The sequence below is a fragment of the Engystomops pustulosus genome, chromosome 11 (genome assembly GCF_040894005.1).
Source record: "Engystomops pustulosus chromosome 11, aEngPut4.maternal, whole genome shotgun sequence".
Classification (NCBI taxonomy): domain Eukaryota; kingdom Metazoa; phylum Chordata; class Amphibia; order Anura; family Leptodactylidae; genus Engystomops; species Engystomops pustulosus.
In genome coordinates, this window is record NC_092421.1 from 26,868,359 (window position 1) to 27,012,537 (window position 144,179).

At 42.1% G+C, this 144,179-nt stretch overlaps 2 protein-coding genes across 2 annotated transcripts in view; both read left to right on the forward strand.

Moving 5' to 3' along the window:
• Positions 1-15,291: 15,291 nt before the first annotated feature.
• On the forward strand, positions 15,292-93,881 carry LOC140106702 (transmembrane protein 150A-like). The gene is made up of 7 exons (XM_072131297.1): positions 15,292-15,644; positions 43,980-44,027; positions 56,947-57,018; positions 67,490-67,557; positions 74,699-74,826; positions 79,294-79,471; positions 89,782-93,881. Exons 1-7 carry the CDS (start codon positions 15,565-15,567, stop codon positions 90,024-90,026), a joined length of 819 nt encoding a protein of 272 aa, XP_071987398.1. The 5' UTR covers positions 15,292-15,564; the 3' UTR covers positions 90,027-93,881.
• A 28,967-nt stretch (positions 93,882-122,848) lies between these two features.
• Positions 122,849-144,179, forward strand: part of NFKB2 (nuclear factor kappa B subunit 2) — a 33,364-nt gene continuing 12,033 nt past the window's right edge. Inside the window, exons 1-15 of the mRNA XM_072130909.1 lie at positions 122,849-123,116; positions 126,527-126,599; positions 127,722-127,762; positions 128,102-128,200; positions 128,743-128,894; positions 130,747-130,859; positions 132,372-132,530; positions 137,007-137,111; positions 140,410-140,495; positions 140,584-140,722; positions 141,145-141,255; positions 141,357-141,530; positions 141,901-142,042; positions 142,296-142,410; positions 142,981-143,188. Of these exons, the coding sequence (XP_071987010.1) occupies positions 123,084-123,116; positions 126,527-126,599; positions 127,722-127,762; positions 128,102-128,200; positions 128,743-128,894; positions 130,747-130,859; positions 132,372-132,530; positions 137,007-137,111; positions 140,410-140,495; positions 140,584-140,722; positions 141,145-141,255; positions 141,357-141,530; positions 141,901-142,042; positions 142,296-142,410; positions 142,981-143,188 (1,750 nt within the window). The 5' untranslated portion in view covers positions 122,849-123,083. The remainder of the gene's footprint in view (positions 123,117-126,526; positions 126,600-127,721; positions 127,763-128,101; positions 128,201-128,742; positions 128,895-130,746; positions 130,860-132,371; positions 132,531-137,006; positions 137,112-140,409; positions 140,496-140,583; positions 140,723-141,144; positions 141,256-141,356; positions 141,531-141,900; positions 142,043-142,295; positions 142,411-142,980; positions 143,189-144,179) is intronic.

Here is a 144,179-nt window from a genome sequence, read left to right on the forward strand (position 1 = left end):
ATATCCAGAAAATCCACCTCACTGTTGGAAAAGTGTGATGTCAACTTAATGTGCCAGGGGTTACAGTTTAATCGATCGATGAAGATATGACAATCCTCGATGGTACCTGTCCAAATAACAAGTATATCATCAATATACCGAAACCAACCTGCCACAAAGTTTGCAAAATCAGGGGAGCAATACACTACCTTCTCTTCCCACCATCCTAGGAATAGGTTCGCATAGGATGGTGCGCATTTGGCTCCCATCGCTGTCCCGGAAATTTGTTTGTAAAAGACCCTATCAAAGACAAAATAATTTTGGTGTAACACCAGATGCAGCAAGTCCAGGAGAAAAGAATCATGCCTCCTGTCTGCTGACCATTCTTTATCAAGGAAATAGGTGACCGCCTCAAGACCTACCTGGTGTTCGATGATGGTATATAAGGATTCCACATCAAGGGTCACCAGTAAAATCGGATTCACTGCATGGAAATCCTTGATCCTTTGGATTAGATGGGTAGTATCACGGACAAAAGATGCTAATCTGGAGACCAGAGGTTGTAGAAAGAAATCCAGGTAAGTACAAAGTTTTTCATTGAGGCTGCCCATTCCCGAAACAATAGGACGGCCCGGAGGTTTTACCAATGATTTATGCACTTTGGGTAGAAGGTAAAAAGTAGGGATGATTGGTTTTTGAGTCGTCAGAAAATCTGCCTCCGTTTTGTTCAAGATGCCAGCCCTTAATGCTGCCGATATCAGTCGATCGATTTTGTCCTTAAAGATTTTCGTAGGGTCTGAGGGGAGAACAGCATAAAAGCAGGTGTTACCCAATTGGCGCTTAGCTTCTTCCAAATATAGATGAAGGGGCCAGATTACAATGTTTCCCCCTTTATCTGCCTCCTTTATTAAAAAGGAGGTTTGTTGTTTGAGGCCTCGAAGGGCTAGACGTTCAGATCTAGAAAGATTTTCCATTTTGTTATTGTCCACATTGAGGGCCCGAATGTCCCTCAAGGTGGATTCATAAAAGATCTGTAATGCCGGGAATAATCTGAAGCTTGGTGTACTCTGAGAAGGGTTACGTAGGGTGAATTTCTTCCTACCTTGTTCCGCGGAATTTTCATTGAGTAGGTCCAGTAGGTCCCTGAGAGTCTGTCTATCTTCATCCGTAAATCTATATTACACTGAGGTCACACTATATATCCTAGAAGACTTTCTGGACAGACATGGACCTTCTCCTTTACACTTGAATTTTGGGACAAGTACATTATGGAGATATACAGGTTGTCCCCTACTTAAGGACACCTGACTTACAGACGACCCCTCTGCCCCTTGTGACCTCTGGTGAAGCTCTCCGGATGCTTTACTATAGTCCCAGATTGCAATGATCAGCTATCAGGTGACTGTATTGAACCTTTATTGATAATCATTGGTCTCATTACAGCAAAAAATTTTGAAACTCCAATTGTCACTGGAGCAAAAAGAAATTTTGTCTGGGGTTACAATTATAAAATATACAGTTCCAACTTACATAATAATTCAGCTTAAGAACAAACCTATGGAACCTATCTTGTAGGTGCCCTAACAAAAAAGATGGTGCCCTAACAAGATGTTCATAGCTCCTGCTACAGGGATTGGTGTGTTACTACTATTATTTTATGAGAGGAACATTATAGGCACATGGAGGGCATTAGAGGACCATCATAGTATGTGGGCAATAGTGGAGTAACAAGACCTCAGTGGGCAACAATGTGAACTTTGGGTCGAGCCCCCCATATACCTAAACTTGCTCTGCCAGCCCCGTCTTGCACATCACACTTGATACTACACATATTAGCTGCACAGACATATGCACATAATACCATACTCATATATCATAAATACTACCAGGAGCAGCCTCCCCTCATTAATACTACAATACTACACATGTAAGCTACAGAGACATATACACATAATACCATACTCATATATCATAAATACTACCAGGAGCAGCCTCCCCTCATTAATACTACAATACTACATGTAAGCTACAGAGACATATACACATAATACCATACTCATATATCATAAATACTACCAGGAGCAGCCTCCCCTCATTAATACTACAATACTACACATGTAAGCTACAGAGACATATACACATAATACAATACTCATATATCATATATACTACCAGGAGCAGCCTACCCTCATGTGTTGCACAACAGTTCCCAAAAAGTAGAATAAATACCTTTAAGCTATTCCATACACCTGCCAAGAGCAGGTATGGATGAGTGACTTTTTTGGCACTTAAATTATTATAATAATAATTTATTATTTATATAGCGCACACAGATTACGAGGCGCTGCAGTGTGCCTGAAATGTGGGAGAAAACCGGAGAACCCGGAGGAAACCCACACAAACATGGAGAGAACATACAAACTTTTTGCAGATGTTGACCTAGGTGGGACTTGAACCAAGGATCCCAGCGCTGCAAGGCAGAAGTGCTTACCACTGAGCCACCGCACTGCCCAGTCGCAAATTCGGCATCTATATTAGAGTGATAACTCAGGGAACACTACTCTCTAATAATCTACAATACTACTACCTAATAATCTAATACAAAACTACTGCTCACTATTCTTAATATTCTACTACAACACTACTATTCATTAATATAGAACTACTACTTACCAATCTACTACAATACTACTAGTCACTCATCTACTACACCAATACTACTCACTAATCTACTAGAATACATTACATTAGTTGTAGAGCTCTGCCTTTCCAGTTTAGCTCCTGCTGATTACTCTTCTAAAGTATCATCAATAATCAGTCTTCCACACCACTACTTCTCACTGATGTACCACACCACTACTACTCACTGATGTACCACACCACTACTACTCACTGATGTACCACACCACTACTACTCACTGATGTACCACACCACTACTACTCACTGATGTACCACACCACTACTACTCACTGATGTACCACACCACTACTACTCACTGATGTACCACACCACTACTACTCACTGATCTAATACAAAACTACAACTCACTAGTCTACAACACTTCAGTTCACTTGTCCATGGCCAGATCACTACTCACCATTCACTAATTTACTACAAAACTACTCACTATTCACTAATCTACTACAATACTACTCACAAATCACAACAGCCACATCTACTTGTCTATCACCACTTACTACACCGCTACTTTACTATACTCATACTACATACTTTATATAGGAATGGAGTGTTGCTGTACATCTGGGAGGATAAGGCTTTTATGTTACTTTTGCTGTACGGTAAAGTATGGGAAATCTCTGGTCTGTATATGCTTACCTCCCAACCGTCCCGATTTCAGCGTGACAGTCCCGGTTTTTAACCCCTGTCCCGCTGGAACGGGCGACTAAGATAAAGTCCCGTTTAGTCCCTCCCTTCCCCACGCTATCTGTGGTTGTCCCGGCTCCGTGTCCCGCCCCCAGCTCCGCCTCCGTCTTCCTGGTGTCTTCAGGTCCGTGCAATCTCCTGCACAGCCCGGCACCTCCCCCATCAACGCCCCCAGCCCAGGGACCAATCAGAGCCCAGCCTCCTCCTCCCCCAGGACTGTTCTATGCTCTCCATGCCGAGAGCTGCACTGAACGTCTCCCAGCAGCAGCCTCGGAGGATCCTCCTATCTAGCAGCAAGTCCCTGCCCCGTCCCCCCTCTCCTCTCACAGCCCAGGAGGACAGATGTAGCAGAGCCAGGACTGCTGTGTCTGCATAGGCAGCTGAAGTGTTAAATACTTTAACTCTCATAGACCCCCTGCCAAATAGGACCCCCCCCCCCCCCCCAGTGGCTGCTATTCTGCTTTTATTTTACTAGATGTGACTTAACCCCTTAACCACCAGGCCCTTATTTATTTTTATTCATTCCCCACTTTCAATATTCCATAACTTGTTATTTTTCCATGTACAGAGCTGTGTGCGGCTTGTTTTCTGTGTAACACATTGGGGCAGATTTATCAAGCAGTCTGAAAGTCAGAATATTTCCAATTGCCCATGGCAACCAATCACAGCTCAGCTTTCATTTCACCAGTGCTCATGAATATTTGGTTGCCATGGGCAATTGGATTGGTTGCCATGGGCAATTGGAAATATTCTGACTTTCAGACTGCTTGATAAATCTGCCCCATTGTCCTCTCTAGTAACGGTATTATATATTCTGCGCCATGTACAGGGAAGTGGGAAAAAAAATTCAAATGCAGTGATATTGGTGAAAAAACGCATTTGCGCCATTTTCACTGTGCACCCCAAATGACACTTCTGCTTTATTCTTTGGTCGGTACAATCACAGAGACACCCACATTTATAGAAGAATTCTTATGTTTTAGTAGATTTAAAAAAAATGTAAATTAATTTTGCCATACTTTGGGGCCAATAACTTTTCTATACTTTGGTGTGTGGAGCTGAGTAAAGAGGACCTGTCACCTTGAAAAACAGCACTAGGAGGGCGCGTTCACACGGTGCGTTATGTCCTGCCTTTTCATTGCGTTTGAAATGCATTGCAACAGCTGAGGAGAGGCGATTTGCCTAATTACATTACTGTTAACGTTTCCGTTTACAGAACGCACTCTAAACGCAATGTCAACGCATGCGTTAACAAGCGTAAACAGTAATGTAATTGTACTGACCTCCAGTATATACCAGTGATAGTGGTTACTGCTGTATACTGGGGGCTGACCTCTAGTATATACCAGTGATAGTGGTTACTGCTGTATACTGGGGGCTGACCTCTAGTATATACCAGTGATAGTGGTTACTGCTGTATACTGGGGGCTGACCTCTAGTATATACCAGTGATAGTGGTTACTGCTGTATACTGGGGGCTGACCTCTAGTATATACCAGTAATAGTGGTTACTGCTGTATACTGGGGGCTGACCTCTAGTATATACCAGTGATAGTGGTTACTGCTGTATACTGGGGGCTGACCTCTAGTATATACCAGTGATAGTGGTTACTGCTGTATACTGGGGGTTGACCTCTAGTATATACCAGTGATAGTGGTTACTGCTGTATACTGGGGGCTGACCTCTAGTATATACCAGTGATAGTGGTTACTGCTGTATACCGGGGGCTGACCTCTAGTATATACCAGTGATAGTGGTTACTGCTGTATACTGGGGGCTGACCTCTAGTATATACCAGTGATAGTGGTTACTGCTGTATACCGGGGGCTGACCTCTAGTATATACCAGTGATAGTGGTTACTGCTGTATATTGGGGGCTGACCTCTAGTATATACCAGTGATAGTGGTTACTGCTGTTGACCTGTTATGTTGTTCTCCGTGGTATCACTGACTACCTACAGTCACCACTAGGGGGAGCTCAGTGCATATGAATTGTTACATTGACCAATGAAAACAATATAGATTGAAAATTGAGTGCACTGGGCTCTCCCTGATGACATATGTAGGTGGCCAGCACCAGCAGAATGTAAGAAGCAAGAAGCGCCCTTAGTACCTTAAATGTAGAAAAGATTGGCTGTTGCCTCAATCTGGCAACTTTTTTTTTTCCACAGTTCCATATAAACCATAGTCTATAAGTGATTCATGTGCAACATCCCCCACCGGGGCCTAGCCTTTCCTCGGGGCCTGGAGACAGCCTGGGCCCGCAGTACCTGAGTGGCTGGCGGTTGCGGCCTAGGCACGCTAGTGTCACGGTGCTTGGTATGGGGAACCGGAGGGCTGTCCTGCAGCCTGGCAGGTCTCCAGCAGGGTGGTGTTGGCAAGAAATGATGAGGGAGAGGCTGCTATAGCGGATCTCCCTGGGGCAACCCTTTGATGTCTAGAGTATGAGTCTCTGTGTAGTGGACAGGGTGCCCGTGACGGTGACAGCCGTAGTAGCAGGGACCAGACGGAGGCAGAGGTTGAACAGAAACACTTACAGTTCTTTATTGGAACCGACAGGAACTTCAGCAACGTGCCTTTAACAGAATGATGGAGTGCTGAGATGCTTTTGGAGGGAGCCTCAGGAGGTAGATCGCCAGCCTGGATGCAGAGGGCACGCTGGGAGGTAGCTGTGTCCTAATAGGAAGCTTCAGCTTATCCTGGATTGCTTCAGGTATCACCCTTGAAGGTAGGATGATACCCCTTTCCTCACTAACTCTAATCTATTAGCTCCACTCTTCAGAGGCAGGGGCTAGGCTCTTCCTGCTCTTATCTGGTATGCTGGCTGAATAGAGTCTGGACTGGGGTAACCCAGTCTGCTTCTCTTCTCATCTGAGCTAGGCTAAACTAGTCTCTAGCTGTTCTGATCTTGTGCCCTGCAGACCCAGAGGGTCTGACTGGAACTGGTCTCTTCTCCCTCCTGGGAGAGACTGCCCTAGTTCTGGAAGTTTCCTAACAGGGTCTTGTAACTCCCCTGGTCAGGTGGTGGCTGCTCCTCCAATTACATCTCAGCTTACAGAGGACAGGATGTAACACAGATCATTGGATAATAGAATCTTACATCATACACAGATTAACTTCTGCCTTGCCAGGCAGGATTAACCACTGCAATGTCCCCTATGTCCTATAAGGACCATGTAGTGTAATGTGGTTACATGCAGGTGGGGCGTATTCGCAAACACTCCCTCGCCTTGCATCGGCGAGGGTGTTGCACATGAATAACTGTTCTGGACATGGATCTTTTTTAAAGTTGCATTCACAACTTGTTCTTTGAAATGCAGGGCACCGCAGCCTCACAGATTGGTCACATGGTCTATTAACATAACAGCTATAGGTACTGATCCTTTTTGTAGTACTATTATGTCATGCTTCTGGTGCTGGCTCCTTAACGGAGCCAGAAGCTGCGGATGTCGGCTGTAAATTATAGCCGACACCCGCCTCTAACACCCGCGATCGGAGATTCCTATGATTGCGGTTGTTAACCCTTCACGTGAAACGGACCCCCACACGGCACTTACCGGGTGGGGGGGGTCCACTGCTCCGATAGCAGCACCGGGGTCTGGCAGTGCTCCGGGCCTGCGTGATCCTCTTCCGGACCCAGCTCCTGCCTTCTAGCAGCACCCAGCTGTAACCCACTGAGCATGTGCAGCAACTCAATGGGGCAGATTTACTTACCCGGCCCATTCGCGATCCAGTGGTGCATTCTCTGCGGTGGATTCGGGTCCGGCCGGGATTCATTAAGGCAGTTCCTCCGACGTCCACCAGGTGGTGCTGCTGCGCTGAAAAGCATCGGAATGCGCTCAAGTTCACCGGCCTATTCCTAGTGAAGGTAAGTGCAAGCTCTGCAACACTTTTTTTGTTTTAAATGCGGCGGGTTTAACGAATCCGCCGGGTTTTCGTTCGGCCACGCCCCCCGATTTGAAGTGAATGAAGTATTTGTAAAGTGCATCTCATGTCGCAAAAAATAAGCCCTTATATGTCCAAATTGCCAAGAAAATAAAGATTGTATAGCCAATAAAAAGTCACAATGCATAATCTGCTCTGAATGGCGCAGCTTCCCTTCGATGTCCTGGCGTGTGCCCATACAGCAGGTTACCACCACATATGGGGGATTGTTATACTCAGGAGAGATTGGGGATCAAACTTTGTGGAGCGTTTTGGTATTTTATCCATTGAGAATTTGTACATTTTATGAAAAACACATTCATTTAGCCAAAAAAATTTTAATTTCAAAATTGCATCCAATTTTGTTTTAACCCCTGTAAAACAATAAACAACAAGGGTTAAAAAAACTTCATAAGTACATTGCGGTGAACGTTAGTTATTAAGTTTTTTTGCTGTTATGACCATGTATGGAAAAAGTAGAACATTTTGAATTTCGAAAATTGAGAATTTTTCCAAATTTTCACCAAATATTTGGTTTTTTTCCTTCATAAATAAATGCAAAACATACCATCAAAATCTTTCACCTAACATGAAGTACAAAGTGTCACGAGAAAACAATTTCAAAATCACTTTGATATGTTGAAGCGTTCCGAAGTTATAACCACTTATAGTGACACAGGGCAGATTTGAAAAAAATGGCTCGTGTCAGGAAGGTGAAAAGTGGCTTCAGCGTTAAGGGGTTAATATTCCATGACCTCTACTGGGAAGCGGGAAAAAAATTACATATGCAGTGGAATTGGTGAAAAAATTCATTTGCGCCATTTTTTTGTGGGCTTGGTTTATACTGCTTTCGCTGTGCGCCACAAATGGCATAGGTGCTTTATTCTTTAGGCCGGTACGATCACAGGGATAACAAACTCATATGGGCTTTATAATGTTGTACAAAAGTTCTTCACCTGAACCTTGTCGATTTTGACATTTTCTAGTTCTTATCATTTTTCCATACGTCAGTGTGAGGAGCTGTGCGTAATGTCATGTTTTGCAAGATGAGGTTTTCAATGCTACCATTTTGAGGACTGTATGGTCTTTTGATCACTTTTCCTATATTTTGCAAAATGGCGAAAAGGTGGTGTTTTTGACTTTTAGCGCTATTTTCCGTTATGGGATAAGACGCTGGGAATAACTGTTGTTATATTTTGATAGATCTGATGCGTTGATACCCAACATGTTTATGCTTTTTGCTGTTTAGTCTTATATCAGTTTTAGGGAAAGGGGTCTGATTTGAATTTTTATGTTTATTTTATTTTTTTACTATTTTTCAGACCCCCTAGGGTACCTTAACCCTAGGTTGTCTGATTGTTCCTACCATATACTGCCATACTACAGTAAGGCAGTATACAGGGATTTTCAATGGCCATGGTAATAGATTGCTGCTCCCTGATGACATCACGGGGAGCGACGATCTAAGCGAATATGATGCATGTTCTGTCTATTCACGAGGAAGTAGCGCTGAACAGACACAGGACATTATTTCAATTCTGACATCAATCTCAACATGTTTGTTTGTTTCAGTAAATACTTGTTTTCTCCATTAAGTAATTCTAAATCATCTTTTCTCAAAATAAAAAAAAAATGACAACTTGGTGTTTCCATTTTGGGGCAGTTTTAAATATACACTCTGACCGTGTCATCATTACTAATAACACATTCTACTGTACACAGGACCAGCAGTGTGAGGATCTGCTCTGTCAGGGCGCTGTACACAGGACCAGCAGTGTGAGGATCTGCTCTGTCAGGACGCTGTACCCAGGACCAGCAGTGTGAGGATCTGCTCTGTCAGGGCGCTGTGCACAGGACCAGCAGTGTGAGGATCTGCTCTGTCAGGGCGCTGTACACAGGAGCAGCAGTGGGAGGATCTGCTCTGTCAGGGCGCTGTGCACAGGACCAGCAGTGTGAGGATCTGCTCTGTCAGGGCGCTGTACACAGGAGCAGCAGTGTGAGGATCTGCTCTGTCAGGGCGCTGTACACAGGACCAGCAGTGTGAGGATCTGCTCTGTCAGGGCGCTGTACCCAGGACCAGCAGTGTGAGGATCTGCTCTGTCAGGGCGCTGTGCACAGGACCAGCAGTGTGAGGATCTGCTCTGTCAGGGCGCTGTACACAGGAGCAGCAGTGGGAGGATCTGCTCTGTCAGGGCGCTGTGCACAGGACCAGCAGTGTGAGGATCTGCTCTGTCAGGGCGCTGTACACAGGAGCAGCAGTGTGAGGATCTGCTCTGTCAGGGCGCTGTACACAGGACCAGCAGTGTGAGGATCTGCTCTGTCAGGGCGCTGTACACAGGACCAGCAGTGTGAGGATCTGCTCTGTCAGGGCGCTGTACCCAGGACCAGCAGTGTGAGGATCTGCTCTGTCAGGGCGCTGTGCACAGGACCAGCAGTGTGAGGATCTGCTCTGTCAGGGCGCTGTACACAGGACCAGCAGTGTGGGGATCTGCTCTGTCAGGGCGCTGTGCACAGGAGCAGCAGTGTGAGGATCTGCTCTGTCAGGGCGCTGTACACAGGACCAGCAGTGTGTGAGCATCCAGACTTCTGCGTGCAGTATCTACCCTCCCTTCTTAGAGGGCGGAGTCCGTTCAGTCTCCTGGGCGGGCGTTGGGCGGAGCTCTCAGCTGGATTGTTACATTGTGATGTGTGGGGAGGTTCCGCACATCTCAGCACGGACTCGTCCATCGCTTGTCTCTCTGACCTTTTTGGATGCGTTGATACCCAACATGTTTATGCTTTTTGCTGTTTAGTCTTATATCAGTTTTAGGGAAAGGGGTCTGATTTGAATTTTTATGTTTATTTTATTTTTTTACTATTTTTCAGACCCCCTAGGGTACCTTAACCCTAGGTTGTCTGATTGTTCCTACCATATACTGCCATACTACAGTAAGGCAGTATACAGGGATTTTCAATGGTCATGGTAATAGATTGCTGCTCCCTGATGTCATCACAGGGAGCGACGATCTAAGCGAATATGATGCATGTTCTGTCTATTCACGAGGAAGTAGCGCTGAACAGACACAGGACATTATTTCAATTCTGACATCAATCTCAACATGTTTGTTTGTTTCAGTAAATACTTGTTTTCTCCATTAAATAATTCTAAATCATCTTTTCTCAAAATAAAAAAAAAATGACAACTTGGTGTTTCCATTTTGGGGCAGTTTTAAATATACACTCTGACCGTGTCATCATTACTAATAACACATTCTACTGATATGGAGAATGGCTGACAAATATTTGTGGGCTACACAGAGACTTTCTATGGTGCTTCTGATGTATCTAGCTCCATGTGCGGCTGTTTACTGCTGCTGTAGCTCCATGTGTAGCTGTGTACTGTTGCTGTAGCTTCATGTATGGCTGTGTACTGCTGCTGTAGCTTCATGTAAAACTGTGTACTGCTGCTGTAGCTTCATGTAAAACTGTGTACTGCTGCTGTAGCTTCATGTAGAGCTGTGTACTGCTGCTGTAGCTTCATGTAAAGCTGTGTACTGCTGCTGTAGCTTCATGTAAAGTTGTGTACTGCTGCTGTAGCTTCATGTAAAGCTGTGTACTGCTGCTGTAGCTTCATGTAAAGCTGTCTACTGCTGCTGTAGCTTTATGTAAAGCTGTGTACTGCTGCTGTAGCTTCATCTATAGCTGTGTACTGCTGCTGTAGCTTTATGTAAAGCTGTGTGCTGCTGTTGTAGCTTCATGTAAAGCTGTGTGCTGCTGCTGTAGCTTCATGTAAAGCTGTGTGCTGCTGCTGTAGCTTCATGTAAAGCTGTGTGCTGCTGCTGTAGCTTTATGTAAAGCTGTGTGTTGCTGCTGTTGCTCCATGTAAGGATGTGTACTGCTACTGTAGCTCCATGTAATGCTGTGTACTACTGTTGTAGCTGGTGACACTGGGAAGGAACCCGTGGTCCTTGCCTTTTTGGGGGGGGGGCTCTTGTCTCTTGGTATGTGGTCAGCGAAACATGGAAGCTGCAGCAGTTGTCTCATGTCTGGGGCCCTGATTTTCACTAATTTTTTCTTACAGTGGTTCTTATTTGTGCCAAGTAGCCATGTAGCCTAATGCCCCTCATACACATCTGATGAAGATCATACAAATCTGCACATTTCTGGTGGTTCAATTCTGTCAGTAGCCATTGGTGGTCACTGGTGCAAGTGTTTGGTAACATCCCCGAGTCTATGAAGTAATTGGCTGTGACTCCCAATGCAACACAAAAGAGGTTTTTGTCACCCTGGGATTTTTTTGGTCATATAAGTAACTAAAGCCATGAAGATGCACCAACCACAATGTATTTTGGGAGCTAACAAGGTTTTGGCCTAAGCGGAGCAATTGCTGATGTTCGGAGATGGCAGGTGATGCTCACCAGCCAATGTGCAGGTATAAACATTTCTGATAGTCAGAAGTGTGAGGACCTACTGTGTGAGGGCCTGCTAATTGAAGGTGCTGTACAGAGGGTCAGGAGTGTGAGGACCTGCTAAGTGAGGGCGCTGTACAGAGGGTCAGCAGTGTGCGGAACGACTGAGTGGAGAGCTGTACATAGAACCCAAAGTTTGCGGATCTGCTGAGTGAGAGCACTGTACACAGGACCAGCAGTGTGAGGATCTGCTGTACAGAGGGTCTGCTGTTCGAGGACCTGCTAAGTGAGGGCGCTGTACAGAGGGTCAGAAGTGTGAGGATCTGCTGAGTGGAGAGCTGTACACAGGACCAGGAGTTTGAGGATCTGCTGACTGAGGGTGGTGTAAACAGGACCAGCAGTGTGCGGAACTACTGATTGAGAGCACTGTACACAGGACCAGCAGTGTGAGGATCTGCTGTACAGATGGTCTGCTGTGTGAGGACCTGCTAAGTGAGGGTGCTGTACATAGGGTCAGAAGTGGAGGATCTGCTGAGTGTAGAGCTGTACATAGGGTCAGCAGTGTGAGGATCTGCTGAGTGTAGAGCTGTACAGAGGGTCAGAAGTGGAGGATCTGCTGAGTGTAGAGCTGTACATAGGGTCAGCAGTGTGAGGATCTTCTGAGTGGAGAGCTGTATAGAGGGTCAGCAGTGTGAGGATCTGCTGAGTGGAGAGCTGTACAGAAGCTCAGCAGTGTGAGGATCTGCTGAGTGGAGAGCTGTACAGAGGGTCAGCAGTGTGAGGATCTGCTGAATGGAGAGCTATACAGAGGGTCAGCAGTGTGAGGATCTGCTGAGTGGGGGCACTGTACACAGGACCAGCAGTGTGAGGATCTGCTGAGTGGGGGCACTGTACACAGGACCAGCAGTGTGAGGATCTGCTGAGTGGGGGCACTGTACACAGGACCAGCAGTGTGAGGATCTGCTGAGTGGGGGCACTGTACACAGGACCAGCAGTGTAGGTACCTGCTGAGTGAGGGCGCTGTAAACTGGGCCAATAGTGTTAGGCTCGGATGTGTGAATGCGCTGTAGGCAGTACCAGAAGTGTGAGGATCTGCTGTGTGAGGGCACTGTACACAGGACCAGCAGTGTGAGGATCTGCTGTGTGACAGTGTTGTACACAGGACCAGCAGTGTTAGGAAATGCTGAGTAAAGGAGCTGCACACAGGATCAGAATTGTGAGGACACGCTGTGTATGGAAACCTCCACCTCCACAGGATCAGCAGTGTGAGGATCTGCTCTGTCAGGGTGCTGTACACAGGACCAGCAGTGTGAGGATCTGCTCTGTCAGGGCGCTGTACACTGGACCAGCAGTGTGAGGATCTGCTCTGTCAGGGCGCTGTACACAGGACCAGCAGTGGGAGGATCTGCTCTGTCAGGGCGCTGTACATAGGACCAGCAGTGTGAGGATCTGTTCTGTCAGGGCGCTGTACACAGGACCAGCAGTGGGAGGATCTGCTCTGTCAGGGCGCTGTACACTGGACCAGCAGTGTGAGGATCTGCTCTGTCAGGGCGCTGTACACAGGACCAGCAGTGTGAGGATCTGCTCTGTCAGGGCGCTGTACACTGGACCAGCAGTGTGAGGATCTGCTCTGTCAGGGCGCTGTACACAGGACCAGCAGTGGGAGGATCTGCTCTGTCAGGGCGCTGTACACAGGACCAGCAGTGTGAGGATCTGCTCTGTCAGGGCGCTGTACATAGGACCAGCAGTGTGAGGATCTGTTCTGTCAGGGCGCTGTACACAGGACCAGCAGTGTGAGGATCTGCTCTGTCAGGGCGCTGTACGAAGGACCAGCAGTATGAGGATCTCTTCTTTCAGGGTGCTGTACACAGAACCAGCAGTGTGAGGATCTGCTCTGTCAGGGCGCTGTACACTGGACCAGCAGTGTGAGGATCTGCTCTGTCACGGCGCTGTACCCAGGACCAGCAGTGTGAGGATCTGCTCTGTCAGGGCGCTGTACACAGGACCAGCAGTGTGAGGATCTCCTGAGGGCGCTGTACACAGGATCAGCAGTGTGAGGATCTGCTCTGTCAGGGCGCTGTACACAGGACCAGCAGTGTGAGGATCTGTTCTGTCAGGGCGCTGTACACAGTGCCAGCAGTGTGAAGATCTGCTCTGTCAGGGCGCTGTACACAGGGCCAGCAGTGTTAGGATCTGCTCTGTCAGGGCGCTGTACATAGGACCAGCAGTGGGAGGATCTGCTCTGTCAGGGCGCTGTACACAGGACCAGCAGTGGGTGGATCTGCTCTGTCAGGGCGCTGTACACAGGACCAGCAGTGTGAGGATCTGTTCTGTCAGGGCGCTGTACACAGGACCAGCAGTGTGAGGATCTCCTCTGTCAGGGCGCTGTACATAGGACCAGCAGTGGGAGGATCTGCTCTGTCAGGGCGCTGTACACAGGACCAGCAGTGGGAGGATCTGCTCTGTCAGGGCGCTGTACACAGGACCAGCAGTGTGAGGATCTGTTCTGTCAGGGCGCTGTACACAGGACCAGCAGTGTGAGGATCTGCTCTGTCAGGGCGCTGTACATAGGACCAGCAGTGGGAGGATCTGCTCTGTCAGGGCGCTGTACACAGGACCAGCAGTGGGAGGATCTGCTCTGTCAGGGCGCTGTACACAGGACCAGCAGTGGGAGGATCTGCTCTGTCAGGGCGCTGTACACAGGACCAGCAGTGGGAGGATTTGCTCTGTCAGGGCGCTGTACACAGGACCAGCAGTGGGAGGATCTGCTCTGTCAGGGCGCTGTACACAGGACCAGCAGTGTGAGGATCTGCTCTGTCAGGGCGCTGTACACAGGACCAGCAGTGTGAGGATCTGCTCTGTCAGGGCGCTGTACACAGGACCAGCAGTGTGAGGATCTGCTCTGTCAGGGCGCTGTACACAGGACCAGCAGTGGGAGGATTTGCTCTGTCAGGGCGCTGTACACAGGACCAGCAGTGGGAGGATCTGCTCTGTCAGGGCGCTGTACATAGGACCAGCAGTGTGAGGATCTGCTCTGTCAGGGCGCTGTGCACAGGACCAGCAGTGTGAGGATCTGCTTTGTCACGGCGCTGTACCCAGGACCAGAAGTGTGAGGATCTGCTCTGTCAGGGCGCTGTACACAGGACCAGCAGTGTGAGGATCTGCTCTGTCAGGGCGCTGTACACAGGAGCAGCAGTGGGAGGATCTGCTCTGTCAGGGCGCTGTGCACAGGACCAGCAGTGTGAGGATCTGCTCTGTCAGGGCGCTGTACACAGGACCAGCAGTGTGAGGATCTGCTCTGTCAGGGCGCTGTACACAGGACCAGCAGTGTGAGGATCTGCTCTGTCAGGGCGCTGTACACAGGACCAGCAGTGTGAGGATCTGCTCTGTCAGGGCGCTGTACACAGGAGCAGCAGTGTGAGGATCTGCTCTGTCAGGGCGCTGTGCACAGGACCAGCAGTGTGAGGATCTGCTCTGTCAGGGCGCTGTGCACAGGACCAGCAGTGTGTGAGCATCCAGACTTCTGCGTGCAGTATCTACCCTCCCTTCTTAGAGGGCGGAGTCCGTTCAGTCTCCTGGGCGGGCGTTGGGCGGAGCTCTCAGCTGGATTGTTACATTGTGATGTGTGGGGAGGTTCCGCACATCTCAGCACGGACTCGTCCATCGCTTGTCTCTCCGGCCGGGCTGCTGAGAGCCTCGGCCCGGGGAAGAGAAGGTGCAGCGCCGCATGAGAGCAGCCGTGGCCGCGGGCAGTGCTGAGCCTCGCCTGGGCTATGGGAGAGGAGCAGCGCAAACTTTTCTGGAGTTTTTGGGAGAAACCTCCACCTGGACCGGGACTACTCACTGCACGAGCCTGCTACTAAGTGCCCGCAAGTAGGGCAGCGACCATGCCCCTCTCCAGGGTGCCCGGCTGGGTGATCCTGCCCATCACACTGCCAGCCTTCACCATCACCGGCATGTGGATCGTGTAAGTGCGAGGCTGAGGGTTATGCTCTGCTAATGATGGGGGAGGTATCAGGGAGAAACTCATCAAAGGAGGCTTTGTGTTGGAGAGAAAGGTAATGACATGTGTGCAACATTTTGGGGGAGGTCAGGGGGCTGCTCCTGAGACCCCAGGGGATGCCAGGCTCCTGGCACCTTCACCATGTCACTAGTGTCTGCAGCTGCCTGTGTGAGCTGTCACTTCTGTCACCCAACATAGAAAATGCACAATATGTCAATATAAAGTTTCTGCTGCGGATTAAAGGCGACTTATTGGTGCAAAATTCCGACTTTGCGCCACATACATTGATCTCTGACGCCGAAAAACACTCCAAAATTGCTGGGTAAATTCTATGGTCATTCAGCTTTGTGTTCAATTAGACTAAGTTCACACTATCGTTCAAACCTCTGTTACTTACCTCCGTTACTTACCTCTGTTACTTACCTCCACTCTTTACTTTTTTTTAACGTATCAGTTTAAAATCCCATTGACACCAATGTCCCTTTTGTCATCCCATACAGTCAGGCAGGTAACCGTTATCCAGGTTTTTTTTTTTTTTTTACATTTAACGTTTTTTTTCTGCTTGAAAAAAATGCATGGATAACGTAAACCTATAGGGAATAAAACGGATGACATACAATTTACATGGATGTCAATGGAATTTTTAATTGATTAAACCTACCTTTACATTTATTTATTTTTAACACAGGCTCGAGCAGTATTGTGAACTTAACCTAAGGCTAATACATACAAACTGAATACAGACAGGTGCTACCTGATGATAAATGCCCAGCTGGCAGGAGTGGTGGCATCTGCAGTGCCAAGGCTTTCAGCTATGGTCGAAGATTGTTAGAGAAACCTAGAGCCTGTCCGAAAAGTTTTACTGTAGTTGTACAGTCAATAATAATATATTTCATCTTATGGAGTTGGATTGTCTGATTTATATCCCGCATGGGCTGACACCTCTGTATGAACATGGCAGAAATCCAACTGTATACTTCTTTCAGACTGAGTGATCCGTGGAAAAACGGTTCTGACTACTTTATAACTGATCAGTCACACGGTCCGCTGAAAGAATGGCTGTTGGCAATGATCCGTTGAAAAGTTTTGCATTTATGCAGCCGAGTGCCATCCATTCTAAGATGATTGGCATGTGGGCAATATGAATGGCTGTGTGAATCTTTCCTAAAGATGGGTTCACACTACCGTTCCTTCCCTCGTATCGGTTAAAAATCCCATTGACATCAATGTAAATTTTATGTCCCCTGTTACGGTCAGTTAGGCAGGGATCCGTTATCCGTGCGGTTTTTACAAACAGAGGAAAAGTACTGCAGCCTCCGTCACTTTTCCTTACTAAAAATGCACGGATAACGGATTCCTGCCTAAACAAAACATAACGGATGACATAAAATTTACATTGATGTCAATGGGATTTTTAAGTGATAAGTTAATCATCCGTTAAACCTCCGTTCTTAACTCTATTTTTAACGGATTTAAGGAGTGTAGGGAAAGAACGGTAGTCCATGTATAACCTGGATAAAATAACCTTTTATGTCTCTACTGCTCATCTGTTTCCACTTGTTACATGTACATTGTAGCAGATCTGCCATGTGCTATTGGTATAAATAGGGTAGACTTTCTATTTTGATTGGCAGCTTTATGCTTATTTTGTATAATGTCCCTTTAAATAGCCATCATTAATAAGAAGTCTTGTAGAGATCAATTAGAATGGGTATAAGTATTGTTGCCCTACAAGATTTTGGATGCAGCGCTTGTCTTCAATGTCAGAACACAGTGGATGTAAAACTATGATGTTCCAGGACTCTGCTATTACATAATTGTGTCATATCATAATATATGTAATGTGTTATGTTACATAACCTTTAGCTGGTTTTATGGACACCACTGGGAATGCTGAAGTGTGTAGTTACTGGTGTGTCCTGACCCTGACAGGTTAGATGGCTGTGCTGAAAAGAAACTCTGTTACTCATCCACGCGATCTGTTTTGCTTTTGTTAAAGGAGTTTTCTAAAACTGATAAATGGTCACAAGTAAATTTGCAAGTTTGACAGAACATTAACATTTTAACTCTCTTTGAGCTAACGTTTTAAGAACGCAACCAAATCGCCATGTGTAAATGCAGCCTTAGGGTGATATATTCCACAGCGCGAATGGTGAGATCTAGCTTTAAAAAATAAAGTTAAAAAAAAAAGTTTCCACTATGTTTAAGGAAAGAATGCTTGAAGACCATATATAGGTGTTATTATTCTTTAGCAATTTTTTTTTTTAAAAACTAGAGTCACAAACTGGACAATATTTGTTGCGGACCTTCTTGTAGTCTTATTTGGCCAAAGTCATTTTGCAAGGAGAAGGTCTTACTGGAGGTGCTGTTTTTATCCCGGATCATAGACCGGATTATTACTTCTATGGATAGTAGTAATAGTGCACGCTAGGATGTATCCTTCACACTTCCACTACGGGCTGTAGATCTTGGGGCTTATGGTCATGGCCATATTCCTGCTTGGTGAGAGTGCTACAGTAGCGCTCCAGAAGAGATGCATGGGTCCTTTCTATTTATTTTTTTTCATTTTGATGAAATTTTTAACGCACGTGGCGATTGGGTCGTCAAAACGTAGCATGGGTCCTTTCTATAAAGCTTAGTTCTGATTCTGTAAATCCCTGTATGCTGGTTGCTGTATGTATATGGCAGAGGCTTGTGATCTCAAATTTTTCCCTGTTTTTGATATATTTATGGAGATAAACCCACCAATACAAATGCTTCTGGTCAAGTTTAGGACATTTTTGTTCCCGCTTATTTTTTGTGACCAAATCCTTCTATTGTCAATAATGATTCCAGAGCAGTATATAGAGGTTTCCTTGCTGTTGGCATGTGCATTGTGTGTACAAGTATATAGAACATTTCCACATGGGGATGTTGGTAAATAAGCCCCATGGGATGATAATAGTTGGTTCTCAAGTGATTGTGTGTATAGCACAAGGAATGCACAAAGACAAACACATTCATTCAGATTGTACAGCTGTCTGCTTGGTCGTACATGACAAATTATCTAAGTCCCTTTATTTATTTCCACAGATTTGAAGGACAATTTAACATTTATTTAACTGGCCACACACATTGTGTTTGTCCTAATGGTCACCTAAAGATCAGAAGGGTTTTCATCCAGTGTAGACAGACAACTGGGCTAATGGATCCATCTACAGTATTGATAATAATAATGAAAAACCAGATCACTCCTGATATGATCTAAATGACCATGTCCGTCCTAATTTCACTTGTTTTTGGTTTAATTGTATTGAGGTCATAGGTTTTCTGAATATGACATGAATTAATGTTAAACATTAAGGATCTGTCTGTAATAATTTTCAATGATGGTTTTGGGCAATAGGCTGATCCATCATGAAAAACCAGGAGCACTTGCCCGTAGATCCAGGTACTGTGACAGTGGTAATCTCATATTTGTCATCCATGGCCTCCTTCTAAAAGCACATCTTAAAATTATGCCAATGAGCCAGAAGGGCTCTGGAGGGCTTGTGCTGTAGATTTACAGGCTGTTACACTGAGCAGGAGCTATTCCTACTGTAAAATAATAAAATCGTACAAGACAACGCGTTTTACGTCACTAGACTGGACCCTTCGTCAGACAGACCTGACGAAGGGTCCAGTCTAGTGACGTGAAACGCGTTGTCTTGTACGATTTTATTATTTTACTTTTTCTGAATAAATCGGCATAGTATATAAATTTCTCTTGTATGCCGTATGTAACTAATTTTCAATCGGGTTGCACCGGATTAGACATTCTATTTTTCTTCTCAATACCCGAAAGGAACAGGAGCACATCTTATCACTACGGGTCATCATTCATCACTTTAATCCGGAGGTTTTCCTGCTGGCTAGGACAAGCAGGAATGCCGAGAACAGTGTTGTGCCTGCTTGCACAACATTAGAAGGTGAGCAGATTACCTTAAAATACTGTGACATCCACCTTTCCCTACTGTATTGCACTAGGAAGCGCTCTTTTGTTTTTCTGTTTTTATTAGTTATACCCACTGTAACTTCACAATAAGAGGAAGTCCCAGTATACATTGAGGGCAGTGTTCCTGCACAGTGTAACATCCTTTATAGCTATAGCACAAAAAGCGCTCTGGTAACACCCCCAAAGCTCTTGTGGCTTGTTAAAATAATTTTAAAAGTTGATTTTAGAAGGAAGGAGGCCATGAATAACTATAAGAGGATTGCCACAGGCACAATGCCTGGATTCCTGGTTTATCCCTGCTTGAATTTAATGGTAGATTTATGGTTGATTTACTGTGAATGCAGTGGTGGCACTGCCCTGGTGTCCGGTCCCAGCATTGCAGCAAGCACCAGGATTGCCAACACTTCTGATTTTTAAAAAAAATTGTTCCTAGTCACTGATTAACAAGTTTTTCATCAGGGCTGTGCAGTTGGAATAAAACGGGAACATCTCAGACTCCACAAATATATATAATGAATTCTTACACTTTGTTCAATGGAGTATGTGCTGAATTTTTTTTTTTTCGTCAGAATTTATGGAAATTATGGAATGTCCTGTAAATGTCTGTTCTTTTTCTGATATAAGGATGTAGGCTTTTAGCTGAGATGAATGTGGATGCACTTTTTGCTCATGCTCAGTAGTGAAGTTTCTCCCCTACAGATCAGAGAGGACGAAATGTCTGTACTTTAGAACTGCTAGAGTGATCGGGAAAACTGGATTAGGTCTGGATTGTCCAGTGTATGTTCTCTCTGTATACTGCTGTATGTTTTAGTTTGCTTTTCCTCTTCTTCATGTTTGTAGAGGTTAACTCCTCTGAAGGATTGTATACACTATACATAGAATATGTAGTGTAACATCTCAAAGTCAGAAATACACACATGAAAAAGTGCTATAGGTATAGAAGCCAATCCTACATGTTATCTAGCACTGCTAGACTGTGCAGCATTATCATGGGAAACACTTAGTGATCGGTTCCCAGAGAAAAGCCTGATATTGAAAGTTCAACCGCTTATAAAAAACTGAGGCAATTCCTCTATATCTGGGAATTGTTAGAGATGTTGCCCGTGTGGTCCCTGCATTGCCACCAACCCAAGTCAGTGTAGAGGCTGTTCTCTAGCCTTAAAATAATTAGGTCAGACTTCAGGCCATCTATGCAGGAGAATCTGATGGAGGTGATACTGATTCTATTTTCAACAATAGAGGATTTGGTCCACAAGGGACCGACCTGTGTATGGAAGGGTCCTAATACATAGAATCAGTATTTTGCCGTCTTTACAGTATTTTGTTGACCAAGAGCAAATTCATAGACTTGGTAAAGAAATATTTTTATTGAAAACTTTTTTTCCCCCACAAAGTGCCATTTATTAACGTTATAGTAGTAAGGGCTCATTCACACTGCCGGGACACACATGCAGCCGTAAATCTGCGCCCACATATACGTCTCCATAGATGGCAAAGGCGGCGGTACGGTGCCGTTCCACACCGCACACCAGGAATAGATGGAGCATGTTCTATCTTTTGCCTGGTGTGTGGCCGTGCGCCGCTGTTTCCTATGGAGGGAGGAGGGGGCCACCTCCTCCTCACCTCCAGCACACGGCGGTATGCCTGTGTGAATGCAGCCTAAGGTTGTCTTCCAATAAATATTTTTTATGTTCTACCTTAATAACTTTGTTATTGTATCAATGGTGCTAAAAAGCCTTGGTATTGCTGTAAATTTATCATCATTTTTGTTTACATGAAATTCTATACAAAACCTAAAGTCAGCATTTTAAAAGACGTGATTTGTATCTTTTAAAACACCATGTTCCTAGGTACAAAAAAGTAGAAAAAACAAATGGGTTGTGGAACGGCACCGTGTGATAAACGGGTGCAGGTCTTCACAGAGGGTCCGACATGACCCACCAGATGTAGCCAAAGAAGGAGAATGAAGCAGCACTCCAGGAGTAGTGAAAAAAGTGAATATTTCCATGCTTGAGAATGCCTTTATAGACAAGGCGAAACGTTGCATCTATGGTGGAATAAATGTTCACTTTTTTCACTACTCCTGGAGTGCTGCTTCATCCTCCTTCTTTGGTATGTTCCTAGGTACCGTACTATAGAAACACAGATGGTTACAGTTTCCCTGCAGCCTCTAAACTTGACTCGTCTCAGACAATATATGACTTTTGTAATTTTCAAATAACTTTGGAGGAGTTTTTTAAAAAAAAATATAGATACATGGGTGAGCATTCTAGAAAGGTCATTTTATACCCTACCTGATTGGGGAGTAGTTTAATGGAGTGAAATCTGGTGACGGGTGCCCTGTTTGGATGGAAAATTTCCTTACATATAACGGCCGTTACTGTTAGGCAGTTATGACATCCAGTCAGCGATTCACAACACCTGTTTTCTACTAAATATTAGCTATAAATTTTAATATTTTTTATTGCTTACCCAAGTGTTATATTGAAGCCCTTCTCTGCATATACTACATATGTGCGGCTAATGATTGACTCACATATTTCCAGGAACTGGGTTGGGTGTTTGTCTGTTTTTTCATTTGCCTGTTCTGATTTTTTTGGCTTTTTCTCTACTGTTTGTATTGGATAAATGACGGTGTAGGAAGATTTTCCAGCAGCTTCTCGTTGGCAGCGCTTGTCCTGCTTTTACTGAACGTTCATTATAGAAGAAATATATCATTGTAGAAATGTTGAAAGATCAGAATGAAAACACTGGAAAGCTGGGGATGATTATCACTTGGTACATGGCTATATGGGGAGTGCTGTGAAAATATATTTTTCCTGGAAATTGGGAAAAAGTTTCGGGATGTACTATCTCCTAAAAATGAAGTGTTTATCCACACAGTAAGATGATGCAGAGTTTCTGCTTTGGAATTGTGGTCCTAAAATCCACCGTGTTGTGTCTATGTTTATGGCGGCAGCAGTTAAGATGGGATATCTCTTCCACATGGTTATAAACCTGCAGCAAGGCAATGTCTGCTGCATTCCAGTTTACACCCCTTTCAATGAGGTGTAGATATATAAACACTCGATACAATGGCTTCATTGCAGACTATGGGGGACATGTCTGAAGCCCCGTGATGTATCCAGTGAGGAGGTGGCGCAGAGCAGGTAAACCTCGTGCTGGCCCACTCCTCTGTTGTCTGTGCAACATCCCCCACGGTGCTTGGTATGGGGAACCGGAGGGCTGTCCTACAGCCTGGCAGGTCTCCAGCAGGGTGGTGTTGGCAAGAAATGATGAGGGAGAGGCTGCTATAGCAGTTCTCCCTGGGGCAACCCTTTGGTGTCTAGAGTATGAGTCCCTGTGTGGTGGACAGGGTGCCTGTGATGGTGACAGCCGTAGTAGCAGGGACCAGACGGAGGCAGAGGTTGAACAAAAATAACTTACAGTTCTTTATTGTAACCGACAGGAACAGTAGCAACGTGCTTTTAACAGGATGGTGGAGTGCTGAGATGTAGTTGGAGGGAGCCACAGGATGCAGATCATCAGCCTGGATGCAAAGGGCAGGCTGAGAGTTAGCTGTGTCCTGGAAGGATGCTTCAGCTTTATCCTGGATTCTTTCAGGTATCACCCTTAAAGGTAGGATGATACCCCTTTCCTCACTAACTAGCTATTAGCTCCACTCTTCAGGCAGGGAGCTGGCTCACCTGCTCTTGGTCTGGCGTGCTAGCTGCACAGACTCCTCTGAGTCTCTAATCTGAGAGAGTGAACTCTCTCCTCACACTGCACTCTCTTCTGGATTCATTCCAGTCGTCTTCTCCTTCTAGAAGTTTTCCTGACCAGGGGTTTTGTTACTCCCACTGGTCAGGTGGTGGCTACTCCTCCAATTACATCTCAGCTCACAGAAACAGAGTGTAATACATGTGGTTGGCTGACACAGATGACATCACACAAAACACTTAACTCCTGCCTTTGCAGTGGTAGAACCTGCCTGGTGTGTTCCCCTGTGTTATCTAGGGACCATGTAGTGACATGCTGTGGGGCTAATCAGACCCTACACAGGCTGCAAGCTACATGGTGGGACGTATTCGCAAACACAGCTCTGCCTTGCATCGGCGAGGGTGTTGCATCTGCGCCCCTTCCCAACCACCTGCTGTGCAGGTGCCATAAAGTGAAAAATAATTGCAATTCCTGGCAATTTGCAATGTACCCCTTTATCTCTGATTTTTTTTTTTTTAATGGCCGCAAGTCCTCTATGGTTTCATGGTATGGTATTAACACATGGTTAATTAAGAAGTGGTGCTTTGTCTTCAAAATAAGCCACCCCATATATATTAAATAATTAGCTGGTAGGGAATGCACAAAAAATCTAAAAATAGGGGGGGAATCAATCATACCCCAAAAGACAAACATAAGGAGGACTACAGCACCTAATAATACCGACATAAAATCCACCTTTTTAAGCCCTTTTCCCAACTACTGTAAATGGCTAATGTGGTCAATACATGGGTCTACTTTGTGTGATACTATATGTGGTATATTGCTGTAATTGCACAAATGCCAAAATCGCCAGAAACTACTACCAAAGTAATCCAGATTCAACTGCCAATGTAAGGGTGATGGCACATGTGGCGTTTTGAACGCGTTTCTGGGCCGTTTTTAAGCAGTCTGTCAGAAAACGCATCAGTTTTTTTTACCCGTTTTAATTAAGATAATTGGTCAAACCTGTCAAAAACGGATGCATTTTCAAAAACGCATGCGGTTTTTGACGGACTGCTTAAAAACAGCTGAAAAATGTGTTCAAAACGCCACGTGTGCCATCACCCTAAGGGCGCGTTCACACGTTGCGTTTTCATTGCGTTTGAAACGCATATACAACAGCTGATGTGAGGTAATTTGCATAATTACATTACCGTTTACATTTGTAAACGCAATGTTAACACATGCGTTAACAAAAAGCACACATTAACGCTTTGTTAACACGTGCGTTTTGTAAACGGAAACGATAACAGTGATGTAATTAGGCAAATCACCTCTCCTCAGCTGTTGTATATGCATTTCAAACGCAATGAAAACGCAGGTCAAAATGCAACGTGTGAATGCGCCCTAAGGCTATGCGTGTAAACACCTGCCATGAATCTGTGACAGTGGGGGATATGGCTGTCACCACAGCTTCTTCAGTACTACTTGTGTATCTAGAGCCCGCACACGTAGACAACTCGGCTGTGCCCTCAACCGCAGCCAGGAGCCCGCATTCAAACAGGAACTTTTTTTTTGGGGGGGGGGGGAGGAGTTAATCAGCCTCTACACACGGCATAGACGCTTGTAAAGGTGTTATTGCGACTTCTGCTTGACTGGTTCCCTTTGATGGGATTCCCTCTATCATTGAAAGGGTGATGACACACGTAGCGCTTTGTCTGCGTTATTCCATCTGGAGGAGTGAAGGAGAGACTTTTGGTTGAAGAGCTGCGTTTTCAAACGCAGACAAAGCGCTACGTGTGGCACCAGCCAAAGGACAGTAATCCCCAGTCCAGTGGACAAGGTTTTCCCCAGGAACCCATCACCAGTTTTACACTACTTAAAGTACCAGCACAGTCTAGAAGAGAATAAGCTATCCTACAAGCAGCTCTTCAACCAAAAGTCTCTCCTTCACTCCTCCAGATGGAATAAACCCCATAATACAGCATAGTGCATGAGCCTTTCCTCTCGATGCATTGGAGTAATAATGGAAGACTGTATGCGTCATGTTCATTTACTAAGCAGTCTGCTCAACTTGATGAATGTGGGCACGATGGAAACGTGTCTTTTTGTGGTGTCTGCTGTCCTGTCTGGACACGAGCCTAGATTCAAGGTCTGGAAATGAGCATCTTTTTAGCTGTGTCCTGTGTAATTTGACCATCCGTGAACGTGCTGTTAGGTGCATTGAGATGTCTACATGCAGCTGTTTAATTAGAAACTTAAAAGTGTCTTGTTTTGAGAGCAATTGCCTACAGGCGGTGCAGTCCGCTGTCTGAGAAGGAAAATTCAAGTTTTACAGGCATCCAGCTGATTGCAATGTAGTAAATGGTGAGGATCCAATTTCTGTAGGAATGAGGAGCCGAATTCCGATAGTTTAAAGTAATTCCTTGTCCTCTTGCATCAGTATGTTCCTATGTTTAAATTGCTGCATCAAATGTGCAGACGCTTAGGACAACCTATATATAGAGAGGTCTTTTTAATTTTATTATATGTGACTGATTCATGCACATGAGCAATCCTCCTCATGTGGGCTGATTCTAGCCTTTAATATACTTTGATTCCAAATCTGTCTGGAGGTTTTTGTCCCCTTGGCCCTTGCACTCCTTTTGTTTTTTTTTTGCCCAGTCTTATCTTGCTTCTGCTAAAATTCAATCTACATTCTTTGCAAATTACTCCACTATCACTTAGATTATTTAATGACATAACCTTGTCCTACGTCTACAAAGCTTTAAAGGTATACTAAACTTTTTTTTTTTTTTTTCCATTAAAGAAAACCCTTCCAAGACTTTTTTTTTTTTATATAATAGGATTTCATTTTTTTTTTTTTTCAGTTTTTTTTGAGCCTGTGCCATTTCATCAGATAAAGGATACGTCCGCTCCCAGTAGGCACCCGCTCCTTAAAGGTCTCCAATCAATGAAGTCTTTGGTAGCCTTTTTGTCCAGCTAAAACTTTCTGAATTCTGAATCCATCCAAAGTAAATGGATCCGATGTCCTTTGCCAAATTTCTAGAAGACAGTTAATTAATATGTTGGTCATTAGACCAGTGAAGGTAGAAGTAGACATTTCTCTGCTGCTCCAGATGAATCCCTGTATCTGGTGCAGTATAAGACTGGGGGTTGTACTTTGCACCTCCTATTAGTTGGTGTAGTTTGCTTTCTCACAATGTTGAATCTTCTGGTGCACGGGCTATTTTCTGTTCGGTTCGCGCCCCATAGTCACTGTGTAGATGCCCATTTTTTGGAGGAGTTAAAAAATAGCCTGGGGGTGCGTTCACCGTTCATTTTCTCAGATGCAGTTTTCGATGCCCAAACCAGCAGCGGAGTGAATAAAAGCGTCAGCACCTCTCCGTAGTCATTTCAGGTGCATATTACTCCAGTTTTAAGGTGTGTAGGGATTGATACTTCTCTCCTAATTTGTTTCAGGCATTTGAAGAAATTTTAGACTTTGAAGTGTGTTTCATTTTCTTCTCTAGTCTTTGCATTCTAACAAACTCTATATTATCGAACTGGGGCCCAAAATAGAAAAGCACTGTACTTGGAGTTAAAGGGATCGTCCTATTAAAGTAATCATAAATAATGCCACCACTATATATCCCCTTTACTCAAGAACAAGGGTCTTCTTACCAGAAGAATGGTAATGTAATATGGGTGTTTTGTGCAGTGCCGCTTTAGGGTGAAGACACACATGGCGTTTTTGGGCCGTTTTTAGTTAGTGCATTTTCAGATCGTTAAAAACTGTAGATAAAGTCTCAGTAAGTCCACGTCATAAGTCCAATTTCCATACAGGGAAGCTCAAGTTGTCCAAGTCCAGGAGTCTCTGATAATGTGCACATTGATTGTTTCAAACATTCTCAACCCATGGAGGGAGTATGGAGAGGGCTTGTGACCGGTCAAGGTTCCCTCTTGGACGCAGTCAAGGCAAAAGGGTCCATAAGCTCCAATATATTGACACTGATCAATGACCTCCCCACCAATCAACACAACGTCCTTGAGCAATTGTTTCCTATGACAGATGGGAGTCAGTGTGTAGTGGAAGTGCATAAAATATATGATATTCTGCAATATTTTAGTGTTGCAGTGTACTTTATGAATAGTTCACACACCCTGGGGTGTCTAAAACGTAAGTTTAAAGGAAAACTAACATCATAATCGAGCATGATAAACTAGGGACGCTTACTCCACAGTCTCGGTGCCTGGATCTGTCTATCTTAGATTTTTTTCTTTTTATCCATGGCCGCCTCCTCTTTTACCCCAAAGATAAAAGGGGTTCAGATTTGGAGACTTTGGTGGCTATTCAACTGGCCCACAACAAGCAATCCACTTTCCAATTGTTAATGAACTGTTCAATGCTCAGATCTTTGAAGTCCTATGAAGGCTATTGTGAATATACAAGATGTCCAGCATCTGAAACAGATACTGGAAGCCTGTGTTGGCATTTCTTCTCCAGTCCTGCTATCAGGGTGTCAAAAGAAGAGTGTTGCATTGACAATCCAACACAATAGACAGCTCTTTGAACATCTTTTATAAATGGTCATAGACTTGTAAATATCTCATGAAAGAATATAGTTGCGTTAAAACCAAGCGCACCATTTTTCTTTCTTTTGAAATCCAATAAGTTTGTGTTACATGACCATCTTCCCATTGGGAGAATATAGTTGGATCCAAAATGGCCGCCATGGTCAACCATCATCTTGAAAAGTTTCCCACCTCCCACATACAGTTTGTGCCACAAACTGGACGTTGATATCACCAACCATTCCCATTTTACTTGGGTGTATCCATATAAATTTACAACCTCTTATATTATAGACCTCTCCCTTCAGATGAGTGTCTATTTTTTCCCCCTGTTTATCTCTTGCTTTTATTGGAATCATTTGTAGGAAGGGGCCTGAATAAAGAAGAAAGTCATGTGCGATCCTACCCCCTGACGCTGCAGGCAGCTGAACCCCTGATGACTCTGATGTATTGGGAATGGCTCTATCTTTTAGATGACAACACAGGCTAATAGTTCTGTAATACAATATCTGACAGTCTCTGAGAGGCCTGCAGCCTACTTCAGTCCAGATTTTGGCACTTCATAAAAGGGTATAAATGTTCCTGCAGGCAGTGGATCTGTCTCTGAAAGCCTTTTCCTCATTCAAGAAATTCCAGTCACAGGACTTGCTAAAAAAGCATATACAACATCAATTTCTTTTACTTCTGTTTAATAACATCTTTCCAAGGCCTCGCTGCCTCTTGTCAGATTGTGCAGGCGTGCGAGTAGCGAAGGCCGGGTAAATCGGCACATGTGAGGTCAGAGGTGACTAGACTTTTTTTTATTATTCATTTTTATTAGTTCCTTATCCTAGGATATCAGTGATTAATTATAAGCCTGTGAAGTGTCCTGATTTAAAGCCGGTAGAAAGGGGAGAATTCTGTAAATTAGAATTGGGAGTGACTGCGACTGTTATTCCTTTATTTTTCCTCTATAGATAGTTATCCGATTGATGCTATTTCTCTGTAGATGATGTCCTCCATTCTTGTCTAGTGCATAGTTAATTCATGCTCTGTGATTCCAGCTACTATTGACTGGGTTTGGTTTGTTGAGAAAGTGTCTTCCGCATCCATTACTTGAGTCATAGGATTCCCTGATTGCTATTTAGCCTCGTCTTGAACTCTGCAAGAAAGCATCTTGTACGTCTAAATGGGGATAACTGGTAATGTGCTGGCGAAGAGCTGGATCACTCCCAGGGTTTCGTAGTGTTTGCTCATATCCCTAAGGAGACCGGGATTGACAAAAGTTGTAACGCTTTCTCTATTGCAGACTTGCTCATTTCAATTTTAGCTTTTTTATTATTATTATTTATTTTATATTTGTCTATCCTCCATCTTTTGACAGTAATTTTTGGGTTTTGTTACTTGACACTTTTTTGCATGCTTTACCTTTTCATTCAGTGGCTTAAAGTATACTGAGGCCTATAACTTAAAGGGAACCTGTCACCAGGGACCTCATTTTCACTTAAGGCGGGTTGCAAAAGCCCCTTACAGTCGCATTGCAAATATGTCTCTCTCTAAGTATTTCATAGTATCATAGTTTATACGGTTGAAAAATACGGTTGTCCACCAAGTTCAACCAAGGAAGAGAAGGGATTGGATAAGGAAGGGATTTATGGGAAACAATTCTATATAACATAACCATCAATTTTATTTAGGTGTAAAAAGGCATCTAGATCCTTGTTGAAGCTCTCTGCTATCCCTGCTGTGACCAGCGCCTGAGCTCGGCTAGTCCACAGATTGACCGTTCTCATAGTAAAAAAGCCCTTTCGCCTCTGGGGATTAAACCTTGATTTCTCCAGACGGAGACAGCGCCCCCTTGTCTTTCGATGTGATTTAATCTGAAACAACAACATGGTATGGAACATTTATATATTTATATAAATTAATCATGTCCCCTCGTGGTCGTCTCTTTTCCAGACTAAATAAATCTAGTTGTTTAGTAATATTTCCTCATAACTCCATACCCCTTACAAATGGCTTGAACAGTGGTAATAATATTGCATCCCTGTCCCAAGAGTCCATACCACTTTTGATACATGACAAGATCCTACTGGCTTTAGAGGCAGCTGATTGACATTGCATGCTGTTATTTAATTTATGATTGAATAACATATGTTATTTAGGACATATGTTGCCTGCGGATTATTAGGCCCCAGATGCATAACCTTACATTTATCCACATTGAACCTCATTTGCCGAGTGGATGACCAAACACTGTTTGTCCAAGTCACCTATGACAATTTAATTGTGTTATAACTTACCTTGCATCCTGACAGAATTGTTATTATTATGTTTAGTCCCAGGGGTTGGCTTTGGTTTGACTTGACTGTGCTGCAGACTGCTCAGCTTTTAGCCCCCACCTTTGTGCTTCTGTACACCTCCTCCCACTTTGTGTCAGATCACCAGGCTGTGACCTCTGAGAAGGAGGGAGTAGCTGTACAGCAGCACAAAGGTGGGGGCTGAGGAGACTGCAGCACAGAAAATTACATGTGTTTTTTTTTTTTTTGTTAAATGCATCCAATCCAAATCCCAACTCCTGGGACTACAAAGAGGATTCTGTCAGGATGCAAGGTAAGTAATAGCACAATTACCGGTATATTGTAATGCAAATGCTTAAAGAAAGCAGAAAGACATATTTGCAATGCAACTGTAATGGGCTTTTGTAACCTGTCTTCAGTGAAAATGAGGTCCCTTGGGACGGGTTCCCTTTTAAGCAATGTACCTCTTCATTGTTATCTGTATACTTTATTAGCCTGCTAGGATCTTTGTTTACCCCTAAAAATACTATCAATTTGTAAATATGGATCACCCACAGGGTCTTCCTACAGGGTAATCTCAATCCCCCCATCAATTAAAGTAAAAATCTCCAGTTCTGATATATTTTTATTTCCTTTGTCACACTCAAAGAAGGATTGAGTTTTCCAAGAATGGTCAATTCTCTGCCATAACTCGCTCCAGGCTGTTGTGGCAACTGATGGGCGCCCCATGCGCCGTCACTGGTCAAGTTTGACCGAGGCACCAAACATGTTATCTTTAGTGTTTACTGCTGGTAGTTTAATGACGGGTTTCTGCTGTAAAATCTACCAGCAGAGGGTTTGGGGGGTGAGGGCTGGTCTGTAAGGTAACACAATTTTATAAAATATTCTAACCATAAATGATATTTTGATTTAAAAATCTTTGCTATGACCAAGCTGTTCTTACAGCCGTGATGTAAACCTTGTCTCCAGGAGGAGGCAGTTCCCCTTGTGTTTTGTTTTGATTTTAAGGAAATTTATAATCAAAAATCTACCTATTATGCCTCTTTCATTACCTTATCCGGTGATGGTTTCTTATCTACTCTACGCTTTTTCTTGCTAATTTGGTAAATTTCTGCAGGGGCTACTGGGGCATGGAGTAGCTTCTTCAGTGATGCTGAGCAAAGCCTACTCCATACACCACTAGCCTCTTCGAACCCTCCCTACCTACACGTCCTACTGATACTACTGTCGTGGCCCTGGCTCCTTGAGTGGTGCTCCCGTGGGCACTAAATGCTGAGCTCACGTGCAGAGCTCCAAAGGAGCCAGGGATGCAGGAGGGTGGAGGGATTGCAGAGGCTGCTGGGGTGAGGAGTAGCCGTTGTTCCCGCTCAGTTGTCAAGCTACTCCATGCCACAGCGGCCTCTGGTGAAAATTTGCATATTAGCTAAATAAATAGTATAATAATATAATAGTTTACCTTATCTTATGATAGTTTCTAAGCTAAAGAGAGATAAGGGTTTAGAAGGAACCTAACATTAGATCTACATTAGTAGGTAGATTTCTGATGGTAGGTTTCCTTCAACCTGGAACAATGAAGATTACAGCAATTCCATGAACAACTTTCCACCATATTCATACATTTAATCTTATTAAATGGAGAAAAGTCTCTGGCGGGCACAGCCCCAACGATACCGCCGACAGCCCAACGCGTGGCCCGACTCTCCAGGGGCAGGGGTGATCACGGCAGGACTTTCCAGCGGTTCGGCTTGAGAAAGCACCACAGTGCGTGAAACGGCCCCGTTGCCGGAACCTGTCTGTTTACCCCCCTGCATGCTTCCCCACCAATAAAGGACGCTTTTCATGCTTTTGGAACCGGTGAGTGCCGTCATCTCTTTCTATGTTTATACATTTAATCTTTCCTCATAACTGAGACCCTCCCTTGTCATTTTTGTGGCTCTGTTGTATCCTCTCCATCTTCAGGGCATCCATTTTGGGAACTGGTGTCCAGAGGTTATCTGCATATTTTGGGTGAGGCCAAACCAATACTTTGTACAGTGGTAATATTTTCTACTGAAATGATACTTGTTGGTGCCAATGGATAGTAGTGGATAGTAAAAGCGTCACTCAGGGCAGCCTGGGAAAAGCAATCAGAGCAGAGGGGAGCAGTGTGGAACGTCTCTCTTGTCTAAATTAAGCAAATATTTAAGTGCTAAAGTCATTAAAAAGAATTAATGGTTTCACTGTTATGAAAAATTAAAAGAAAAAAAACATTTGGTACCAATTACAACTACACCATGTCCCAAAAAAGCAAGCCAAAATACAGGCCAGCATGTGATTGCGTTTCAAGATTGTATTTTAACCCCTTAATGACCGCCCTATCGGGTTTTTACGGCGGTCATTAAGGGTACTTCTTCTGATGCGATGCCTTTCTACGGCGGCGCATCAGAAGAAGTTTTCGCGACACCGGGTCTCGCTGGTGCCGGTGTCGGGCTGTGATATCACAGCCCAGACCCGGCACTAACACCCGGGATCGGAAAAACTCCGATCCCGGGTGTTTAACCCCTTGCACGCCGCGGTCAAGCATGACCGCGGCGTGCAAGTGTGTCCCCCGTGGATCGGACCCCCCCGGTGTGCTTACCGGGGGATCCGATCCCTCCTGCCGCTGCCCCGGGTTCCGACGAGTGACCCGGGGCTGTCGGCTCCTCTTCTCACCGGGTCCTGCCTTCCTGGCAGGACCCGGCTGTAAGTAACTGAGCATGCGCAGCATGCTCAGTTACTTTCACTATACACTGCAATACAAGTGTATTGCAGTGTAAAGGCTTGAATAAGCGATCGGATGATCGCTTATTCAAGCCAAGAAGTAGAAAATGTAAAAAAGTAAAAAAAAAAAAAATTAAATCTTTTTATAATATAATTAAATAAATAAATAAAATAAAAGTCCCATAATCTCCCCAGTAACACATAAAATGCAAATAAAGTATATAAAACACAAAACACGTACATATTTGGTATCACCGCGTCCGTATTAATCTGTACAATAAATCTAAATCAATATTGAACCCGCTCGGTGAACTACGTAAAAAAAAACTCGAAAAACTTCCCATAATATACAATTTTTCATCAAACACCATCACAAAAAATGTTCTAAAAAGTGATCAAAAAAAGTTACGGTACCTAGTATGATACGACTGAAAAGAACAACTGTTTTCGCAAAAAATAAGCCCTCAACCAGATCTGACAACAGAAAAATACAGAAGTTATGGCCCTGAAAAGTTGTCAATAGTAAAAACAATGCGATTTTCTCCAATATTGGTTTTGCTCAGGAAAATTGAGCAAAATAAGAAAAACTATATAAATGAGGTATCACCGCGTCCGTATTAATCTGTACAATAAATCTAAATCAATATTGAACCCGCTCGGTGAACTACGTAAAAAAAAACTCGAAAAACTTCCCATAATATACAATTTTTTATCAAACACCATCACAAAAAATGTTCTAAAAAGTTACGGTACCTAATATGATACGACTGAAAAGAACAACTGTTTTCGCAAAAAATAAGCCCTCAACCAGATCTGACAACAGAAAAATACAGAAGTTATGGCCCTGAAAAGTTGTCAATAGTAAAAACAATGCGATTTTCTCCAATATTGGTTTTGCTCAGGAAAATTGAGCAAAATAAGAAAAACTATATAAATGAGGTATCACCGCAATCGTAGTGAACCAGAGAATAAAGATAAAATATTATTTTTACGTTACGGTGAGCGGGGGGGGGGGGGGGGGAAATGCTCACAATCCAAAATAAAAATTGATGATTTTGTTTGTGTCCCCCTTGAAATAGTTAATAAAATCTCATGAATAAGCTTTAGACTCCCAAAATAAATTATTTATACATTGTATCTCATCCCATAAAAAATAAGCCCTCATATGATCGCATTACCAAAAAAAATAAAAATTTATAGGTCGTACAATGTGACAATACAAATCTGCTGTGGACGGCGCCTCCATTCATTCTATACTCGGCCGTGCGCCCGTACAGCAGTTTACCACCACATATGTGGTATCAGTACACTCGGGAGGAATTGGGCATCAAGCGTTGCAGTGCGTTTCATCATTTTAATTTATTCTGAAAATGTCAGTTTTGGCCTAAATGAATGTATTTCCAAAAAAATTCCATAGTTTCTAAATCGCAGGTCCATATTTTTTAACCCATGTGAAACACTTAAAGGGTTAATGGACTTAATAGAAGTTGTTTTACATATGTTGAGGGGTGAATTTTCTATAGTGGGGTAATTTATGAGGTTTTACTATTATTTAGGCCTCTCAAAGTCACTTGAAAGCTGAGTTGTCCCTCAAAATGTGAGTTATGGCAATTTTCATGAAAATAAGAAAAATCGGACCTAAAGTTATGCGCCTCATAACATAGCAGATATTCTGTAAATGTTAATTATCAAACTTTTTGGGTAGTTTTACTTCCTGTCTGGAAACCAGAACATTTCAAACTTGGAAAATGAAGAATTTTTACAAACTTTTGCCAAATTTTCACTTTTTTTCAGAACGAAACGCAAAACTTATCACTTAAATTTTATAACTAACATGAAGTACAATGTGTCACGAGAAAACATTCTCAAAATCACCAGGATATGTTAAAGCGTTCCGAAGTTATAACCAATTATCGTGAGACATGTCAGATTTGAAAAATCGAGTCTGGTCATTGAGCTGAAAACTAGTGTCGGTGATAAGGGGTTAAAGTGTGTGTTTTCATCACACAAAGCCCCAAAACAGACCTGCCAACTGCGCGGAAAATATAGGCATTTCAACAAGAATAATATCCGGGCTCATCTTTGTAGTTGCGCTTGCTTTAATTGGATAACTGGTGGATGCAATGGTAATCCAGATGGATGGCAAAAGGACATCCAGTATTTAATCTTGTACAGTTTAATTCCATATTTAGTCTTAATGGTTAATATCCTGCAGCTCCCTCTGGATCTGGCCGGTCCACACTTCACTTTGGCTGTGCATGACAATATATTTTCTTGAACTTTTCACATGCCTCCAGGCATCTTCCCCTTTGCTGAACGTGAACTGGAAACGTACAAGAAATCCTTAACTGTTCATGTTAGACATTTTGGAGTGTCCGCTCCTGACACTTGGAAACCCTCAGATACCATCTTTAGCAGGAGACAGTGAATTTCCGTGTTTATACACCGGTGTAGCAGCCAGGTCACCAGACGCCTTGTTGTTAGCAGCATTTACATTGTCTGGCCTCTTATTTATGGAAGGATGTATAATCGTATACAAAGACGTATATTAGCCAGGCGTGAGTTGCTGTTGTAGTGTCATGAATAGGAAGTTGCATGTAAATTTCCAAACTTATTGTCTTGTTTCATACGTTGTTGTTTACACTTTAAGACTGAGGTTTGGAGCCTTGTTCTCATAGTCTCTCATATTTGCTGGAGATAAAAATAGTTAATTGTTCATCACTTATTTATATTTTTTGTCTCTATTACTGAACCTAATGGACGCCATTAGAAGTTGCTGGCTTTGTTGGAGCCCATTGATGTCGTCATGTGATTTATCAACAATGGTGATTGGAACAGAGCATCATTTAGATCCATTTTAATTAATGATGGTGCAGTATGATTATGATTATGATTTTTGGATATGGGATGGACCCAGAGGTCGCACTAACATTTTTCCATAAGGGTAATAATACTCCTCTCACCATTTTTGAGGAGTAATCTCAGCCGAGGAGGAGTGAAATTTTCAGTAATACAAATGTATAACTCCTAGTCGTATATAGTGTTAATAGACTTTTGTTCCATATGACTATGTTTTTACCCTGTACTGTCTTATTTTATTTGTATATGTCCCCTATGATTTGTAAAGCGCTACAGAATATGATGGCGCTATATAAATAAAGATTATTATTATAGATGTCTATTTATAGAAGAAAATTTGTTACAGCCCCTGTTTTTGTAGCTTCTTGGGACAATTATAGTACTATTTGGGGCCGACGCCGACCTCAGACCCCCAACCACCCACAGAGTTGCCAAAGGCTGACGCTGCGCCCAAGACCCCTCCACCCACAGAGAGGGCCAGAGCTGACGCTGGCCCCAGACCCCCACCACCACCCACAGAGAGGGCCAGAGCTGACGCCCGCCCAAGACCCCTCCACCCATAAAGTGGGCCAGAGCTGACGTTGAGCCCCAGACCCCTGCCATCACCCACAGAGTGGGCCAGAGCTGACGTTGAGCCCCAGACCCCTACCATCACCCACAGAGCGGGCCGGAGCTGACGCCGACCCAAGAACCCTCCACCCACAGAGCGGGCCAGGGCTGACGCTGGCCCCAGACCCCCCCCTTCCCCACCACCACCACCCAAAGAGCAGCCCTGCGCGGACACTGAGCCCCAGACCCCACCCACAGGGCCAGAGCCGACGCCGGCCCAAGACCCCACCACCCATAGAGCGGGCCAGGGCTGATGCTGAGCCCCAGACCCCACCCACAGAGCGGGCCAGAGCTGACACTAGCCGCAGACACTCCACCTCCAGGACCCTCTTCCCCCATAGACCTGGCTGATGCCTGACACCGCTAAACTTATTTAATTTTTTTTTTTTGGGGGGGGGGCATAACGCTTTTTTTAAACTGTTTAATTTTTACTTTTAATGTCATTTTTTTGGTTTTTTAATTACATTTTTTTTTTTTTTTTTTTACAAGGTCGCATGTGTTCCCTGCTAAACTTATATATAGATCACAGATCACAGATAACAGTGACCTAATGGTAACAGTCTATTGGATCACTGTTATCAGTGATCTGTATACAGAGTCATGCATATAGCACCTTCCCTGCAGCCTCTCACTGTATACAGGGGCTGCTCTGGCTACAAGATTGGTCTGTCACACAGACAGCCCAATCTTGTTCATAGCTCTGTGTGCACGGTCACACACGGCCATGGGGGGGGGGGATGGGCGGAGCTACTCACTGCTTCAGCTCGCGGCCGATGTAGAACGTCATGTGACCTGTGCTCCGGTCACATGACTTTCCATCGAAGCCGCAAGATAGCTCGGCAGGAGAGGAGGGACGGCACTAGATTGTGGGTGTTGCGGGCGTGAGCTGCGATCCTGGGCATCAAGCGCCGGCAGCCAAGCACCCAGCCGGCAGATAACCACCAAGCGTATTTATACGCTTGGCGGTTTTTTGGAGGGGTAAAATAGCCTCTACAAGCGTCATAGACGCTTGTAGAGGTGTTATCGCGATCTCTGGATGGACCCCCACCTCATCTAATAACAACACATGATATATTTTGTTTAATTAAAGCCATGAACGTATACCTCATAAAATAGTATTCAATCAACCTATTCTGTACAGCCTTCGATTCGCAAAGAGTCATCCCACAGCACGAAGAAGAGGAATCCCCACTCCACCCTGTGGAGGAAACCTCTAGGGAACCCATTCCTCTGGGCTTAGAAGGATAAAGTCTACTTACTCTCATCATAATCCATTAAAAACAATATTACATGGTACAAGATGGTCACGATCCAACATATTATGTACAATAAAGTTTCCATAATTTATATGTAAAATAATTAAACAATTGTAGTAGTAATGGCACAGGGCAGGAAGGGGAGACTTGTTTCTTTATGGTCTTCTGGTGAGAGAAGGAGAAAGAGAGATACAGGACAGGAAGTGACATCTCCTCCTGAGCCCTGCCCCCCTCATATTACCACACCTGACATTACATACTCTGTCCCCTAATAGGCAGCATACATCACATATTTGTCCCCTTAAATTAAAACCATCCCTATTAATTCAATACAATTACATACAAATGTAGGCGTTCTAGGTCCCCCCCCCCCCCATGCCAAAATCATCATCCGGGTTTTCTTGACTTCAGGTTTTATTGGAGTTACTATCGAAGACTGCGGTCACAAAAGCGCAAGTAATCGTTGTTGTAATGCAGCACAATAGGTTCTGGTTACCAATCGCATGCGGTTCCATAGAAACACATATCTGATCGGCTGCGGGCCCGCCTCCGTATACTAGCACTGTTTGTAAATGCAGCACTAGCAGTATGTGTGAACGCACCCTTTGGGTAACCTCCTATAATGCACTGGTGTGTATTAGGGTTATTCTTTGATCTATTTTTCTTAAGGTTTGGGGGTTACTGGTCAGTTCTTCTAGGGTGCTTTTGGAGACTAATGTCCATGGTGGTCCCCCTGGATGGATAGGTGAATGTGTGCCTGGTAGCTAGAGGTCTCACTGTTGGTGTCTACTGCTCTTTTAAGAATTGGAGTCTCTTGTCACCCATATAAATGGAACTGTGGTCAGTCATGTGTACTGAATAGACAGACAACAAAACCTTGAAGCTCAGGTGTGAAGGAAACTGTGATTTTGGATATCCTTTTACAGACGCTCCCAGAACGCACGGGTTCTGAGAGGCGGTGGAAGTTATTTAAAGTTGTCCATAAATCACAGCCCTGAATGGCTTTAAGACCCCGTTCACTAGCCTCGGGGAAACTGAATCTTATCAAACCAGTTAAGCTGCCACCAGTTCTCCTTTAATATAAGCCCGGTCCGTAACGGGATTCTATTAGGTGAAGAACCAACCTGGTAGCTTGTATATGACCATATATCTGGACCCAAGGGTGCCAGAGCCTTGGGAACTGGACCACTATGATCCCTTGAAGATATTAAATCCAAAAATGTAGTTGCCCTAAGGTGAAGATGGACCATAACTCCATAAGTGTCCCTATTCAACGTATTGGTCTTATGTGTTTTATGAATCTTTGGAGACGATGTGGCTGGGGAAATGCTTTGTAGCTCGCCCCCTGCCGAGCCAGAGTTCCTCTGCAGCCTTAGTAGTGTTAGATAGTTACATTGGGCTAATTAAGATGAGGCTGGGGAAAAGTGGGGGATTTGAGTAGTATAAGGCCTCCCTACCCCAGGCCCTATTTATCACATCAGGAAAAATCCTTCAATCGTTACTTGCCATCATCCATGGCGCCATGATGATGAAGGTGCATGATACCTAGCGGTAACTCATTCCCACTACTTCTTCCTTTACACCAATATTTTATTATGGGAATGTTTTGGCTTTTATATAACTGATACATCCATTATGGTGTATTCTACCCAATCTCTAAGCATATAGAAGGATTTGGCGCAGCTGCGTTCCCTATTATGCCATAGCCTGATGAGAACATGTTCCAATGCACCGCTATTAGTGGCCCTGACAGAAGTATTTGGTAATAATGTGTCTCAGAAATTTGACTTGTAAAAACTGACCTGAATAAGACGTTGTGCAAAGTATAATGTACTTGTACCATGCACGTGTCCTGATCACAGCACCAGATAGAGGATGCCCATTTACAGGTCTTGCCACATTCCTAATGCCATATATCCTGCATATGTCCTTCCTACCTCTAACTTAAATGTGCTGTGTTATGTCTTCTCCCAATATCTGTGTTTTGCTTCAGTATTTACAAGCCTAAACTAGTGGTGGATACTACACGGGTATCGTATCGGTACCGGCTGTGGTCAGTCTGTGAAGAGCGGACCATGTTGTCCTGTTTCACAGACCGAATGCACTGCGAAAGACAGGACTGAGGATTTTATTAAACATAAATAAAAATATATCAATTGGAGAACAGTAAAAACATTTGGAAAAAAAAAAGTCCAAATTGATAATTTTTTAAGGAGGTACAGCCGCCCCAAAACATTCCTGCATAAAATAAGCCCTCGTATGACTAAATTAATGGGAAAAATAAAATCTCCCCCCATAAATCCCAGTGGCGCTCTGCTCTGGTGTCCGCTAAGCGCCCCCTTACAGCAGCTTCTGATCACGTGTAGGGTCTTTCCATATTCTGGAGGAATTGTGTTACAAACTGTTGGGTGTATTTTCTCCCTCCATTTCCTTTAGAGAGAATAAGAAGCTTGTGACAAATGCAGAATGACCGGCGGTCTTTAACCCCTAAATGACGTGACCCTTTCTCACCCTCCTGACACGGCCCATTTGTTAAATCTGATGCTGTAAGAAGTGGTTACAACTTTAGAACGCTTTAATGTATCCAGGTGATTTTTAGATTGTTTTCTCGTGTCGGACCGGATTGTCATGTGACCGTCTCTATAGCCAGCCGCAGAACCAACTACTTTATTCACAGCACAGCACAACTGCCTTCTCCCCAGGGTCTCTGGCTGCCTCCGACAGAAATTGCAGTGACATGTAAAGTCAGTGAGAGGTCGGGATCGAATTAAAGGAAATCTATAATCAGATTCAAGCATAATTAAACCAGGGACACTGGCACGGCCGTCTTATGTTTTGTTATCTATAACCTCCTTCCTACCAAAATCGGCTTTTAAAATTATGCTAATGAGCTCTGGGGAGCTTTACCAGAGGCCCCACCATGCTGTAGTTTCACAGGCTGTTCTACTGTCTCCCCTTCTCCCTGCTCACTCAGAAAAGGCCTGTGAATCTACAAGGGCTCTGGTAACAATCTGTAGAGCCCTTATAAACGTTGATTTTTAGAAGGAAGGCGGCCATTGATACAGTAATGTAGCCTGGATCTATGAGTAAGTATTGCTGGTTTATCCTTCTCTATTTTGATTGAAAGACTCGTGAAAGAGATGGACAATAACGTATGCAGACTCTTTTTGTGTGTGTATGTTTTTTCTTTTTATTGCAGACCTAAAGAATAAGTGATGAATGAATGTGATGCTGATATGGGGGAAAAAAAACATGCAGTCACAAACACTGACCCTAAAAGGACTGAGTAAAACAATCAGTGCGCTGTCCTTGGTAATCACGGTTAGGATACATAGGGAAACACATGTGTGAATAAGAGGTTTTCCAATTAACCTGCATGGCATGGCAGCTGTAGCACATGCAAGTGAAAAAAAATAAAATTGGTACATCTTGCATTACTGCTGTCTGCAGACATGTTACCAAAAGATTTGGGGGGGGGGGGGGGGGGAAGCAAAACAATCCCTATTAAACTCCCTGGTGTAATTAGGTAGTAATCTATCTATAATGCAATAGTATTGAAGTATTTTGTATTTGAGTCCTTAGAATAAAAAATTAAAATATCTATAAAGAAGTTATAAAATATTTCTCAATTTACTTTTCCCAGAGTTAATAGTTTGTCATACAGTGAACGTTGCAATATGAAGATTTAATTCCATAGGTGTTGCGGCTGGGGTTTATTTATTTATTTATTTATTTTTTTGCTGAAAAATAACCCTCATATAGCTATGTGTATGAAAAATTAAAAAAAGGTTAAGCTTTTTGGTAATTTCGAGAGTAAAAGAAATGCAAAACGTGGAAAGCTGGACAGGGGTTAAAGAGGTTAAGAGACATCTGGAAATAAGGAGAATAATAGTATGTAAAACTATGGTTACAGTGGAACCTCATAACAAATTTTAGTTTAATCAACAGAATACCCCCACGAAAGAAAACTTTTCAAAAATATTATGGGCGGTCATTTCAAAGAGCTGCTATTGGTTGAGATCTCTGGTGTCCACTGGACTGGCCCGCAGAAATACACGGGAACTTGTTCTAACCACAGCAAGAAGATGTCCAAAAATAACGTTCTTAAACTAAACATAGCTGTAACTATTACCTGCTCATCTCCTCCTGCTCTATAACATGCTGCAAAAAAAGACAGTTTTTTTCACTGTAACAGATTGTGTGTTTTTTTTTTTTTTTTTTTTCAAAGAATAGAAGGGTCTTTAAAATCATCATGTTGTAAACATTACTATTTACAGCTCGTGTGCCCTTTTCTATATGTAATAAACTACAGTTCATAAGTTGGTTGGATCCGTTTGTCCTCTTTCCTTCCTATGCTAAAGTAGCACAGCTTTCCTGTTTCTGTAGAATGGCCGTCTGACCTCGGTTATTGTGTTTCCAATGTTAGCATACGATATGCTGAGTGAAAGTTTGTTGGCTTGGCCAATAGAATCATATTAAAAAAAAAACAAAACAAAACAAAAAAAACAGAACGCAGTCCAGGAACCTAAGAACCAACACTACCCCTTTTGTGTATTCACAAGAAAAAAAATAACTATGCTGTTAATGTGTACTGGATAAAACCTATGTAGGAATTTAATTACATCATTGTGGTGGTGTCTGTTCCCAAGAGAGATCTGCTTCACACGTGACCTATTCTTAGACAGCTGAGTATTTGGTTATATTGTTATAGTTTTCATGAGACTTGCCAGTTATCCAATGGAATTTTAAAGGGGTTTTTAGGAACTGAAACGCAAAAGTTAATAACATGTGTTCATTATTATTGCTTTGCGTTTCCTAAATGCCTTTTATGTTGTAGCCTCTTTGCTCCCTCTGTAGCTCTCGATGGTGCCCAGCGGATTTACTTAAATGGGTTTGCCCATAAAAGAAAGTTCTCATATTTAACCCCCTAGTGATGTTTACACAATAAAGATCATTTTGACCCCTTAGTTTACAGTTTTACTCAGCTTTATTGCTATTTAAACTCCTATCACTCAGTGATGGTCAGTGTAATATTCCAGAGTGTGGGCGGGGACTAAATAAACAGACATTTCATGATTCCTTTGTGCTGTGAGACTGTGCTGACAATGTGCTTAGATTATCAGAGTACAGGGTTTATCTACACTTTTATTTGGCTTCTGAACAGTTTACTAGTATCAGACACACAGAAAAAAAGAGATGAGACCGATGAGAGATAATGAGATCCATGAGATGGATATAAAACACAATGACACTCTCAGCAACTCGCCTGTAACAGCTCTGCTATATGCCCCCCTCCCCTATATAAAGGCCTTATCTGTCTGTAGGTTGTAAAGTGGCTGTGTCTGACCTGGTTTTCTTGTTCCGGGGGGGGGGGGGGCTGTAGGCAGAGAGCACTACATTGTTCAGACAAGAGATGCTATTCATGAGAAGAATATGACTGTAGTCAAAAGATTTCTGGACGTATTCAGGCACAACCAAAATTGTAAACGCCAGGACTGATGGAGACAAGTTGGAATTATATCTGTGAAATGCTGTATTTTTTGTGAAATAGAGATTGTGGTGTTTTGTTATCCTGTGTATATTAAGAATGTTATGGTTATGCTGATTTTAAACATACCTTTGTCAGCATTTTGAATCATTTCAATGGTTTTTATATAACTTTTAATTCCCATTACCCGACTCCCTGCCAGCAGCATGTGGTGAGTCCCAAGAGAGGGGCAGCTGCAGCTTGTGTGCCTGTGCCGGTCTCCTCTACATCATCCAGCTCCCTCTCCCCACTCCATCCCATCATGTACATTGAGCAGGCAGGGGACAGGGGGTGATGGTATAGAGGATGAATGTATGAGGAGACACAGGCACACACTGTCTGCAGCTGCCCCTTCCTGGGACTCGCCACACACTGCTGGCAGGGAGCCAGGTAATTTTAATCAAACTATTATAAACTACTAAAATGATTCAGAATGCTGATAAAGACATTTTTAAAATTGGCATGGCATAGTTGTTTACGTTTATAGGAACCTGTCACCAGCTAATAATTGCACTCCTGGTGACAGGTTTGCTTTAATGCGCCTATGGTGTGTGTGACACTGAATTTCCCAGCACCAACAGTAGAAATGCCCATTCCTGAATACTGCCTAGCTTTTTTTCTCTGTGACCCCCACTACACCCTGCTACCCCCCTCCGGCACCATCTGTTGCGTAAACATGGCTAGATGCTTCCTACATGCTACTCTGATGTAGTTAATAAGTATAGTAAATGGAGTAATAATGTTTTGTGAAACCATAACTTTGCTTTCACATTCTAAGCATTTGCCAACATTATAACCTTATGTTATATTTATTTTGTGTTACAGGTATGCCATGGCATTGTCGAACAACCACATTTGCCCGGTTTCCAATTGGTAAGATTATCAATTGCTTTGATTTGTGTTACACCTTTTATGGCATTAAAAAAATATCTGCTATAAAGGTCCTAAGTAAAATGCTGCTAGTGTCTGCATTGCCACTTTTTTAAACACCTGAACGATGGTGGTACTAAGAAGCGGGCACCCACTGATCTTATATCATTGGTCCATCCTAAGGAAAGTACATCAATATGACAGTCATACGTTTTAATGCTTACAGCTATCGGAATTCAGCGCAGCATGGTAAACCAGGGACACTTACTCATAGATCCAGGCACTGTAACTGTGGTAATCTTCTTCTTATATTTGTTATCCATGGCCTCGTACTTCTAAAATCAACATTTTTAAAATTAAGGTAATCTGAGGGTGTTGGCAGAACCCCTCTGTGCTGCAGCTTCACAGGCTGCTGTTCTCCACCCGTCCCACCTGATGTAATCTCACTGCAGAAGAGAAGGTTTCAGCACACAGATGGAAGGAGAAAGTACTCCTAGCACCCTGTAACAGCTCCCTAAAGCTCTTCAGACTCATTAGCATAATTTTAAAAGTTGACTTTAGAAGGAAGGAGGTTATGGATAACAAATATATAAATATTATTGCAGTCACAGTGCTCGGATCTACGAGTAAGAGTCCCTGGTTTATCATGATGTTTATGGATCCTTTAATGGTCATATAATGCATCACTGTTTGGATAAGATATGGCTCATCTGCTCCCCACTGGTCAGCAATAGGAGGACTATACTCTTTGGGTTTTATTGAAACTTTTTTAGGCTACATTCACACGACCGTATGATTTCTCCAGTCCTGTATTTACGGGCCGTATGAACACGTATATACGTGACGTTTTTCATCCGTATGCAGCACGTATTTAACCCATATTTTATACATGCCCATAGACTTTTAGGGCATACAGAACTGAAATACAGGAGAAAATAGGACATGCTCTATATTTTTATACAGCCAGTATACGGTATGTACACTCCAGTGTCAAAAACGGCTATATAAATGGTTGGACGTATCGTCCATTGAAATGAATGTGGCCGTATGTCACCCGTAAAAAAACGGTACGTATACGGCCGTTTTCATACGTCCGTGTGAATTAGATTGTATTTTATTCTGCTCAGAATTCTTTCTCAAGAAGACAATGCTGGACTTCTCTCTCTCTCTGCAGGAATCCCTTCCCTTATATGACCTCGCCCACAGCAACATTGTTATCTTGTACTATTTTTATTAAGCGATAATCCTGAACATAAAACAACTTTGCCGCGCTGATGTTGGCTGTCATCCTCTCGTTTTAAGGGAAAGCTTTCTAGACAGAATGTTGGCTACGTGTTTCAGATGGATATAAACATTGGGCCTGTCGATTAATCTAGATAGAAGTGTACAGTGTAAGGTTTAGGCTTCTATCCCTAGACATAAGGTTACGGACTATAACCCGAGTGACCATTTTTGGATCTGTTAATCCTGGTGGTGTACACCCTGTAACTCTATAAACTTCTGCACTACTACTTCTGCTGGTTAGCGACATTTGGAACTGTTGATAGTAACAGGACCACTTTGTTCTTGTCAACGCTCCCTATTTTACCCGCCTCACTCCTAGCCAGAAATTTTTTATTTTTCTATTTACTATGGTTTATGAGGGATGTTTTTTTGTGGGTCAATTGTACATCCTTTGTGGTGCATATGACAAATCCCCTTTTTATTATTGGTTCAGTATGATCATTTAGATAACAAATTACATATAATTTTATTAATTAATGTAGCCTCTTGCCACCAATGCATTTTTTCCATTTTGCGTTTGTTTTTTTGCACCCTCTCCTTTCAAGAGCAATAACTTTATTTTTCTTTAAGGGCTTATTTTCTGCTTGGGGGGGGGGGGGGGAAAGCAAAATGCTGTGAAATAGACTAAGCCCGAAAATGCGCATCTTCTTCTTCTTCTTTTTTTTTTTTTTTTATGGCTTTCACTGTATGGTCCAATTGACACCACTCCTTTTATTGTTTGGGTTGGTACAATCACAAAAATCCCAAATTTATATGGGTTTTATTTTGTTTTAATACATTTTAAAATAAAGTGTAAATATAAAAAAATAGTTTTGCCTTCTTCTGACACCAATTACGCTTTTATAATTCGCTGTATAGACCTGTGTAAGGCCCCTTTCACACAAACGTATGCTTGCCCAGAGGAGCGTACAGCCGCCCGCTGGAGAGAGGAGGGGTGAGTGCTGCTTACCCCTCCTTTCTCCCTAGGCAGAAGGTTGTCACTGCCATACGTGTGGGGAAAGATAGAGCAAGTACGGTGGGAAATACGTCCATTCAAATGTATTGTCCCTTGAAATGCATGTGGCTGTATGCCCACTTCTCATTGATTTTAATGGTGTTGCAAAATATGCGGAAAAGTGTGAAGAATATGCATTTTAATATTTTGATGAATATAAAAAAGATGGACTATTAAAGTTTATGGGAAAGTAGGATTAGCTTTATTTGTATTTTTTTTTTTTTTTAACCGTACTTATATTGCTCCTACTGTATACTGCAATACTGTCTGTGTGTACTGTGATACAATTGTATGTCCAGCTTCAACTGATGTTTCAAGATCAAATGGGGAAGCGCTCATGAGCTACTCCGGACTCTTTTTCATTTTTGCATTTTTATTTTTCACTCCCCACTTCATAGTGATGGTATTTATCATTCCATGGCGTGTACTGGGAAGCGGGAAAATAAATTCAGAATGCAGTGAAAATGTTGAAAAAAAACGCATTTGCGCCGTTTTTCTTGTGGGCTTGGATTTTAAATCTTTCACTGAGCACCCCAAATCACATGCCTATTTTATTCTTTGGTTCGGTCCGATCACGAGGATACCAAATTTGTATAGGTTTTATAATGCTTTCATACATTTAAAAACTTTTTCATACTTCAGTGTACGGAGCTGTGGGTGTGGTCATTTTTTTTGCAACTTTTGATGACGTTTTTAATGCTATCATTTTGAGGACTGTATGGGCTTTTGATCACTTTTTATAGAATTTTTTTTATATTTTTCAAAATGGCAGAAAAGTGGCATTTTCGACTTTTGGCGCCAATTTCCGTTATGGGGGTTAAACGCCGGGAAAATTTGCTAATATATTTTGATCAGACATTTTGGGATGCGATGGTACCTAAAGTGTTTATGATTTTGACTGTTTATTTATATTTATATCAGTTCTAGGGAAAGGGGGGTGATTTAAACTTTTGCTTTTTTTTTTACTATTTTTTCAAAAAAAAAAATGATAATTTTTTTACCATTATTTTAGATCCTCCAGGGTAATTTAATCCTGCAAGGTCTGATTGCTAATACTTTATACTGCAATACTACTGTATTGCAGTATATAGCTATTTTACTATGATTTCTAATAGCCTGCCCTCTGCTGGCTATTAGAAATCATTACACATGGCAAGCCTACGAGTCTCAATGAGACTTTAGGCTGCCATAGCAACTGATCACCGCCCTTCGATGACGTTCCAGGGGGCGGTATATAACGGTTAACTGCCGCGATCGGTGCCAGCACCGACCACAGCAGTGACAGGCGGGTGCTGGCTGTTTTATACAGCCATTACCCGGTGTGTATGGAGAGAGCTCAGCTCGTGAGCCCTCTCCATACACCCTTTGCCACACAAGGACGATATAGTTCGTCCTCGGTCGGCAAGGTGTTTCAAAATTGCTGCAACATGTTCAATGGACATTTCTGGACTCTTGCAGTAATGGGGATGGTCGGGTGATTATAATTAAAGGGGTTGTCTAAGAGATCTGGAAAAAAAACTAAAGGTGGCCGGGAGAGGGCTGCTTAAAAAAATAAAGTCCTACTTACCTTCCGGTGCCCTCCGGTGCTTCCAGCCGGACCCGACAACCTTCCGGCCCCCATACACAATGCTGTGTATAGGGACAAGTAGGTGTGCACGGCCGGCCGGAAGCTGAGTCCTGCTCTGCTCCGGCGGCCATGTTTGTTTACATGGCGCCCGGACCAGATCGACAGCAGCGCTGGATACCGTAGGGCACCGGAAAGTAAGTACCGTATATTCCGGCGTATAAGATGACCTGGTGTATAAGACGACCCCCCTACTTTCCTGTTTAAAATATAGAGTTTAAGATATATTCGCCGTATAAGACTACCCCTTTTCCAACGCATACAAAACACCGGTAAAAATTAAAAAAAAAACAGATTTGAATTTAACATGGCCCTTTTCTTAATGTAAATTCTTATGACATGCAGGTATATAGCAGGAAAACTGTCGCTCAAAAACATAAGGCATACAACAACAACATTACCATTACAGCACAGCCCCCAGTAGTATACAGCACAGCCCCCAGTAGTATACAGCACAGCCCCCAGTAGTATACAGCACAGCCCCCAGTAGTATACAGCACAGCCCCCAGTAGTATACAGCACAGCCCCCAGTAGTATACAGCACTGCCCCCAATAGTATACAGCACTGCCCCCAGTAGTATACAGCACTGCCCAGCATTAAAAAAAAAAAAATAAACTTATATACTCACCCTCCGGTGGCCCCGATGTGCGGCGCTGCTCCCCCGATGTCCGCGCTGTCGTCTTCTGCTGGGCGCCGCCATTGATCTTCCCCGGCAGGCGCCTAGTATGACGCGCCGCTGCTGACGTCATACTAGGCGCCGACCCGGGGAAAGACATGGCGGCGCCCAGCAGAAGAAAGAAGACGGCGCGGAAGACTGAAGACAGCACAGCGCGGACATCGGGGCCAACGGAGGGTGAGTATTTTCCCCCCGATGTATTTTTGAGGCTGCCGGCAGCCATCGCTGTGCAAACACCCGCGATCGGTGCTAGCACCGATCGCGGGTGTTACCGGTAAGCCTTTGCTGCAATATGCAGCAAAGACTTACCGGCTATGGAGAGGGCTCAGCCTGTGAGCCCTCTCCATGCCGCCGTATAAGACGATTACCGGCGTATAAGACGACCCCAGAGAAGACAGAAGATTTTTCTGTCTTCAAAAGTCGTCTTATACGCCGGTATATACGGTAGGTCTTTATTTTTTTAAGCAGCCCTCTCCCGGCCACCTTTAGTTTTTTTTCCAGAACTCGGACAACCCTTTTAATGGTGCTGTTTTCATTCGATGTAACCCATATTGCTATGAATCGATTTGCTGTTTTTGTCGTCAACAAATGAAATTTAAAAAAAAAAAAGGCGATTGCCACGTCATGGCTGATGGTGGTGTAAATAAGACTCGATGCATTCAGCAAGATTCTGATAGTTTACTATACAAAGTCTCAGGTTGTTCAGAACAGAATACAGTTATATGGTGTGAAAGCTTGTGGGGAATTATAAGCTTTCCCTCTGTAAAGTATTCCATTCGGTCTGCTTAGCCTCACATATGAGTAGTTTACACATTTTAGCCACAAAATTTCCAACCACAGTGATTCATTTTTACTTATTTTTTTTTATTTTTTTTTTTGCTACTTTCACATCTATGAAGTGTTTCAGTATTTGAAGTGTGTCTTTGGAAACATTATGACCTAAAAAGACAAATGCATATAATTTACATAGCAAGGATGAGTAGGACACATGCCCACTTCTGATTTTGTTACTATGTGTAAGAGAACAACTTTTGACAACTGCACAGACAACAACACTCTGACGCTTCTCCTTAAATGAGGGTATTTAGACCTGTTAATTATTACCTCCATAATGGATATCTTCTGTTGTATATGTGGAATACATTTGTATGTTAAATAATGTCTATTTACCTACCGTATATACTTGAGTATAAGCCAAGACCCCTAATTTTACCTCCAAAAACTGGGAAAACCTATTGACTCGAGTATAAGCCAAGGGTGGGAAATGCATTGGTCACAGACCCCCCCCCCCCCCACAGTATATAGCCAGCCTGCCCCCTGTAGTATACAGCCTGCCTAGCCTGCCCCCAGTAGTATACAGCCAGCCCAGCACTAAAATAAAAACGTATATACTCACCCTCCGGCTGCCCCAATACGCAGCACGGCTTCCCCGATGTCATTGTGGCTCCTCTTCTGGCTTCCGCGCCTGTCTTCTTTCTTCTGTATCGGGCTGCAGGCCGCGGCCATGTTTCTTCCCGGACTGCAGGCACATACTATGACGCGGCCGCTGCTGACGTCATACTATGCGCCGCCCTAGAAGAAACATGGCCACACCCTGCAGCATGATACAGAAGAAAGAAGACAGGCACGGAAGACAGAAGAGGAGCCGTGCTGACATCAGGGAGCTGCGCTGCGCATCAGGGCCACCGGAAGGGTGAGTGTATAAGTTTTTATTTTTTTAAGTGCTGGGCTCGTGTGTTGACTTGTGTATAAGCCGAGTTGAGGATTTTCAGCACATTTTTTTTTTTTTTCTGAAAACCTCGGCTTATTCATGAGTATATATGGTATTTATCTAATGTGCCCTCCTTCAACGAGGTAGAGTGGCTTGTTGGCCTTTCTCTGGTTGATTAAAGGGGTATTCCTGGAATATGAACGTCTGATACCAAAACCCATAATGCTATAAATAAATGAATATAAAAAAACTCAGTCATTAGTCACAAATTGGAGCTTAAATAGTTTGATTTTTATTAGGGGAGTTATCTGCCAGATGGTTGCCACTAGAAACTACAAGTCCCATGACCCTTCAGCTCTCAGTAACTCCTCCTCCCTCTTATGCTCTGTTACAGCATCACTGGGAGCAGACTGTCCTGCTGTGTTACCATAGTAATGATGTGTAACTGCCATCACTGCACATCACCACACTGAAATGACGTCTCTAACACTGGCTATACTGAATGCACTGCAACCAACCAACTACAGACAAACTTAGTGGTGATCACATGTGACCAGTGGACATTTTCTTCATTAGTGTATATCCACAACTTTTTTCTACTAAGGGGAGCAAAATTTTAAATAACTAATTACATATTCTCTTATATTTTAACAACCCATTTGCATATGAATTATGCTTATCTCTGGAATACCCCTTTAACTAAGTATAAATGCATCTGTCGAAAGCAATAAAAAACAATAGTGATGTGTGTTTAATGAGGCTGCATGATCAGCTTTAAGGTGTCTTTAATGAGGTTTTATTGATAATCCTTGTTCCTATGACAGCAAAAATATTTTGAGAATCCAATTGTCACAGGGACACAAAAATTTTGTCTGTAGCAACAATTATAAAATATACAGTTCTTGCATACAAATTCAACTTAATAACAAACCTAAAGAACTGAACTTGTACATAACCCAGGGATTGTCTGTATACTCCTTGACCAAATGTGAAATACCTTGAAGTTTACGGGTCTAATATGGTATCCAGCAGCACGTTTGTCCATACATGTTAGAGCTAGACCTGTTGATTCGGCACATTTGTAGGTCACCAACGCTGGAGTGTCAAACTATCCCATAAGTGTTCGATTAAAGGGGTTATCCGGGTGTAAACATTTACTGGGCTGGGTATTTAAAATTATTAAACATATACTTGCCTCGTCCGGCGCTGCTGGTGTCCCGGTCCGCGGTCCATCTCATCTGTGCGCCGGTTTCTTTACAAGGGTGCACAGGGAGCTGCCTACCGGCCGGAAGCTCCCGACACTGAGAGATGGGGACGGATGAGAGGAGCCGGCCACATCGTGGACCGGAAGTTCCCTGTGCGCGGCTTCTGTGCCCCTGTAAACAAACAGGGGCACGGATCAAACTGACCGTGGCATGGGACATTGGTGGCGCCGGATGAGGCAAGTACAAGTTTATCATTTTTGAAAAGCACACCCCAGCCCGGCCCTAAGTAATTTTTTTATAACTGGATAACCCCTTTAATCTAGTGACCAGTAAGGGCAAGAAGGTGTTTCAATAGGTCATAGATGGTACTAGGAAACCCATGCCCTGTGTGGGGATGCCGTGTCACTACACATTAAAAGCGGGATTGAAATGCTCACTCCGAGACCTCCAAACTTGAAACCCATTGATCATCTGATCCAAGACACAACCTGGATTAATCACTAATATGGTTCCAGTCAATAGCAATCCATGTTTAGAAGACAATGGTGGCTGTTGGTAGATCGGTAATGGTTACAATACACCAAATTTCTTTCTTTGGAGTTGAGTGTAGAACTGTCTTGTATACTATCTTGCCTTGTATACTAGGAATTCACTAATGATCATCTGGTTTCAAACTTGGAACTGATTTTATTGACTCTACACTGCGCCCTCAGGGACCGCATTTAGGGGGTGGCAATTTGGGCATTTTTCCCAGGGTCCCCTGTATGTGGTCTTTTGTGTGCAGAGGATGTATTGCTCTATTTATACCCCTTGGTTTAATAGCCGGGTGAAGATGCTTATCTTCTATCTCCTGTATTTATCATCTGTCTAGTTATTTATCTATAGATCTGTCTATATCTAACCATTTATCTATCTATCTTTTTGTCTATCTATATATCTACCTACCTATTATCTATCCATCTCTAGTTATCTATCTATAGATCTGTCTATATCTAACCATTTATCTATCTAGCTTTTTGTCTATCTATATATCTACCTATCTATTATCTATCCATCTATCAATTGATCTACTGTATCTCTCATATCTATCTTCTTTCTCTTCTGCTGTATGTACCATCTATCTGTAAATGATCTACTTTTTATTTATGCATCTGTAAATCTAATATCTATCTATAAATCTATATTGTCCTTCATATTTATCTGCCTATGTCCCATATTACAGATTCTTGCCATACAACTGCTTGTAACTACAAAGTGTTGTTATTGTGCAGGGCTAAGGGAGCCTCTTACTGACTGTGACTGTTCATGAAATTTTGCCCAGGGCCCCACATTGTTTCAACTGTATAAACTATGATCTAAAACCGATCCTGTGCACCATATTACCAAATTGATCTCCACTAGAACCAATGGTGTAAGGGGGGAATACTCCAACTATGAGGGTGAGAATGCATTTGACAAGACTTTGAATGATCTACTGGTCCAAGTTTAAGATTAAGCCATTTATGCTTTAATGTTTCCAAGAACATATAAAACATTGCCTCATTGTGGCCTGAGGTCTCTCTGAATATTGAGCTTGGTTAGTAAATGTTTCTGCATACAGTGATGTTACGAGAAGTAATGCCAGCCAGGTGGCATGTGTGAATAAACATTACTTTCCCTCTTTAGTTATGACTGTGTTGACGTGACCTGATACATTTTTTTTTCTCTATGGGTCATGTACTCATTTACCTATTTTAAAGCTTTGTTATGTTTTTTCAATACTTCTTGGGACAGCTATGTTTCGAGATTTTTATTTTTCTACTCTTCTACTTTTTGCAAAGTGAACTGTAGCTGTATTTTTTTGTGCTTTTTTTGGGTCCAATTCCTGATCCCTATTTTTTTTATATTTTCTAATTTTCATATTTATTAAATCTTTCATAAAATAGGTTTAAAAATTATTGTGCCATTGCATTTTTCTAGTCCATTTGGAGACCTATAATCTACCTATTTACTTATATGCATATAGTTCAATATCGTAATGTGCATACATTTTAAAATGATAACGATAAGGTAGTTTGAAGGGCACCTTTTAGTTATATGACCGCTTTAAAAATACAGTCATTAGGTTTATATGTAATTTTTCTTTGAGTTGACTAGTCTTTGAGCACGTGGTCTTGTAAATTAATGTATAACTTATTTTTTTTCTGTAAAACCGATTTTTCATGCAAAAACTTTTGGCAGTGTATGTACAATGCTCTATGGGGACTCTAGGGGTGCTAAAAATGGGTCGTCTGTTGACAGGTTCCCTTTAAGAAGTTTGGTTTCAAATGAAAGTCTAACGTAGGGCTTATTCACATGGCCGTCTGCAGGGACGTACATGCGGCCGCAAATTTGCGGCCTCATGTACGTCCCCATAGACGGCAATAGCGGCACGGCGCAGATACGGTGCCAAACATGTGTGGCACCGATCCGGGCCGCACACTGCAAAAAGATAGAGCATGCCCTATCTTTCGGCGGCCGTGCGCCGCTATTCTCTATGGAGGGAGGAGGGGTCACCACCTCCTTCTCTCCAGCACACGGCGGTATGCCCGCACGGTGGGCATACCGCGTGTGCATGTACCCTTAACTGAATGCTAAATGGCAATGGGTCACCATTCCTTTTGGAGGGGATGGAACTTCTTTCCCCAAAAATTAAATTTCAATACAACATTATAGCAGCATAGCTGGAAACCATTTTGTATAACAAATGGAATGTCTTAAATTCCTAATTTATTAACATTCCAGTCTTTGTGCTTGTTAGGACAGACTTTATGGCACAAGGCTCAGTGTAGGAACGAAGTAAGACTTAAAAATGTGGGATATCTAAAAGACTTTTGCGTTCCATCACCACATTCTATTGTAAGACGTTCGCATGAAACCTTAATATTTGAGTTTAACAACTTTGTTTTTGATGACTTATCCTTATTATCTGATTAGTGGGTAGTAGTGTTGTTTTTTTTTTTTTTTTTTTGTCATCTTATGTGTAAATTTTGAAATGTGATAATTTGTAACACCTGCTCAGGTGTTTTCTGGTTCTGTGTGTGTGGTTTTTTTTTTTTTTTTGTAATCCTGGTTTGCTATAACAGAAAAAAAAATGCTCATCCTGCTTGCATGTTGTAATTCTGCATGGAAGGGAAGTGTGAATGGTCCTATTTAGAACTGTAGAAATAGACCTGTGTTTTTATAAAGCTTTCAATTTCTTTTGACTATAATCATATACTATATCATGGTTTCTGTACAGCACAGTCTAGGCTTCATAGGGTAAGCATCACAACAATGCGGACACTTATTTCTGGTGCTTAGAAAGTGCTGGATATACAGTATTAAGGACTGTACTGAAGATTTTGTACAATTATTTCCCTGTCAATTGCTTGGGAATGATGGTGCTTAAATGTAATGTTTAGTTCTCTGTATATTGGTTAAATATTTGCCTGTCAAAAATTCACTGAAGTTAATCTTAACTTTTCTGTTACTTATTTATGTTACACTTCTGAATTGTAATCTTTTAAAGTACAGTACAATCATACGCAATATGGCTCCTCTTTTCTTCTTGATGAAACAGATTCTTCATGGATGAAAAGAGGGTTTGGAAACGGTTTTTCTTTTTGAAGTTTTGGAAAGCATAGACAAATCTGGAGCACATATTTATTTTTCTGACAAATTTTTAGTTTTTTGCTCTAGATAATGTGGAAAATGTTCTTAAGGGTTTTGCTGCAGATGCTGCTGATTTTTAATGTAATCTACTAACCATGTTAAATTTAGAGACTTCCCATTGCTCATGTTATCATCTTTTGTTATTGGAATAATAATTTTCTTTATTCCGTAGCGCTTTTACAGATTCTGGGGAACATATTTAAAATAAATATAGACAAAATAAATAAAATTGGACATTGAAGAGTAACAACAGTCCTATGAAACAATTGAGTGAGGGCCCTGCTCATAAGAGCTAGTCTGAGGAGGAGGGGGTGTGACACGAGCTTACAGTCTATGAGGATGAGGGGGTGACACAAGCTTACGGTCTATGAGGAGGAGTGGGTGACACAAGAGCTTACAGTCTATGAGGAGGAGGGGTGAAATGAGGAATAAGCACTTGTATAACATGGTTTGTGGGCTGGGTCTCTATTGTGATGGTGTGCACATTTGAGATTACCTTGAGTAATGCCAAGTTGCAGTTGAATTGATGTATAGCACACTTTTCGTAGAACTCTAGAAAAGAGGCAATGATAAATAGGGTTTCATTAGCTGGAAGTCTGACTGATGGATCTGGGTGTGTGGATTACAGGAGAATGCTTTCCAGCAGTATAACCTATGTTGTTGTTTTTTTTTTTTTTTTTTTTTTTTTTTTTCATGGTTTAGCTGATTATTTCTAGACTTGGGGTATAATCAAAGCATTCAGATTATCTGAATCAAAATCTTTGCTAAAATCAACATGGTTGGTGTGGAAACTCAGGTTCCATTTAAAATCAACTTAAGGTTAAACTATCGCCACATCTTCACAAATAGTTAGTGACAGCTTCCTATAGAGCCCTATTATCTGACCCCCTTCTTTTAGATAATTGTTTTTCTCACATCTCCATAGACCACCTTTATCTAATATTACCTGGCATCAAAGGGGATCTGTCCTGCTCAGATGGCCCCTCCCATCTGCACCTCCCCATGCCTCTTCTCAGCATGTCATGTGACTAGGATGATGTCACCTAAGGTTGCAACATCTTCGACTCCTTCTACTCCTCCCCATCCTCCATGGAGGCTGCTGTGATTTCATGTGATCAGATACCTACATAGGGTAGACCGTGCAAATGTAACAGGACCTTATATGATGTTACCCTGGTCACATGTATAGATGGATGTCTGGATAGATAACAAATATTAGTTACAATATAGATAGACAGAAAGATGGATGAATAAAAAGATACACATAGGAGAGAGATAGATGGGAGAAAGATAAGAAAATAGATACAAATTAGATGGACTGAGAGAGATCACTGGAGATAGGTGATGGATAGATTTACATTTATATAGTTACTTTCTGTAGGTTTGTAGGTGCTTCCTCAATGTGTTCCGACTGCAAAAACACAGGGAGGAAGATGGGTGCTGGCAGAATCCACACTATGACACTGCCCCCTGCATCATTGGAGGAGTAAATGCAGGAGGAGAGAGATGGCATGGGAGCTCATCCCAGTAGAGGATGTAAACATTGCTCCTGGGGCTCTGTTGATTCCCCCCGGTGCACTTGCATTTAATAAGCATATATAAGCATATTTCTTTTAATTTTTTTAAATTTTTTTTTTTTTTCCTTTCTGGAATACATATCCATATATGCGTCTACTTAGATTGAAAAAATGACAACCCTGTTGCCTTTAATCTTGCTGTGGTTCTTATGTAATTGTACATGGTTTTTTTTGGCAGGGTATATAATCACACCTGTGAGTCACTGAATGATGGTACTTGTTGCACGTTGGATCACATCCCTCTTGTAAGGTAAGAACATTGATGATAGATGATTGATTTACAAACCTAGTTGACAGAACAATGGGCATCTGCATAATATAAGCCATTTGGTAGTTGCTTCTGAAAAATCTGAAGATAATGGGGACATATATCATACGTTCTTCATGAATCTGCCGCCCACTGCACTGCGCCAGCAGAGAGCGTGTTAAATATGGCACATGGGCACGGTGATGAAATTTGTGTCTCCTGAAGAATAGTGCAGCCATGACACACAAGGGTTGCAGACACTTCTTAAATACCTGTGCAAGCGGTCTGCACTGAAAAGAACATGCAAAGTCTGACAAAAAACTGGCGCAAGCCCCTTAGTAAATGTGCCCCAATTTTTTTCAAATGTATTATTGGGGCAGATTTTAGCAAAACTTTATTACAGTTAGTTATTAACTGTGGAAAAAGTGTTGAAGTTGTTTCATTATGCAAATAGTTGCTGTGATTTATACTTGGCGTAAAATCATGATCCTTGATAATAAATTGATATATATAGATATAGATATAGATATATATATTTTTTTTTTTTAAGGTTGCTGTACATGTTTCGATTTTTAAAAACTCATGTAATTTATACAACCATTTTTTTTATTGGTTGGGTTTAAAAACAAAAGGCAATTGAAACCTTTTTAAACCAACTTTGTATTAAAGAGGTAGTTCCCCCGTGATCCTGAGAATGGCGATCTGCACCTCGCATATTGGTTGAGCATGCACCCTGCAGCTACATTCTATTCTGTGGGAGTGCCAGAGGTAGTCGAGCGCTGTACTCCGCTATATCCCCAACTCCTAGGCAGAGAATGGACTGGCAGAGTGCATGCTCGTTCTATCGCACCATCAATTAGCAAGAACTAGATTCTCGTTCTCCGGATCTTGGGGGTCCCCTTCTTGTGATGAGCCAGAGAAAAATATGCCCATAGAGAGCAACGGCAGTATAAATATAAGGGATTGCAATATAGAGAATATATATTACACGTTGGGGGAAAGAGATAACTATTTGAAAGGGCGCGGGGTGTGGAGTTTGCTTGAATCTAAGGTAATGGTTAGGGAGGAATTTAAAATGAACTGTGCTTTATTTAAATTGATGCAATGGGTGTGGGATAAGGTAAAAGAATTGGAGTGGAAAAATGTTCTACACGTAACACCTTTATCTGGAGATGGGGATTGGACCTTGGCACCTATCGAGGGTTATACATTTTGGCATGAGAAAGGTATTTTTTATGTGCACCAGATAATGGGGGTGAATGGGTTGAAACCTTTGGAGGAGTTGTCAGTGAATTTCGAATTGAGTAGCAAGGATTGGCTACCATATGCCCAAATGAGATATGCTTTCAGATCTATCGTAGCTTGTGGCGAGCATAGGGAAGAGCAACATCCCCTCCTAAAAATTCTTAATTCCAAGTTGGGACCAAAGGGACTAATGGCAAAAATATATAAGGCTTTATCTGATGAAAAGCCTCCCCCAGTACTATACTCCTATGAAAAATGGAAGAGGGAAATAGTAGATCTATCTTTGGATGAATGGATGGACGCATAAAAATGATTAAACAAACAAGTAATTTTTCTTATGTAGTATCCCAAATATTTCTGCTCCATAGAACCCCTAGAGCAGTGATGGCGAACCTATGGCACTAGTGCCAGAAGTGGCACTCGGAGCTATTTCTGTGGGCACACATGCCATCACCCCAGGACAGAGTTCACCAAACAGGACCAAATCTTCCTGCAGTCCCAGACAACTTAAGAGATGCTGCTATTTTAAAGTGACACTTCATTGGCTGTTTGGAACGGCGGGGAAAGTGAAAAGGAGTTGACAGAACTGCAATATCTTCCGAGGTCCTCATTCTGGACCCACCATTCTTCCTCCGCAGAGATACCCTGGAGAGAAGCTATAACGAGAGTCTGAATTTGCCCTCCTTCTTTCAACTGTATTGATGGCCTCAGGAGGCCCATACGATTGAAAGTTGTGGAAGAACAGGTAGCAATAAGTTACTGCTTAAAATGCCATGATGGCACTTCAGGGTAAATAAGTGGATTTTAGTTGTAGTTTTGGCACTCTGTCTCCAAAAGGTTCGCCATCACTGCCCTAGAGTATTAAATAAGTTCTGTAAAATAAAGAAAGAGAAGTGTCCCAGATGTAATCTGGTGGACGCTGGTCTAATCCATATGATCTAGAGATGTCCAAAATTGACCCGATACTGGGAGGGAGTAATTGAATGTTTACAACAATCGTTTGATTGCACCATTCCATATGATTTTAAGATCTGTATTTTGGGCACTAGGATTGGGGTGAAGGGGTCAGCCGAAATGATTCTCTATTCCATGAAGGGTCTTTTGATGTCAAGAAAGGTCATACTGTATAATTGGAAAAATGTGACAGAGCCCAAGGTATGGAAGAGTAAGATGGACAGTATGATTATGGGAGAATGCTATGAGATGAAACAAAGTGCTAGAGACAGATTGCGTAAAATGTGGTTTGATAACTCCAGAGCCCATGATGGCAATTGCTGAATCCATATTTATGGCATGCATAATCACCAGCCACCGGGGGGAGGGGAGGGTTTTGGGGAAAAGAGGGGAAATATTTTATACTGCATACTGTATCACAATAGCTTTTGAATTGTTAAGGAAAGCCAAATATGTAGCGATTCTGTAATTAAATTGTATACTCGCTGTGTTTATTGCTGTTGTGGTAATTATTAATTTTATGTCTATGTATTTTGTATAAGAAGATTTGTTTAAATAAAATAAAAAAATTTATGGAAAAAAAAGAGAGCAACTGCAGTTCCAAGTTTGTGGATCGAATCCCATCACCAACATTGAATAATGCAACAGTAGAACGTGGAATCCCTCTGACTTGTGATGGAGATTGGACATTGTATGGTCATGTTCCTTACAGGGAGTCCCCTGGCAGCCCAACATCCGGGCTATACTGGGGTTCTCTAGTGTAGAGAGCTAAGCTTAGTCACTCTGTACAAGCATGCCCATAATCATAGTACATTAAAAAAGATACCATTCCATCAAGTCCAACTTATTCTCCTTCAATGTTTATACGTGGCCCATACTAGAGAAATAATTCCATCATGAGCCCAATATGGTCCTTTCCTTGGATCTATGTATCCTCCACAAAATTTTATTTCCCATAAAATGAGATTCAATGGGGCACATTTACTTACCCGGTCCTATTGCGATCCCCGATCCGACGAAGATGAAGTCTGGCGCGAGTCACCAACATCGTGCGCCTGAGATCCTGCATGTGTTGCTTCTCCGCTGAGGTCCGATGGAGTTTACCTTCTTCTTCCCGGTGTAAGTGAGTGCATGTCTTGCGACACAATTTGCGATGTTAAATCCCGCGGTTTGTCCGAATCCATTGGATTAGTTGGAAATTGGTTTGTTCCTTACTTTTTTTTTTTTTTTTATAACTAACTATACCTATGTAGATGAGTATAATCTGTGCTGACCTGGAAAAAACACAACTAACCAGATGTACAGGTTGGTATATACAGATAATGAAAACATGCTGAGTATGCAGAATGGTATAAAGCCTTTCTTTTTATATATACAATGTCAGCTTCCTTAGTAAAGGTATGTTTCTTAGATTCTCTGTCCCCATCACAGCCTAAGCAGAAAAATGTAGATTTAACCAGCAAAGCGTAGTTCACAGTTCTATGCCAAGTCCTGATAAATCTTCTCCAGAATGTTTTATACAATACAAATTTTTCTCTTTATTGCGTTAATTGCGTTAAAATTGGTAAACTAGCCTGACCCCCTCCGTTCCAGTGTAGGGACTTGCAGCCCCCAGAAGCTAGTGTATCAAAACCTATAGAAGGTCACTCACTGACCTTGTTTTCACTGAAGATGTTTTCTTGATTCCTTGAGGCGGGTTGAGCCTCTTGCCTCAGGCAGCAGAACCTGCAGCAAGATGGGGGCCGCCTCAGGGGCACAATTATCTGCTACAAAGCAGGACCTGACACTTAAATATTTTGTCTCTTCACCCATGATATCAGCATGAGACGCGTCATAGAGAACCCACTTACTAAAAAAAAAATATTACTATTCAATGGGACGCAGAGTGTGCAGTTCTATAGCTCGCCTCAGGCAGCAGGTTCATCCCTGGATTCGTGTAGTGGTAATGTAAATTTCTGGAGTATGATACCCACACAAGTAATTTGTAAGAGGAGGGACGCTTAGGGGAATAACTTTTTTCCTTACAAATTTAATCGGAAGTTTGCTTACATTTAAAGATATTTGGGCACGTTTACAAAGGGCCGCACGCTGCACTTTTGTCTGAACGTGCACTTTCTTCATGGCTAAAATGGCGTGCACAGGTATTTAAGAAGTGTCTGTGCTGCGATTGTGATGCACGTGACCCTTTTGTGGCGCAGCTGTGCCGCTTCCATGCGACACAAATTAGGGGGCGTGCTGTCGGGCGTTCCGACCGTTTCGGACAGAGTGACAAATTTAACTTTCAAATTGTGTCGCACGCCGTATATTAAAGTTGCACCACAAAAAAGATGGTGTACTCTGTCGGACCAGTGCGGGGAAGCAACACATTCATAATTTCTGGCGCACAATGTTAGTTGATCGCCACACGCAGCATTATAGACGGACAAGGCCCCTTTTGGTGAACTCCAGTGACCTTGTAAGTAAATGTGCCCCAATGTGATGATTCTCCATTGATAAATAAAGAGTATCCCTGCAATAAGATCAGTCTTGTTTAATGGCTGTAAAACTTCTAGGTGATATCTGGAACAAGTCACAGTAGACGTGTGAATATACAGTTCATGTCGCCATGATGTTTAATATAGCACATATCATAGTAAAATATTAATCACTGGAGATTTCAGGCATTGTCATAACATAAGGGCGTAGAAGTCTGTGTTACTAATTACCTGGTATTGCTGTAATTATCTCCCATTCGCTGCCAGCATGAGCTAGTGGAGCCTATTATGAAAATGTTGTCCCTTGTTGCGATGTTTAGCTGTTTTTTGACTGGCGGCCAATATATCCACTATTACATCATCTGTGTAGGTTGTTAACTAGATTTTCAATATTAAGATTTGCCACTTATATGACTGGCGAAGCTGGATGATCTCCTCTGAGGGTAACTGTTAGGGTATCTTGACAATCGGGCACATTTACTTACCCTCTCCCCAAGGTGCGTTGTCCGACGAGGATGAAGTCTGCTGTGATTAAGCAAGATTTGTGCGCCCGAGATCCTGCATGTGTCGCTTCCCCGCTGAGGTCCGCCGGAGTTTACCTTCTTTTTCCTTCTCTTTCCTGGTGTATGTAAGGGCAAGTCTTGCGACACATTTTGAACTTTGAATAGGGTTGTCCGACGGCACGCCCCCGGATTTGTGTTGCATGAAAAAAAAATCTGATTTCGTGCGCCAAAAACCCATGTTAAATGCTCCACAAAACGGAAATAGTCGGGAAACCCAACGGAAATGCGGTCCGCGGACCCTTAGTAAATGTGCCCCATTATCTCTTAAACATTTTTTTTTTTTTTTTTTTTTTGCTTTTTGTGCAGAATTGCCAGTGTGTTTTGCTCCGTAAATACACATTTGTTTGCTATGAAGCTCTCCGTTGAATATATTCATATCCTTTTGATTTGCTGTATGTGTAAACCATGGCTATGTTTGCTGTTCCCACCACAGTCCGGATGGTACAGTCTTTTTTTAGATACTGTTTAAGCAAAGGGCTCTTTTATGGGAATACCCACTAAAGCACACTTTAAATCAATAGTGATGAAGAGAGAGGCTCAACAGTGAGAGGATTTATGTCACTGCTTTGGGAACTTCGGGCTGGTGTGAGTTGGCAACAGAACTGAGCTTCAAGAAAATGAAATGCCGTAAAGTCCTATAGTACAACTGTGTGTAACTGAAGGGAACTTGTTGCCTTGAAAATGCAGTGTAATGTGTGGGGAGAATGTTATAGAGCAGGAGCAGTTGATCACATGGACATATGAACATGTATTTTCTACACTTTAATCTCTGCTCTTTCTATGCTTTTAAAGTCTGGAAGGTGTTCATGGCAACTATATCTATATACAATAACAGGCGCTGATCGGACCACCTACATGACTTCTTTGCATAGAAAGTGCAAGTATTAAAAAAAAATCTACTATCAAAATCCATTGTGATAAACCAGGGACACTTAGACGTAGATCTATGCACTGTGACTGTGGTAAACTTATTTATATTTGTTATCCATTACCCTCTTCCTTCTAAAATAAACTTTTATAATTATGTTAATGAGTCGGAGGGGCTCTGTTGGGTGTTTTCAGAGCCCATTAGAGTTTATTGCTGTAGTGCCACCCTCTGCCTGCCCCAGTATATTTATGTGCCTTCTACCCCATTGTAGCAGCCTATGAATTTGCAGCACTGAGCGACGTTGTTAACACCCCCAGAGCCCTTTAGGCTCATTATCATATTTTTTAAAGTTGATGTTAGAAGGAAGAAGGCCGTGGACAACAAATTATAAGAAGATTACCACAGTCACAGTGCCTGGATCTATGAGTGAGCATCCCTGGTTCATCATGATGAATTTTGATAGGGATAGGGCCTAACTTGCTGATCAGTGGGGGGTTTCAGTGATGAGATCCCCACAGATCGCAAAAAATGAGGTGTCCTCGTTGCCACTCCGTCAGACTAATGGAGAAGACGGCGGCGCATGTCCTTTCTGCTCCATTAATCTCTATGCAGCTAATGTAGATCGGTGAGCACGGCGCTCGGCAATGTCCGTCAGCTACATACAGATTAATGGTCAGAATGGTCCTATATACTTTATGTAACTTTTATAATACAAACAATAACTTTAATTTGCTGTAATGGGAAACTACTATTAAAGATTCTGAAAGTAAGTGTAATGGCACAATCTCTCACCAGACAGAAACGTGCCTGTGATGCCAAAGCTGCTCACCCGTCCGAAAATCTCTTGTGTGGTGATAGGATCATATTGGGGATAATGCAGCTTTCAGGCTGTAGAATGTTTTGAGGCCACAGTAGCCTATTAAGGATTCCGTGTTTTCCCTCTGATATTCCCGGTCCTGTTGGCTCTTGTGAATTATGAAGGGTTTCTTTACTGTAAATGAAGCCCATCTTTTCTGAACAAGCTTTGCATTTAGACTGTGAACCTTTTTAGGTTGCTGTGAGAAATCCAAATACAGTGAAGGGATGTGTGGGAGGAAATTTCTGGAAAGTAGTGAGCTGGTTTTGGAGTAGTTCAGCCAAAATTCCATGAGTGCGTGTCGTACCTAATCCCGGCCAGTATAGACTTGTTTATGTACTTGTTTCCAGAGATGTCTATTCAGTCGGTACAGTCCTAATGTTCCGATTTTTGTGCTCTCGTTGAGACTTGTCTCGCTGCTTTCACGAAGAGGAAATGTTTCTTGGTACTTGCTGTAGGAACATCTGAAACGGACCTCTAGAATACTGCTATAAATACAGCCTGATGGGGACATTTCTGTAGTACAATCTGTCAGCATCTACCAGTGACTAATCCAGATAAGCCAATAATATACGTTCCCCTGTCTATTAACCATAAATTATATTGTGCAAGGCTTTTGCAGAATCTAGTACTGCAATTCCTGATGCTAAATTTTTGGAGTAAATCCTGCCTTGCTGATGATGCACCTATGTCCTAGAGAGCAGGGTGGAGAAAGACTCCCATGGGTTCTGGGCTGTATGGATATTATAGATCGTACAAGTCTGGAATTCATTCCTATATATGTTACTAGAATTCATCTTCTTGGGGAATGGGGGATGCGTCAATCTGCGGTTTCAGGACCTTTTGGACTTTCAAAGGTCCTGCGCTGGCTTTTACTTACATGTGTATCGAGAGCAGGAACAGATGTACGGGGATTTCAGTATAAAACTTGGTGGGTGGTTTGGGGCCCGGTCTACCGACTGTATTATAATCCACTACTGGTTGGGATGACACACACAGAGGTTTAAAGATTTGGATAACCTTTCTATTGTGGCACCAGTGATCAGATTTGGTGGGTCCACTGTCACTGGTTTCTTTCTACAATGTCTCTCTGCAGTGTGACTGCCTATTGGTTTCATTCTCGCAGCATTAGAGCAGTGCTACCATCTGCCGGTAGTCCTCATAATACCAATTTTGCTAATAGGCAATTGCAGTGAACTACACGTCACTATAATAGACCGTAATTGACGACCACAGTTACTGTGAATAAATCCACTGACTGGTATTGATCCGTTTGCTGTCGACAGTGAAACCCATCAGTATTCGGATCCGGCAGGTTTGGTCGGCTTTGAATGCAGCGTGTAAAGGAGAACACCAGAGATGAGTGTCCGCACCAATCATGGGTCTTACCATGTGGCGGTGAACCCAACCCAGACTACCAAAAAAAATCCGGGATCGGTCCACTCATCACTGCTGCAGTATGCAATGGACACCCACTCTGTATGGAGAGGGTTCAGCCTCCCATCACCTTTTATATGGCAGTCATTGAATCCAAGGGTTGAAAGAGGGGCTCATTGAAAATTTTGGCTTTGGGACTAGCAGCCTTGGGTTCAAACTTCTCGCTCAGGGGTTTAGTAAAGTTGAGTGACCACTTCCTGCTGGGTAAATATTCCTGATGTTTGATATAGTTAATTCTTTCTTGACTTGGCACCACTCTTGCGTATATTCCTGGCCAAGGAACTGTTTCTACAAAAAGATTGATCACATTTTAATTTTACATCTTTATGAATAATACAGAATCAGTGCAAAGTGCTGTAATGACGTTTTTCTTATTATTATCAATAATAACATTATTGGATTCATTGACAAGTAAAGTGAGTTAAAAATAACATTTTTCATCTCCATTAAAAAGGTTCAATATTCTATTTTTTTTTTTTTTTTTGTGTGTGTAAACCTTTTATAATGCATATTGTAGTAGTGAAAGCGTTAACATAGCATTTTTTTTACCGAGGGTCCTCCGCTTCCTGTCTCCACTGCTTGGAAACTCGGTGAAAGGTTAATCTTGTGCAATAAAAATCCTGCTTGCTAAAAGCTTTGAAGAAGATAAATATTTTATTTAATTTAGTACTGATGGCAATAGTGGTGCTGCCTGGCTCCATGAAATATCTAACCTGCTTAGACCGGCCTCTCACATTTTTGGAATAGGAATGGATTAGCAAACCTCATTGTGAAACATTTTGTTGGAAAATTTTAAATTGCAGAACCCATAGAGGGTCAATAGCCGTACTCAACCAGGTTTTTTTATTTTTTTAAGCAATCTGCTTAGTGTGATAAATAGTAGTAGTGTTTTTTTCTTTCTATTTTTATTTTTTTCCCAAATAGCAGATTCTTACAATCCAATCTGCCTATCATTGTGTACTGGTCTATGCCTGTATTCCTTTAATTATAGTCCCGCTATAAAAGTATATGGTTAGTAACACTATTAAAAAGTCATTGTTCTGTGCTCATTAAAAAAAGAAGAATGTGTTCAACATTTTTATTTTTTTCCTATTATGAAATTTAGAACTTTTTTTTTTAAATTACGCTTGTGTTCTAATTTTAGTTTTTTTTTTTCTGTCCATTGGTGGGGGCCGCCATCTTGCCAAAGCTCTGGTATTACTATTACTGATTGAAGCCTCATAGCCATAGGAATAATATTTTGGAGCGAACTATTTGAGGTCAAGGGAGAGTTTTCTACTGCAGAAGACCCACTATGTTATCCAACTAGGAGGAAATCTACCAGGAAAATACTACATGACTTCTTTGCATAGAAAGTGCAAGTATTTAAAAGAAATCTACCATAAAAATCCATCATGATAAACAAGGGAAACTTATTAATAGTTTTAGGCACTGTGACTGTGGTAATCCTATTGTATTTGTTATCCATGGCCTCCTTCCTTCTAAAATCAACTTGAATAATCATGCTAATAAGCCAGAAGAGCTTTGTTGGGTGTTTCCAAGAGAGAGCAGAGGGAGCGCGAGACATTTCCGCTTCTTGTGGATGCAGCACTGAGGGGCTCTGAAAACGCCCACCAGAGTCCTTTGGGGTAATTGGCATAATTAAACAAGTTGATCTGCAAGAGAAGGAGGCTATAGATAACAAGTATAAGAGGAATGTCACAGTGCCAGGATCTATGAGTAAGTGTCCCTGGTTTATCATGATGGATTTTGATGGTAAATTTCCTTTAATCAGAGTTGATGAGATTCCATCCCAACCACTAATTTTATTTTTAAAATGATGCATAAAATCCTTCAGATTGAGCAGGTTCACAATTTTTAGATGCCTCTTACTTGTATAAAAACCAGGTTATAGTGATATGCTTTTACCTTTTGCAAGCAACCACTGCAAATCGGTAAAATATATGTTAACCTCTACGAAAGCCACTTGTGCACAGCTTGTAACCAGAGACCAGGTTTATTATAAGAGAAATTCCATGGGGCTGCTGTCAGAAACCTATTTACATTCATTAAACCTTGGTTTCTTCCTTTCTTCCAGCAAATGTGGAAACCTTCCTCCAGAGAGCTGTTTCTTCAGCCTTATATGCAGTTTAGGCGCGTTCATGGGTAAGTGGATAAAATCCAAAAATCAAAATAATGTGCGGTGTGTTAATGTACATATGACCTCATGGAAAAGCATGATGATTGTAAGGCTAAGAGAAAATGGGAAATGCCATAAAAGCATTGCCATTGGTGAGGGTAACGGGGTGGTACGGCCATCCTCAAAGCTTCTTGTTGTCTATTAGATCATATATAAGAAATTCCATGTCGTAAATTATTACAATTATATATATTATTATTGTTATAAATAGGGCTATATAATGTATGGTTGTTCTCTAGATTACTGATTTACCTCTGTTTATTAATATAGCAGATATGTCACCAGATGCAATGCCCCCCCCCCCCCCCCCCAAAAAAAAAAATAATAATCCAATGAGTGACCTACTTCTTCTAAGCCTGGCACTTACTAAATGCTGCAACTTTTTAAACTGCAGCACTCCAAAAATTGTGGTGTCTGTTACGACTTCATGGTATACAAATTTTTTTGTTGTATATCAAATATTTTATGACGCCCCCTCCCCCCCATTGACAAATAAGATGTGGAAATTAACAAGACATAGTCCAGAAAAGATAAGAAAGGACCACGAAATGGAAAAACACAGCCTTGTCTAAGTTCCGTTTTCCTGTTAATCTTGTGGTGGTTTTGAGCTGCCTCTGTGTTTCTTGTGGGGTCTTGAGACATTCGGTAATTTCAGAGCATCAATACTGAAGTTATGGGAAATGGTAATTAAAATTTATGGCAGATAGGAGGTTCTTCAGTGTATCAAGATGAAATTTGTAAGGGCTCTACGGGCTTTTACGTTTTTACGCAAGTTAAATTTGTATGTATTTGTAAGCTCCAGTGACAATTGTATTTTTACTAATTTGTACTGTAATGGGAACAAGGATTATGAATAAAACTTCATTGTAGACATCTTATAGCTAATCGTTGCAGCCTGGGGAAAAAAAGTAAAGTATCCAAAAAGCTTCACCAGAGGTCCCAGTGGGCACAGAAGTCTGTTTGTAAGTTGGGTGTCCTTAAAGGAAAACTAGCATTTGCTTTTATGCATTATGAACCACACTTACCTTGAGAATGCTGTAGCTACACTGATGCAGAAACATATCTTGTTTAATCCCTGAACCAAGTGGCTTAGCTTAAAAAAAAAAACCTTATTAAATTCAGGATTTTGGGAAAGCTGGGTGCAGACTGTCCTCTGTGCACAAAAGCGCTTCCTGAACTGTCCAGACAGGACTGATCAATCTGAGCTGGATGCCTCCTACAGGGCAGCTAGGGGATGGTGCAGCGATTTGATTACTTTTGCCTGTCGGGGATACACAGTGATGACATATTCTCGACTTATGCCGGACAGGACGAGGCTGGACTACGGCATAACCTCATCATAATTTTATAATTGTTTTTTCAGCAAAACCACTCAGTTCAGGAATTTAAAAAGACATGTTTCTGTACCAGTGTAGCTACAGCATTCTCAAGGTATGTTTGGTTCACAATGCATAAAAGCAAATGGTAGATTTCCTTTGAGTTGGGGGGCTCCTGTAGTAGGGACCAGAAACTCAGCAACACTTGCCACTACTCTGGTACTGCCTTTGTTGATATATTTTGTAATATATTTTTCTATCTGCATCTCAACTTGATGAATCTCCCTCTTCTAAATGTAATGGCAAAATTTCCTTGTAGTGCAGGTAATGACAGAATATTGATTGTTCTTTATTTTTTTCTTTTTTGTGGCAGGTAAAAAAACATTAAGTTCTTGGCATGTTGTATAAACACAAATAAAAAGCTTAATAGAACAATCACCTGAGTTTAAAACAAACATGTGTCGTAATATGCGTTTGTTAAAGAGTAAAGTTCATCTTGCTAATAAGAGGAAAGTTAAAGGCGCATTAAAAAAGTTGTCTTGCAATGGCTTTGGTCCCTTTCTCCACTTACTTTCTCCATGCACACTCTGCCAATCTAATTTTGGCCATACAAGGCTGCAGACAGTGTTTGGTAATGGCGCTCAAGATCCATGCACTTGTATTCCAGGATTGTAGCTTAACTTAGAGCCCTGGGGGAAGTCTCCTCAAACTTCTGTGTACTTTTATCTTTGCCCTCTTCACTTCTCTATTATCTAATCTGAAGCCTGCTACAGCTCTTAGTTGGAGCAGAAGAGAGAATTTGCAGCAGTTCAGCGAAGAGGGTCACACAGGATTTCCGCAAGTCCAGCTGCAATCTTGGAATATAAATGCATATGTCACACTCCAGCTGCTACTAGCACCACACACGGTGTGATTACCCAGATCTCTAGGATTGCCATCCATTGTGACTGCTGTTTTGTATGGTATTTTTTAATGGTATTTTTTACATCAAAATTCATTACTCCATTAATCCATTGTTTATCCATTTCCCCAATTTTTTTTTTTTATGGCACAGTATTGCTATTCACTTAGCTTTTGGAGAGAGAGGATTTTGTGCCACTTTAGATGCCTCTTAAAACTTGGCGTATTGCACCATAATATCATTAACCACATTGGTCACGGCCCCAGACTTCTTCACCTTCCTTTTCTCCTATGTATTGCTAATTTTTCTTGATCCCATACAGAATCCAATTACAGACGGTCCCCTACTTAAGGACACCCGACTTACAGACGACCCCTAGTTAAAGACGGACCCCTCTGCTCACTGTGACCTCTGGTGAAGCTCTCTGGATGTTACTATAGTCCCAGACTACAATGATCAGCTGTAAGGTGTCTGTAATGAAGCTTTATTGATAATCCTTGGTCCCATTACAGAAAAAAATTATGATACTCCAATTGTCACTGGATCTACAATGATAAAATATACAGTTTCGACTTACATTCAAGACTTGAGAACAAACCTATGGACCCTATCTTGTATGCCTGTACTCCTATGTGGCTGTTTTTCCTGTATTATTCTAGACCATTGAGACGGTGTGTCTTCATTTTAATATAAACTTTATACACGTTAGGTCAAATTTACCTCTCCTGTCTAAGTTTTAGACTGTTCAACCTTTAACTAGACAAAAAAAACTTAAGAAACATAAGGAAGGAAATTGGAAGCTAAAGTAACACAGTGTTTGGTAATACTGACCTAACAATTGTGGTTTACTTCACGGGAAATCTAGCATGTGGGTTTCTTGTTGATGACCATTCACTACATGTTTTAGTCTTATGTCTAAAATCAAGGCAGGTGGAATGTGGAAAGTATAAATCTGTTCTATTTTCTGCCAACAATATCAAAGGCTTCTTTCTGGGAAGCCTTTCTGTACGCGGAGAGATAGTGTGGTGACTTGTTACTCATCCAAGTTTTAAGCGCACGAAAAACTTCAGTTTGGCTGCATAACCCACATCCTGTTTCCGTTGAATACACAAGTTTGATACTCACACTTATCTTCTATTTGGGGGGGTAGGTAGCTACCTCATTCTGACATGGAACTTGGGTACCCCTCATTGCAATTATAGCAGTCAGACCCGATCCATGTAGACACCGTTTAAATCTGGATTTAAGTTTCACAATATTGTGACCACAAACTTATGAAAGGACAAATAGAGGTTAGGCTAATATCTTATATTTAGTTATATTTAGCTATAGTGCCATCTCGCATCAAATTTTAAACACCCAGATATTTGGCTAAAAAACACAATGGGGCACATTTACGAAGGGTCCGTCAGACGCATTTCTGTTGGGTTTCCCGAATATTTCCGATTTGCCCTGAATTGCACAGGGGTTTTTGGTGCACGCGATCATATTGTGGCGCATTGATGCCGGCTTGCGTGCGGCACAAATCGAGGGGCGTGGCCGTCGGACAACCCGACTGATTCGGACAAACCGTGGAATTTAAAATTCAAATTCTGTTGCAAGATCAGCACTCACATACCGGGAAGAAGATGGTGAACTCCGGCGGACCTGAGCGGGGTAGCAACACATTCAAGAAATCGGGCGCATGATCTTGGTGAATCGCGGCAACTCCGAATCCTCGTCAGACATTCCGGATCGGCAGACAAAACGGGACGGGTAAGTAAATGTGCCCCAATGTATATCCTATTGTACCCCCAAACGATGCAAAAAAAGCCAAACCACTCAATAACCACTCAACAAACCACTCAATAAATGAAATTACATTCTATTGTATTGTATTGAATTGTATTACATTAATAATTTCATTTATTGAGTTTATTGAGAAATACAAATCACACGTGGTGGTACACAGACTGGGGAGACATCCCAAAATGGCACATGGAGGTAAAGATAAAAGGAGGGGAAGGAGGGTGTTGTTGTCGTTATGGATTAGATGGGTCTACCAAATTGTAATGTCCATATCATAGGAGTGTGAATGGTTACACAAACCACTAGTACTAATGAGGTATCTCCCATTTTTCGTCAAAGGCTTTTTAAGCCGAAACGCACGTCGGATCATCCCGAACACTGGAATCATTACAAATTTAACATGGATACGGTTTCTCTTTTATAGGATGGTAGATATCTTATTAGTACGGGTGGTTTGTGTAACCATTCACAAACACATATGTACATTACAGTTTAGTAGTACCATCTAACCCATAACTATAACACCCTCATTCCCCTTCTTATATCTTTGCCTTCATGTATTTTGAGAAGACTGACCAGTCTGTGTACCACCACCCGTGATTTTGTATTTTTAAATAAACTTTTTACTTTTATGTAATTTTTTAAATTGTATTTATTGCATTAATAAAAATGTATGATACTTTTATACATTTCTATGTGGTTTGGCTCTGCATCCTTTTTGAGGTACAATAGGATTACTATAAATATCATGACCACCCCTGATCATGAGAACACATCACCAGGTCCTGTGCATGAAAGCTACACCATGCCTCTTTACAAAAAAAAAAGTCGTCCCAGCTGAAATATGGTAATGCTTAAAATAAAGACCTTTTTTCCTTACCTATGTTTTCTTCCTGTTTGCGTAAATCCGCTTTCTGTCCTGTATATACTGACGTCTAAAAGAAACCTGAAAAAAGTGTTTAATGACTTTACTATTTACAGACAGTCCCTGCATAGTCTAATTTCCCTACAGAGTTAAGCCATTAACGGAAATATTTTCTAGGTATAGAAAGGGTTAACTATTTGCCGCCTCATCTGCCTAAAGTGAATGGACTTTATAATGTTTTCAGATACATTGCTCACTACAGGAGAAAGAGCAGACACAAGACACAGAGAAGCTGCTTTACTTCCAAGTGTTCTCACCAGCACTATGCAATATGCTAATTTATGAAATAAAATATTGGCATCAAGGATTTAATTACACTTTAAACTTGGGCCCTACAATTAAACTTCCTGATCAATGGGGGGACAATTATTGGAACTCATAGGGAGCTCACATGTCTTTTGTATAATGCTAGTAGCATGATGCTACTTGCATGATGCTATTCCGATCAATCGGTTTTAGCTAGCTTTGAATACAGTTCTTTGCCATCTATGGTTGTACCAAAAAGTCAAAGCTGCAGTGGATCTGTTGGACCGCTTATCTATTCACGCAGGGAACTTGGGGAATCCCATTCTTGTGATTGTCCAAAATCTCAGTGATTTCAGCAATTCTCATTGAATCATTCATTTCCGATCATTCTCTTTAACACCCAATTGTTGCCTTTGTTTTCTTAAATCTAAGAAAAAATTATTCTTCCGTAAATGTAGGAAAAGTTAATAAAAAGCAATTTGTTTTTAATTATTTTTACACAAATAGAATTGGACAAACTATTGTATCCTTTAAATTGTACATAACAAAACTTAGATCCTGAAAAGTGCACATAAGAAAAGGCATATGATTTCCAGTGTTTACTATAAATTTCTGGTAGATTCTGTGTATTTACAAAGGAAGGCTTGTGCCACGTTGTGGCCTGGAACATAAGGACTTATTGTTTTGTCCTTTTGCATGTTAAATTGTTATTCAGGTCTTTGTGCTCTCATAGTAAACATTTGATTTCTGGGGATTTTGTAAATGAGCTGATTTATGTGACTGTTCAAACATTTTTGTACTTCCTAAAAAAATTGTGTTGAACATGCATAAACAAAAGGATTGGCATGAGAGTTTACTCTTAATATTTAGGGGAAGGCATGCATCAGCACTTCTACATATGTTTCCTTTATTATGGACACCATAAAAGGTCCACCCATTCTTTATCAAAATCCGTAAAACCGTATTTTTCGGACTATAAGGCGCACAAAAAATCCTTTGATTTTCTCAAAGGTGCACCTTATAGTCCAGTGCGCCTTCTATATAAAACATAGTTACAGACAACAGCTACCCTGAACTGTGCACAGGTCTGCCAGCTGCTGGTCATTCATCCTTATAATCAGGTGCGCCTTATAATCAGGTGCGCCTTATAATCAGGTGCGCCTTATAATCAGGTGCTTCAATAAGTGGTGATAGCGGCACCTCCCACTGACCTAAAAATTCACAATCGATGGATTCGGAGATGTTCTTACTCGTACCCAGAGCTCCCAAGTTGGTGGTGCCAACGTCCCAAAAGAATATAAGTCCGCACAACTATAAGAATCAAATATAAAAGAGGAAGGACGGCACTCACCCAAAGTTCTGTATGCAAAACAGGAAAGCTTCTTTATTGGTAATACAGTCCAAGCTTCAACACCAGGGTACAACGGGGAGGGAGTGATGCATGGTGCTACAGGAAGGCTACGGCCGTTTCGCGCTACTTGCGCTTCTTCCGGCCTCCATGCCTCAGGTGCGCCTTATATTTGAACGTAGACGTTTTAGCAGGCATTTATTGATGGTGCACCTTATAATCCGGTGCGCCTTATATTCAGAAAAATACGGTCTGCTACCTATACATAACTTGGTTGCAACATAACTTGGTTTAACATTCTTTTAGTATTTTCCTTATTGGTATGGAACCGTAACGTGACCTTACTCTAACCACTGAACTTCATAATGGGCTGACACTTAAAGGACACTCATACTCCAATATTTTCAAATACTTGTGTATTTTGGGCTGAACCCACCAATGATCTCCAGTTAATGACCTTTTCTTTTGAATCGGGTTTAATTTGGTGATAAATTGTACCTAAAACAACTGTATAGTCTTGAAAAGTATGCACAGCTCAACTTTTTTTTCATGTTTGGCTGATCTTTCCATTCTTGCCTTGCAGTGATGCTCATCGGCCTATTAAGATATGCCTATGTGATTGAACGCTATGGTCCCTCCTTGCTCAATACTGTAGCCTTTGTTTTGGGATGGATTTGTGCTGCTGGACTCATCATGGTTGGGAGTTTTCAGGTGAGGAAAAAAAAGGAACCAGTCTTCCTAGAATGGTGCCAACATTTATACATAAGACATTTTCGGTAAACGTAGCTTGTGATAATCCACCCTTAATCCAGGCATCTCGTGTAACTTGTGATTGAGAGGGTAACGTTTGTGTATAGTATACATGCATAATTATTCTTTTAGTACAAACACATTAAAGATTTACCTAATAAGTGAATGTTTTCGGTCTGAGATGCAGTAGAAATCGTTATATATTGAACTGTCGGAGTAAAGTGGTTTCTGATATCATTGCACTTACTGAATATATATTGGATACCGCAGAAGGAGTTGTTTCTGTCAGAGATGAAAGCTTCTGACCGGTGCACGTGTTGTGTGTTTGGTCCTCATTATACACAGCGTGAGCTGACTACAGAGCCATGTGGATATTTAACCACAGGAGGGGACGGGAAGTATGTCTGTCAGGCCACATGTTGAGACTGCTTGTAAAAGGATGAGCCAGGAACGCACACACCCTTCTATGTAACACACAGGAGAGCTGACTTGGCTTCAGTAGATAGAAATAGAACCAGAAATAATGTGAGGGTGCAGTTATTTTGTTTTAAGACCTTATTTAAGAACAATAGTCTTTCAATGCCCCCTGGCAAGCGGGCTCCATGTAGTTTCCCCTAGGTCCACTACTGTATAATAAGCTGCGTTATTTCCATGGAGCAAAGGCATCCTTCTCTTGCGTGTATTAATCCAAGTAGATGCAAGACACACATGACTATCAATAGTGTAGGGAAACTGGGCCCACAAATGGGCTATACTCACTATTTTCAGTCTGGTAGCGGCATTACCTGCAGCTTTCTTAACCCCCAAGGAAAGACCAATCATTTACACCTATTGCCGAGCAGACACTTTTATTGGTAGACCATGCGGCTCCCATTCACTTGTTATCTGATGTGTTGGGTCATCGTTGCAGTACTTTGGAAACCTCTAGGCCCAACACTTCTGAGGTCAGTTGGTTGCCTATAGAACTACAGCTTGTAAATGGGAGCTGCACGAGTCAGCACTAGCCCACCAGAAGTGAAGCAGTGTTTGCAAGTCTGTAAACCCCTTTAAAGCACCCTCAGTGCTTTGTGGAGGTTAAAAAGCCGAACACTGGCATACTTTTATAAAGGATAGAATTCAGGACCTTGGGAAAGCTGGGTGTAGGCTGGCTGCCATACACGAACACATTACTTCCACATACACAGGAGCTTTCTGAACTGTCCAGAGAGGACTTGCTATCAGAGTTCGATGATTCATACATAGCAGCTTGGGGATGGTGCAGCAATTGATTACTTCTTCCTGTCGAGGACAACACAGTGATCTGTGGTGTGTTCTCTGCTTATGCAGAGCAGGACAAGGCTGGAGCAGTGCATGATTAGGGTGAGACAAGCACCGGGGCAGCCACAAGGGCGACAGAGTCTCATTATCATAATTGTATAATTGTTTTTTCAGCAAAACCACTCAGTTCAGGGATTAAAGATGTGTTTCTTCATCAGTGTAGCTACGGTATCAAGGTATGTTTGGTTCATAATGCACAAAAGCAAATGGTAGATTTCCTTTAAAAAAAATAGTCTACATAAATTAGACTGGAGAGCTTGGGGGCATTACCGGAGCCCCTCTATGCTCCGGCTGCACACCGTCCACACTAATTCTTTCTAAACGAATACCTGGTGCTTCTCCTCTTACCCTGATTATGCACTGCTCCAGAGAACGCTGTAATCACGGTGTTGTCCCTCACAGGCAGAAGTAATCAGCAGAAGGCGGATGTAGGGTTCAGAAATCTATGTGTGTATAATGCTTTGGGTAGAGAAATGTATTTGTGCGAAATTGACTTGCGTCAGTCTGACTGATCTTCTGTCACTTTGGGATAATGTTATGTACATGCTAATAAATGCATCAATGAGATTTCCCAGAAAGCATAAGCATGAATTTTTAACACGCACTTCTGCTTTCTTCTGGTTTTATGACTGTGTCTTTCTTCTCCTTTTGTGCATGATTTTGTTGCCATATTGATACTAAGATTAAAAATTCCACCTCCCATAGGTAGTTAAACATGGTTTAGGAATTGCACATGTTATCAATATTGCTCCACACAAAAACTTAATTATATATATAATATATATAAATAATATTATACCACATGTAATGATCTGATTAGTGGTTTATTAGGTATATATTTTTTTTTTTCTTTAATTTTTTTTATCTCCATGTACAGGTTTAATTTAAGTTGAATATAAGAGCTAAAGCTTAGAAATTGGTTATAAAGTCCCAGAATTTTCACTTGCAAATAGAATCTGGATCATAACAGACTCATTGGCTTCACAAAGAAAGTATTTGAGGATATAAAATGTCTCCTTCGGAAGAATGGTCAGCAAAAACTGTTTATCCAAATAGATCAGTACTTGCCTATGCTAATAAATGTGAATTTGTCAAATGGTCCAGCCAAGTAAACAAAGGAACGGAGAGAACCAGCTGTCTCCGATTTCAGCGGTGAGCTGGGTACTGCTGACTTAGCAGTCTAACCACCGCAGATGGAAAATCAAGACATGGAAAGTCACAGCCTTTTACAACACTGAAAAGTGACTGGTTGATTGTCATGTCTTTAGGTTTGATTTTTCTTTTTTTCTTTCTTCTTTTTTTTTTTTAATTTTAAGCGATGAATGAAGGTAGCAGATTCTATTAAGGGGGCATTAATGATTGTAGTTTAAATTGGTGACTATAGAAGCCACATGTAAGGAGAGGATGTCAAGGTTTCAGATTTGTTAAATTCCCTGCCATTCCATTTGCACTGGCTTTTCTCCTTTCCAGCAACAATGTTGTAATGTACACAATTCTCTATCCAATCTCCCTATCACTGGCCCCTGTGTTGATTTTGACGTGTACCATACCCCTGGCGTCTATGATGGGTCTTGGCAGGCAATTAAATAATGTATATGATATGACGAATGCATGGTCAGCAGGGAACTGCAAAATGATGCTAAAGTGGCATGATAATGGTAATGTGTTGTTTTTTTTCCCTCTCCTTATTTTATACGGTTTCCCAATGGACAAAACCCCTTATAGGCCAGGGAACAGTGTAACCCAAGCAGCCACTTTGTACCCTGAAGCCACTTACTAGCTTGTATGTATGTTTGCAGCATTGTATAATTCTTATCCACATGCTGAAACTAAGAATGGAGAATTATTTCCTGGGATTACGGCTTTATTGCTGCAGTTTTCTCGCCATGCAAAGGTCAACAGGGAAACCTGTAGACACAGCTAAGATGTAGACTTTGTTACATACTCCTGTAAACTGGAACGAAAACAAAGGATGCAACCAATCCCAAAATTCTGATTTCCCCTCCAGGTAGTCCACCCTAGTATTTATCACACGGTCTTCAGAAAATTTTTGTCGATTAAATGTTGGCGTGCAGTGCCTTAAATCATATGGGTGCAAACCAAATAGGAAGGGTGACAAGACAATGACCCATGGGTCCCCTACATTACTAATGCAAGTGTGAGACATACTGGAACCCATTCATACTAGTTGTGGGAAAGCCATCAGGTAAGGTGCAATCCAGGTGGCTAGTCCCTCCAGGACCTGCATAGACGCCCAACTCTGCACACAACCTATCAGGCAAGATTGTATGAAATGCACTTCACATGTCACATAGTACTATAGACAAATCAATGCGGACCCCACCTCTGTATTTGAGTACACACTGTGTAATAACTAAAGCACCACATCCCCGACCCCAAAGTAGGTCCTTGGGTAGACCCTTGAGAAATAGACCTAAATCATTTGGGACAGTTGCAAGTTTGCTCAGGTACTGTATGCGTCTCATTCGAGTTTTAGCCAAGTACACGAAAGGAGACTGATTGAGCTGAGCAGCAGCTCTTAAGTAGAAGCCCGGTCTCCAACACAGCCAGGGGTCCTGGAAAAAGGAACATCCCAGAGAAAACACTTGATTGTAATCATCTGTTTGTTTGTACTCGTAGCATTTCCTATGTTCCGATCCTATTTGATACCATAGAGCCATAGTTCACATGTAATACTGATTAGTTTATTGATACAGACAAAGGGGTGAGGCTTCCGGCACTGGCTTGGTAAATCGGACAATGAAATCCATGATAAAATCCAAATGCTTTATTAGATCATTGTTAACAATCGATATTAAAAAAGTATTCCATCATGAATACTGATAATTGATAAAAAAAAAACTGTAGTATAGCATTTCACTGCTTAGTTGTTTGGGTTTTTTTTTAAGCAAAATGAGGAGTTTTTTATGCCACCTTTCTTATTTTGTGTGTGTTACACCATGTTATGAGTCATAGCATTTTCCCTTTATTATTATTATAGTGGTCAGAAAACCGTTTCCTTTGTTTAGCTGAAGCGAAGTTCTCGTAGTGTAACATTTTACGTAGTGAATTATGAAATGATTTGTAATCACTTTCTTCTGTCTTTTGTAGGTGGATCATGCCAAAGTTCTGCACTATATTGGAGCAGGAGTTGCCTTTCCGACCAGTATGATGTTCATCTTCTTTCAGTCTTTACTGACCTACCGTATGGCACATGCCCATTGGTTCTGTTGGACTGGTCACCTACGCAGCCTTCTGACTCTCTTCGGTTTGGTTATATTAGTGCTCAGTATCCTTTTCATATGCTTGTTTCTAGAACTATGTACAAGAGGTTCTCTACAACTTGATAAATTTAGATCCTTCAGGCAGGATAAATATCCCTTTTCCATCTCCATCAACTCTCCCTCAAACTCTTTCCACAGGTGCCATTCCACTGATTCTCGGAAAGTTTGTTTAACCAATTCAGGATTGTCCAATCTGCCAGTAGAGAGTCTGATTAGTATATTGGTGGTCCTGGGCTGGACCAGACAGCCTGGCACTGCCCCGTGACAAGACAAAAATATTGACATTGGTTATTTGGAAACAAAAGAAGCTGGAGAGAAAATTCTAATGATTCCATAAAGGGGTGGAACAATTCCTACTATGGGATTTGAAGAATTGGGGGTCAGTGAATGTGGTGAAAGGTCTTCTTTAAGGTTAGACTATGTACTTATAACACTTTTCCTGCAACTGAAGAAACTGCCAGTAATAGTAGGTTGAGAAGCATTACGTCAAAACTGAGCCATGAAAGTAAAATTATTAGATAGTGTTGCAGTTTAGTGCCAATCACTTGAATGGTCATTAGCTGCAATAATCGGGGACTGCCAATTAACAATGCCATATTAAAGAAATCAAAAAGCATTTCCTTCTTTTAATATTGTAAAACAATTGCAATATTTCTTTATGACCTATGTTACTGCCCTCTACCAGAGAGAACCTGCATATGCACCCTTTCCAGGAGTCATTTAGGCAATGATTAAACGTCTCAAATCGGACAGAAGTTACTGCACGTAGGAAGTGGTTACTGAATTAACCATTTTTACAGTTATTATATTTGTCAAGCATTGGGGCAAATCAAAAGGTCTCTTAAGCCACTAAAGTTTAGTCTTTGGTCAGCCATTGTGTGTGCAAAGTTTATGTTAGTTAGCAAAGTTACAGCTTGACGTTAGTTTGCCAGGAGCAATGGATACTTTAAAATTCTTTGAGGGAGCTGTTAGATAAAAGGAAAATCGCACATCCTCCATCCATTTTCAAATTGTGCACCGATCTATTGGGGGTTTCTGGTGCAAATTGGTGATTGGGTTTTCTGCTACACCTAACTACCTCAGCACCTCACCTTTACAGCACATGTCCCAGGGTTTAAAGGGTATCTGTCACCAGGGACCTGATTTTCACTAAAGACAGGTTGTAAAAGCCCATGACACCTGCAGTGTAAAAATGCCTCTGCCTTTTCTAAGCATTTGCATTACAATATAATTGTGTGTTATAACTTGCTCTTGCATCCTGATAAAATCCTGGGGTAGTCACAGGGGCTGGGCTTTGTTTTGGATGCATTTCAAAAAAACAACATGTGACTTGTCTGAGCTGCAGGCTGCCTCCATCTTTGTGCTCCTGTACAGCTTTGTCCTTCCCCCACTGATGTCATCTCACCAGGCTGTGACCTCTGTGCTCCTGTACAGCTCCACCTCCTTCTCAAAGGTGGGGGCTTAGCTCTGAGAGTGAGTAACACAGACAAGGCACATGTTGTTTTTTGAAATGCATCTAAACCAAAGCCCAGCCCCTGTGGCTACCCCAGGATTTTGTCAGGGTGCTAGAGTATTTTATAACACACAATTATATTGTAATGCAAATGCTTAGAAAAGGTAGATTTGCGCTGCAGGTTTTAAAATGCTTCTGCAACCTGTCTTTAGTGAAAATGAGGTTATTAATGACAGGTCCCTTTTAATGTCTCCAGTAAAGAACTTGACAGGTGATAGGAGAAGAGCTTTATAAAGATGGTATGCCAACTATATAAATTATCTCTTATCCTGTGGTTACAAGCTAGTTGGTGGTCAGACTAACCACCACCACCTTAGGTAATGAGAATGGAGCTCCTAGTGATCTAGAGAATGAGGGTACTGTTCTCACTGATGGATGGAGCTGCAGGACCCCCATTCTCCAGAGTGGTGAGGGTTTGAATGCAGGGACCGCCAGCAATAATAAGTTGAGAAATAACTTAAATAGTTAGTACAACCCTTTGAAGTAGAAGGGTTTTTCATTTGTGGCTCCAAACAGGTAGGATAAAGCTTTTTTGGGTAATAAGCTACACTTCCCTAAGCAGATTGATGGGGTGTGTAGTGTTCCAAAAGCCCCTACTATAAGTTTCCTATGTGTTAGGAATACAAACTTCATGCAGCAATCATTTAAAAAAGTCAATTTTCCAAACCCCAATAGCAAATGGAGCTGTGAAGCTTAGGTTTAAACTGCAATGCAAAAACCATTTACCATATATTCTTGTGTGCATTTTCCTAAAATATTTTTAAATATTTTTCAAAAGTCGATAAAGATCTCTAAGATCTCTAACAATTTTCTTGTTTAAATCCAGGTTGAAGCTCTAGCTAAGTTTTATTATTGTTTTAATGGCTTATTAAGATCCTAAGTATTTATGTTCTATTTATACGGCATCATTTGGGAAATGCAGTAGTATAAACCACAGAGGAATTGTTGGCAGCTCAACCATAGCAATTTACGGTGACAACACTGGAACTGTAGCAAAAAATGGTTCATGTTCGTGTATTTTGTTTCCACAACATGTCTTATTGAAGGGGATTTTTTAATGTAGTTTTACTGACTGGTTTTGGGCAAATCAGACTCTTTATGTTTTTTTTGTGTGTGCCGTTTTTGGACATGAACAGTGGCCAATGCAGTGTCAAATGTGTCCTTGACGTGAAGTTTGTTTGTTTTAACTTCTGGTTAAGTTGACTTTGTTTATAGTGCAGATTCTTCTCCCTGTCCTGTAGGTAACACATTAATCTCTGCTCAGTAAGATATGAATAAAATGTGGGCTCCATAGCGGTTAGTGCTGCTGGATGCTAGTAATAATCTTTCAAATCACTTCTACTCGTGATTGTGGAGTTTGTAGTATATAACTTGTAGCACTCTTGTTTTTGTTTTTTTGTTTTTAAATTTTTTCAAAACTGCTTGGAGCCAGCAGCACCAATCGGAGCCAGGTGGTCAGCATGTGGGTTCATACAGGAGACACATCAAGCGTACCAGTCTGTTCTGGTGTTTTTAAGATTAAGTAGCTCAAAGAATCTTATTAAAGTATTTATCTGCAGTTTGTCAGAGTACTTAACTACATTTCTCAAGAAATCTTGGCAATAAACTGTTCTGTGTGTTTAGATTGTATTTTTGGAAGACTAGTTAAAAGTTTTTTTTTTTAGGAAGTCAAAAGAGGTATTAAAAAACCACACACAAAAACTAGACAGATAATGTTGTAGTTTAACTTCACCACTATACATAAAAGATTAAAATGATTTTATAGTCATTATGAGTGTATATAAAAAAATATATAAATCGTAGATTCACACTGAAGGCATCAAAACTATGAATGAACACATGTGGAATTATATACGGGTGGTCCCCTACTTAAGGACACCCGACTTACAGACGACCCCTAGTTACAGACGGACCATTCTGCCCCCCGTGACCTCTAGTGAAGCTTTCTGGATGCTTTACTTTTGCCCCAGGCTGCAAAGATCAGCTCTAAGGGGGCTAAACTGAAGTTTTATTGATAGTCATTGGTCCCATTGCGGCAAAAAATTTTTGAAAATCCAGTTGTCATTGGGACAAAAAATGTTTTGTCTGGAGCTACAATTACCGTATTTTTCGGCCTTTAAGGTGCACTGGAGTATAAGGCGCACCTCTGATAAATGCCTGCTAAGACATCTAGATTCATATATAAAGCGCACTGGAGTATAAGGCGCAGGATCAAATGCAGTACCTAAAAATGACCAGCAGGTGGCAGACCTGTGCACAGTTCAAGCCAGCTACACTTCCCGGGAAACTTGTCTTCAGCGTGTGACAGAGCTCCGATCTCAGAGGTATGGCTGCTGGGGGTTAATGCAGGGTGATGCAGCAGGGGTTAAGGGGTCTCCCTCTGCCCCTTCTCCTTCCCTCCTCAGCCAGGGTGTTATTCCTGTTGGGTTCCCTGTGGCTCCTTCTCTTCCCCCTGTTACAGGGCTGTCAGGTATGGGGGATTGCTTACTGATGATGATGATTGCCTCGTGGTCGGCACTATGGCAGCTCCGATCTCAGAGGTATGGGCTCCTGGGGGTTAATGCAGGGTGATGCAGCAGGGGTTAAGCGGTGGGCACTATGGCAGCTCCGGTCTCTCCGTGCTAGGGGAGGGCAGGATGGGCACAATGTTAGTTGTGGTGCCAGGGCACTTCAGGAGCCAGGGACCCTGTGTACTGTGTGGGAAGGTGCAGGAAATTTCTGGGGATGGAGCTAATTAACACTGGTAAATGTACAGTACATCTTGTCTGTAGTACATTTCTGTATAAGTTCATCTATAAAGCGCACTGGCCTATAAGGCGCACCTTTGATTTCTGAGAAAATTAAAGGATTTTTTGGTGCGCCTTATAGGCCGAAAAATACGGTATTAAATGTATAGTTCCGAATTACATACAAATTCAACTTGAGTACAAACCCAAGGAACTTATCTTTTTCGTAAACCGGGGACTGCCTGCCTCAGAAACAACTGAAACGGTCTTATATTCTTGCTTCTTCAAAGTAGTCACCTTTTGCTTTGATTACCGCTTTGCACACTCTTGGCATTCTCTTGATGAGCTTCAAGAGGTAGTCACCTGAAAAGGTTTTCACACCACAGCTGTCCTGTAAGTTTTAAAAAGTGGGATTTCTTGCCTTATAACTGGGGTTGGGACCATCAATTGTGTTGTGCAGTGCAGAAGTCCGGTCGATACTACCGTATTTTTCGGATGATAAGGCGCACCGGACTATAAGGCGCATTATGAATAAAGGCCAGCCACAATGTCTAGGTGCATATATAAGGCGCACCGGACTATAAGGCGCAGATTCCTGGTGGCTGCATGGGTTAGGAGGAGGTCCGGGGCGTGGTTTGGATGCCGAGCGGAGAGGTCGCAACCAGCTCTGTTAAAGCGACTATCCACGGCAACTGTCAGCACCCCGAATAGCCGCGGAGCAGAGGTGTGCGGTCACACAGGGAGATGGTGAAGGGGGTTCGTGCACGGCAGAAGTTGGTTCGTGCTATGGCGCCTGTTGTTCGTGCCGCGTTGTCTGCAGTTCCCGCTGGAGATCTGCTGTCAAGGGTCTCCGGTAGCGGGGACCTATGTAAGTAGGGTCCGCTGCCCTCCTCCGCCTTGCCTCCTCCAGTCACTGCCGAGTCCCCCTCTAGTACTGCTGGCCATGCAGGGTCGCAGCCGCGGCTCTGGTCTGCCGTGGTCCAGAGCGTGTTTCATATATAGGGCGCACCGGACTATAAGGCGCACTTTGGATTCCTAAGGAAATCTTAGGTTTTTATGTGCGCCCTATAGTCCGAAAAATACGGTATTAGAATTTGTATTACGGCTAGGAAAAAGCAGCTAAGTAAAGAAAAACGAGTGGCCATCATTGCTTTAAGAAATGAAAGTCAGTCAGTCCAAAAAATTAGGAAAACCTTAAATGAAAGACATAAGTAATTATGTAAGTCTGAACTTTGTGATCCGCACCACAGAAAGGTCTGGCAGGCCTTCAAATCCATCATGTTGGAATATAGAATATAAAAGTATGAACTACTCATGAGGTCACACAACTTTTATCTGTTTAACCACTTAATAAGGTCCAAAGAATCTTTTAAGCTTTGGAATGTGCGCAGAAGTTTTGAAAAGGTAACGGAGAACACGTAACCAATTTTATTTTTTATTGTGTTCTATGGAACGCATTGTTACACTAGAATACCTGTATAAACTAGTCACAAATCTTAAAGATTTACAGGTTTTTATACATTGGCATACAGTTACATAAATAACAAAAAATTATATTACTCTTGGATCCAGTCTCCTTACAAGATGGAGCAAGCCTGATAATGGAGCAGGGAATGTAGCCAACATATTCTGATATGTCACTGAGCTGCGAATAATGAGGCTACACTAGAGTTGCAGTGGGTAGATTTCTCTTTCCCAGTTCCCAGATTAACCATTTCCTGACCCCCCTCAGTCGTTGGTTACACTGCTCCATAACTACACAAGTACAGTACTGAGGTTCTTACGACTCCACCTTATCTTTTCCTCCCTGATAGTTTGGTTTCCTGTAGTTTGTAGTAATATTTTATGTGCACTGAATTCCTGTTGACCTAGTTGGCCCAAACCCTCCTCCTGGGAATGGTGGCAGAGCATTAGAATACATGCATACTTGGCAGAACTGAGCATGCATGTATATGATGACTTTATTGCAGGGTAAAAGCTCCTGTTCAGCTGTTTTGTTGTGATATGTTGTGCACTGTCACATGGACACCCACATTACACAGTGTCCAAAGCGGTGACATTTTGTTTATGTACATGTCCGTACCCAGTTCACTGACTGACTACAGCAGTGACCCCTTCTAAACAGTATGTCACAACACAGAATGAATAGGAGCTTCAGGTCCTTACGCTGGAATGGGGAGTGCAGGTGCCTTGATTTCAATCAGGTTAACCCCTTCATGACTGCCATACTGCTCGATATACTTTTCTATTTGCACATTCCGCTTGCTGATAGCCCACTTTATAGACGGTGGCAAAATTCAAATGGTTAAATCATCGGAACTGTGGCACCTAGAATCTGAGTGTCTCTCATTTTTTATATAAAATCAAGATTGTGTTTCTAGGTGGCACAAAACCAGCGATGTCCACTGTTAAAGTTGCTGTAAAATATTATATATAACTTTACAACTCTTAATTCCCAACTTTAACAAAGAGAACCTGTCATCAGATCTTACCCCACTAAACTGCTAGTCAGGTAGCTTATGTGCATTATAGAATTTCCCAACTAAACATGTTTTTGATGTTGTATTAAAGAGAAGAAACCCATCTTTCAGATTTCACCAGGCTTATGGCTTTGTGAGCTACAGAACCAGAGATACCAGCAGCTAAAGACATAGTTAGAAATGTAAGCTGCATATAGATCCATTTCCCACCATTTTTGTAACTGCCTGTAGGTCTACTTCGGTAGCTTAATATCTGAAAGATGAGATCATTATATTGAATATGACACAAAGCATGTTTCTAAGTTCTATAGAACAGAACATAGGGCCTTTTGAAGGGACATTGCTTCTGCAACCTCGAAACTTGACTCCTCTCCTGTGCAAATGAGGCAAGAAGAGTCATATTAGCCAGATTTTGAGGGAGTATTTTTTATAGGAAATCCTGTGATGTCACATGAGTGAATTTAGAAAATACATTCTACACCCTACCTGAGGGGACTAGTATTTTAGTTATTTATAGTAGTTGGTAGAATAACCTTATTAATAACATCAAGTTAAAGTAAACCTAAGTAAAAATGGTCAAGTGGCTCGAAAGATATTGTTGGAAAAATTGCAAAAATTGACCTAGACTTCAGAGTGTCATATATTAGAACCTGCTAGCCTCAGGGTGGGTTAGTTCACTGGGTAGTCGAGGCAAATTATGGGGGGAGATTTATTAATCTGTGTATGACAGAATTCTGTCGTAGTTTGCACTTTTTTTTTTTTATAGTGCAAACTATGACAGAATTCTGTCGTACACAGATTAATAAATCTCCCCCCATAATTTGCCTTGACTACCCAATGAACTAACCCACCCTGGGGCTAGCAGGTCTGCACCACATTTATAAAGGGTTTTAGGCAGTTTTCTGGCTCTCCTACGGCTAACTTGACAAAAGGAACGTGCTCTAGTGCCAAAAATACTGCTGACCGAGTTTTATCCTAATTTTCTGGCGTAAAGTAAGCCAACTAGTAGGCGGTGAAAAGTTTGACTAAACATTCTTGGGCTACATTCACACGGCCGTATGGCGGACGTATATACGCCCGACGTATGTACAACCCCCATAGACTGCAATGGGCGCATGGCGCCGGATAGGAGAGGTACATGCCCCATCTTTCCCCGTAATACGGCATCATGCGCCATTCATCGATATGGAGATGGGCAGTGGTGAGCAGCGCTCAACCACTCCTCCTCTCCCGGGCGCCGCCGTGTTACGGTACAGCAGGCACAATGTCGTTTGAATGTAGCCTATCAGTGCGTTCACACATTCAGTTTTTCAGATGTTGTTTTCAAAGCCAAAGGCAGGGGTGGATGTTAGTAAGGGAGCACATACCACTGAGAGGTTCGGACATCGAAAACTGTATCTGAAAAACTGAACGTGTGAACGCACACCGACACTGATTGATCACCCAGCACCAGACACTTACAGAATAAGTCTGCCCGATGGTGTTTGCCAAATGATTTTTCTAAAAATGAAAAGAAACTGCTACTATGTAGTATAATAAGCACTTTTGGGGAGATTTATCAGAAGTTTCTGAGGGGACAAATGCCCATGGCAATCAATCAGAAACTTTTTCCTTTTACACTTTTCAGTAAATATTCAATAGCCTTTTTTATATTTTTAGTAGAATGTAACACATGGTTATGTACTTTGGCTCGGGATTGAGGAATGGAAATCCTGTTATTTTCCAGCGGTGGATGTTGTCCATAAATGTTGCTGGGTTGGTAACATTTCTCAGTGATAGTTTGTTTAAAAGCAAGTGATTAACTAGACGGGTGTCTTTCTGTGTTGTCACAGGACGTAGTGTTCATTTTCTGGGGCAGCTGTGTGGATTGCGTATTTTTCATGTCCCGCTCCATAATAAACATGCATGCTCCGGTTGGCCATGGATGCATTTTTACTGATGGGTGTATGCGTGTCCCATCTGGTCCTAAATCTGAGAACAAACACCCCCAACTATTTCAGAAAAATGGCATACTTGGCTAAGCTGAGCCCACACGTGAGTGGAAGCAGCTTATTTCCTAGGCTGAGCAAGAGATTGGACATATTAGAAGCCAATATGCCTTATCCTTCTTTTCCCTCTCCCTAGACACAAGTCACGTGACTGATATCCCAATGATTTATAATGATTTGTAAAGCAAAAGGATATGTTTGAGGATATTATTATTCGGGCTTATTGCTTGCAACCCCCAGTTTGTAGAAGGAATCTTTTTACATTGTTTGCATGTTGACCGCAATGCATCAATTATTTTTCATTCTACCATTTGGTTTACTTGATGATGTACAATGTGATCGCTGTGTTTCCTTTCTCCCCAGCGGAAAAACCTTGATAATAACAGAAGGATTTCTGAGCTAGGAACAGACTAATCAGATTTCTGACTACAATGATGTCCCTTGTATTTTCTCTTAGCCCTGAGAAATATGATGTGTAATTCTTAGTCTGTCTTCTCGCCAGAAGTTTTATAGTAGTTTTATGTAGTCCGAATTTATTTATTTTTTATATAAATAATGTGCAGCTTGGCTGGCTCAAACCTGTTGCTCATGTCATTGTTTCCCAGAATTAGGCAGCAAGTACCGTAATTTGCTTGTTTCTTATTTTTATTAGAATACATATCTTCTGTGACAATGTCATATATTTGTGACAATGGGGAAGGTTTAACAATCCTGTCTAATCGCTTGACGATGCAAATGTACCCCAGGCATTCTTATAGCGCGGCATCTTAATTATTATGGCACATAAATTTGGCAAATGCTTTCGAATATTTAGTTGGTTAATTTCTCAGCAAAAAAAATGTTTTGCAATGCAATGTTGCCACTCAATCCATCCCATAATAATAATAATAATTATTATTTATGGAGCACAATCCTATTCCACAGCACTTTATAGATCATATACAAACAAAATAAGACATTATAGAGTAATGTTACAATAGTAGTGAGGGTACTGATGGCAAAAGAGCTTCCAATCTATGAGTCCGTGCTAAGCCCTAAGCACATCCATAAAGGAAACCTACCATTTGTTTTTATGCATTGTGAACCAAACATACCTTGAGAATGCTGTAGCTACACTGATGCAGAAACATATCTTGTTTATTCTCTGATCTGGTTGTTTTGCTATAAAATTCAGGACCTTGGGAAGCCGGGTGCATACAGGCTGCTGTGTTTCACAGAGCTTCCGGAACTGTCCAGACAGGACTAATCAATCTGAGCTGGATGACTCCTACACAGCAGCGATTGATTACTTCTGGGAGGGAGAACACAATGAATACAGCGTTCTCTGTAGCAGTGCATAAGTATGGTAAGAGGAGAAGTGCCGAGCCAGGCACAGGAGTGACAGAGCCTAATTACCATAATTTTATAATGTTTTTTTCAGCAAAAACACTCGGTTGAGGGATTAAACTAGATATGTTTCTGCATTAGCGTAGCTACAGCATTCTCAAGGTATGTTTGGTTCACAATGCATAAAAACAAATGGTTTAATCCTTTAATATCAAGTCTTCCTCATTGTGTTTTGTGTTTTATTATTTTTTCTATTATGTTTCCTTAACTTTGATTTTACAGGTGGTGTCTTATTCATACAGGATGGTTTTGTGCTTCAACATATGGCTGCTCTGTGTGAGTGGACCTTCATAATAAATGTTCTAGTTTACTATGGGACCTTTGCCTTTGAATTTGGGGCAATCTCTACAGACACCTTCCTGGTCCTCCTAAAAGCAAGCAGGGCTCCAAAGAGCTACAAGGCAGGGACGAGCACGCCAGCGACACCTCATGCTCACAGCACATCTGAGAACATGGCTATGATATGACCGCATCAGTGTTTTTATGGATGACAAATACACCCTTGAGCCGCCTTGGGATCCTTGACAAAACAAGCGCATCATCCTCTGCACTGGGGGCTCGTGACCTTCAAGGGCTCGTCACAGACCAAAAAAAAGTTGAAACAACTGAAAAGCCATTTTTTTCTCATGGACAGTTTATAAATTGTTGGTCAAATGTATAAAATCTATATTATATGTACAAGGCATTAAGAAATCGTCCATAAAAGTAATTGGTATATTTTTTATATAATTAATTTCTATAATCGAGAGACTCCACAGCAAAAAAAAGGCCAAGGCCAAAGTTATTGTGTTAGACTTAAAGGAGCTGTACAATAGTATATGAAATGCATTACAAAATAGTATTGCTTAAAGAAAATACATGCTAGTATTTCAGGTGTCAAAGGAATTACGCTACCTTGGGGCCTTATAAATTTCAACAGGAATTGTAGGACCAACAAAGCCGGCTTGCCTTAATAAGAGTAGACCATGCTTCATACACGCACCAAAAAAATGATCTCTGAAGTCCTTGATAAGGCCTTAATAGGCGAATGAAACGAATACATTCAATTGGCTAATTTGATTCCCATTTCTGGATCTTTGAAAACCATGATACAGTTAGGCTAGAATTACACCACGCTTTTGCCCTCCTTTGAAAGTGAGGGGAGGAGTGAACGTCAGCAATGGTCAGTTATTCGCAGCTGTCGATGTTCCCGGTGTCTCCGAAGTGACGTGATTGTCCTCATGTAGAGACTTGCATCATTGGGAAACACCCACAGTGAGCAGGGACGGATGCAGTACAGTTGCATCTGTTCTCTGTGATCTATCATGGCCTCCGCTGAGCGTCTACTGTGCTCTCCAGCAGGAAACAAGATGGAAAAACGCAGATTTCTCCTATTTTTATTTTTTTTTTTTCATCCAAAGTTACCTACTAGATTCAACATATAAATAGATAATGGATGCCAAAAGGATGCCTCTATCAGTATGTATACACATAGGCTTCTTTCACACAAACCTATGCTATGCCCTGGCCAGAACCCAGGTGTACCATACATTCGGCTGGCGGGGTGAGGACTCGCCCTTCCCCTCTCCATAGGGAGGCGTTCTGCCGGGCCGTTTGAAGGCTAAAGATAGAGCGCAAACTATCTTTTTTTTTTCCGGCAATGGTGCAATATGACACGTGTGTGCTCACCATGCCAAGCACAATGCACTGACGTTCGTACAGCTAGCATATGGCCTATGATCGTCTGAAAGGGGGGTAATTGCTTACAAAAAATTAGATGTGAACCCAGCCAGCCTTACAGTCATACCAAGTTCATCTTAAAGTTGCTCTCTTTGCGGAATCAAATTATAATATAATGCAGTGTATGCATTTTTTTTTTTTAAATGTTGCAAAAAACATTGCAATGCTCTGCTGGATCCAGTATATTAGTCACCAGGTTTGGTCAACATGACCGTTCATGCAGTATTGCCACAAAGGCCGCTAAATACTATTCAATGAATCCTTATTCATATATTCCTGTTAAACGATTAAATGGTCATTACAGGTTTACAATACACTTTTCTGCTGCCTTTTATATTTGTGGACTTCTGCCAATAGAGTCTCTTCCTAGCATAGAAAAAAAAATCCAAAACATTTCAGGTTCAGCTATAAAATAAAGATGTTATACTTTGTATTATAACATATATTCTCCATAGGAGGTGCCTTATTAAATGTCATGCACTATGCAAAACTGCAAGTTTTGTGAAGATGTATGCATAAAGAAAAAAGCTTCTTGAGTTGTTATATGTCCGTACCTTTATAGAACATATTTTTGATTCCTGAAAACTGTATTATAATTTTGTTTAATCTACATATCTAAAATAACAAAAAATGTTGTATTTAACATCTCCCTCACCCCCCACATACACCCCAAACACACAAACTTTTGTCCAATTGCTAACTTAATTTTACTTGGTTGGGGAGATGCCATGACCTCTCTGTAACCAGTAATCGTCTGCCCTGATTACGAGCAATGATATAATTGCTGTGGCTGATTGGCTGCCACGATCATGTCTTGACATTGTCATGTGTGAAAAATTGGTTTATTTAAAAGATTTAGAAATGAAATTAATATAACTAAACAATAAAAACAGTCCAGCAAGACAAAATACAACGATTTGTTTTATAGGGTCCATTTATAAATGGTAGTGAGAAACCAGGTGCACCTCATTGTGGCAATACACGTAGGGCCCAGTTCACATCTCAGTTATGTCTTCAGTTATTGCCAGCGCAGTTAAAGCTCTTTCACACAGTCAATTCAGCGTCCCCCAAAAAAAGCATCAGTTTTTGGTCCGTATCGCATCCGCATTTTCTTACCACCGCGTGGCACAGATTTGAACTTTTTTTTTGCTGACCCATAGACTTCCATGGAAGTCTGTGATCTGCAACCCTGAAAACCATAGCTATGTTTCCCAGCAGACCACAAGCGAGTGGTAAAAAGGCCATGTCAGGAGCAGGACAATAAAGGGTCAGTGTGCTATCCATGGAAATCGTAGTTCGTACTGATGTGAAAACGGTTGTGTGAATGAGCCCCTATTGTCAGCAGAAACCAGGTGTGGTGCAATAGACAGAACATGGGCAAGTCCATGTACGTTACCTCTATGTAGTCGTCGCACCTAGGTTTTAGTTCGCAATCCGTGATTGACATGACTGAGATGTGAACTGGGGCTTAACAAATAAGCAGGTTCATAACTTCAAGACCACTTCAAGATAACTTAAAGACCATTATTTGCTGTACATAATTTTATAAACGGCCATATATATTCTAGTCCATATTGGCTGTTTCATTCGTTCACTTGGGGCCTCACATGTTCAATGCCGTATGATAGTCCTGTCCCTCCGGATTCATGATGTATCCGGTGGCCGGCTGCAACCTATATTATCTTGGGCTATAGCAAGTTTCCAGTCCACTACCAGGCACACCCCTCCAAGTCCACCTGTAAGTGCCGTAAAGGGGGAAATAATCGCAATTCCTGGTGATTCCAAAGTTGTAGGGATTATTTCAGGGCTTGTACGGCAAAAAACTGCTGTACAAGTCTAAATGAATATTCCCCAAATATTCCTGATTAAGAGGAGTTTGTTGGAAATGTTCTTCAAGAAAAACCGGTTTGTGGCCCAAAGATCTGTCCACCTGTCAAATGTCAATTTCCTTTTCTTTTTAGACTGTATCATTATTGAAAAACTTTTATTCATTGTCAAACTTTTATGTTATGGTGGCAGTCATCCATTTTTTTCCCTAAACTTTTTAAGTCTGATGTGCATTAGTAGTGCTAAATGTAATTGTCACCTGTCTATCCTCAGATAAATTTCAAATATTGGAAAACAATTTTAATAATCCTGGACACCTCAGAAGAGTAATTTTTTTTTTTCCAAGCATCTCTCAGAACTGGGTTTTAATAAATCAGGGTTGCATCTTTTATGTCCTGCTGTATTTTGGGAGTTTCAGAAACAAAGTAAATATAGAAAAAGTCAGTGTTCACTTTGTATTAAATCCTGCAGAGTGTGTGTGTGTTGGGGCATTAATAGTAAATCCTTTAGATTGGAAAAATACTATAATTTGTGTCCTTGAAATGTTAAATTTTATAAAGATTAGGCCTCCGATTACTATATGATTTATCCATAAAGTTTAATGGGTATAAAGTAATGTTAAAGTAAACCTAAAACTTACTAATTCTAATATCCACTTTGGACCAACTTGGCTCTGTAATTCTGGTTACACTTGAAAACGCCTCCTTTTATCTATGTGAATCAACCAAATGTATTATCTTTTAAAGAATGACCAAAGAAATATTTGTATCCAACCATTCATTTGTCTAGTGTTTTGTGTTGCGCTTACTTTTTTTTTACTTTACACTCTAGTTTGTGCTCTCTTTCAAAATGGTGCAAGACACAAGCCATCTTCATTGGTTTGTTCATACAGGTAGTGCATACAAATCTTGGTGCTTTCATGGATCGCAGCACATGGTACACATGCGATGATGCCAGAAGTCAAGATTTGCTGTTGTGTGTTTTAGTATTTGTCTTTATTACTACCCAGTGCATCCAGCGACTAACCTGATTAGTCTCTGTTATTCCGCTCTTAAATATGATCCTGTGTTCTGCCTTACTGTTTTCCGATGGTGAAAGTGGATTTGCCTGGTTTACCGCTCGCAAGATACATCAGGAGGATCCGGCCGGGTCCTTCATCATGTGCAATTTTATTTTTGGGACACATTTATATCTCAATTGTATGTAAAAAAACACACCGTAATGAACCCGCTCAGCGTGCACGGTCCGCCCGGAACTCCTTTCTTTTACAAGGTAACGAAGACCTAAAAAACATGGATGAATAAATGCAAGTCCTTTATTGGTCCATTGCAAAAACAGCAGTTACAAACATGTACACTTGAAGAGGAAAAAGCGATGCTTATCTGACGCATTTCAGACCCATTGATCTTTAGTCATTATCTATGACTAAAGACCTGAAACGTGTCAGATAAGTATCACCTTTTTCTCCATGTGTATAAGCCAACCTCCTGTTTTTTAAGTACACATTCATATCTGTCAACATTTTTTTTTTCCTGTTCAGTACCCTGAAAGACTTGGAACCAAAAAATCCAATTCACCCGCACAATAAAACATTGTGTGTGTGTGGGGGGGGGGGGGGGGGGGGGGATTTATCACTCTGAAACATGTCTTCACATCCAAAATATCGTATGTCAATAATTGCACAATTTTAGCATTGTGAGCATTTTAGAGTTGTGATCTATCTTTGTCATAATTCCAACTTCGGTTATCCACTATTTTGATGAATAATCGAAAAAGTATATATAAAAATGCTGAAATATTTTTTTATTAAAATAATCAGCTAAATTTCCCCAAAAGAAAATGAATTTGAGCTTTTCTAACTTGCGACAGGTCAGATATCAAGATGTTTAGGGTAGATTGATTGCTGGTATAGTCTGAGACGTACAATGCTTTTAGATATTCTTCTCACCCTTACATGTTATCTGTGGACTTAAAGCAAACCTGTCATCAGGAATGTAATTTTTAGCTGGTGACAGGTTCAAATAGGCTATACTATGCTAATTTAAAAAATGCCTTTATCAGCATTCTGAATTATTTCAGTACTCAGCTCCCTCTGCCCACCACTGCAAGCTCCCTCTTCCTGTCATGTGCATTGAGCAGCAGGGGGAGGTGGAGTATAGGAAGAATGCATTGAGCATACTAAGGCACAAGCTGATGAAGATGCACCCTTCCCCAAACAGGGAACCAGGTACTGTGAAATAAAGTTTTATAAAGTCCTGAAATGATCCACAATGCTCACATAAGAATTTTTAAAATCTGCATAGCATAGGCTATTGGAGCCTGTCCCAGCTAAAAATTACATTTCTGGTGACAGGTTTGCTTTAAGCTTAAATGGGTGTTCCCATTTCAGCAATTAATTGTTATTGTTTTTATGACAAAAAGTTATACAATTTTCCAATATACTTTCTGTATTGGATCCTCACAGATTCTATGGAATGCATCTGTTTGGTACTAGTGAACAGAAATGTAAATGGTCAGACAGGTGCACAGCTCATTATATCACAGACTGTAATCAGAGCCGTGCACCTGTGTGACCATGGTCAGATTTCTATCCACTAGCAGAAAATATAGAAGCTTTCAATTGAAGGACAGCAAGCAGAGATCTAGGAAACTGTAAGGAATTGATACAGAAACTATATAGGAAAATTGTATAACTTTTTATAATATAAAGTATTTCATTTAATTTGCTGTAATGAGAATACCCCTTTAAATAAAATGTAGTTCAAGTTTTCCCCATCATTATACACTTAATTACCTGATTGTAGATGACTATTACGTCCCATCCCCGTGTGTCCCAAGCTGAACCTAAGTGGCACCTGGTCTTCACCAGAGCCTGCCGCAAAGCAGGATGGTCTTGCTGCATCAGGGTACCACCAGGTTTTTCCACAGGTGCGACTAACCCGCGGTGTCAGCCGAGGTACTTTAGCATGACCTCGTGTTCATGTCCAGGCACAGAGTCGGGGCAGGCGGCAGAAATGCAAGGTCAAGTCCAATCCGGTGTCATCTACGGGAGGTTCAGGCAGATGGGAACACTAGGACACAGAAACACAGGAGAAGGAACACAAGAATATTGCACGGGAGCTTTCACAAAGGCCTAGGCACAAAGATCCGTGGGGGTGGAAGGTGCTTGTAAATAGGGTGGAGGTGTTCAGCCAGTGTACCAATCAGCAGTGCGCTGGCCCTTTAAATTTCCGACTGTCGGCGTGTGCAGCAGCAGCTGGCACAGGTGGGTCCGGAGCAGTGGCAGGTGTAGGGGGCACACGAATGGACACAGGAGCGCCCACGATCGGAGACAGGGATTGTGGGAGCACCCTGACACACACGAGTGGAAAAGAATGCAAATAAGAACAATCCCATTGAAAACAATGGAACAGAGTGCAATGCGAGTTTGGAATGTCAAAAGCACGCGCAGAACTGTGAAAGGGGCCTTACATTCAAGGCCTTTTTACCTTTGTGAGTACAATAAATTCTTAGAAATACTTTTAAGTATAGCAATTTTACAGTACTGTGATCTTACTACTCCACAGACGGCTTGTTTAGAGGAATGGTCCTTTTCCATTAGATCCAGGTTTCCTGGGGACACCTCCAACATGGTGCGCACGGCTCGGAACTGAGAAAGCACGACCCTGCAACTGAAGTTCGGACACGGAGAACAAGATGGAATCTTTACTCCTGTTTGTGAATACACCGTAAAGGTACTATCGCTCTTCATTATATTACTCTAGACTTTGGGACCAACTTCAGGAGTAGGAAGACATTTATATTCACTACTGTTTAAAAATAAAAAAAAACATTAAAAAACACTCTCATACTCTCCCCTAACAATCTCAGTTGTTCCTCAAGGGATACCTGTCTCAGCCACTGCATTGTCAGCCATTTTCGGCAGATTCGGGCCCGGTGGAGGGCAGTGCAGGATAGCAGTAGTCAGGGAACTGTTGAGGAGACCATAGGCCTTGTTTGTGTGTGTGTGTGTGTGTTTTGGGTTTTTTGTTGCTTGTGTTATGTTTTTTTAACTGTAAAAATAATTGGCGACAAGAAAATCATTTTCATTTAAGATTTACTAATTTGTTATTTTAGATTTTGACTCTTAGGGTGCGGTCACATGCGGCGCTTACATTGTTCTTTGAAATGCAACTGTGGAGATTTGCCTAATTGTATTGTTTTAACATTGTGTTTACATAAACGCAAACACAAAGGTTGAGATGTATGAATGTGTCGGTCTATAGACCAGTGCAGAGTAGATCCAGACATTTCTCTGCTGCTCCAGATGAATCCCTGTGTCTGATGCTGGATGGTTAATCTGGCGCAGTATAAGACTGGTACTTTGCCCTTCCTATTAGTTGGTCTAGTTTGCTGCACAGACTGAATTTTCTAGCACACCAGCTAGTTTCTGCAAGGCCACACTTCTTTACAAAGGCCACGCCCCCTACTACGGAGGCCACTCCCCTTTTCCAGACAAGTCAGAAAACTGCCTAAAAATGGTTTTAAACCACCAATAAATGTGGCACACGGCATTTCAGGGGCAAATTACTCCAGTATTCCGGCATAGAAAAGACTGATACATCTCCCCCATTATATTCAAATTGTGTAAACATTGTATTTTCAAAACTTTGTTAACACAGTGCAGTTAGGCAGATGATCTCTCCTCAGCTGTTGAACTGCACTATAAAATGCAATGTAATCGCCACGTGTGAATCCCCCCCCCCCCCTTCAAGCAAATATGTCATGTAAAAATGGAGCCCAATTTACAGCCAGCATGTCAAAAAGCTGGAAATGCTAAGTGGCCTTTTGTTTGTGGTTTTTTACTCCTTTTATGTATGAGTGCGCATACCGAGACTCCTAAATCACTAAGAGGGAGCCCCCTCTGGACGCCTAATCCCACAAGGAGCAATTCAATGAATAAATTATATCTTCTACCAAAACTTTAAAAAATTATATCTATATCTCATCTCTGCTCATCATCTTCTGCTCCAGGACATGCTGCCTACAGATTGGACTGTAAGAATGTGAGTTACCCTGAAAGTACAATATGATTCTGGATAGAACTGGGTTAATGATTCTTCATTCTTGTGTCCCTCTTCCAGACTGCTAAGCAATGGAGCACATTCCTACGGCCTCCCCAGTGTTGTACATGCACACATCTCACTCAGGTGCCAGATTTTAATGGGTTACATGGTGTGATTTCCAATAAGACTCCATTCACAAGGCAGGTGCAGCATTTTTGGTTATAAAAGTAACCATGGTATTAAACTGTTTAAACCTATTAGAAAAGCCAGATTGGCTTAATAACATTCCACCGATTATTAAGTCCCCAAATTTCTATTGCAATCCCCGGTAATGCTTGTGCATGTGATTTTGATAAATCCTTTTGATTGCTGGCCAGTTTAACACTTGAGTTAACATCTGGATGGAATGAATTGTTCCTGCTAACATCTTGGTGACTTGACGTTGCTGACGTGGTGGTTCCCTATTTCTTTAAATGTGTTTGTTGTGGGGGGGTTTTTGGGCTTTTTGCTTTGCAGTCCATAAAACTTTTATTAGCAGTGTTTCAGCTCTTATCTTTTGCAAACATGGGTTTTTGTATAATGTCTAAAAAAACTGAAAAAAAGTGGATGATGATTGGACAATTTTTTTTCCCCCATGAAATCAATGAAGGGCAACTCCACACAATCTTGTAAATGACATGTGTGGATAACTAATGCAAGTGTGTTTGTTTGGAACTACTTTTTAGAACTCTCAGGCCGGCGCCACACAGGGCGCTTTGTCTGCGCTTGCAAACGCAAACGCAGACAAAGTCGCGCCCACCGGGGCGGGCCTCGGCTCAATCGCATCGGCGTTTCTGTGGAAACGCCTGCGATCGGGAACGAGCCGCCGGTGTTTTGCGTTAATTTAACGCGAAACACAGGCGGCTCGTTCCCGATCGCAGATGCGATCGGGCCGAGGCCCGCCCCGGTGGGCGCGACTTTGTTTGCGTTTGCAAGCGCAGACAAAGCGCCCTGTGTGGCGCCGGCCTCAGGGTGAAGACACATGTGGCCTTTTTAGGCCGTTTTTAGTTAGTGCGATCAGCCCGCCCCGGTAGGCGCGGCTTTGTTTGCGTTGTTTTAAATGCAGACAAAGCGGCGCGTGTGGCACCGGCCTTAGGGTTTGATCTCTCATTACGTATATAAGAATACTACAGGCCTCCACCACACTCTTTTATAGATCCTACAAAAAGAGTCTTTTTTTTTTATTTTTTTTATTACCTTCAATTACATAATACAACACTTTCTTTGAGCTGTCAGTGTGAGGGCTTGTTTTTCTTTTGTGTAAAGATGTGTTCTTTACTTGTACAATTGTATTTAAAGAAAATTTTCATGTGATGGATGTTTTAAAAGAAAATGTCAATTTGGGCATTTATTTTTTATTTAAAAAAAAAAGTCCTGAAGGGTAAATACTGTTTTTTATCCAAGTATGAAAGTACAAAATGTATGAGTATGGGGTGAGTGTTTTTGTGTGTTCTGCTTTTTTTTTATAGTTTTTTACAGACTTAATTGTGTTTTTTTTTTTTTATATATAAAATTTTTAATAGATTTTTTTTTTTTTTTTTTAACAATTTTGTTCCACAAGGGGACCCTTAATTGACATTGTTTGATCGCTTAAATAATGCACTGTACTACTTGAATGATGCACTGCTGGTCTCTGGCATGGCCTAATAGTATAATAATACTGGCAGCACTGAGGTCCTTAAGTGGAATTTTGGACCTGGTTAAAGTTAATTGGACATTCATTCTTGCCCATTATTCCTACTTCCAGCACATTAAAGGGAACCTACCACCACAAATCTACCTATAAAGGTAGATCGGGTGGTAGGTGGATCAATGGGACGTGAGGATAGCCCTTTTAAGGGCTAATCCTCACGTCCCCGCACTTTTTTAGTAACTTTTATCAAACTTTTATGTTAATTTTATTATGCGGCTACTGGGGCGTGGACTAGCAGCATCTGAGGTTACACGAGGCGGCTACTCCACGCCCCGGTAGCCTCTTTTCTCCTCCTACTCACCATCTTCGGCGCGCAGCTGCTCGTAGCTGCGCGCCCTCGTCCGACGATCCTGCAGTCTGCACATGCGCAGAACAGCAGGCCTGCGCGGTTCCCTGCTCCGAAGCCGGGGGCTGCACAGGCGCGGGCCTGCTGTTCTGCGTATGCGCAGACTGCAGGATCGTCGGACGAGGACGAAGATGGTGAGTAGGAGGAGAAAAGAGGCTACCAGGGCGTAGAGTAGCCGCCTCGTGTAACCTCCGATGCGGCTACTCCACACCCCAGTAGCCGCATAATAAAATTAGCATAAAAGTTTGATAAAAGTTACTAAAAAAGTGCGGGGACGTGAGGATTAGCCCTTAAAAGGGCTATCCTCACGTCCCATTGATCCACCTACCACCCGATCGTCCTTTATAGGTAGATTTGTGGTGGTAGGTTCCCTTTAACATCAAGTAATCAGTATTTGATTATAATGTGAGGTTGGACCGGTAGCCTGAGCCCAAACCTTCTAGCTGACCCAGGGCCCACCTACTGCTATATGGAAATATTACATGTATATTTTTAGGCAGCGTTTACAGAATGTATTTTCATCGCTTCTGAAAGGCACAACAAATGCATCAGGCAAAACGCATCCCAAAACACATCCGTATTAGGCTACATTCAAACGACAGAATGTGGGACGTATGTAGGGCATGCGTAGAAAGCAATGGCCATGGTGCGGCACCGGGCTGCTACATACATGGGGAAAAGATAGGACGTTTTATCTATCCCCATGTTACGGACCGTGCGCAATGGATCGCTATGAAGAAGTGAGGGGTCATCACTCCTCTCCATCGTGGCTGACTTATGCCCATAGCCGTGCGGGCATAGATGCCCCTAAAATGCAATCCAATCATGTGAACATGGATATAAGATCCAGCATTAGGTAGGACTAATTAAAAGCAATCGGTGCCTCTGCCAGCTCCTATTGTGTCCCCTCACCTGCTGCTCATATTGTGGCCTTTCATCTCAGCTGCCCCTCATATTGTGGCCTCTCAGCTCCCCCTCATATTGTGGCCTCTCAGCTCCCCCTCATATTGTGGCCTCTCAGCTCCCCCTCATATTGTGGCCTCTCAGCTCCCCCTCATATTGTGGCCTCTCAGCTCCCCCTCATATTGTGGCCTCTCAGCTCCCCCTCATATTGTGGCCTCTCAGCTCCCCCTCATATTGTGGCCTCTCAGCTCCCCCTCATATTGTGGCCTCTCAGCTCCCCCTCTTTCCCCCCATATTGTGGGCCCCTTCTCATATACCCCCCCCCCCCCCCAATATCCACTCTGTTCACCTGTGGGCCAGTCCAAGCCTGTATTCATGAATTTGGTAGGCTTTTTATGTTGTTTCAAAGTTCTTTAGCATGGGTGCTGCTGCAGTTTCCCTTGGCAATGCTGCCATCTATAGATGAACAGAAGGCACAACAATTACGGTCTTCATTATTGCTTTTCATTGATGGTTCTTTTTAATATAATTCCCCTGTAATTTAGCAGTTACAAACAATATAACTATAATGTAACTATAAAGGTTTCTAGACATTAGACCTCCTAAATGATTAAATACCATATTTACCATGTTTTTTTTTTCTTTAAAATTGCTTTGTTGAAAAGAAAGTTGGACATAGATATTGAAGTCATGTGGACCACAGATCAGGTGTGCCTTGCCCATGAAACACTAACATTTCCCATGTGTCTGCTTTATGTTTTAATCATTTTATTACATTTATTATTATTTAACATCACACAGCTTACAAATCAAACAGCAGTTTCCAGTTTTTCAAGGAGATTTCAGGAATTTTTTTTTGTTGACCTTAGACAATTTAGAATTGTCTAATTTTGTCAGTAATACATTCGTTTAGCCCTAAGATTTACACATTTACAAAAAATACAAGGGGAAAACCCAAACCCATCTTAAAATTTGTTATGCAAGTACAGACATCCCTCGTATGTGGATGTTACTTACAGCAAGGTGAGGCCTGATTTTCTGCAGTATGAGATACATTGTTCAGTGATACTATTTTGGGCTGTCCATGGCTTATTGATGAGAATGTTTTAACTTTTTTTTGTGGGGGGAGTAGAAAAAACATAAATTCTGTAATAGATTTTTGAAATTTTTTTGGTGTCCACAGTATATCTTAAAATGGTTGTCCACTTTACAGAGGTCCTGTCACCCTCAAAAACAGCGCTGCTACACTGTTACACTGCTAGCTTTATCGGAAACCTCCCATAACCCTAACAAACACTGCTGCGCTGTACACCTGCCCGTATTCATGAGGGGGCGGTCCGAGGCACTGCCTCTTCCCAGGACCGCCCCACTCACCCCATAGGCCAGCGGTGACTGCCGCATGTAATGCGGCAGTCACCGCTCCTAATCACGCCCCCTCATGAATACGCTGGACCGCTTTGAGAGGTTACTAATAACGCTAGCCGTGTCGCACTGCTGCATCTGTTTTAGCACTAGGAGCAGCTAACTAGTGCCGTTTTTTGAGGGTGACCGGTCCTCTTTAAGCGCATTCTTGTAAATAATTGATATTATTTGTGTAATGAAAAGTTACACAATAATCCAATATACTTTCTGTACCTATTCCTCACAGTTTTCTACATCTCTGCTTGCTGTCTTTCTATAGGATGTTTCTAGGGTTTGGGTCATTTAGCATCACACCGCTATGATTACACTGTGTTGTAACGAGCCGTGAACCTGTTTGACATCACATGACTATGGACCGGTGATTATCTACAGGAAGTAAATGATGAAGCTTCCTGTTGCATGACCATAATTAGAGATCTAAGATGCTGTGAGGAATTGATGCACATAGTATATTGGAAAGGTATAAAACTTTTCAGTCCACAAATATCAATGATTTACTGAAATATGTGGGCAATAAGGGGACAGCCCCTTTAAAGGAAATTAACAATTTAACAAAAATCTAAGGATTTAACACATCTAAGGATGCTCACTCGCTGTCCTCCACTAAGCTTAACATGCCAGCACCACCTATAAAAGAAAGCTATATAAAGCAGCGCAGAGAGATGATGTCTGGCACTCTGGGCTGCTAATTATATATGCCTCCCGCTGGAGGCATGGGAGAGGGAGGTTCCAGGGTGTGCATAATTAGCAGCCTGGAGCACTGGACATCTTGTGGTGATCCCTCCATGTCAAGACTAGCAGGGTAAAGTAACATGATCTTTTTTTTTTTTTTTTTTTTTTTAATTAGTTGATTTCCTTTAACCCAGGGGTCCCCAAACTTTTTACATAGGGGGCCGTTCACTGTCCCTCTCAGACTGTTGGAGGGCCGGACTGAAGTTTAAAATAAAAAAAATATATAAGAAATTCCTTGAAAACACAGTGCTAGCGGTACATGTGACAGCATCCGTAATACCCCTTTGTGAACTATTTTATTTATTGGCCCAATTAATGAATCAATTGGGTCAATTAATTATTAAATATGCTGCCCCCCATTAATTACTAGACTGCCCCTCATAATTAATTCTTTCCTATGCTGCCCCTCATAATTAATTCTTTCCTATGCTGCCCCTCATAATTAATTCTTTCCTATGCTGCCCCTCATAATTAATTCTTTCCTATGCTGCCCCTCATAATTAATTCTTTCCTATGCTGCCCCTCATAATTAATTCTTTCCTATGCTGCCCCTCATAATTAATTCTTTCCTATGCTGCCCCTCATAATTAATTCTTTCCTATGCTGCCCCTCATAATTAATTCTTTCCTATGCTGCCCCTCATAATTAATTCTTTCCTATGCTGCCCCTCATAATTAATTCTTTCCTGTGCTGCCCCTCATAATTATATCCTATGCTGCCCCTCATAATTATATCCTATGCTGCCCCTCATAATTATATCCTATGCTGCCCCTCATAATTAATTATATCCTATGCTGCCCCTCATAATTAATTATATCCTATGCTGCCCCTCATAATTAATTATATCCTATGCTGCCCCTCATAATTATATCCTATGCTGCCCCTCATAATTAATTATTCCCTATGTTGCCCCTCATAATTAATTATTCCCTATGTTGCCCCTCATAATTAATTATATCTTATGCTGCCCCTCATAATTAATTATTCCCTATGTTGCCCCTCATAATTAATTATATCTTATGCTGCCCCTCATAATTAATTATATCTTATGCTGCCCCTTATGAGAGTCAGCATAGGAAATAATTAATTATGAGGAGCAGCATAGGAAATAATTTATTATAATTAATTATTCACTTTGCTGCCCCTCATAATTAATTATTCCCTATGTTGCCCCTCATAATTAATTATTCCCTATGCTGCCCCTCCTAATTAATTATTCCCTATGCTGCCCCTCCATTATTATTTTCTCTAATGGCCCCATAATTCATTACTTTGTATATTGGGGTCGCCACACTCTTTCTACTGCTGTTTTAAAAAATATATATATATATATAAAACCCTGTACTTACCTCTGGCTCCCGCGTCTTCTTTCTTCTTCCTGCGGCCGGGCAGAAAGGGGTGCGCGGCCGCGTGATGATGTCATCACGCGGCCGCGCATCCAAGTTCAAGGAGCGATGTGCGCCGGGGTTGTCTTCTGGCCACATCACTCCAGTTAAAGTGCTCGAGCGGCCGTTCCTGGCCGCATCGGGCACTATACAGTGACGGGCAGGAGCTTCCTGCCCGACCGCGGAAGGCCGCGGCCTAATCATTGACACTCTTGTCAATGCCAGCGCCGAGCCCCGGGTCCGGATTTAACATTTGGGGGCACCCGGGCGCTGGATGGGATGGGGGCCGGATAGAAACGGTCCGTGGGCCGCATGTGGCCCGTGGGCCGTAGTTTGGGGACCCCTGCTTTAACCCCTTAATGCTGAAACCACTTTTCACCTTCCTGACACGGCCCATTTTTTAAAATCTGACATGTCTATTTAAGTGGTTATAACTTTGGAACGCTTTAACATATCCAGTTGATTTTGAGATTGTTTTTTCGTGACACATTGTACTTCATGTTGGTTGAGAAATTTAATCAATGTGTTTAGTATTTATTTATGACATAAATGGAAATTTGGAAAAAATTTTGGAAAAAAAACAATGTTTTTCAAATTCAAAATTTTCTACTTTTTGGAAAGTTGGTCATATCACTAAAATAACTTGATAACTAACATTTTCCATATGTCTGCTTTAACTTGGCATCATTTTTCAAACATCTTTTTTTTTTAGGATGTTAGGAGGCTTATAACTTTAGGTGCAATTTTGCAGATTTTCACGAAAATCATCAAAACCTACTTTTGGAGGGTCAATTTAGTTAGAAGTGACTTTATAAGGCCCACATGACAGAAAACCCCCACAAATGACACCATTTTAGAAACTACACCCCTCAAAATATTCAAAACAACCTTTGGGAATTTTGTTAACCCTATGAGCATTTCATGAGGGTGAAAAATAAATGAAAGTGAAACTACAGAAATGTAATTTTATCTTACTATAGATTCATTGAACACTAAAATTTGCACCTTCACAATGGGTTAAAAAGGAAAATGCATTTTACCATGTTTAGGGCAATTCCTCCTGAGTATGCCAATACCCATTTTGTCCCTGTAGCCTGCTGTACGGGCACAGGGGGGCACTTGGAAGGGAAAGAGCGGTGTTTCGTTTTTGGAGGGCAAATATGGCTGAAAAAGTTTTCATGTGTCAGGATGCATTTGGAGAGCCCTAATGGTACCAACACAGAGGAAAGCCCCAACAAGAGACACCATTCTGGAAAGTACACCCCTTGGAGAGTTTAGCAAGTTGTAATTTGTGTATTTGCCCCAACAGATGTTTCATTCAATTAGGCCCCAAAAGGGAAAAAAGGTGAAAATATTCTCAAAAAAGTAACTTTTACCCCAAATTTTTGTAAGCCACAAGGGATAAAAGATGAAACAACACCCATAAATGTGTAAAACTATTTCTTCTAAGCACAGAACTGCACAACTTATGCATATAAAGTGTTGTATGGGTACACAGTAGAGCTCAGAAGGGAAAGAGGGGCTTTGGCCTTTTAGAAGCCAGATTTGACAATCATCCTTTTACATGTGTCAGGATGCATTTGGAGAGCCCTAGTGGTACCAAAACAAGTGTCACCATTTTGGAAAGTGCCCCCTTTGGAGAATTTAGCAAGGTGTAATATGTGTATTTTCCCCTACAGGTGTTTGCTTCAATTAGGTCCCTAAAAGGAAAAAGATGAACATTTTCCCAAAAAAGTCACTTTTATGGCTAATTTTTGTATCCCTTAATGCATTAAAGATGAAACAACCCCAAAAAATGTGTACTAGCATTTCTCCCGAGTATAAAATTGCCCCACACATGCAAATAAAAGGTTGTATGGGTACGCAGTGAAGCTCAGAAGGGAAAGAGGGGCGTTGGCCTTTTAGAAGCCACAATTGACATGTGTCAGGATGCATTTAGAGAGCCGTAGTGGTACCAAAACAGGAACCCCAACAAGTATCACCATTTTGGAAAGCACACCCCTTAGAGAATTTAGCAAGGTGTAATATGTGTATTTGTGCTTGATTTAATTAGGACTTAAATAGGAAAAAGGTGAAAATTTTCTTATAAAGGTCATTTTACCCCTAATTTTTTATAGCCACAAGGGATTAAAAAAAATGTAATAACCCCCCAAAATGTGTAAACCTATTTCTCTCGAGTGTAGAAGTACCCCACATGTGTATATAAAATGTTGTATGGGCGCACAGTAAAAGGAAAGGGGAATGTTTGCCTTTTAGAAGCCAAATTTGACAGGAATGTTTGACATGCATTTGGAGAACCCTAGTGGTATAAAACAGATAAGAATCCGAAAAGTGACCCTAATTTTTGAACGCACACCCCTTAGAGAATTTAGCAATGTGTAATATATGTATTTGCCCCTACAGGTGAATGATCCAATTAGGCCCTAAACATTAAAAAGGTGAAAATTTTCCTATAAATGTCACTTTATCCCTAATTTTTGTAAGCCGCAAGGGATAATATATTAAATAACCCCAAAAAAGGTGTAAAACTATTTCTCCCGAGTGTAGAAGTACCCCACATGTGCATATAAAATGCTTTATGGGCGCACAGTAGAGCAAAAGAGGGATGTTTGTCTTTTAGAAGCCAAATTTGACAGAAATCCTTCACATGTGTCAGGATACATTTGGAGAGCCATAGTGGTACCAAAACAGAGGAAAACCCAAAAAGTGACCCTAATTGTTGAATGTACACCCCTTGGGGAATATAGCAAGGTGTAATATGTAGTGTAGTGTAATACACGTGGTGAAATGAGCATTTTTAACATACAGGTGGTTTCCAAATATGATGTGCAATGGAGTCCAAGATGGAAATTGCAATTATTTCTGGAACGTTCAGTGCCCGTTATGTGGCGCCCCTTATGAAATAATGGAGGGGTATAGGGAGCAACGGGACCTAACAGTTGTTACAATTATTCATTTTACCGAAATTAATTCACAACAGCTTGGGCGTGAATTGTGAATGTGTTGCGTATAAGGAGGTAGAATATATCAAGGGACCAACTAAACTTTTGTCACTCTGGAGTTGTCGCAGGTCTCTTAGTAGTATATAGTGTCCATCCTTAGTATATAGTGTCCATCCTTAGTATATAGTGTCCATCCAAACTCCTCTTTTGGAACAGACTCTTTATTGAGTCCTACCATTAGAAGCAGCAGAATTCACCAAGAAAATGCTCTCCTGGCAAAACACGAGAACATCTAATCCAGAGGTACTGGGGCCCTGTCCTTCTTGTCCCAATATTAGTTTCCTAATATCTTCCTCTTGAAAACGGAGAAATGATACGGCAGGACCTGCACATTGGAACAGCTCGTAAGAGTTGTACAGCATAATCTGTACAATGTGCACGGCCAGCGCTTTTGTACCATATCTTCGTTTTTCGTAGGGAAATTATCGCCAAGTGTTGCTCTTATTCATCCTAGTGATGCCCATTGTGACGAATATTGCTGCTTTTGGCTGGACCAAATCGACCAGCCAATAGCGGCAAACATGGACAGAGGGGGGCAGCAAAACCCCTCTGGACCGCAAGGCACAATTGGTGGCTGTCAGGAACAGCCGCCACCCTGCCCCGATCACCGCGTCTACAGACATGGTGACCGGTATTACTGACGTCATAAGTAAATTCGCTGCTATTGGCTGATCTGCATTGATGAGGCAGTAGCAGCGATCATAAACTGGGGGGGATGCGGGGGGGACGTAACCCTTCTGTTCCATGGGGCACGATGGATGGGCGCCAGGAACAGCCGCCATCTTGCCCCGATCACGGTGTCTGTACCGTGTGGGCAAGTCACTACCAGCCGCACCGTTCTATAACAATGCACGTTGGGAATAGGCTATACAATCTTTATTTATTTTTTAAGCAATTTAGACAAATAAGGGCTTATTTTTTGCGAGACGAGATGCACTGTAAAAAAAACTTTAGTTTGGTGGGTTTTTAGCTTATTGAAGCAATTTTATTAACTTTTTTCGTGTGGAGGAAAATAAGATTATCAATTCTTGTTTTGGATTTTTAGCATTTTTTTGGGGGAGGGGTGTTCTCTGTAGCATAACAATAATATATTATCTTTATTCTACGGATCACTACGATTACGGTGATACCTCATTTATATAGTTTTGTTTATAATTGTCCAATTTTATTGAAAGAAAACTAGAATAGAAAAAATTGCATTTGTTTTAGTATTGCCATTTTTATAGCGGCATAACTATAGTATATTTTTTGGTTGTGAGCTTATTTTTTGCGTGTCAAGTTGTTCTTTTTAGTGGTATCATTTTGGTGCTTGTAACTTTTTCGGATCACTTTTTAGAACATTTTTTGTAAAGCAATATGATAAAAAGTTGTAATTTTTGGCAAGTTTTTTTTTTTTTTTTTTTTTACCACGTTCACCGAGCGGGTCCAATTATGATTAGGATTTATTGTAGAGATTGTTACGGATGCGGCAATACCAAATAAGTGGGGTTTTTTTTAATTTAGTGATTTTTATACTTTATCACTTGTGTACAGGTAAATGTGGTGTTTGGGGGAACTTTCACTTTCTTTTATTATTTATTTTTATTTATAAAACCTTTATTTATTGTTTTAACTTTTTTTTACAGTTAATGACATCTTAGCTTGAACAAGTGATCTTCTGATGAAGCTTCCGGATGAAGATCGCGCAGCCCCGGGCACCGGCAGTCCCGAGGCTGCGATCGGAGCAGCGGACCCCCCCGGTAAGCGCCACGGGGGGGTCCGATTCCATTTAAACCGACTTTAAATGCCCCTGACACGCCGCGGTCAGCGCGACCGCGGTGTGTTAGGGGTTAACAAGCCCGATCGGAGAAATCTCTGATCGCGGGTGTTAGAGGCGGGTGTCGGCTATAATATATAGCTTGACATAATAATACTGTATTTTGCGGGAACGCACCCCCCCCCCGCCATGCAGTACTATTACGTCAAATGTCAGGAAGGGGTTAAGTAACATATTGGGGCTCATTTACTAAGGGTCGCTGAGCGCACTTTCATCGGACTGTGCAGCGTTTTCAGTGATTGCACGGCTTGGACAGGTATTTAGAAAGTGTTTCGGCTGGGATTGTGTTGCACGCGATCAGATTTTGGGTCATGCGACCAAAATGGGGGGGGGGGGCGGCCATCGGACGATCTGACAGATTCGGACTGAGCGCTGGAATTTAACATTCAAACTGTCTTGCAAGCCCAAGCACTTACATGCACCACGAAAAAGAAGGTGAACTCTGACCGACCTGAGTGGGGAAGCGACACATGTAGGATATCGGGCGCACAATCTTAGTGAATTGTGCATGGGCACTGCCATCTTGGTGAAGACCGACGCTCCCTGTGACGTTATCGAAGGCTGTATGGCTTTAACTGATTCATAACAATGTGCCATTCGCACATTGTAAGGAATATTGAGGAAAATCCCGATGTACTGCCATACTGTAACGGCATACAAAAACAGTATAAAAAGTATACAAAAACAGACAAAATACAAAGACCAAGAAAAAGTACAGCTTGTCCCGCAAAAACAAACAAACCCTAAAACAGCTCTGTAAACAAAAATAAAAATGTTATGTCCATTAATACATAGTAATGCAAAAACGAGCAAATTTCTCACAAATTTATTATTATTCGGTAAAACAATTTTTTTAAAAAAAAGCTATACAAGGGCGGTTCAATAAGTACCCCGTGTATGACGACAGAGGGCGTTCTTGAGGGAAGTTGATTTTATCATCGTGTGCTGCCATCTATCAAACGACGGCAAAAAAATTGCAGATTGATTGGTTAGTGTGGATTTTGCAAGACATGTTTTCGTGATTTTCGCTAAGATGGAAAAAGAGCAGTATTGTTCGGTAATTTGCTTTTTGTTTTTGGATGGGAAAAAATGTGAGGAGATAAAAGCAAAGTTAGATGCTGTTTATGGGGACACTTCGCCATCTATGACCACAGTTATATATTGGTTCAACGAATTTAAACATGGGCTAACATCCGTTTTTGATGAGGAGCGACCAGGACGCCCGGCAGACGTGGTCCACAACATGATACCTGCTGATCAAAGAACAAAAGTGCGTGAAGTAGCAGAGGTCAGAACGGCAATTAATATTTTACTTGATAAGTTGGCAATGGAAAAATTGGCGGCCCGATGAGTGCCGCGATTGCTCACAGTGAACAACAAGTGGATGCAGCTGTTAACTTCGAGGTAGAGTTTGAAGCAATTTAAGCGAGATCCAAAGAAGTTTTTGTGTCGCGTTGTCACTGTTGATGAAACCTGGATTCATCGTTACACACCAGAAACTAAGCAACAACCAAAACAATGGATTTCTCCTGTTGAATCTCATCCAAAGAAGGCGAAGACTGTCCCATTGGCTGGAATGGTCATGCCGATTTTTTGGAATGCGATCACCGCACAATACTACAGTGAGTTATAGGACCGCTTCGACAAAAAATTGAAAGATACATGGGCGCATTTGGCGAAAAAGAAGGTGCTTTTTCACACTACAACGCACCAGCACGTTTATCCGGAGTTGTCGCCACCAAGCTGCATGAATTGCGTTATGAATTGCTGACACACCCCCTGTATTCACCCGATCTGGCTCCCTGCAACTTTTTCTTGTTCCCTAACATGAAGAAATGGCTTGCGGGAAAAAAATTTTGCTCAAACAAGGAAGTCATAGCCGAGACAGAGGGGTATTTTGGAGAGTTCAACAAATCCTATTTTTTGGAGGGGTTAAAAAAAATGGCAGGAGCATTCAAAAAGGGGACTATGTTGAAAAATAAAAAAAAAATTTTAGAAAAAAATGGTGTCTTCATTTCTAACACTGGTACTAATTAAACCGCCCTCGTATAAATGGGCTATCGCGGACCCATAGGATAAGATAACACATTATTTTTATTGTACGGTGAATGTCCGGGAAAAAAATGTTAAAAACCATAAACAATAAGAAGAAGAAGAAGTAGTTAATAAAATCTCATTATTAGCCAACTGGACAAAAGTGGATTCCAAAAAAATTGAAAAAATTGTAAAATGTGACAATGCAGTTCTGTATTGAATGGAGCCTCCATCCAGTCTATGCCCAGCTGTGTGCCCATACAGCGTCACCACCACAATTGGGTATCAAACTTTGTGGAGGTTTTAGTCATTTAATACTTTGTGACTGTTGTTTAATTTTTGGACAAAATTTATGTATTGTCTAAAAACAAATTACAGTTTGTAAATTACAATTCCATTTTGTTGTGAAACATCTAAAGCAGTGATGGCGAACCTTTTAGTAGTCGAGTGCCCAAACTGCAACCCAAACCCACTTATTTACTGAAAAGTGCCAACACAGCAATTCAAGCTTTAACTTATTGCAATCTTTTTGCGCTGTGCCGTACCGTAGCTTTCAACGGTCCTGAGGACACTAATATCGTTGACAGAAGGAGGGAAAATTTGGATTGTCATTGGAACTTGACAATCCCCTGAATAGAAAGAATTGTAAGGCCAAGTGCAGGAGCTCCCTGTCCACACCTTCTTTCTGCAGTCTCAAGTAAACCTGGATGCTTCACTTTAAAATAACACTGAGAATGGCACGTCCTGGGCTACCTGGGCCAGCAGGAGGATCCCTTAATTCCTTCTGGTGAATTCTGTCCTGGGACAACAGAGTGCCCACTGAGAGAGCTCAGAGTGCCACCTCTGGCACCCGTGCCATAGGTTCGCCACCACTGATCTAAAGGGTTAACAAACTTCTTAGAGTTAATTTTTCACACATTGAGGGGTGTCATTTCTAAAATTTCATAATTTATGGGGTTTTACTTAGGCCTCTCAAAGTCAATAAAGCTGAGCAGGTGCCACTAAATAAGGGTTTTGGCAATTAGATTAGATAAAAATTTAAAAAATTGCACCCAAAATTCTGAACCTGCTAACAACCTAGAAAAGAGAGAGGATGCATAAAAAGCTGCTCCGATATAAAGAAGACATTTGGGAAAAGTTAGATATAGAACCCAAGTAACTTTATAACTATCTGCCTGAAAAGCAAACAATTTTTGAAAATTGAATTTTTTTGCCAAATTTTCATTTTTTTTCAGAACTAAGTACAAAAGAGATCATCAAAATTGTTCTATTAATTTGAAGTATGACGAGAAAATACCTTGGATATTTAAAAAGCCTTCCAAAGGTATAATCTCCTATAACGATAAAGGGCAAATTTTTAAAAAATCAGACCTTGGTCCTAAAGCCCTAAAATGGCTTAGACATGACGGGGTTAATGGTAAATTTCCTTTAAGGGTACATACACACGCGGTATGCCCGCCGTGTGCTGGAGAGGAGGAGGCTGCACACTTGCCGAATGATAGAGCATGCTCCTCCTTTTTGCTGCGTGCGGCCTGGATCGGTGCCACACATGCCACACGCATGCCGCTATTGCCGTCTATGGAGACGTACATGCGGCCGCATGTACAGTCCCTCAGACGGCAGTGTGAATGAGCCCTAAGTGTTGCTCGCGAACATTTGCCGAGAACGTACTGCTGCTATATAAAAGCTGTCAGCAGGGGGAGCTAGGACGCTCCCTGAAAGGAAATATTGTGTAAGAACTTGAGCTGCGGCTGAGATTTATTTACGGCCCATTAGAAAGTGAAAGCAGATAGCGAATTGCATAGCTCCCAACCGTCCCGATTTTGACGGGACTTTCCCGTTTTTCGTACCCCTGCCCCGCGTCACGGGCAGCTATGATATTGTCACGGATTTCCCCCCCAGGTCCCGCTGTGTCCCGGCGCTGTGTCCGCATAGTAAATACTTTGAAAGTCTGAACTCACAGTACAGAATGGCTTCTACAGACATCGGGAGGGAATCCTTTTCAGAGAAGTGTCGGGCTTAGCGCAGAGCAGGGACCACGTCATCAGCTTCAGATCTGTCCATATATGATCGCTGCATCTCCTAGGGTTCCCCAGAGCAGACATCGGGAGGGAATCCTTTTCAGAGAAGTGTCGGGCTTAGCAGAGAGCAGGGACCACGTCATCAGCTTCAGATCTGTCCATATATGGTCACTGCATCTCCTAGGGTTCCCCAGAGCAGACATCGGGAGGGAATCCTTTTCAGAGAAGTGTCGGCTTAGCAGAGAGAGCAGGGACCACGTCATCAGCTCAGATCAGCATCTGTCCATATATGGTCTCCAGGTCTTCCCCAGACACAAGCTCTTTATATAATTAAATTAAATAAAGTTTTTTGGCCAGGCTGAGATTCGAACCTGGGACCCTCTGCACCATAGACAGGAGCCTAACTAACTGAGCTATAAGCCCAGTGATACAGAGCTGAGGATTTCTGGTAAGTAAGACATGTTATCTGCCATTTACACTGTGACACAGACTAATGCACTGATATATACAGAGGGATCTTCTCAGAGATTATTATTGTAATTATTGAGACTATTATTATTATTATTATTATAAATTTTATTATTATGGAGATGATTATTAATAATGGTAAAAATAATAATAATCATCTCAATAATAATAATAATAATAATAATAGTCTCAATAATTACAATAATCTGAGAAGATCCCTCCCTATATACCAAGGCAGTATATAGTTCTTAGTTACCAAAATTCTCCACTTGTTAATCACTGAGGTTATAGCTCAGTGGGTTGAGGCGCTGTGTTATTATTGTACATGGACACTGCAGGTTCTGGGTTCAAATCCCAATGAGGATAATTTTTTTTTTTTTTTAAATTATGATTTTTATTATTTTTAATATGGCTAAAATTTGGGGCGTGGCCAGGGAGTGATTGGGGGTGTGGCTTAGGGGGATCGCCGCGGCGATGCCGCCATTTTGTCCCTCTTTCCTTTTCCCAAATGTTGGGAGGTATGGAATTGTTTACCAAGGTCAATTCTACTTCCTTATTCTAACACTTGTATCGTATATCCAGCATTGTTTCCCTTTGAATTCCCTTTACAGTCTTGTTGGAGGACCCTTTTCCAGTGTCCTATAATGCGTGGGCAACTTTGATAAACTGCATAATCATGTTTAATTGGTATTCAGAGCTTAGTTTTTTTTGGAGGGGAAACCCTCCTGTAATATGTTCCAGGTGCTATTACATAATAATACAAAATCTTTTATATAGATCCATCACATTCCTCCACAAATTACACATCATACAGAGAAAATTAGAAGTTCTATATAGTTACATGAAACAATAGGAGTGAGGGCCCTGCTTACCAAATGTTGTTATTGTGAGTTATTCAACCTTTTCTTTTTGCCTCATGTCATGTTATTAGACTGTTCAACTGACACAGCATCTTATGTGTGCCCTGGAAGTCACCTTCTCTATTCATTCCTATAAACCTCACATTAGAACTATAGAACAGTTGAACAACTCTAAACAATTTGTAGTCCAGAGCTCTAAGTGCTGTGCATCACACTGCAAATCCTTAAAGCGTAACTCTAAAGTTAATACAAAATAGTATTCGCACAGCTGGATAGAACCTCTGACAACAATTTCAATGATACCTGTATCATACTCCTGGCTTCTTTCTATCCTGAGATATAGCCTCAAATATCTACCAGCCCTATCTATAAAATCCTTTCCTCTTCTCCTGTGAAATTCTCATACATCTGTTTCTGCTTTCAATACATATGAGCCATTTCAGGGCCTCCAAAGGTCCTGAAACCGCAGATTGAAATCCGGAAGAAGGGACGCATCCTCCATTCCCCAAGAATCTTTATAATAGTGCTATATGTATGAATATGAATTCCGGACTTGTACGGGCTATAATATTCAAACAGTCAGTCTTAATCTGCCCCTGGTTGTTAGGGATATGTAATATTTAGGAGCACAGTGTTTGACATAATTGTTAGCAAAGCAACACTATATAGGAACACCCTCAATCACATGTGTAGACCTGTAAGCCAATCATTGACCGGCTGATCTCACACAGCCCTATAAAAACGGGCAGCCATTTTCAATCTCGTCAATTTCACACTGCATGTGCTGCCTGTAGCGTCCAGCTGCTTGTACTGTACTGTGCTGTAGTGATTTTAACTCCAAGGGTGTCCATTTTGGGGATCTGTATACCCAAAATAGCAGTTCTTTTTTGTTGCTGAAGTGAATAGGAAGAAATCTGTGGGGCGTGTACTGACCGGCGATGCAGTAACAAGCATGAAGTAGAGCTCCTACCGTCTACCCTGCCAATCCATCCTGCATAGCAGCACATTTTTGCTAATTTTGTAGGGGAAGCACGGGTGAACGGACCCCTTAGCCTGCACTTACTTCGGAGCTGACCGGAGAAGCAGCGGACTGTGAGAGACTGCTCCCTCGGGAAGGATAGCATCCGGCCGCCATTTTGCTGCAGAGGAGAGAGTGGCATGGGGAGGACCCAAGGAGACGCAGCACCTGAATACAGCACAATAAGCGGCTTTGAATACAGCTCCAGCCCCTGAGACCCCCGGGAACGAGAACAGCAGAGCAGACTCTGTGCTGACAGATCTCCATCAGAGTCGGCCATTTTCCCCTGCCACGTGGAGAGTCTCCGACTGTGAGGAAATGGACATAGTGAGAGCCGAGGCCTGACAGGAGCTGTAGAAGGCACAAGGCACACGGCACACAGCGCTGACCCTTTGCCGCTTATGTTGGGCCTGTGGCATATGAGATAAGAAGCTCCTGACAGTCCCTGTATAAGGCACACAGTGCTGACACATTGCCACTAGTGTTAGGCCTGTGACATATGAGACACTACTGTCAGCATCTGCATTAGTGGGGAAGTATTGCCCAGATATCTGGACTATCTGTTATTGTGACGATCTATCCCTACCTGCCATGTCATGCTTAGGGGTACGAAAAAAGGAAGGGAAGGATTGTGGCTTCACGACGTAGCTGCATGTCTGGAGCGCTTTGTGTGGGAGCGCGCAGGAACATCTGCAGCTAAAACCAGGAGACCAGCTTCATTGGTGGAGTCAGAACCGGCGCTGTCTGATGGGGAAATGGAGGATGGTATGAACACCCCTCTACACCAGCATTCTAAAAGGGTCCCCAAGGGACCGTTACAACCTGGTCCTGTGGCAGATCTCAAAGCCTTCCCTGCAAGTTCCTGAAGAACGTACTACTAAAGATGTATTTTTGGCTGTGGCTCAGCACTGCTGGCTATGAATAATCACATTGGAGGCCTGAAGGAGGATGTCAATTTACTCTGTCAAGACCATCGGAAAGCAAATGAGAGATTCCATGCAGTGGAGGCAGGGGCGCACTTACCATGAGGTGAGATGAGAAACTCGCCTCAGGCGGCAGCGCCTCCCGGTGGGCGAGGGGGGGCATCATGCAGGTTACTCACTGACTCGCTCGGCCTCTTCATTTGTGACCGCCCCGACGGCTCCGTTCCCAGCCGCCCGACCCACTTCTACCATCCAAGGCCGCCTCTCCAACCTGCCTTCCGTGGCCGCCTTCTGATTTCTCTGACGGGGCCCAAGAAAGGAGGGTGAAATTTGTTGAAGTGGAGTGAAGGTTGAGAGCTCTAGAAGCTCCATGCTCTACCCATCCAGGCTGAGAGTCATGGCATTCGATACCACGTTTTGTTTTTTTTTGATTTGGCAATGGACGCTGCAAAATGGTTGGATGCAAATGGACGGCTTCGGGAGGCTGCCTGGGAGGAGCCGTGAACAGTATCTCCTTGTTTTTCTTGTGGTTTTTCTTTTCTCTCCTTCTCTCTTTAGCTGCTGTAAAGGTATTGTGAGAAGATAGGGTGAAATGTTCAGTCAAATACTAATGTCTTAAACTATAATTTCCTTATATGTGTATGTTAGTACTTCATGTAGGCAGGAGCTTAGCTAGGGATTACTAGCTTTAGCATCTTACGCTAAATGTTCTATATGAATAAGTTACAAATGTTGGTTCGGTGTCTTATGAAGGTTTGGGAAAGTAAGTATATTGCCCCTATCTCTCATAACCTGGGAGAATGTCGCCATTGGGAGTTTAGGCATTGGGGGAGGGAATGTTCGTTGGGAAATTTTTTGTTTGGGGGGAGGGAAGAGTCAGCTCCTGGGGGTAGTTAATGTAGATGGTCATGGTAATGTCTTTGACATATATAGCAACCCAAACACGTAATGACTAGACAATACAACATGATTTTATGGAACACAAGGGGTCTGGGAGACTCAACTAAACTCATGGCAGTCTTCTCCACAGTTCAGCAGCACAAAGCAGCTGTTATTTGCATGTGTGAAACACACTTGACAAAAGACAACACACATTACTTGGGGGGGGGGTGGATATCACATAGTTATCACTCTACATTTTCAACACACTCTCCTCTCTGATAGACTCGGAAGGGAGATTCGTGTGTTTACATTGTTCCATTTACAAGGTACTCCAAATACTGGTGGCGTTGTATATCCCTCCACCGTTCACATGTGAGGTCCTTAAAAAGATACTGATGTTTGTTAATGGTTTGCCACAGGTCCCGGTCCTGATGGTGGGGGGGCTACAACATGGTCGTTTGTGCAAGTTGTGATAGATTTGGGAGGGCGACACAAGGGGGTCCTGACAATCCTAGTGTACTGGCTAGACTGTTAGATTTTGGTGGCATGATTATTGGAGGGTCACACATCCTGATGCTCGACAGTACTCATGCTATTCCAGTTCTCATAATCTCTCTAGAATTGACTTGGCTATAATATCACTGCCTATGCACAGATATATTCAGGGAGTAAAATACAGGCAGTCCCTGGGTTACATACAAGATAGGGTCTGTAGGTTTGTTCTTAAGTTGAATTTGTATGTAAGTCGGAACTGTATATTTTATCATTGTAATCCCAGCCAGAACTATTTTGGGCTCGGTGACAATTGGATTTTAAAAATGTTGGGTTGCATCAGAACCAGGATTAACAATAAAGCTTCATTACAGACACATGTGATAACTGTTATAACTGTTTATTGTAGCCTGGGACTAAAGTACAATAAATTGCCTAATATCCAGTGGTCCGTTTGTAACTAGGGGTCGTATGTAAGTCGAGTATTCTTAAGTAGGGGATCGCCTGTATCCACCCCGCAGTGTTTCGGACCACTTCCCAGTACTGGTCCCTATGGTTGTCCCCTCAGATTTGCCATGTTAGCTAGCCAATATCCACTAGTTGTATCTAGAAGGGGTTTAAGGGGGACTTGTTTCGAAGGGAAATAGAGACCTTTTTCCAAGACAATAAGTTTTTTTTTTCCTGAAAACTCTGCACTTCTTTTGACCTACTAAAAGAAGATTACTGCGCATCGGCATTGGATGAGGAGGCGAGTATAAGAATCTACCATCAGGTATTCTGATGGTAGATATCCTTAAAGGGATTGTCGGATAAATATGGGTGCCTGTATAGTATGTACAAACAATGAAGGGCCTGGGATTGAATGGCGCTTTTTTATGTGTAGATCTGCTGAATAATTCTAAATGTTAGCCCTGAATTTCGGCCACAGTTTTTTTTTTTTTTGTCAAATAAACTTCTGCTTTTTTAGCCAGCAAAATTATTCCTTTGAAGCTGCCCTGAAGTAGTATTTCACTCGCCTCTGAAGAGTCCCGGGGACTGTACATATCTTGTACTGCTTAAGCAACAGAGAAAGAAAAGTCCCATCTTTTTTTCCTTTACACCTACATAAAAAAAAAATTACAGCAATATTTTACTTGTTCAAAAAAACCCTGCGAGTCCCATCCATTAGCAGGAAGTATTTTGCATGACTAGAATCGACGCACTTGTAAACATTGTGTAACTTCCTTGACTGTCACAGAAGGTGAGGAGGAGCTGAATCTTGCTCCAGTTTGGGTTCAATGTGAAGTCATAAAACAGAGATAATAAGGGCTCAAACCTCTTCAACTAAATCTTATCACAGATGCAATTAAAGGGCCGTCCTCGCCAAGTCAGAATGCAAAGAAAAGTTTGGTAGTCAGATGGCCAGGAACTATTCCCAGACAATATCCACATTGGGCATCTCCTGCGTTACCGGGTAGAGGCCAACTTGTGGGAAGTGAGGTAGAAACTGCCGACCCAGGTTACAGCTCTTCTGGCTTCTTCCTTAGGGTTCAATGTGAGACCTTGGGAACCCTGGCCATATGGAGGTTTCAGCATTGTGCATAGTATTTACTCTACCCTGTAAGCTTAGCAGACTTTGTTTGCTATGGCTGTGATGTTAATAGTACAGCACTCTAATAGGCAGTGGGTGAGAGCGCTGGAGTTTGCCAAGTGATGTGCTCGGCAATTTGACTCTCCCATAGTATTGAAGGGGGCGACACGACTCGTGCCCCACCTTCTGCTTGATTCAATTAGAAGTAGGACCCCCACCAATCAGATTACTATCGCTCATCGGCATTAATGGTTCACAAAAGATCGGATTCTTTGGAAGAGAATTGCTTGTGTCTGATACTCTATCCCAGTGATGGCAAACCTTTTAGAGAATTGCCCAAACTACAATCGAAAGCCACATATTTTCTACAAAGTGCCAAATGCCAATTTAAAGTAACATATTGCTCCCTGCTGTGTCACAGATTCGAACGTATTGGCGTCCTGAAGACACCAATACAGTAGAAAGATGGAGAAATTCGGATTATTATTGTAGCTTCCCTCTAAGGTCCCCTTAACAGGATGAATCGCAGGCCCTGAGAAGGGGCTTCAATGATAATGCAGCTCTGCCCACTCCTCCTTGCTCCTCCCTTACTCTTCAAGTCACTTTAAAATAGTGCTGAATATGGCACATTCTGGGCTGTCTGTGGCCGCAGGAGGAAGAGTCCTGAATGGTGACCTTTGTGTTGGGTGATGGCCTGGGTGCCTGGGCACCTGTGCCATAGGTTCGCCACCACTGCTCTATCCCCTACATCTGGATGTAAACACCGGTATAATTCTAACAATCAAGTTATTTATATGGCCTTAGGCCCCTTTAACATCAACGTATGATAACAGCCATATGCTAACCAAACCGTACCATCTTCATATGGGTAGTATACGGCCACATTCATTTCAATGGGCAATACGGGCACGGTGGCTCTGTGGTCAGCACTACAGTCTTGCAGCGCTGGGGTCCTGAGTTCAAGTACAAACCAGTACCACCATTCTCCCACACTCCAAAAACATACTGGTTGGTTGATTAGATTGTGAGCTCCATGGGGACAGAGACTTATATATATATCTGCATACTGTATAGATGACAGCAAGTGCAGAGCTGTATACTCTGTTTACTGTATAGGTGACGGTGAGTGCAGAGCTGTATACTGTATAGGTGAAGGTGAGTGCAGAGCTGTATACTGTATAGGTGACGGTGAGTGCAGAGCTGTATACTCTGTATACTGTATAGGTGACGCTGAGTGCAGAGCTGTACACTCACCGGCCACTTTATTAGGTACACCATGCTAGTAACGGGTTGGACCCCCTTTTGCCTTCAGAACTGCCTCAATTCTTCGTGGCATAGATTCAACAAGGTGCTGGAAGCATTCCTCAGAGATTTTGGTCCATATTGACATGATGGCATCACACAGTTGCCGCAGATTTGTCGGCTGCACATCCATGATGCGAATCTCCCGTTCCACCACATCCCAAAGATGCTCTATTGGATTGAGATCTGGTGACTGTGGAGGCCATTTGAGTACAGTGACCTCATTGTCATGTTCAAGAAACCAGTCTGAAATGATTCCAGCTTTATGACATGGCGCATTATCCTGCTGAAAGTAGCCATCAGATGTTGGGTACATTGTGGTCATAAAGGGATGGACATGGTCAGCAACAATACTCAGGTAGGCTTTGGCGTTGCAACGATGCTCAATTGGTACCAAGGGGCCCAAAGAGTGCAAAGAAAATATTCCCCACACCATGACACCACCATCACCAGCCTGAACCGTTGATACAAGGCAGGATGGATCCATGCTTTCATGTTGTTGACGCCAAATTCTGACCCTACCATCCGAATGTCGCAGCAGAAATCGAGACTCATCAGACCAGGCAACGTTTTTCCAATCTTCTACTGTCCAATTTCGATGAGCTTGTGCAAATTGTAGCCTCAGTTTCCTGTTCTTAGCTGAAAGGAGTGGCACCCGGTGTGGTCTTCTGCTGCTGTAGCCCATCTGCCTCAAAGTTCGACATACTGTGCGTTCATAGATGCTCTTCTGCCTACCTTGGTTGTAACGGGTGGCGATTTGAGTCACTGTTGCCTTTCTATCAGCTCGAACCAGTCTGCCCATTCTCCTCTGACCTCTGGCATCAACAAGGCATTTCCGCCCACAGAATTGCCGCTCACTGGATGTTTTTTCTTTTTCGGACCATTCTCTGTAAACCCTAGAGATGGTTGTGCGTGAAAATCCCAGTAGATCAGCAGTTTCTGAAATACTCAGACCAGCCCTTCTGGCCCCAACAACCATGCCACGTTCAAAGGCCTCAAATCACCTTTCTTCCCCATACTGATGCTCGGTTTGAACTGCAGGAGATTGTCTTGACCATGTCTACATGCCTAAATGCACTGAGTTGCCGCCATGTGATTGGCTGATTAGAAATTAAGTGTTAACGAGCAGTTGGACAGGTGTACCTAATAAAGTGGCCGGTGAGTGTATACTCTGTATACTGTATAGATGACGGTGAGTGCAGAGCTGTATACTGTGTATACTGTATAGGTGACAGTGAGTGCAGAGCTGTATATTGTATAGATGACGGTGAGTACAGAGCTGTATACTGTGTATACTGTATAGGTGACAGTGAGTGCAGAGCTGTATATTGTATAGGTGACAGTGAGTACAGAGCAGTATACTGTGTATACTGTATAGGTGACAGTGAGCGCAGAGCTGTATATTGTATAGATCACAGTGAGTACAGAGCTGTATACTGTGTAGGTGACAGTGAGTGCAGAACTGTATACTCTGTATACTGTGTAGGTGACAGTGAGTGCAGAACTGTATACTTTGTATACTGTATAGGTGCCGGTGAGTGCAGAGCTGTATACTCTGTATACTGTATAGGTGACAGTGAGTGCAGGGCTGTATACTGTATAGGTGACAGTGAGTGCAGGGCTGTATACTGTGTATACTGTATAGGTGACAGTGAGTGCAGGGCTGTATACTGTGTATACTGTATAGGTGACAGTGAGTGCAGAGCTGTATACTGTATATACTGTATAGGTGACAGTGAGTGGCGTCTCTGCTTCCTGCTCGGGGTCACGTGGTGCGCACGTCACTGCTCGCAGAGATCTGGTATTTTAGGGACTTTCCTGGCCGCTGCCCCCTCCCTCCTCCTCCTCCTTCTCCTCCTTCTCCTCTTCTTGTACTTTCCTCACATTAGACTTTTGTTTTTCCCCCTGTATTTTTCCTGAGAATCCGCAGTGTCAGAGGCCGTCAGTGCCCGGGCTCCGGCTGGAGGTGCCGCTCCGTGAGGTGACGTCTTCTCCGCAGTCACTGGACACTGCCACAATTTCCTCATGTCCGTCTTTAAAATGGAGCCCTATGAGCCTGTAAGTGTTACAGTAACTTAATTTACTTCTTGTGGGTCAGGAATTAGCAAGTTGTTACCCGGGAAGCGGCAATAACTACTGTCTATAGCAGCCATGGAAGGACTACAGCTCCCAGCAGCCGGGTGGGAGCACTACAACTCCCAACACTTGATGTAGGACTACAGCTCCCAGCATTTGATGTAGGACTACAACTAACAGCAACCGGGTAGGAGGACTACAGCTCCCAGCAGCCGGGTGGGGGTGGAGGGGGACTACAGCTCCCAGCAGCCGGATACGAGGACTACAGCTCCCAGCAGCCGGGTGAGAGGACTACAGCTCCCAGCAGCCGGGTGAGAGGACTACAGCTCCCAGCAGCCGTGTGGGAGGACTACAGCTCCCAGCACCCGGGTGTGTGTGTGGGGGGGGGGGGAACTACAGCTCCCAGCAGACGGGTGGGGGGGGGGGGGACTACAGCTCCCAGCAGATTGGGGGGAGGGGGGGGAACTACAGCTCCCAGTGTCGATAAAGTGTTGCTTAAGTTGTCTGGGACTGCAGGAAGATTTGGTCCTATTTGTTGAACTCTGTCCTTGGGTGATGGTCTGAGTGGCCACAGAAATGGCTCCGAGTGCCACCTCTGGCATCAGTGCCATAGGTTCGCCACCACTGCTCTAGCATGTAGATTGTCGGAGTTTGTGGGGTTTAGTTTCCTTCACACGTGGCGTTTACATTGTGTTTTGAAATGTAATGCAACAGTTGAGGAGCAGAGTTTTCCCCAATTAAGTTGCTGTTAACAATTGTGTTTACATGTTTACATTGTGGTGATAACAAATCTCCTCTCTTCATCTGTTGTGTTACATTTCAAAACGCAATGTAAACACCACGTGTCAATGTGGGCTTAGGTGGCGTTCGTACGCTGTGGTCTGAATTGGGAGGAACTTTTCCCAATGACAGATGTGCTTACAACTTTACACTTGCGCTTTACGCAGGCGTTCTGGAGTAGCTCCTCCCTGCCGCGTTTCAGCTGCATGTAGTTTGGGGTCCACCATTCCCCCCCCCCCCTCCACCCCCATATGACTCATTTTATGACCTGTATAGTGTGTAGCGACATCCGCCGCTGCCCAGCTGTGACCCATCCACATGCCCACCCCCACCTGGCACCAGTGGTGGATTTGGCACAGGTAGCTTCTTGCCAATTTGGGTGGCCTCCCCTTCACACATCAATGCTGAGATACATTTCTTTACTGCTGTACAGCGAGACCTTTATTTAAAGGGGGTTTCCAGCTGCAGGTCTGGACTTTTCCCCAGAAATCAGTAATTGTATGTTCCATACGATGGCAAGTCCGTGCACATAACTGGCCAGATGGGAAAGTTTTACAGATTTCCAAAATTATTTTTGTTCAGCTATTTTTTTGTAAGGGTGAAGACACACGTGGCGTTTTTAGACCGTTTTTAGTTAGTGCGTTTTCAGATCGTAAAAAAACGCATGCATTTTTGACAGTGTTTGACCAATTATCTTAATTCAAACTGGTCACAAACACATGCCTTTTTTTTCCGATCTGAAAACGCTCTACTAAAAACGGCCCAAAAATGCCACGTGTGTCTTCACCCTTATGCTGTTTCCAAACATCTTCATGTGGAGAATCTGAAAACCTGGGACAACGCCGTATCCTGAGGTGTAGACAATGCTCTGTGAGCTGAGCCGTCAGGACTCACATGGGATCTGCAACTAGAAAACTAGAAAAAGTCATAATTTTTCAATCTGAGCTGAGCCATGCCGGAGGGAAGCTACACCGGACTGCCGGACATATGTGGCTGCATCCGCAGGAGTATTATTATTTGAGATGAAAATTGCAAGTGATATTTGTAAGGATGTCAGTAGCAGTAGAAATCTGTTGGATAACCTTTTCTTATTGGAATCTGTCTTAATAATGTGTTTTTATTTCTGGCCTATTGGTTCCATATCCACGTGAAAATTTATGAACTTTTAAGCAGACAGCAATTCACTTGAAATCACTGGGAATCTGATTTTGCGCTGACTCCTACATGAAATACATATGCTACGAATATGCCCTAAAGATGACTTGTACTGAATGACATTGTAGCAAACTCTCAGCTGTGATACATTCCCTGGGAATTGTCGAAGTTTCTATCCACAATAACCAACTTATATACTGTAACACAAAGGCCGTGTTCACACACGTAGCACTTGAATTACGTTTTGTAACTCAAATCAAAGGCTATAGGGGAGAGGAGGTCGGCCCAATTGCATATGCCCTTACACCGAAACATTTGTGATCGGGAACAAGCACCAAGTGTTTTGTCGGGAAACTAGACAAAACGGGTTTTCTGTTCCCAATGCGTCTAAACAGATAAGTGATTGCGTTTCTAAAAGCAAATCAAATGCAGTGTGTGAACGCGGCCTTAGCCCAGGTTTACGCCCGGGTTGTCCGCTGCTTTGTTACCTGTGGCTTTGGATGGAGCTCTGCTTTTGCATTGAAGAGGTTAAATTCTTGGCCTCCTCTGGAATAATTGGCACGCTCTGGATTCTAATATTGTAGTATACACCATAACTTCAGGATCTGTAAGAGCCTTAGGCATCCTATAAAGATGTGTGCCAGCTGCCTACCCAATCTGCACAGGGGTTTTGGGATTTTGAGAACCTTATCCTTTACTGCATGGAAAGATGAGAATGGAAACTCATCTGCAGTTACCAATTTCAGCCACTACTAAGAGAACAGCGCTGTTCTTCCATCGTCATTCCATGGAATTAGAAGCTCTACCTGGTGTTGATGACTTTTCCTATAGAAGACATTGTGATATCGGTATTGATCCTCTGTGATATGGAGTAGCAGCCTGTAGTCATCTCTGTATCATTTGCTTTTTTTTTTTAGTTTTTCTTTCCACTGGTGATTGCTGTAATCCAAATCAGCTATGAATCATGGCTATAACAATTCCTCTAGCTGCATCCTGTGGACACTTGTGATGCTGCAGTGTTAATCTTGTGCTTCTTGTTATGTGTTACAATTCTGTCTCCATTTTTACTCTGCATTGCTAGGATTTCAGAAATGAATTGAGCAGGTGATAAGGGTAAGATTTGTAATAGACTTCTTCAAGTAAAATACATTCCATGTACGTTTATCTGCTCTTTCTCCTGTACTGAGCAGTGTATCTGAAAGACTTCTAAGGTCAGTCCGCTTCAGACTGATAAGGAGGCTAATGATTAACTCTTTTCATACCTTGAGAGTATTTTCTGGGGTGATCTACCAGGGACTATACTATAAAGAGTAAAGTCATTAGACACTTTTTTAGGTTCCTTTATCTCTCAGCTGTCAGTGGATACAGGACAGAAAAGGTGTAAAGGGACTAAATCAAAGCAATTTACTGTGATTATATTTTGGACTTGATGTACTGTTTTATGTTTTCACAAACAGATTATTCCCAATGGGGACCTGGATGCAAATGGCTTTGGTTATCTAGAACACAATGAGCCTGATTCCGATATTCGTAAGTTGAATCCAGAAATCTTTGTTACAACGTGGTTATGTCTATAGATGTTTTGCCCTGATGTTTTTGGTATAACGGGACAGATTGTATAACATAAGTCGTACACAGTTGATAGATTTTATTGCAGTGATATGTGCCATAGGGAATGATATGGACAGGACCAGCAGCACACAGATCCCTGGTGGCTCCTCTAGTAATAGCAACAATAACTGCAAACTGACACATTGGGGCAGATTTACTTACCCGGTCCAGTCGCGATCCAGCGCCGCGTTCAATGGAGGATTCTGGGATTCCGGCGATTCACTAAGGTGGTGCGCCCGATGTCCACTAGGTGTCGCTGCTGCGCTGAATTCTGTCGGGAGTGCACTGAAGTTCACCGTCCTACCCTGGGTGCAGGTAAGCGCGTGTCAAGCGACACTGTTTTTTTTTTTTTTTTTTTAAATACGGCGTTTTTTCCGAATCCGTCAGGTTTTCTTAAGGCCACACCCCTGATTTCCGTCGCGTGCATGCCGGCGCCGTTGCGGCACAATCCGATTGCCTGCGCCAAAATCCCGGGGTGATTCAGGGAAAAACGGCGCAAATCGGAAATATTCGGATAACGCGACGGAAAAACATAATTCGGGGCCATAGTTAATGACCTCCATTGTAGCAAATTACAGGGAAGTTTCCTCCGCGGCTGCTGCATTAAACTAGATGCATTCCTATCAGTATTAGTATCAGTAGAGCAGTATTAGTATTATGTTCACATTACTGTTTGCCACCCTGAAGCCCCCGTTATGCGAAATACATCAACCATGCTCTAGGGTCGGACAGTAAAAGTTCTCTTTATGGAGACGGCCAATTATAGCTGCTGTGTGGGCATTTGAGAACTTAGCCAACAGGGGGATTCTGGGAAAATATGCAAAGTTTTCCAGGATGGGATAAGGAAAACCACGCCTCTTTCAGCTACAGCGTAAGGCACCCACCCTGACATCAAGCATGACCTTCAGGACATGACATGATGCAGGATTAAAATCCTGGAAGACTTTGCATATTTGCTCTATTTCGTCAGATGGGAAAGTACGTCCTGCTTAATTTCTTTGCAAACTTGGTCACTCATGTTGTCTTTGTGTCTTATTTCAGAAAATGGTCCCTATTTGTCAATCATTGAACAACCCAAACAGGTAACTACCTTTATTCTCCAAACAAGAATAAAAATAATAATAATACAAATTATCCAAACAATAACCTTGTACTGTCTTCTGATGAGCCTTTCTATGTCTCCCCTTTAAGGGAGTTATGGTTTTATGGCAGGTTATGAAAAGTAAGTCTATGATCGCTTTAGTTCCATATTCCATATAATTGGATCCATATTCCGTTCCGTTGAGCAGGACGAACATTTATTGTCTTCTTCATAGAGAATAGAAGGTGTTGGAATACCACCGCAAACATATTGTTCTTGTATAATTGGTGTTTTTGGGCCATTAGAATCTACTTTATTGTATGATATTGGATTTTTCTAGCGTGGCTTTCGATTCCGCTATGTATGTGAAGGGCCTTCTCATGGAGGACTACCTGGGGCTTCAAGCGAGAAGGGAAAGAAAACCTATCCCACTGTTAAAGTAAGTATGATAAAGCTTGTATTGTATTACATATGTATTATATACAGGCAGTCCCCGGGTTACATACAAGATAGGGTCTGGAGGTTTGTTCTTAAGTTGAATTTGTATGTAAGTTGAAACTGTATATTTTATAATGGAAGTTCTAGACAATTTTTTTTCTTTTGCCCCAGTGACAATTAGAGTTTCAAAATTTTTGGTGTAATTGGACCAAGGATTATCAATAAAGCTTCATTACAGACATCTTACAGCTGATCAGTGCAGTCTGGGACTATAGTAAAGCATCCAGAGAGCTTCACCAGAGGTCACAGTGGGCAGAGGGGTCCGTCTGTAACTATGGGTTGTCTGTAAGTCGGGTGTCCTTAAGTAGGGGACCGCCTGTACTCAGTATTCATTGTCCATATTACTGATCACTACTCTCATCCAGCTTGAGAGATCTAGTACATGAGTGCTGCTTCTTTTACAGCAGATGACTAGTCACAGCATAACCTTGTACTATGTTTGTTTTCTTCATTTGATAATATTTGCAGTATATTTGTTTCTAGATCTTCAATTATGTCGGCTTGGCCAAGATTGAGGTAGATTTAGTCACCCACACAGACCCCCCTCATGTCCATGCTCACAGTTTGGTAGGAAAACATTCCACGGAAACCGGAAGCTGCATAGTGACTGTGGGACCAAAAGATATGACCGCTCAGTAAGTATTATAATTCACCAGTCTTTGTTTTATTGTTGTGTATAAAATCCAATTTGTTAGATGGTTATTGTACCTGGGGGGGGGGGGAGGGCAGACAGTTCTGGAATTACCCTTGCCCATTATTAATGGGAACATCCAGTTACCAAACATGAGAGAACTGTTGTCAGATGCTCTTTGCCCGTTCTTTTTTTTTTTTTTTACACTCCAGAGCCGCACCCACCATTCCGCCGACGGTGCAGTCCCCGTGCACACACATTTTTTTTTTTTAACAAAGAAATCTTTATTGACAAAAATATAGGCAGCAAACATTTATACAATCATCGCACTTCCAAATATAAAAAAGACATTTTAAAAATATTATTAATTCATCAGTATATCTTTGCCATTGCTGCATCTACAACAAACAAGTACATATATACCTTTCCCCCATCCCCCTCCCCACCGACGGAGGGAAAGAAGAAAAAAAAAAAAAACCTTATTCCACATTGGATTTTTTGCATTGTTCCCTTAACTTGCTATTTCCACCTCTCCCATATAATTCCCCACTTTCTCCTACCTTCCCATGAACCATATTTTTTCATATTGCTAGGCTCTGTTCACCAACTGTTGAGTTCCTTGGTTCAGACCGAATCCCTCCATGTCCCCCAGAATGACCATTCGAATTGTGGGAGTAATTTCTGTACCAATCAAGTTTGAAATATAGGTGCAGATTTCATTCCGAAACTTTCCAATGGTCGGGCAGAACCAAATAAAGTGGCAAAAGTCTGCTTCATCCCCTCCATCTCAAGCACCTGCCCTCCGCTTTAAGCTTCATTTTATATAAGCGAGCTGGAGACAGATATATCATATGTAGGATACTATATTGAATTAATCTATGATTCTATCCTAAAGAGCAATTCCTGATGTTTCTATATATAGGCGGTCCCCTACTTAAGGACACCCGACTTACAGACAACCCATAGTTACAGACGGACCCCTCTGCCCACTGTGACCACTGGTGAAGCTCTCTGGATGCTTTACTATAGTCCCAGACTGCAATGATCAGCTGTAAGATGCCTGTCATGAAGCTTTATTGATAATTCTTGGTCCAATTACACCAAAAATTTTGAAACTCCAATTGTCACTGGGGCAAAAGAAAAAAAATTGTCTAGAACTTCCATTATAAAATATACAGTTTCGACTTACATACAAATTCAACTTAAGAACAAACCTCCAGACCCTATCTTGTATGTAACCCGGGGACTGCCTGTATTCTATTCCATGAAATTGAGTCATTTTCCTCTGGCTCTTTGCCAGTTCTTGATTTCTCTGGTTTTTCCCCTGACAAAACATGAAATCTGACTGCAATATGGATAAGAACAGTTTCTGTCCCAGGAAGGAGAATATTCGGGGAAATGTATGCGTAGGGGGTGGAGAGGGAGCATCATTGGCATCTGCCTAAAATGTAAAGGGATTTTTCTTACTGCAAGTCCCATGCCTGTAAATGGAGAAGAAATTGTCCCGTGTTCATTTGACTTCATTGGCACTTTTAGTCGTCCCCTGCGTTTAGAAATAATCTGTTTTCTCAGTTAATAATAATAATAATTCCTTTATATAGCGCACACAGATTACGCAGCGCTGCACAGAACTTGCCAAATTGGTCCCTGTCCTCAATGAGGCTCACAAACTAATAAACCTAGCCCTTCTGCACTTTCTCTGTCCCATCTCTCTTATCTTGTGTCCCAGTGGAGGCAGAGCTAACATCGCCTCCATGATTCTGGGTAAAATCAGAACTGTATGGATTGGTATAGCAGGTAAAGTGTTTATAGTATAGGAACTTAAGGTGTCATTTTTTTAATATTTTTTTATTTAGGTTTAATAACTTGGGCATTGTTCATGTTACAAAAAAGAGCCAAATTGACATCTTGAAACAGAAGATTAAACAGCAGCTTCTGAGAAATGACAGGGGGAGACGTACACTCACGGGTAAGGTTTTGTGTTTTTTTTTTTAAATGAGGAAGCGTTGTTAATCTCTTATCCAGGTTTTGCCTACATATTAGGCTACATGCATGTGACCGAGTGCAGACAGGCTGTGTATGGCCCGGCTGACGTGTTCTGATGTATGTGCAGTGGACTGCCTGGCACATTCACGCTGTGGTGAGATAACAAGACCTCACTGATCCGTGACCGAGCATAATACAAGTCAATGGGGGCCATTTTTGCGACTAGCTTACGGCTCCCATGTAAGGTCATGTGCATGAGGCCTAAGGGTGCTGTTACCGCTACTGGTTTTGGCTCAAAATAACTTATATAAATAACTGAATATTGGAATAACTGAAGATGAGATGGGAAATGGACCTTTTTCAGGTGCAGTTGTAGAAGCGTGGATCATAACCGGTGGGAACGTATCATTGAGAGAAGCTGCTCTTGATCTTTTTTTCCCACTTCACCCAGATTTGGTGATTGAAAACTGCATCTGAAAAACTGAACGTGTGAACACACCCTCAGTTTACTTTCACAAATGATTGTTGTATGTAATAGTGACTTTCCTGCACACACAGCAAACAGATCCATTGTCCACAGGTACTGGAGCCTTCATATGTATCATATATACTGCGTGATTTAGAATGAAGTAGATGAACTGGGCTGTATCCCCATATGCCACAGACACTTGTTTAGCAGAACTTGACTTGTCAGCTGGTCACCATTTAGCATTTTACACCAGTTTTGAAAAATGGGTGGATAAGAGTGGGGTGGGGGAGTAGCTGACCTGCCTGACTAAATGGTCAAAATTTTTAATAACACAGAGCGGGCAAAAACTGCTAGAAACTGAGATAAGCTAAATCTCCACAAATGAGGTTACTGTTTCCGTACACAATACTATTGATTTCTCAAAGCATGTTCCAAGATTTGGTATAGATTTAAAAAGGTCAAAAAAATGTTTCCAATCATAGCTCAAACCCCTGCACTTCAATGGGACCGAACTGAACACTGGTCTTGTAAGGCTGCATTCACACGGTCCATTAACGGAGGAGATTTGCCTGATTACATTGCTGTCGACATTGCATTTACAAAATGTATGCATTCACGTCATGTTAACACATGCTTTGTTAACACTATGTTTGTAAACGCACTGTTGACCGCAATGTAATTGAGCAAATCTCTTGTGAGGTGTTTGAAAATGCATGCGTAAACGCAACATGTGGACACGGCCTAAGCAGTGGGTGTGATCACTGGCCTAGAAAACAGAATCCACAAGGAGCTGATCATGATGTCTTCAGGTTTGTTATCCCTGTTGATGCGATCTTGATCTCCTATCACAAGATTTGTTACCTTGGGTACATATTACAGAGATAGCAGCCAATTTCACTTTACAATTTCCCCCTCATTGTGCATAGACCTCACAATAGTGAATGCAAACAAAGGGTTAGGAAATCTTTCTCAACGGGGATTTAGTAAGCCTTGTTTTTCATATGCAATACTGTTTTACCTTAACAGACCTTGAAGAGAAGAAGATTGAGGCGGAAGTTAAGGAGCTGAAGAAGGTGACCGATCTAAGCATTGTTCGCCTCCGCTTCACAGCCTATTTGCCAGATAGCACAGGAGCTTTTACACTGCCTTTAAGACCCGTTATTTCAGACCCTATCCATGACAGCAGTAAGTAACTTGTACCCCTCATACATGCACATGCACGTCATGTTATAATAAATAACATAACGGGAAAGTAAAATGTGTTGCGCACAAAATAAGCCCTCACACAGCTCTGTACACGGAAAAATGAAAAAGTTATGAATTTTTGTAGGTGAAGAGCGAGAAATGAGGGAAACAAACATGCGTCCTTAAGGGGTTAATTATGCTAATGAGCCACACGTGCTCTGGGGGTGTTACCCCCCCTCTCCCCTGCTTCATCAGTACTTCCCCTCCCACTGCCTGGTGTAATCTCACACAGTTGGAGGGGATGACGTGATCTTGCACAGTCTAACGGCCTGTTAAGCTGCAGCATGGAGGGGCTCTGGTAACACTCCCTTAAGTCCTTAAGGCACTCATTAGCATAAATGTAAAAGTTGAGCAAGTCCCACTAGTTTATCATGATGGATTTTGATGGTATATTTCCTTTAACAACACCTGATATATTATTACAACGCAGTTGAAGGGGGCTGTACATTTTCTTTGCAAACCCATTGAATTTGGAAATCTGGTCCATTTGGCTGAAAAAATAATGCATGCGTTTTTGTTTTTTTTTGTTTTTTTTTTAATTTTCTCACATACGGTCCTTGCAAAAAAAAAAAAAATGTCTTTATAAGTCTCTAGAAATGAATCCTAGCTAGAATACGGATGTGGAAAACCTCTCATGTGAATAAGCCCTTAGAAGCAGTGGGGCCTGACAAGCCTGTGATAGTGTAATGAGGAGCTCATGTACTTTCCTCGCTGCTGTCAGATGAGCTGGCGGAGATTTTCTTGAAGTGCTAATGTTTCCCTTTAGCACTACACAGATAAATCGTCAGGAATTAGTCAGTGTTGTCAGTAAGCAGCCGCACATTAAAGGAACGTGTAGAAATCACTTGCTGGAAAGTACATGATTTGTCTCAGTTTCTGTCTGACGCGAGGTATATTCTGTCTTCTGGTTTCTGATATGTATTTATGCAGCTGGTGTGTAACGTGTGTGTATAGAGGCTGTATATAGATGGATAGCTACAACATGGAGGGGCTTTGGTAACACACACCAGCCCCCCTTCTCCCAGAGCCCTTCAGGCTCACTAGCAGAATTTGAAAAACTGTTTTTATTACCATTTTTTTTACAAGAGCAAAGGTGTTTCCTGCACATCGTATATAAAGATTACAGATAACAGTGATCTTATGGTAACAGCCCGTTGGTTCACGGTTATCAGTGATCTGTATACAGAGACATGCAGAGAGGATGCTTATAGCACCTTCCCTGCAGCCTCTCACTATATACAGGAGCAAGTGTGACAGGAGGGGGCTGATAATATCACAGTACAGGATTGGTTTGTCATACAGACAGCTTTATCCTGTGGATAGCACTGTGTGCACATGTGGATGGGCGGCGGCACTCACCGCTCCAGCCGCTGTACAATGTCATGTAACCTAGGCTGGCCTGGCGGGGGGGGGGGGGGCACTGCTGAGAGGTGCCGACCCGCAAGTATTTATACGCTTGGTGGTTTTTGGAGGGAGTAATTCAACCTGTACAAGTGTTGTAGCCGCTTGTAAAGGCGTTATCACAACCTCTGATGGTCGATTTCTTTTAAGCTCACAGGTATGATCACACGGGGTTATGTATACATTACATGCTCATTAGTCTGTGTGTATACACAACAGTAGACCTTTACTCCAGCCCTTCCCAGCACATTCCAGTTATCATTAGTTACTTGTAATCTGTGATCTGTAAATAGAAAATGTATTTCCTTCCAACTCTTGCACCTTTGGTAAAAATTGAAGGACCTGTAAGTGCTGGTGTCTGGCTGTATAATAACTACCCAGACCCGGCACTAACAGCCGGGATTGGAAAAACTCTGATCCTGGGTGCTTAACCCCTTAAACGCCGCGGTCATGCTATAAGTTTGCTTTACATGGATCGAACCCACCGGTGAGCTTACCTGGGGATCTGATCCCTCCTTCTGCAACCCCAGGGACCAGCATGTGCCCCTAGGCTGCCGGCACCTAGGCTTGACTGACAGCCTGTATAAATTTAAGTATAATGGTGTAATGGCACCTCCATGTGCTTCTTGGTGCTGGCGCCCCCTGCAGCCTGTGTGTGTATAGGAGCAATACAACAGCTCCAGGCAGCCATGTTATAGCAGAACATGTCAGGTACTTGTGTAGCTGATGTCTGTGTCTCACACATGTGTATTAGGAGGGAGAGGATGTCAGAAGATAAAGCACAGACACTAGCAATGCTTTACTATACATTACACACAGACATGAGCAGGGGGAGGGGTGACATCACTGCCTTTGACCATTTTACATAATAAAGAAATATGATTTTACAATGATTAATGTATGAGTTGACTACATAAAGGCTGGGATGGGATCCTTGTGAGCTGCTCCAACAGGAAGTGGTGACAGAAATAGTGACAGAGACCTGATGACAGGTGTCCTTTAAGCTTTATTATTAATCCTGGTTTTTATGACAACCCAACATTTTTAAATTCCAAGTGTCACAGAGACCAAAAAAAAATTTCTGGGGCTACAATTCTAAAATATACAATTCCGACTTACATACATACAAATTCAACTTAAGAACAAACCTACAGAACCTGTTTTGTATGTAACCCGGGGACTGCCTGTATTTAGTATCATTGTGTCCGTATTAATCTGTACAATAAATCTAAAACAATATTGATCCCGCCTGGTGAACGATGTAAAACTTCCCATAATATACAATTTTTCATTAAATGCCCTCACTAAAAATGTTCTAAAAAGTGATCAAAAAAAGTTATGTGCCATAATATGATACGGCTGAAAAGAACAACACTTTTCACAAAAAATAAGCCCTCAACCAGATCTGACATGAATTAATTAGATAGTATTATGCATCACAGTCATTAGAGGCCTAGTAAAACAATGCTGGTTGTGCCCTTTGTCTGTGTGTACAGGGACTGACCACTGGGGGCAGTGTGCCGCTTATGTTTACTGATAGTGGAAGCTGAAGATGACGTGGATCTGGGGAACCCGACTGTTTTACGCCAGGAAGGAATTCCCCTCCCCGTACCCTTCCTTATTCCCTAAACTGGCGATGACTCACTGGGGGTTTTTGTTCTGCCTCGCTCTATGTTTTCAGTTATTACATAGATAGTGATATTAAAGTATTTATGGCCCTTGGCGATTTAGGGAGGATTGGAAGACAAAGTGTTTATCACCTGAAATAATAAGCTCTGGAGGATAAAGGATAATTATATAGAGGGGGTTATCCAGAATATAAAAAACTTTTATGTTGTGTAATGTTTTGGCTGCTTATATTGAGTCCTGTAATTACTTATGGGTTATTCTATGATATTCTGTTAACCAGTTTGATTCTGGAGTGTGGGGGAAAATCCATACAAACAGGGGACACCACAAGACCCTCCATGCAGACATGACCGAGACTTATTTGTTGTGGCAGGTCTGACCTCTAGTGGCTGTTTAGTTAAAGACAGTTTCTTGTTTAGGCAGATTAAAGGGGTTTGCCCATGAAAGAAAATTCTCAAATCTCAATCCCCTAGTGAGGTTTACACAATAAAAATCATATTTAACCCCTTACTTTTCAATTTTACTCAGGAGCTAAAACAGCAATAAAACTATCTGTAAAATTCCAGATTGTGGATGGGGACTCTAACCAGACACTTCATGATCCCTCTGTTCTATGAGATGCGAGCTGTGTGCTGACAATGTGCTTAGATTATCAGGGTACAGGTTCATATATGCTTTCATTTACCTTCTGAACATTCACAAGTATCTGATACATTGCTGATGAGATGCATATAAAACGTGACATTTTAGCTCTGCTATATGCCTCACTCTCCCTCCCCTGGATAAAGACCTTATCTGTCTGTAGCTTTACAATCCTCACACTGTTGTTTGTAGGCAGGACGTGTGTGTGTGTGTTCATGTGTTTGTCCTAGAATGCAAGGGGGGGGGGGGGGGCTGGAGGCAAAAAGAAGCTTTGTGATTATGACTCTTGGATAGAAAAAAAATACTATTGATTCGTTGACAATAAAACATTTTTATATACATTCTAAGGCTGCATTCACACACATGTATGGGGGACATATATAAGGCCGACATATATATGGCCGATATACGTCCCCCATACACTTCTATGGGAGTGGTACGGTGCAGTACACATGCTGCACCGTACTGCTCCGTAGCCCGGGGAAAGATAGGACATGTCCTATCTTTTCCTGTATTACGGCGCCGTGGCCCATATGTTCCTATGGAGAGGGGCGGGGGTGAGCTGCCCTCACCACCTCCTCCACTCCGCGCACGCTGCGGTGCGGCGGGCAAAGGCAGTGTGCATGTAGCCTAAAACGGTAGAGAAAGCAAAAAAAAAAACCTTAGCTTTATTAGTTAAAATATTTTTAGACCATTGGGATATCCTTTGGCTGGAATGTAATCCTTTTATTGTCTCTCTGCCAGAGTCTCCTGGCGCCTCCAACCTGCGAATTTCTAGGATGGATAAGATATCAGGGTCTGTACAAGGAGGAGATGAGGTGTACCTGCTTTGTGATAAAGTGCAAAAAGGTAAGTTACTCAAGTAGCTCAGTCACAGTGGAAGCCACACATTATTTGGGTTTTCAATGAATACATATATTAGAAAATATAAGATAAACATCTCGCAATTTTGGGACCTAGGCCTGGACAGAATTTCTGTTTCCATGGGGTCATGGGACCTGGTCCATCCAATGACTGGCCTCCTTGGGCTCCTTGTCACTTTTTCCAGGGAACTTCACTTCCTGTCCTCTAGTTAGAGGAGTCCGGTCATTGGATGTATCCTCCGGAACCTCCGGTCAGATGCAGGACCCAAAACTGGTACCAGTAGGAAAAGCATCTCATCCCGCAAAAAAATGCCATCACATGGCCCCAATAACGAAAAAGCGAAAATTTTATAGCCTACAAAAGGGGCCAATGAGGAAACAAATCCTGGCAGCTGCAGGGCCCTCCTTCCCTTCTGCGCCTCGCTGTGCGCCCATAAAACAAGTAACGGCCACATGTGGGGGGTCTCTGTACTCTGGAGAAATTATAGAACAAATTGTATGGTGGGTTTTCTCTTTTCATCTTTTGGAAATGTGTAAATTTTAGGGCTAAATGAACGTATAACCGGAACAATTTGACCATTCTAAATTTCACCTCCATTTTGATGTAATTACTATGACGATCTCAAGGGGTTAACAATCTTTGTAAAATCTGTTTCTGATAGTTTGAGGGGTGCAGATTTGAAAATGGGTAGATTATATAGGGGGATTTTGATGCTAAATATGTAAAATTTCATTCAAAACTGTATTTATCCCCAAAATAGTCAATTCTGAAAATCCGGAAAATCGCTATTCGATTTGTAAGCCGCGTGACGTCAAAATAAATTATCCAAACATTTCAAAAATGATGAAAATGTAAAGTAGACAAATGGGAAATGTTATTCTGCAAGTTATTTAAGTGGTAAATCTATCTGCCTGAAAACGCGGTGATTTCTAATTTCGAAAATGGCAAATTTTTAAAAAAATTCATCATTTTTTCAGTTTTTTTGTAAATAAATGCAAAACTTATCAGTCAAAATTTACAACTAAAATGAAGTACAACATGTGGGGAAAAAACAATCTCAGAATCACTTTGATAAGTAACAGTATTCAAAAGTTATAACCATATAAAGAGACACAGGTCAGAATCCAAAAAATGAGACTGAGCCGCAAGCAACAAAATGGCTGCGACCTTAAGGGGTTAATGGAAAATCCCTTTTAACTGTGTTATTATAGAGTTCAGTGTGAGAAAAATGCAAATAAGTTTTCCAAGGTGTTACATAGAAAACAATACCTCCTTTTGCTACCTTGAAAGGCAGCCCCCTTAACATCAAGTATGACCTACAAGAAGTCTATAAACATGATGTGGGATTAAGCCAAACCAGTATATCTATTCCATAAGGAACAGACTCCCAACTGTAGACAGCACTGTTTCGACCTGGTTGGGTCTCCTCAGTACAGTGTAGGGAACTGATTTGGCTATGTGAGAGGCTATTGACTAGGATCAGACAGTAGGTGTTCTCCTTAAGGAGACAATGCCAATTAAGGCCACCTTAAAGGCATGTGGAGACTTAAAGCCATGAATGCTCCACCAGGGAATTCTGGGAAAAATGCAAATAAGTTTTCCAAGGTGTTACATAGAAAACAATACCTCCTTTTGCTACCTTGAAAGGCAGCCCCCTTAACATCAAGTATGACCTACAAGAAGTCTATAAACATGATGTGGGATTAAGCCAAACCAGTATATCTATTCCATAAGGAACAGACTCCCAACTGTAGACAGCACTGTTTCGACCTGGTTGGGTCTCCTCAGTACAGTGTAGGGAACTGATTTGGCTATGTGAGAGGCTATTGACTAGGATCAGACAGTAGGTGTTCTCCTTAAGGAGACAATGCCAATTAAGGCCACCTTAAAGGCATGTGGAGACTTAAAGCCATGAATGCTCCACCAGGGAATTCTGGGAAAAATGCAAATAAGTTTTCCAAGGTGTTACATAGAAAACAATACCTCCTTTTGCTACCTTGAAAGGCAGCCCCCTTAACATCAGGAGGTATTGTTTTCTATGTAACACCTTGGAAAACTTATTTGCATTTTTCCCAGAATTCCCTGGTGGAGCATTCATGGCTTTAAGTCTCCACATGCCTTTAAGGTGGCCTTAATTGGCATTGTCTCCTTAAGGAGAACACCTACTGTCTGATCCTAGTCAATAGCCTCTCACATAGCCAAATCAGTTCCCTACACTGTACTGAGGAGACCCAACCAGGTCGAAACAGTGCTGTCTACAGTTGGGAGTCTGTTCCTTATGGAATAGATATACTGGTTTGGCTTAATCCCACATCATGTTTATAGACTTCTTGTAGGTCATACTTGATGTTAAGGGGGCTGCCTTTCAAGGTAGCAAAAGGAGGTATTGTTTTCTATGTAACACCTTGGAAAACTTATTTGCATTTTTCCCAGAATTCCCTGGTGGAGCATTCATGGCTTTAAGTCTCCACATGCCTTTAAGGTGGCCTTAATTGGCATTGTCTCCTTAAGGAGAACACCTACTGTCTGATCCTAGTCAATAGCCTCTCACATAGCCAAATCAGTTCCCTACACTGTACTGAGGAGACCCAACCAGGTCGAAACAGTGCTGTCTACAGTTGGGAGTCTGTTCCTTATGGAATAGATATACTGGTTTGGCTTAATCCCACATCATGTTTATAGACTTCTTGTAGGTCATACTTGATGTTAAGGGGGCTGCCTTTCAAGGTAGCAAAAGGAGGTATTGTTTTCTATGTAACACCTTGGAAAACTTATTTGCATTTTTCCCAGAATTCCCTGGTGGAGCATTCATGGCTTTAAGTCTCCACATGCCTTTAAGGTGGCCTTAATTGGCATTGTCTCCTTAAGGAGAACACCTACTGTCTGATCCAGAGTTCAGTGTGAAACTGAATAAAGTATGCGCCATCTGCTGGTGGCTGCAGGAAGTATTATCTTTTCTGGCTGCAGAAAAGACAGAGCTCAGTCCAGTGTAAAGATTTATTAGGCTTTTAATCTTAATTATAAGTGGCATTTGTTATTTTTCCCTCTGTGTACATTTTGTGAGCATTTTGTTATGTCTGCTCTTAAAAAAAAAAAAAATCTCCAAAATAAAGAATTGATTATTAAAAAAAAAAAAAAGAAGATTCTTTAGGAAATGATGCTTCCCTTCACCCACAAAGAATAACTATTCTCCCCAAAAACAATAACTATTCTCATATAATTGATGGATTTAGTACATGGTAGACCTGCACAATGTAGTCTAATGGCTTTCTCCTTGTTACAGATGACATAGAAGTGCGGTTTTATGAAGATGATGAAAATGGGTGGCAGGCTTTTGGGGATTTCTCACCAACAGATGTCCACAAACAGGTATTGTATCTTATAGTATATAATAATACCCGATCCTTGTGATGATATTATGAAGTTAGAGCATGACCAGTCTCTCTTATTCTTCCAGTATGCCATTGTTTTTCGGACGCCCCCATACCACAATAAGAAAATTGACCGACCGGTCACAGTGTTTTTACAGCTGAAGAGGAAACGGGGCGGAGATGTCAGCGACTCCAAACAGTTTACATACTACCCCCTGGAGCAAGGTAGTGATCTCCTAGGAGTGATATAGACGTGTCCTTGGATTGGGCTGCTGTGATATTGATGATCTATCCCATCAGATGGTCCGGGCAGAGGAGCTAATGTCCATGTTTTTTTTCCCTCTGGTATTGCAGCGCCCTACCTATACACCGAAACTGGCTATTGGGTGTAATAGCAAACTTTTTAGAGTTGTATTTGGATGTGGTACTGATGGTTTATATCTTATATACAAAGTCTTCAATGCCTTCTGTATCCGTCTGTCTCTCCTGGTCTCAAGTGGTGATGTTTTCAGTGGCTGCAGCAGAGGCTGGAGGTCAGGATAGAGAGGCTGGTCTGGCCCAGAAGAGAAATACAGTTAATCGGCGATGGGGATGAGCAAATGTTTCCTATTTAGGTCCCTATTGACGTGTTTATTGTTTATTTACAGATAAAGAAGAAGTGGAAAGGAAAAGAAGAAAAGACTTGCCGTCGCTGAATCACTTTGGTGGTTCTATGGGTGGTGCAGGAGGAGGATCAGGAGGATTTGGTCATGGAGGTGGTAAGTCTTTAGTATTGGTACTGTATTTGCATCTGATCAATTGACTAAAAACCTGAAAGCCTTACAGGGGTAAGAAGTAAAAGTTTTACTCTACTTCTTAGGAAACAATATGAATTATTCCTTTGGAGGAATGCACACTGGATTTTTCACACCTTCTGGTGGGGTTTACCAGACTGGAGGGTACATGATGAACGAAGCATCATCTGAGGGGAACCTCAAGAAAGAAGAACCTCCAAGCAGCCCAACACCAGAAAGCTCAGCATCGCAACCTAGAGGTATGTACCAGTAGAACGCACTCAAGTGATTGGGCCTGTTGCAGTTAGAGCAGATTCACACTGCCGTGGTCAGTCCATGCATCACAGACTGTGCAATGTCCTGTCTAACATAGTGCAGAGGATGGGATCATAGTGATATATAATCCAATGAGTCCCCTCTTCCATGCAGAACAGCAACACTGAAAAAAGGGACTCCTTGTATCATTTATTACTATGATGCAAGGAGTCCCATCCACAGAGATGGACCAACCACAGCCATGTGAATCTGCCCTAATGGTGAAGACTTTGTAATAAAACCGTATAAGTTTAGGACTATAAAGAGTGCTTCATGTTCCAGACAACTGATACATTTACTGTTTTGTCATCACAGTTCACACCTGCAATATGAGAATGCTGTCTCTTGCTCAGCGCACATCCAAAGCCTTAATGGACTATGCTGTAACTGCAGACCCTCGCATGTTGCTGGCTGTACACAGACCCCTGGCGGCTACACACGACCAGAATGGCGACACGTAAGAGAACCTGTCACATTGCACATACACTTGTGACTGCAGGAAGCATTCTATAGAGTAGGGAAGACTGCAGCTGCAAATGAGCACAGAAATTAATTAATTAAAGTTAAACTTTTCATACAAAACAATCTGGAAATAATCTTGCCTCATAGTAATCTGCCTGTAGATCACTGTGCGAGTTGAATGTGAAAGGTTCTATCCACGTAAAATGTGCTACCACCACAATTATACTGTATATTCCTCCCATCACCAGGCCACTTCATCTCGCCATCATACACCAGCAGACAGCGGTCATTCAGCAGCTGCTAGATGTCCTCCAGGGAATGCCAAACCAACACATCTTCAACGCATGCAACAACCTGCACCAGGTAACCACTATTTGTCTTCACGTTGAATTTCAAGTACTTTTCATGAGCTCAGATTTTCTTCTCCAAACAACAGAATTTTGATAAAAATTTCACCCTAATTTGTGTTTATTTAAGCGTTTATGTCAGGGGTTTGTGCATAGATTTTGCTTTTGAAAAATCTGTCAAAATCCGCTGTTTGTAGAGAGTAAAGTCATTTGACACTTTATCAGGTTCCTTTATATCTCAGCTGTGGATACAGGACAGAACGCTGATTTACACAAACTGCATAGTGCAGGAAGAAAGGTAGGGAAAAAGAAGGAAATGGGAACAGAATTCTGTAATAAATAGTTAGTCAATAGTTCATTTATTTATGTAGTACACACAGATTATGCAGCACTGCACGGAGTTTGCCAAATCAGTCCCTATCCCCATGGGGCTCACAATCTACTCAAAAGTGTATTATTATTATCTGCACTATTCAGTTATACAGTATTGTAAGTATTGTTTATAGTTTAGTTACCATTTATTACAATGTAAAGCATATTTGACAAAAATAAGGGATAACGTCTGAATGTGTGTTTTATTATACAGACTCCCCTGCACCTTGGGGTAATCACCAAGCAGTACCAGGCAGTCAATATGTTGCTGAAAGCAGGAGCTGACCCCACAATCCTTGATCGCTATGGGAATTCTGTGCTTCACCTGGCAGTACAAGCTGAAGATGTTAAAATGCTTCATGTCTTGTTGGAAAATACATTCTCCAAATACAAGCATCTCCTGAATATGCCAGACTACAATGGTGAGTGATAAAGTGAAGTTTACATTTCTTACCTGCACCTAAAGATAGTCTTATACAAGCTGCACGCTATGCACATTGTGTGGCAACATTTGCACATGTGGCAGGTTCCTATAGAGCTCTAATAACGGACTGACCCGTTCTTTTAGCTAAAAATAGTTTCACTTACATCCACATAAATCGCCTTTTATCTTATATTCCCTGGCATCAGAGGGGGCGTGTCCTGCTCGGCCGACCCCTCCCATCTACTGCTTCCCATGCCTTATGCCTCCTTACTGGTCACAGTTCATGTCATGTGACCAGAGTAACATCATCTCAGGTACTGTATTTGACCACATGAAGTCACAGCAGCCTCCATGAACTTCTACTCCTCTCCATCCTCCATGGAGGCTGCTGTGATTTCATGTAATCACATACATGGTGTACAGTTTGCTTAAGGTACAGAGCCGCACTGGCAGCTAATTTTAGGTGATGTGGGGAGGACTTGTAACCCTTTATCAGCAAACATTGTTAGTCAGGGGGGTTAAGATATGGTGACAGGTCTTCTTTACAGGGGTTTTCCATCCTTGTGGTATTGATGTGGACAGGTCATCAGTATCAAAGTGGGGTTCCTGTGGGTTACAGTGACTGGAGCTGGAAGCTGCATATGTCTGAGATTAACTCCTGTCTCTTGTATTTTTTATGTATAATATGGGACTGTAATTAGTGGCCGAGGGTACTGTATGTTATACACAAATGCAATATTACATGATATTGGCATCAAACATGGCACATTAACAAGCTTCTAATTTACACTGAAAATGGATAAAATATAAAATGCTCTTTAATGAAAATCTACCATTTGATGCTTTATGAACCAAACATACCTTGAGAATGCTGTAGCTACACTGATGCAGAAACATATCTTGTTTAATCCCTGAACTGAGTGGTTTTGCAGAAAAAACTATTATAAAATTATGATGATGAGGCTCTGTCACTCCTGTGGCTGTCCTGG

Bases quoted from the DNA above. Each gene is read 5' to 3' on its own strand.
- LOC140106702 (XM_072131297.1), top strand. From the start codon at position 15,565: ATGCCCCTCTCCAGGGTGCCCGGCTGGGTGATCCTGCCCATCACACTG. The intron at 44,028-56,946 runs GTAAGATTATCA...TTTTTTTGGCAG, and splicing joins ATTTGCCCGGTTTCCAATTG to GGTATATAATCACACCTGTG. The intron at 67,558-74,698 runs GTAAGTGGATAA...CTTGCCTTGCAG, and splicing joins CAGTTTAGGCGCGTTCATGG to TGATGCTCATCGGCCTATTA.